At 43.4% G+C, this 144,179-nt stretch overlaps 1 protein-coding gene across 1 annotated transcript; it reads right to left on the bottom strand.

Moving 5' to 3' along the window:
- Nucleotides 1–56,012: 56,012 nt before the first annotated feature.
- Nucleotides 56,013–136,626, bottom strand: LOC144774124 (extracellular calcium-sensing receptor-like). The gene is made up of 6 exons (XM_078659148.1): nt 136,600–136,626; nt 136,459–136,515; nt 126,581–127,423; nt 110,293–110,511; nt 97,241–97,415; nt 56,013–56,956 (listed from the first exon to the last, which is right to left on the bottom strand). The coding sequence occupies exons 1-6, from the start codon at nt 136,624–136,626 to the stop codon at nt 56,013–56,015; spliced, it is 2,265 nt and encodes a 754-aa protein (XP_078515274.1).
- Nucleotides 136,627–144,179: the final 7,553 nt, after the last annotated feature.

Genomic DNA, 144,179 nt, shown 5'->3' with positions numbered 1-144,179 from the left:
CTGGAAATTAGCTATTGGGTCACAAATCAGGCTTTGGCTGGGCAATAACCGATGGGTCACACACCAGGCATTGGCTGGGCAATAGCCAATGGGTCACAAATTAGGTGTTGTCGGGGCAATAGCAGAAGGGTCTCAAATAAAGTAACAGCTAAGGAATGTCATATCGATAACAAATCGAGTACTGGTTGAGGAATGCCAGAGGGATCACAAACCAAGTATCAGCTGGGCACACCAGGCGGGTAAGGCATCAGGCATTGTCTGGACAAGAGCAGAGTATCAGAAATTTGTTGTATGTAAACAAATTGAGCACAAAATGACAGAGAGCAAAAATGTTTTTTCTAAAAGGTAAAAATTACATTTTTCTGCATGTCGTGGTGAGTCTCTGCTAGGCCTACCAGTTCTAGGGGTTCGCCCTTCTCTGCACAAAATCCTTAGACCAATAGGAAGAAGTTGGCACGGAAACTGGAATATAAAATACAACTTTTATTAACCTCATGAGGTGGAACTATATTCACACAACACCCTTTGGTAGTTTATGTAGTAGCACACTGAACAGTAGGTGCATGGACCTTTTAAACCCACACAGAGGCTCAAAAGAAGGCGTTATGAGTAAAGAAAGAAGGTTTTAGTTACATATAAGGTCATACAGAGAATGCACAATCAACAAGTGGGAGGAGCTAACAGTTGCTAATTCCAGTAAACACATCCTGACAGTTACAGACTAGTAGAAGCTGCAAAGACAGCTGAAAGCTCAACTGAGTATATGCAAACAGAAGAGGCTAAATATACCTTGTCACTAGGAAGAGTACAAGAGCAGACAACAGAAAGGTAGGACAGAGCACATGGTGAGCACGTGGCAGCACATGGCATACAAAATGGCTGACAAATTCAAGATGGCTTCAGCTAGATGCTAACCCTGATCGCTGCCAAACTACAACATGCATTCTATCATGTACCAAGTTTAAAAAATAAAATAAAAAGGTTTTACTGGTCCTAATAATTCATTATATGAATTAGAAAGAGAAATATTATCACTGGCTGCATTGCCAGTGTTTCCTGCTCCTTTCTCCACTCATGTCTCTGTCTGGGTGTTTTGAACTGACAAGTATCCCATGTTGGATGTTAAATACAATACCTCAGTAAACAAACATAATTTTTCATGAGATGGTACACTGCACACTAGATTTAAAAATAAGGATCACCTAATTGTAAAGTGGAATGCTCATCATGAAAAGGAATGGAACATGAACCATGAACTTAACCTTCGGGTTCATGAAATGAAGACTGTATCAAACACAGGCCCCCACCTTATGCATTTCTCACAGAAAATCAGTACTAGGGGGCCTATTATGATTGGGGTTTTCCCGCATCCTCCGGGCCGGCGGTAGCCTCCGCCGGCCCGGAGGATGCGGGAAAACCGCCGCGGAGCCTCGAAAGACCCACCGCCATATTAGGATGGCTGGTGGGTCTGGCATTCCGTCCGCAGATTTTCCGCCGCGGTCGCCTTCCGACCGCGGCGGAAAAGCTTTAACATGGCTGGCGTTGTCTATCAGACACCGCCAGCCATATTAGGATGGTGTAAAAGGCATGCTTTTCCTCGGCGGCTTGTCCGCTATGGAAAAGCATACAGACTTTCCCTTCGGGGGCCCGTTGCGGGCCCCCTGGGTGAAGGTGGGGTGGGGGGTGCACATGGGGAGTACCTACGGTACCCCCCTGCATTTGCGTGCACAAAGCAGCAGGCACCGCGCGGTGCCTGCCGCTTTGTGCATGCAAATACGATGCATGCATTTTTAACCTTGCGGCGGGTGCAGCTTGAGGCTGCACCCACCGCAATGTTAAAGATAGAGGATGTGACCGCCACCCTGGCGGTGACATCCTAATCTGCTCGGAGGGAACGCTGCAGCCCTTGCGGACGTTCCCTCCTGCTCAGGGGTCGCGGACGGACTCAAGTCCGTCCGCGATCATAATTGGCCCCTAGGTTAGCATCAGAAAATGGAACCTGGGAACACAAACATGTTTAAAAAAAAAATTGAATGAGCTGCCAGCTGCATTCTGACGTGATTGAGGATGTTAAGGGATTCTGCAACAGGATAAAAAGACTCCAGCATCGAAGTGTGGATGTCTGATTGACCACCCCTGTCTGATGGAACTACCCTTGCACCACAATAACACTGGCAGGCAGTAATGTGTCAACTTACTGAATGCTCTTTTTATTTATTTATTTCAGAAACCAGGAGCAAAAACGGCCCAAATATTGGTGAATATACAGGGTATTTTTCTTAAAGTTCAATATGTTTAATGTGTGTTTTCTGTGTACTTCATTGTACAGATTTCTCGTTTATGTTTACTGTGCAACAGCATATTATTCAATGCATAACCTTCTTGATAACAAGATATTTAAAACAGAAATATTTGCAGTAGCCAACATTTTGTACAGAATTTTTGTAACTATGACTCTGTAAGTACAACTTGTTTCTTCTGCAAACCCAGAAATTCGGCATGAACTGTAGAACAGCACATCAAACAGAAATGAAGCATTGGCAAACATTGGTGCTGAAATACTAGATGGATCATGAATCAGGCACCCGCTGGTTAGTAACAAATCGAGCATGAGTCAGGCATCGACATGGGAATATCAGATGGATCACTACAAAGCATCTTGAATGGAATATCAGATGGATCATAAACCAGGAATTAGATTGACAGTAGCTGATGGATCACGAACCAGGCACCCACTGTTTCGTAACAAATTGGTCATGAATGAGGCATTGACATGGGAATATCAGATGTATCGCTACAAAGCATCTTGTATGGAATATCAGATGGATCATGAATCAGGCATCAGACTTGGACTACCATATAGATCATAAATTAGGCATTAGATGGACAGTAGCTGATGGATCATGAACCAGGCATCTGCGTAGGAAGATCAGGTGTATCACTACAAAGCATCTTCCATTGAATATCAGATGGATCATGAATCAGGCATCTGACTTGGAATACCAAATGGATCATAAATCAGGCATTAGATTGACATTAGCTGATGGATCACGAACCAGGCATCTGCTGGTTAGTAACAAATGGATCATGAATCAGGCATCGACATGGGAATATCAGATGGATCACTACAAACCATTTTGTATGGAATATCAGATGGGTCGTAAATCAGGCATCAGATGGCCAGTAGGTGATGGATCACAAACCGAGCTTCAGGATGGTATACAAGATGGATCACAAATCCGGCGTTCGCTTGAGTGGATTGTTGTGAAAATAAATTTAGAATGTCGAGCTCCGGAGTGCAGCGTCCTTGTTTCAAATATAATACAGGGCTTGGATCTGGCCCCTCCGTTTTGCACCAGCTGCTGTGCGTGTCGACGATCAGGGTCAGCTTGTGGAATATGTATATATTTTAATTATAAACTTGGGGGCTCACAACGGGCCCCCAAAGCACATCCCTGCCAGCCTTTCCATGGCGGCATCGCCACTGCTGGCCGGGCTGTGGTGATCCACCCGCCGTCCTAATCAGCTACTTTATGTTTACTTAAAACAATATATTGGTATGTTTATTAAATTTTTTTGTTTGAAACAATATTTTTTTGATATTTTTGTACTTAAAATTATAATCATAGATAAACTATATTTTTGTAATGAAGATTTTTGACACAATGGGGTCGATTCCGATCCTGGAAAAAAACTGTCCCTATGATTCGTATCCGGAGCCCTCTCCGTACGAATCTTAAACATGCCGTACGACCCGACGAGTACGATCCGGAACGGGGTATGAGGACGTGATTCATACGGTCCATGTCAGGTAAGGACGATTCGTCCGGAAAAGCACACAATCACATACATATCGTAGGGTCTGTACATCCCATGATCGCGGAGTACGGTGCATACCCCTGCAATTATGAGGTATACGCACTGTACCCCGCGATCGCAGGGTGTACGCACCGTACATCCAGCGAACATGGGGTACGGTGTGTACACCCTAGGATCACGGGGTACGGTGCGTACACCCCAGGATCATGGGGTGTACGCACCGTACCCGGGGGGTGGCGTTCCATACCAGTTTCGAGGCAATCTCTGCTTCTCCGGATGTTTTCGGCTCCCATTGAAAAAGCACTGTTACGTGCGTACCCGACATGAATCGTACTTGCTGGGTCGGAAAAACCAGCCGTGAACCGTACGGATGTCGCGTACAGCGGGTTCCGAGGGAGATTCGTACGGGGATTAGATTCGTACGGTCTCGGTACGATTTGTACGGAGATCAGCTCCTGGTGCAAATTGTACTTCATCGTACGTACGGGGGACGGTGCAGGGTACGATTCGTACGGGAAAAACGCTCTGTACGGCTATTCGGAGCAGTTTTCCCCGAATCAGAATCGACCTCAATATGTCTTTGATCTCTATATTGTTCTATTTGATATTGTGTCAGTGATTCTATAAGCCCAGACAGCTCTAAGGTATCTTACAAATTTAAAAGATGCTCTTCCTATCAACATATTGGCACTAATCTATTCATCTAGAAATATCGTCCAGTCTTAAAAATTATATTTTGATTCATTTTTATGTGCATTTTTTATTCAATCTTCCGAGGACCTGATAACGAGAGTGGCTGTAAATGGCACATGAAGGGATCTCCTGTTAGACTCATGGTAGTAGAAAAAAAGCATGCGTTAGTCAATGAAAAAGTGACAGTTATCATAACCCAGAAGAGATACCACTTGCATAGCAGTGACTTCCGGGGGGGCCTTCCTCTATCTCACCGAGTTCCATGGTTGGTCATGTGACTGTCTGGGGGTCATGTAACTTGGAGGTTTTGACATCACCGTGATCAGCTGAGCCAGCCATCCTACTCAGAATCCCCTGCAGACCTTAAATTTAGTTTAAAAAATGTCTGTGTGGAAAAGTTGTGGTCTGACGCAAATATCCTACCACTCAGTGTTTTCCCCGATCTCCCAATAAAATGGTACCTCACTTGTGACAATGGGCCAAGTACCTGCAGCAGAGAAAGGCCAAAAACCTATTAAGCAGACATCAAAATTATCCATCACAAAGCAACCTGGTTCTGCAAGGGGGAATCCTGCGTTTGGGGGATCCATGCAAGCCACACATTCCTGGGTGTCTAGGTTTCAGAAATGTCTGGGTTTAGTACGTTTCCCTAGATGGCCACTGAGCCTGGGCCCAAAAACTCATGTGACTCCCTTGAAAAATCAGGTTGTTTTGTGTTAGATAATTTTGATGTCTCCACAATACGTTTTAGACCCTTGCCTGTCTCAGGTACTTGGCTCACCCACAAAAGTGAGGTAGCATTTTTATCAGGAGACCCGGGGGAACGCATTACAGCACAGAAATGTGAGGACAAAATGTTTTTCCCATAGTTTGAGGGTTGCAAGGGATTCTGGGTAACAGAACCTGGTGAGAGCCACACATGTCACCCCATACTGAATTCCCTAGGGTGTCTAGCTTTCACAAATGTACAGGTTTGCTAGGTTTCCCTTGGTGATGGCTGAGCTAGAGCCCAAAATCCCCTTCTAGGGAAATTGAAAATAAGTGTCCGTTTTCACTAGAAAAATATGTTTCTACCTTGCCTTTTGGGCGGTTTCCTGTTGCGGGTAGTAGGCCTGCCCACACAAGTTAGGTACCATTTTTATCGGGAGACTTTGGGGAAGGCTGGGTGCATGGAAGTTTGTGAATCTGCGCATAGTCCAGAATTTTCCATCATAGATATTTGAGGAAAAAGTTTTTTTTTTACAAAGTTTGAGTTTTGAAAGGGATTCTGGGTGAGAGTCACAAAAATCACCCCATCGTAGATTCTCCTTGGTGTCTAGTTTGACAAAAAGTACAGGTTTGCTAGGTTTCCCTAGGTACTGGACGTGCAAGGACACAAAAACCACAGGTAGGCACATTGGGAAGAAACGTCTGTGCCGAGTGGGCTTTCTGCCACCCTGGGGGTTGGGCGGTATTAGGGTCTTTAGCCACAATATGCCCCCCAGGGGGGCTGAACGACTGTGGCAATTTTTATGGGGGGGTGGGGGCATTGGTATGCCCATTCTGGTTGAAAATGAGTCACTCTGAAGATATTCAGCATATCTGCTGGGACCAGCCCAACAACATGAATCGTTTTTAGGATAACTATGGAAACCTATTATAACAGGGTTTGTCAATAACACAACATTTGGCAGAATATATATCTTAAACCCTTTATATTAAAAAAAATACAACTTCACCTATTTTGCATTGTTCCCAAAGAGGACTATGATTCCAGCAAAATCATATAGACCCAGCCTTAAATATGATAGTTGTGTTAGGTATTATCTAGGATTGTTTTCGATACCAGGACATTACCTAATGACAATGGCGTTGATGTGTCAAGAGAAGGATATGGGGAGGAATACACATTGTTTGCATTTGAATGGAGTCTCAATATGGAAGACAATGACTGTTATAACTTGATCAAAAACAGAAATCCTAAAGTTGAAATACATTTTATGCAAGGCCTGGAGGCAAATGTGAATATGTTTGAATTTTCTGTCTTCCAAATCAATCATGTCAGACATATTTTGTCTGATTAGCTTTAACATATTACTAAATAGATTATTTTCAGATATGGAATTTCTAGTTCAAACATAACAGCACTGTTAGGCTTGTCAGCCTTAGGGTTTCTTCCCCAAAATGCTTTTCCTACTCCCCCTATGTTTTACAAAAGTTAGTTTTTTTTTGGCTTTAGGAATCTGTGCATTTTATCATTGGTAACCAGTGCTAAAGTGCTTGTGCCTTCACCCTAAAACATGGTACAATTGGCCTACACCTGATTGGCACATTAAATGTACTTTTAGGTCCCTAGTAAAGTAGTACAACATGTAACCAGGGCCTGTAAATAGAATGCTACTAGTGGACCTGCAGCAGCTCTTGTGTCACCCACTTAAGTTGCCTTTTAAAACATGCCTGAGACTTACCATTGCAGTCTTTGTACATTTTCAAACCAACAATTCAACCTGGCAAAATAAACCTCTTGCCACAGCTAAAACTCCATTTTTAATTCATGTACGTTACAACTAAGGTAGGCCATTGAGAGTACTCAGGGCAGGGTGTAGTATACTAAAAATGATGGGCATGCAATTGTAGGTATTACATGTCCTGGTGGTGAACAACTCCTAAAATAATTTTTCACTACTATGAGGTCTATCCCTCCCATAGGATAACATTGGGTTACTTATTACATTTAGTAAGTGATAACTTTAATTTATTTTAAATGAAGCTTCATAGTACAAATAAACAAAGTAAGAAAAAAGCAGAGGGGTTTCCTTTTTGCGAGAAATGACGATTACGGTGCTTTGACGCTGTACGCGTCACTCAATACACGTGACTTGGATCATGTGACCTCCGCTCCTAAGCATTTCAACTTCCGCGTCCGACCCGTGAAACATCATTCGGGCCGCGGACGTCTACGATTTAGGTATCGAGCGGGGAGCCGGCAAGGTTGAAGTAAGTCCTTTTGTCCTTTTCCGTCTAGTTTATTCCTAAATTTACGGCGGTATGAACAAGCAGATTTTGAATACACGACTTTTAACACTGGGCATGTTAGTTTCTCTAACGAGGCTCGGATGTTGGATGGAGTGTGGTTTTATCTTGCCCGTAGTAATGATATACCGCCAGGCAATGTTATTATCCCCTCAAATATTTACTACTGAGTAATGGGGGGTTTACTCTACTGTTTTTTGACAGATTAACCCAGTTGTGAAGATAACCCCTGCCGCAGTGCCCAGGGAACACTATACTCGTGTTTTCTAAGTAAGTCGCCCTTCCTATTCTGAAAGTCCTTTACTGGTAATATTTTTAATGTTTTCTATGTTCTTGGGAAGTGTATGATGGATTAATCTTTTTCGTTTTCCTTTCAGGATCAGGAAATAAGGGATCAAAAAAAGCTTTTTTCTGGTTACACTATCACGAAGGTTTAACCCAGAAATATGATTGGGGATGCCCTATCTGAATCAGTTGAGAGTAAGATAAAAACCAGAATAGTATATGCAGTCCAATTAAGGCTGTAAATAAATGCGGGGTAAAGTCGGCCCTACTATATATGACAATGACGGGATCGGCTGATCCTGTGTACACACCCTAATTGAATTCTGGGTTATTTGTACATATATATGATGATCACTACAATATTGAATAGGAAGTACCTGGTTTGATATGCATTAATTTATGAGAAATGAAAATTTGCGTTGACGTAATCAATTAATGTCTAAGCAAAGTTTGTGTTATCTATTTGAATATAAGTTTCTTTCTTACAGATTGGTAGGTGCCGGGAATTCTGAGCAAAACCTACAACCGGGTAAAACCGTGAGTTTATCATTATTTGCACACACATTCCCAAGGTTAGGGTACGCCTTAGGGTGCGTATACCGCCTGGGAATTTCGAATTTCTTTATGGTCCTGATGAAAGCTTTGCGAAACATAGCATTTTGAAAGCAGAAACATGTCGACCTTTTAACACACAAAGGACATATTTGACTCGAATTAATGGTCAATCATGTCCAAACCACCAATTTTAATAATGGTAGTCTGACTCTTTATTAAATTTACTTTGGAGTACAGCCTGCCATTTTTTAATTCAACTTTTTGAACAGTTTCACTTCACGTCTTTTTTGAAACCTGCTCCGCTGTAACACAGGCATGGTAGCATACCAGGGAGACACTCGGTCTCCCTGGTAAAACCCTATGAAGAAAGCATGTCATCAACTAAGTTGATGAGTGAGGGCTTTACTTATAAATACTAATAATTCCAGTCTGACACTCTTCTGTGTCCTTCCTTTATGCAATTCAGTTTCTCCTTAAACAGCATCTGCCGTTTTTTGGAGAATATTTATCCGGGTAGGCACACCTTGGGTACCGCAATTTCTTCTTTCCAGTGTCTTTGTCACTCCTTTGTTGTTTCTTACTGATCTTAACGGACACATAAAACTCCAATGTCTTGAACCCTGCACTTTGACCAGGCCTGAAGTGAGTCCTACCTTCCAGGTTGGGCCCATCCAGTTCTGTACCCTTGAAAGTGGTGCAAATGGTGCCCAAACAGCCAAAAACATAAACTTGTGGCTTTCAACATTTTCCAACCAGAAGTCCTGAGAAAACTGATAGGAGACCAGGACCAATCTGAAAGCCAATCTGTCCAAGGTGCATTGCTGGTCAACCCTGACTTCATGGGAGCTCCCGCTACATTATTCTCTGCATAGAAAATACTGCTCAGAGGCACGTCACAGAAAGGATATCTAGCCTTCTGGAGCCCTATGTGGCTGTAACGTGCAGCTTCACCAAGTTAGACATGTTAGACTTCCAGAAAAGTGACTAAGTCCGAATGTAGACATCTTCACCACAACTTTGCCCATCTGCTCCCTAACAACAATGTTTGCTCCTTGGACACTGCAGGTAGCCTTGCCCAATGATCTTTCCTCAAAAGTACTTTTAACTCTGGTGGTAAGCCGACACCGAACCCAATCCACTCCTTGTTTCCAAACCACACTCTATAGCGGTCAGTTGGCCTTCAATCTTTTAGGTGCTGGCTTTTACTGACAACAGTAATAATTCCTAAATCTGATTCTACTGATTAGGTGTTTGTCTTTCTGGTGTGAAATATTCTAATTTTCTAACCTGATGTGGTATTTTTTTGTGTAGTGTTTTCACTTTTTTACTATTTAAGCGCGGCATAAATACTTTACACATTGCCTCTAAGTTCAGCCTGAGTGTTTTTTGTGTTAACCTACCAGAAGTTTAAGTGCAAATTAGTTTAGTAACTTTTGTTGTACACCCTGACCTGGAGTGTGATTGTTGCTTGAAGGGTTTTCACCGTCTCAATCAAAACCCCAATTTCTAACATACACTAAGAAATACATGTAGGTCTATTGAAATCAGGATAGAGAGGATGCTTCCTTCTGTTTTTATCATAGATCTACCCTATATGGAAGGGACTCACTGGGAGGCCCTGCTTTTCAATAAATGCAAGTCTGCAGTGTTTGACAGCATCTATACAGAAACTATATTCACATATTTAAAAATGCTTCTAAAATGATAGCAAAACAAAAATACAGCTCCAGTATACTCTCGCCTTCATGTGCAGTAATAATGTTCTATATTTTATTAGTACAATGTTAGGGTATGACTTTTAGAAAAATAATTCCTGAAGTAGCATGATGTACCCCATAGGATGCAATCATGAAAAATGAATATATACTATTTGGGGATTTATCATAAAATGCTTGCAGGGCCCATATTTGTTGGTGTGTTTGCATGTGTGCCTATTGAGTGTAGCATAGTAGCTCGTGTGGGAACCACTGGAGAGAGGAGTCCCAGCGTGACTACAAGGGCTTGTTTGCTGGCCTCCCGTTCAGAGCCACTGGTGGATGCCATGCTCACAGCTACCTGAACCAGTACCCAGATCCACAAGGGCAAGCTTACAATTAGCGGCCTCAGGTCCTGGACCTTTGGTGTGGCCTAAGAGTGGCTACGTTTTTAGGCATTTCGTGACCGAAAACAGCCCAAATGGTGCTAAAATCTTGTCGCTTGCGTCATGCTAAAGCATTGGCTGTACACAGAAACTGCAAAGCTCTATTCCACCCGCAAGTGACAACAACAAAATCTTCGTATTACAGCAATGATCATTCGCGATGTCAGGCCTGCTCTATGTGCTTCATTGACAACCATTCCAAACGCTTCGCTGCTTCTCGCAGCCTCCTCCACCGTGATTGTTACTCTTTGAGCTGGACTGAGAAGATAACTCTTCAGCAAACTAACCTGGTCCCTGTATCTGACCCGCTCTTCATCTTAGTTGGCCTGCAATGTGACTTTCTCCCAGTATTACGCGAGCAGATACCCTAGAGAACGCTTCAGGCTCTTTGCGCTATTCTCATTTAAATCTTTTAAATGACATATCTTCAGTGCTATTGGTTCAGTTTTAGTTGTTTTGGTCTTGTTTTATTTATAACATTTTGCTCTATTTGTTTAAATTGCTGTGGTTTTCCTCCTGTGTTGCATTTTCAATGTATTACTGTGTGATGTGCTGCATAAATATTTTACACATTGCCTCTAACATAAGCCTGACTGTCCTGTGGGTGGCAAACAGGCATGTGTGTGGTCACCAATAGCAAGAAAACTTCAGGATTTCTGCTTTTCTTCAAGAAGGAGTTCAACTGATGTACCACCAACGGTCCATGACCTGATGGCCAGGTCTTAGGGATCAGCAACTTACTCTAGCAGAGGCCAGCAGGTCCAGGCATTAGAAAAGCTTGGAGGATGCAGGAAGTCCTCTGGAGCTTTTTCCCCCCAAAAACAGGGATTATCATCAAACCTCGTTTACAGGTCTCATGGTGCTTTTTATTTCTTGTCCTACTTTTAATGATTTTCATGTTCAAGAACAGAAGCCAAGTACAAAGGGACAAATAATAAACTTATCTGGCAGAAGAGGAATAAAGCGACCTAAATGAACAGAATTGCCTTAATAATACCATACATGTTTTCTTTTTTTAATTAAAAATTAGATACTACGGGCCCGATTCACAGAACTAACTTAAGACACATTCCTAAACTTACTACTTTTGGTATTCACAGAAGTTAGGATTTTGTCTTAAGACAGACTTAAGACAGAATCCTATCTTAAGTCTGTCTTAAGTCTGTCTTAAGTCTGTCTTAAGTCAAAATCCTAACTTCTGTGAATACCAAAAGTAATAAGTTTAGGAATGTGTCTTAAGTTAGTTCTGTGAATCGGGCCCCATGACTTTAAACAGAAACAAAATAAATAGGTGGGAGACCATTGTGGAAAGCACACAAAATCTAAACCACAACAAGCTAAGCAGACCGGTCCTAAGGAGAAGTCATCTCTGCCAGCCAGCCCCAAACTGGAACACAGATCCGACCTAACCATTTCCTTCAAGGGTTGTTCTCAATTAACACAATCTCAAGCCAACTTTAATTCAGGAATTCACATCACCAAATCCAATGATCGGATGCCTTGCTGGAAAGCCAAAGGGGCACATCATCAAGGGCCTTATCTCCGCTTTTTCAGCTTTAAAAGCCAGAAGGGCGGAGATAATGTTTTCAATCTATTAACAAGAGGGTGCTAACATTCATAATTGCATGTTAGCACCCTTTTTCCCTACACCTCATTCTGCATCTCTAATGAGATGCAAAGTGGGCGCTCCATCCCAAAATAACTGGAGAAATGTCGCTAACCGACATTTCTCCAATTATCAATGGGCACGCTAACAAGCATAGCGATAAGAAAAGTAGCGCTCACCGTTGTTATCGCTACTTTCCTTACTCCTGCTTTTAGTTTGACTTTGCTGTGATATCCAATGGAGGTGGATATCATGGTTATGTATGTCCTGCCCTATCAACAACATAGTGCCAAAGGTTGTGCGATTATTGCTGGAATTCCAGCGATAATTGCACATTTGGCAGCTAACTCAGTTACTTTTATCGCTCTTGAGATAGGCGTCGTTGTTAGTGCGCTATCTCAGCGATAAAAACAAGCAATAGCCGGTGATAATTATCCTAGCGCTAACTGCGCCTAGCGATAATTACCGCCAGTTGTTCATATATGCCCCAAAATCTTTCCGGAAACAGGCTAGCTAAAGCCATAAAAAAAATATATCGCTCAGATAAGTTGACAGGAATAACTGGTGAATTACCCAACATAATCAGCTTTGGATCCTCCACAATCGTAAACGTCAACTTAGAAATGCCTCCTAATTTTCAAAAGATTAAATTCAAGCATATGTACAAGCCCCTATAACCACGGGAACATCACTTTTTCCAACATTCCTGTGGTGATAGGGGCTTGTACATATGCCGGAATTTCATCTTTAGAAAAGTAGGAGGCATTTCTAAGTTGACGTTGACGATTGGGTATTTACAAGGCAGCGTTAAGCCACTTAACATGACTTAACCCCTTTGTTGCTAGGCCTTCTCCCCCCTGTGCTTAGCCTTTGTTTTGGCTATTTGGGGTAGTTCGCACTTAGGACCCTGTAACTTTCTGACCGCATAAGGTTTCCACGCCAACTTTGTGTACCCAGGACATCCCTCTACAGTTAATGAGCACCATGAAAGCTGTTACTCCCTGGCTGGTGTGAAGAATGAGTCCATTACTGTCAACAGGACGGACGTGAGTACGGTTCTTACTTCTGCATCTTCTGCAGCTGATGTTTTTTATACTGATCCATTGTCAGTGGATCCCCCTTTTTTAGATTTTTCAAGACCTGTTACGGAACCGGAGCTTCCTATTTTTTAACTTACTGCTTCCGGGTATTTTATGGATCAAGATTATTTTGCCTCAGACAGTTCTTCTGTTTTAAACACTCCTGCAGCACAGATCTCTTTATGGCTGACACATACTTATCTTGTCCCACCTTGGATTTTTTTTTGGGTCACCTTTTCCTTGGTTTTTCTTTTCACACAGATTGGATTTGCGACTGTGTTTTTCCTGTTAGTTAATGGTCAATACCTCCCAGAATGTTCTGCTGTTTGGGATAATGTTCCCAGAGATCCTGCAGATACCATATGTGTTTAAAGTTTCTAGGGATGATTGAATGATTAAACAGTACATTCTATTCTATCGGAGCTGGAATTATATACAGTTTTTGAATCCGAGGACCTATACCTTAATGCTGCTAATTATGCTGATATGCTCTATTATTACCATTACAGACATGATTTACTACACACAGTCAGTTTCCAACCTGCACTTTTTATTTATACACAACGGGAAGAGTGTCTGACTCCCCCACAAGTCAGTTCCAAAATGAAAACCGACAAATTAACGTTTTTTCCAGGATATAACACCTCAGATCCTATAATAAATAATTTCAAGTTAGTCCCTACTCCATTGCAAAAAATGTAAGCTAACACAGAGTATGCAAATATCAATTGAACAGAAATTATTTTGGGGAAGCAAACCTTGGCAAGTTCAGGGGATGGATTTCTATTTCGAGTCTGTTTAATTCCAACACAACTAATTATTTTGAATGACACCGTCCAGCAGACTACATGTCTGCGACTGGCAACATTTAGGAAATGAATGCCCTGGATATTCACTCCATTGCCCGCTTTAATAATTGACAAAGCTTGAAAAAATATTCTGAAGAACAACTCAATAGTATCGTGCATAATGGTACTTGTAATTCTACACTTTCAAGTCCACTCAGGCAGTTATTTTGGCCAGTGACATAAATGGTTGTCATGCCTGTTTTCTAAAGTCACACCTATGGTTAAATAACGCAGACCCTAACGCCCACAACATTCTGGTATTGTTACCACCTACTCAGTGAGGAAAATGAGTCAAGCATGGTTGGAACATTCCACACTGTCTGCAGTCTCTTGTCTGAAGATATGGCTTTATTACACTTTTTATTGGGTCCTCAATCAACTCATTGTCTTTACATTTAACACATGAACAATAGCTGATGGCAATGAAAGATGCAACCTACAGAATGCTGCATTTGGAGAGGTTATAACAGCTCCCGTTTAGTATAGCTAAAACATCTTCAGCTGTATTGTTAATACCTGGAATAATATCTTTACTTATTTTAACATTTCAATTCACAGCTGTGTGGTTGGTAAATACAAACCCCTTGGAGGCAGTTTTACCCATGAGTTATGGTCACTTTCCTTTTCCTATCACTGTGGACATGCAAAGAAGGACGTTTTCCTTACTGGAGATGAATGCAACTCTTCTGTCGGACATTCACTTGTTTGCAAACATGTTACGATCCATCGTGAATTCAATGTTTCATTAGCAAATTTGGCCTACCAGCTAAAAGGAATACCAACTCCTGATATTCTCCCACATACAACTGCCCTTTCAAATGGCAGTTATTTAATGCTTAGTGATCAAGACTGTTGCGGAATACGAGCAGGAATCCTTTAAATCTTGTCCGTTTCCCAGCTTGACAATTGCTGCACGTCCTGTTCCCCCTACACATGGGATTGTTGTGGCCTTCCATTTTGAAGGTAGATTTCAACAGGCAAAGAAGCATTATTGTTCCACAAGGCAGTAGCTCTCCCATCTGCTCGGGAAACAAAAAAATTGCAGGTGGCAAGGACATCCAGTGAGGTAAGGTCCTTGTTAAACAAGAACCTCTGACTACATTCTGGTGAAATAGTTCATCAAATTCTTTACGCATTTAACAGTGCCAGTTTTGCTTTTTTTTAAGATTGCAGATTTCTATCTGGTCAGTGCATTCCATATTGTCCTCAGAGTAATTTTGGTCCTATTTTTGCTTCTCCACAATGTTTGTTCCATTTGCAAGCCCTCTGTAACTACCACCGCTCCAGCAGTAGCACGAACCTAAGCATCAATATTTTGGAAGCTTGCTTAAAGAACTAGACCGTGATTGGTCACTAACAATCCGGCCTGCCTGGTTTACCTGCCTGCAACCCAAATTCCACTGCATTCCAATGGGATTTAATATTGCCTGGCTCTGCAAAAGCTTGCAGCCATGGATATTTGACTTGGTTTGGAGCTCCTCCACAATACAAGGTATAAGCCGCTCCATTTTGAGGAGATCTGTGCAACGACACATGGATCACTGAATACTGTCTCTGCTAATCTGAATGCAGGTTACCCAGTAGCTAACTCTGCTTTGGCTGAGACCAATGATCATGTCTGTTTTCTGGAAGTTGTGACCTAGGCTGTCGAACTATTGGCTTCTGCGGAGACAGACTCCTTTTTGAATTTCCTGGCCTTTGAAATTCCAAGTGACATCATTGATCCCTCCGACGCACAATAATTGGATTTTTTTTTCTAAATTGACAAAGTAGTATTTATGTATTTGCATTCCATCTAAAAGATATCATGAGTAAAAAAAGTTTTGAGCTCGATTTATTTGTGTTCACGTTCATAACATTTAGTTATTTGTCATGTTATTGAACTGACCAATGGGAGGGGGTCATGTGTTTTCTGTATTACAACACAAAAATATGATGGACGGAATGTTGAACATTGTCAAACATTCACCCCCAGTCACAGATCTGGGTTTAATCCATCGTTATTTTGCTCACCACGCCACCCCAGTTCAGACATAGCCATATACAAATCAGCCTTGACCCTGTGCCTCATGGGAACAGTCAAGACGGAACTGCCAGGCCATGTCTTTCCTGGACCGGAATCAAGCATCCTAGGACCGTTTTCGGGCTTTCAGCTCTCATCAGCCAGGATAGCTTGACTCCAGTGGCGTAGTGAGCACAGGACCCCCACGTCTGGGCATACCCTTCCCCCTTAGGGTGAAAATGCAACACAAAAAAATGATGAACGGAATGTTGAACATCGTCAAACATTCACCCCCAGTCACAGATCTGGGTTTAATCCATTGTTATTTTGCTCACCACGCCACCCCAGTTCAGGCATAGCCATATACAAATCAGTCTTGACCCTGTGCCTCACGGGAACAGTCCAGACCGAACTGCCAGGCCATGTCTTCCCTGGACCGAAATCAAGCATCCTAGGACCGGCTTTGGGCTTTCAGCCCTCATCAGCCAGGATAGCTTGACTCCAGTGACGTAGTGAGCATGGGACCCACGTCTGGGCATGTTTTCTGTATTGCCCATTGTTGTTTTCTCTATGTGAGCCTAATTATAGGTTGATTTTTGCTTAGCACACATTACCAAATATCACACTCGCTTTTTTACTGCATTTTATTTTCACATGTTTCTGTATTTTGTTATTTTCCTGGAATTTAGTCTGAAAACCCTAGGCAAGGTCAAACAACATTGCACCTTGTTATTCTCTGTGGTCAGGCACTAGCACCTAGCCATAATAGAGAAACCCAGCTGTTTTTGAACACACATTTTTTGTCATATAACCCAGAATATGTTGTTTAAAACAATACAGATAGAGCAATAGTCATGAGACAAAAGGGATGCGATGGCTGAGATGTAGAGCAACCATCTATGTATGTTAAGGTATAGGGTTCACCTCTAAGCCCAGAGAGCTATAATCTATAGTCTATAATCTCTTGGCTTTTGTAGTGAGGGTGGGTTTAAGCAAATCTGACAGATATCTGAAAGGACATTTTATTGTATATGGTCTGCTAATCATGCTAATGACATTACTGACCTGTAATTTTTTTGTAGTTGTGGTACACTTATTGCATATTAGAACACAATAATTTAAATAAAAATTGTAAACTTCCTTCATGTCTCTTTTCTATTTTATTGTAGACAAGTATGGGTGAGAGAACGAAAGGGGTTGACCTGCTGCTGCATCTCTTAGAGGGTCGGGAGTGTTGTGTTTTGGGTTGCCAAATCAGATGTTTCTCTGGTACGGTTAGGAGCGTAGATGAGGCACTGTAGCTCGTCGGATTCAGGACCATAGATACTGATGTGGGATGGTGATTCCCTACCTACATGCTGACATTCTAAGCTCCCAAACATAGTTCTGTTCCGAAGCAGAATCCCTGCATTGCCGTATTTACAAAGATGACCTTGCTGCTTCCTGCAGCCAAAACAGGCAACTGTATGCCATGGTGCAAGGGTGCCTGCTTTACAGGCAGGATTGTGTTTGAGCAGAAAGAGACTATTATGCCGTTCCTATGAATATTGTAGGACCGTGTATTTAGAACAACAAAACTTCATAATACAGAGACTGAATCTTCATGTAAAATAAGTAAACGTTAGTTTGTCTGGGTAGCTCACAGTTCCTAAACTCCTAAACTTACAGAGTTGTAGAATTTGCTGGTAACCTCAAACATGACTCTAAATTACCAAGGAATTAGTGGAAACAGTTCTAACCCTTTCCTTTGCCACTTTTGCACGCCCATGGTGTTACAAAGAAAAGGTATGAGAATGCCGTTTCTAATGTTTTTTTAAACTCTCTAATCATTGTAAAAAAAAACATGAAGTGCGATTACCAGAAAGATGAGACACATCATTGATAAAAGCATTATTAGTGTGGTGGAAACATAAATATTTCAATAATGTAAATTGTTCATAATGTTAGCAAGATTAATATTTCTATGCTAAAGCAATCACATCAGGAGTAGCCATCTGCATGACCTATTGGAATGACTTTACCCATTATTTTGGTACTGTATGTCAGAAAGCTGGTCTTAGTGCTTTAACAAATGCCCCCTTCTGAGTCTGCAGGCCTGCACACCTCTCTTGTACAGCAATCTTCCTTCTCAGCATGAAGGTCGGGCTACAGTGGATCTGCATGCCAGTACCAGCCCTCAGCATCTTTCCACAATGACTCCTATGGGAGGTGATCCTCTCAATGATGTCATCATCAACACTATTTAAATAAGACAACAGCGAGCACATTGCGCTGTGCCAGAAGTACAGAATAGTGTCTTATATTAGGACAAATAAAAAATAAAACAAGGCATTGTCCCCCACATGCATCAACGTTTTTTGCATTTGCAAACGGTGCGAATCAGAAAAATCGGCCGTTTGCGAATGCAAAATCCGTTTTTGGGATGCATCAAACTTTTGTGCATAATTCGCTATTTTTAGCATTTCTAAAAATTGCGAATGCATTTAAGGAATCGCATTTGTGCGATTCCTTAAATGCAATGCATCATTCTTTAAAAAATAGCGAATTTGAAAATTGGAAGTGCAAATTAACACGAGGTTGACCCTCGTGTTAATTTGCGAAAATTGTTCAAAAAGCATTTTTAAAACTTGCATGTTACAGACACACATGTCCTTAGGACATGTGTGTGTGAAACATCCATTTAAAAATACATTTCAGGGGTGCAGGGGGGGGTCCTTTGGACCCCCCCCTGCACCCATGGAATGCATCAACATTGTGCGAATCCTAATTTGCAAATTCGCAATTCCCATTGATTCCTATGGACCTTTTGGCCCATAGGAATCAATGGGAAATGCAAATTAGCAAATTAGGATTCGCATAATATTAGCGAATCGGTAAAAAATGCAAATTTTACCGAATCGCTAATATTATTAGAAAAAATTCATGCATCCCGTTTTGCGAATTCCAAATTGCGATTCGCTATTTTTCGCAATTTGGAATTCGCAAACGGCCGGGATGATGCATGTGGCCGTGTGTTCTTCATTGTGCAACCCTAGAAAAAAGACCATATTTATGACCTGGGTTACCTTGTGGTGCAAGAGCGACGCAAACCAACATGTTTTTGAAGCCAGGCAAAGCCACTTTGAGTAGTTATGAATGACTTCACAAATCTAGAGTAATTTAATGGAGTGCAAATTTCTGCGTTGCATTACTTTTGCAAGGGAGGGGTTCCATTGGTGTTGCATTGGTGTGCACACGCAACTCCCATGGTTTTTGATGCATTTCCTAACCGGATAATTGTCGGAATGCGTCAAAAAGATACGCCATGAGTTACAAGGAGAAATATCTTTATTTACCTCTATGTTTGCTGATAACTATAGAAGCTTCACCTTATTTACAAGGCAGTGTTAAGCCACTTAACATGGCTTTACGCTGCCTCACAAATAAGGCCCCTTTTCATGTTATACTTAGCGTGAAAGGGGCAGGTAATTGTTGTTGCTGTGGGCGTTCCACCGGGAAAATCTTGTCTTAAACAGGCAAAACGAGGAAAAATGCCTTATTTCACCTCGTTTTTGCTATTTTCATGTGTGCTGTGTTGTGAAGCACACATAGAAACAGCAAAACACTATTGATTGTTTATGTGCAGAAAAGTCTCGTCATGAGCGTGCGAGGAGGCTACCTCATGACGAGCCCAGCTCGTCATGAGCGTCGAAGGGGTTAATAGTATAAGCTGATGCTAAAAGCTATAGGAAAATTCCAAATAAAAAAAATACAAATTAATAAAAAAAATGAAGAAAAATAATTTCATGTATGTTCAATAGACCTATGTCCAGAATGTTATTGGAGTCCAGGATTGAACACACATACACAGACAACACATCAGCAGTGGCCTGAAGAACAGGATCCAATGGACAGAGAGAGAAGGCCTCCACTTCGCATGTGTGGTTTACAGAATTCGGGCAATCTGCATTCCACAAAGGAACACAAAGTTCCGGAAAACTGTTTTACTGGCCACAAAGCAGAGGTTTTTTTTTGTTCATCTAATTTAATTTAATTTAAAAAGTATTTGTTAAGCGCAACGTTCACCATGCGGTTTCTTGGCGCTATGGAGGCAAACTTTAGCAGTGACACAAACAAGACTAGAGAATAACAGGGAGGGGAAGGAATTACATTGGGAAAGCTTGGGTAAAAAGAAAAGTCTTGAGCTCTTTTCGAAAGGCAGGGTAGTGAGTAGCCGAACGTAAATGGTCAGGGAGGGAGTTCCAAAAGGAGGGTGCCAAAACAGAAAAATTGGATCCGCCCCATTTCTTACGTCTGTATCTGGGGACTTGTAGGAGTGATTGGGTAGATGACCGCAGCTCGCGAACAGGGGTGTATTCTTTGAGTAAAGAAGAAATGAATGCCGGAGCAGTCCCTTGGCGTGCCTGGAAGACCATGCAGCCAGTCTTAAATAAGGTTCGCTCCTTTACAGGCAGCCAGTGCAGTGCTTTCAGCAGGGGGGTGGAATGATGGAAACGAGAAAGTCCGTGGATCAATCTGGCCGCCTGGTTTTGAACCAGCTGGAGCTTCTGGAGACTATAAGCCGGGATGCCGTTGTAAAGGGCATTGGCGTAGTCCAGCCGGGAAACAACCAGGGCGGACATGATTAACCTGAGGGCAGAAGGAGAAAAGAAACGGGAAACAGAGCGGATGGTGCGGAGAACAAGAAAGCAAGAAGATACAACAGAACTGATTTGTGAATGGAGGTTGAGATGGTTATTGAGTTTGATACCCAAGGTTTTAACTGAGGAAGAGGGTGCGGGAGGGGGTCCCAAAGAGGAGGGCCAGAAGAGGGAGTTCCAGGGACTGGATGAACCACCTGTAAGGACCAACTCTGTTTTATCAGGGTTCAACTTCAGATGATTGTGGTTCATCCAGTCCCTGATAAAAATCATAATAGACTGAAAGTTAGAGATAGAATGAGGAGAAGAGGAAAGGTTGAAGATAAGCTGGAGGTCATCTGCGTAGTTAAACACAGTGACCTCCAGCTGTTGAAGGGCAAAAATCAAAGGATGGATATAGAGATTGAATAGGAGGGGAGAAAGGGAAGAGCCCTGAGGGAGACCACAAGTGAGTTGAAGTTGAGTGGCCGAGAAATCCCCCAGCCGAACCGCCTGGGTACGGTCCCTCAGGAAGGATGCTAACCACACCAGGGCTGGGCCCTCGACCCCCGCCGCTCCGACACGGGACAGTAGGATGGTATGATCAACCGTGTCGAAGGCGGTGGAGAGGTCGAGGAGCACCAAGGCCTGGTTGTTGTCATGGTCCATGCCCTCCCTGAGATGGTTCAGGACCGACACCACGACGGACTCGGTGGAGTGCCTAGGCCGAAAGCCCGCCTGGCTGGACGCAAGGCCACCATTTGCTTCCACATGGGCACTGAGGACTGATGTAACGTGTCGCTCTAGTACCTTGCCCAGATAGGGCAGGAGGGAAATGGGGCGGTAGTTGGCTGGGATAGAAGGGTCCAGCCCAGGCTTCTTAAGAATAGGGACTACGGTGGCAGATTTCAAGGCTGGAATTACTACACCCTGAGCCAGCGAGCTGTTAAGAAAGGATAAAGGTGGTTTGGGGCAGACCGAGTAGATTTGTTGGAGGATATAAGCAGGGCAGGTATCCGCCAGGGAACCAGATTTTATTTTGGGGAGTGTTGCAAGGAATGCCTCCTCAGTGAGCGGAGGGAAGGAGGAAAGAAAGCAATGAACAGTCGGAGGAGTAGGCTCCACAAAAGCGTGGGAAGGAGGTGGGATGTTAGCTCTGATATTGACAATTTTTCCCAAAAAATAGATGTTCAATGAATCGCAGAGGGACTGGGAAGGGGGAGGTTTGGGGGAAGCTCTGTCAGAATACGCCAGGTCCTGGACAATGGAGAAGATCTCCCTGGACTTGTTCTCTGCTGCCAATATTTTCGCTGAGAAATGAGCTGTTTTGGCGCTCAATATAGCTTTTTTATAGTCATTCAGCAAAAATAAATAGGACTTTTTTAATAAGGGGCAGTAGTCCGTTCTCCAGTGCCTTTCTGCACGCCGAAGAGTCAGCTTCTTTGCCTTTAGATCGTCACCAAACCAGCGATTGGATTCCTTAGGTCTTTGAGTGGATATCCGTCGTAGTGGGGCTACCTTATCACAGCCTCCCGCAAGCCAGGTGTCAATGGCGGCGGCTTGGGAGGTGGAAGATAGGCCCTCAAGGTTAGGTGCGGAGGTTAGCAGCGAAGATGACAGGGCGGGAAAGTCCACCCTATTCCAATTGCGTGCCCAGATATTTTTGGCAGGTGGAGTCTTAGTTGCCAACCTAGGGTGGAGAGAAAAGGATACCGTGGCGTGGTCTGACCAGGGACATGGGGACACGGTCATGGAAGAGACCGATACATTAAGGGACCAGACCTTCGAGATTTGTTTTGGCACTCCTTCACGAGCGCCATGATACTCTTGGGTTGCCAGCGAGCATGCACAAAACTTCAAACTCGCTTACATGGCTTTCAGCCACGACGGTGCCCATGTCGTGTGGATCACTGTTGCAAACGCTATACTTTAGCTTTTGTGCATGAGAAGCAGATAAGAGGCTTTTTTGAGTGGGTTTTCATCTTCAAGGGGCTGTTGGAGTAGTTGTTTTGTGTGCAAAGATCCTTTTGCTTTTTTAATTTTTTTACAATGGGAAGAAAATGTCCAATAGACCCCAGTTTCCTGCTCCTGTCCAGCAGTCTTTTTCCAGTGATTTGTCAATCTCTTGGTCACTTCTCATTTGGATTCGGTGCTGGAAGGATCAATTTCCATGTCTGCTGCATATACCATTGGATTTAGTGACTTTGTATTTGAGATTTCACAAGTAAGTTGTGTTGTGTTTGTTTGATAGAGGGCATGCACCAATATTTGTCTGTACTTTTATTCGATTTTTCAAAGTTATTTTGGTGGGCCTGCATTTTTTCAGCAGGGGCCTAGTTATAATTTAGCATTTAAGTTTTCTTCTTTTGTAAACAAACATTGTTGCACAGTTTGGTATGTTTTCTCAATATTTGCTAAATTTGCAATATATAGTTATTTTACTATGTGGCCAAGTCTGCCAAGGGGTCTTGCTCAGACCAGTAGTAGTCACAGGTGCATGAAACAACTGTTTCTGTGGTATATGTTGATTTAAAACATTATTTAGGGCTGAAATGGCATTGGATTAAATTACAAACGTATTTTTGTTTGTCTTTCAAGTTCTATTGTGTAAACAAAGTGTATATATCTGAGGTAATATTTGATGCGTTGGGAGAATGTGTGTTGCTGTAAAAAATTAAGCATGGGCGGATTTTGCGAATTGGCAATCCGCGAAATTGCGTATTTACGGATTCGCAATCCGCAAAATCCGCAAACTCTCGCGAATTTTGCGGATTCCTTTTTTTTTGTGTTCGCAAGTGTTTCTGCCATTTCGCAAGGGTTTTTTGCCAGTTCGCAAACACAAACTTACTTGTGGGGTAGCAACGGTCGCGACCATGTTGTTTATACGTCTTTTTCATCACAGCACCCTCTGTTTTACCACTGCCACCCAATGTTTCACCACTGCCACCCTCTGGCTCACCCATGCCACCCTCTGGCTCACCCATGCCACCCTCTAGTTCATCACTGTAGATTATGGGGGGAAAAGCACACCTGCCCTGCTTCAACTGACATGAATGAATTAGGGGCTGATTAATGTGTCACTGAATTTGAACTTCCAGGCTGGCACCTGCTTCTTTATCTGTAATTGCTTTCTGTTGCAGTGTAATTTTTTTTAACAGGACCTTTGTTGTATTCTTGTAGCTATTCTCTTAGCCTGCTGTGAGGGTCAGAGCAGGGTCATAGAATAGTTGCAAGTAGGCAACTGAGCTCTGAAGGGGCCCCTCAGGAAGCACTACAGGGAATGGTTACTAATGATAAGATTGAACTTTTGCACCTGCTGAGTGCTTTCAGTTTTGCAAAAATCCAAATATCCAGCAGCATCCACAAAAAGTAATCTTTCCAGGTCAAGATCCAAATCAAAGTGACCAGCACATGAAGAAAGCATTGGGAGGAGCCTGCTGGACAGGAACAGGAAGTTGGAGACTGTGGGGCACTTCCTTCCTCCCCCCCCCAAAATGGACTCCTTGCAAAAATAAAGTGCAGGCAAATGTCAACCTGAGGAGTTATTCTAATAAAAATCATAATTTTCAAGGTTTATGCTGCCTGCTGGTGGATTTCTTGTGCGAAATTGTACATTTTGCAATCTCGCAATTGCGAGATTGTCGCTGCCCGCCGCATCTACGTGTTCGCAAGTGTTTACTCCCGCAAAATTGTATAGTATTCTAGTTGGCAAGTGCGACCAAGCAAAAAATCCGCTTCGCACGGATTTACGAATTTTCGGCAAGTTCGCGAGAGTTCGCGGATTGCGAATTTGCCGAAAATCCGCACAATCCGGGAGCGGAACGGATTTTACGCCCATGCTTAGTAAAAATGTTATAGCTCTGTTAATTTTAATTTTTATGGCATTGCTAAATTATTAGTAGTATTTTCTTCAATGTTACCAAGTATCCTTTGTCTGATCAGTGTTCGTGTGTGTGTGCCATAGGTCACCATTGATTTGTCTTTGTTCTCCATGCCATGTGGCCAGTGGTCATTTTGTGGAGTCTGCGTCCAAAAGCCTAAATGCGTTGTCTTTGTTCCCCAGGCCTCTATGCTTGCTGTTGTTGTTGGCCTTTGTTGCTGGCAGCCATTTTTTATGTCTAGCCACTTGGCCGTTGCCATAATCTTGCATGTGTTCTTTGTTACCCTTGCCTCTTTGCTCAGTGTCATTGTTTGACCATGTGGCACTGGCTGGCAGTCATTCTGAGGATTTAGCCAGTGTGCCTTTGCCATAGGCTTCCATGTGTTCTTTGTTCCCCATGCCTTTTTTGCTTGCTGTTGCTGTTTGGACCATGTGGCACTGGCTGGCAGTCATTTTGTGCATCCAAACCAGTGTGCTTTTGCCACACGCTTACATGTGTTCTTTGTTGCCCAAATCCCTTGCTAAGTGTTGTTGTTTGACCAAAAGGCACTGGCCGGTGGCAAAACCAAATGGGATGATGAACATTGCAAGCACTCACCCCCAGTTAATTGATCTGGGGTTTATCCATCATCATTCTTTAGCTCAGTCCACCACCCCAGTTCAGACATGGCCATAAGAAAATCAGTTTGACCCTGTGCCTCATGGGAACAGTCCAGCCTGAACTGCCAAGCCATGTCTTCCCTGGACCGGAAACAAGAATCCTGGGACCGATTTCTGGCTAATCAGCCGTCATCAGCCAGGCTAGCTTAAAGCCAGTGACAAAATTAGCAAGAGACCCATGTCTGGGCATACCCTGCCAACTTAGGGCGAACGAAGCAAAAACAATGGAGATGATGGATGGAGTGTTGAACTTTGCAAGCACTAAATCCCCAGTCAACTGATCTGGGTTAAATCCATATTCATTCTTTAGACCACTCCGCCACTCCAGTTCAGAAATGGCCATATGCAAATTAGTCCAACCCTGTGCCTCACGGGAACAGTCCCATCATTGTTGTGTTTGCAGTTACCGCTCTAAGTGTACTGGGGATGCTCAGACGTGAGTCCCAGACACTCCACACCACTGGAATCAAGCTAGCCGGGCTGATGAGAGGTGTTACCTCGAAACCGGGCCGGTCCTCGGATGCTTGTTTCCGTTCTGGGAAGGACATGGCTTTTGTAGTTCGGACTGGACTGTTCCCATGGGGCAACAGGGTCAGCGCTGATTTGCATATCGCCATTGTCTAACCCAGGGTGGTGTGGAGTGGAAAAACGATGGATTTGGGCCCAGATCTTTTGACTGGGGTGAATGTGTGACATTGATCCACATTCTGTCCATCATTGTTGTGTTTGCAGTTACCGCTCTAAGTGTACTGGGGATGCTCAGACGTGAGTCCCAGACACTCCACACCACTGGAATCAAGCTAGCCGGGCTGATGAGAGGTGTTACCTCGAAACCGGGCCGGTCCTCGGATGCTTGTTTCCGTTCTGGGAAGGACATGGCTTTTGTAGTTCGGACTGGACTGTTCCCATGGGGCAACAGGGTCAGCGCTGATTTGCATATCGCCATTGTCTAACCCAGGGTGGTGTGGAGTGGAAAAACGATGGATTTGGGCCCAGATCTTTTGACTGGGGTGAATGTGTGACATTGATCCACATTCTGTCCATCATTGTTGTGTTTGCAGTCACGGGAACAGTCCAGCCCGTACTGCCAAGCCATGTCTTCCCTAGATCGGAAACAACCATCCTGGGACTGGTTTCTGGCTAATCAGCCGCCATCAGCCAGGCTGGCTTGAATCCAGTGGCAAAGTGAGCAATGGAGCCACATATGGGCATACCCTGCCAACTTAGGGCAAACAAAATCAAAACCAAAGGGGATGATGGGCTGAGTGTTGAACATTGCAAGCACTCACCCTCAGTCAACTGATCTGAGTTTAGTCCATCATCATTCTTTATCGCACTCCACCACCCCAGTTCAGACATGGCCATATGCAAATTAGTCTGACCCTGTGCCTCATGGGAACAGTCCAGCCCGAACTGCACAGCCATGTGTTCCCCATACCTGGTAACCATTTTGTGCACACAGCCAGTTTACCTTTGCCATAGACTTGCATGGTTTCTCTGTTACCATGCCTCCTAGCTCTGTGTTGTTGTTTGACCGTGTGGCACTGGATGGCAGCCATTTTATACATCCAGCCAGTGTGCCTTTGCCATTGGATAACATGTATACTTTGTTCCTCATGCATCCTTGCTCAGTGTTGTTGTTTGTTCATGTATTACTGACTGGCAGCCATCTTGTGCATCCAGTCAGTGTGCATTTGCATAGACTTGCATGTATTCTTTGATCCCCATGCCACCTTGCTTAGTATTGATGTTTGACCATGTAGCACTGTCTGGCAGCCACTTAGTGCATCCAGCCAGTATACCCGTGAAATAGGCTCGCATGGATGGATGTGAGATATTGAGTTCTAAGTTTAATATTATGCTTGAGGATCACGATAGTATGTATATTAAGAAATGTTATTTTGATGAACAGTGCTTATATATTACATACACTGTTTGAATATCTTGTTTACACTTTCTTGCTGCACAATAGGTTCTCATCCTCTCATAAAAAAATCAGCAATTATTGATTTGTTTTTAACTCGTTTTTTATTTTTTTATTTTTTTTTTTTTCGATTTTTTAATTTTTTTTTTTTTTACTTTTCTTATATTTCTAAATGTCTTTTTTTTTTTTTCATTTTGACTTGGTTGATCCATCAATCCATCGTACACCATAGAAGCACAGCCTACAGCAGCATTCAGTTTTTTAAAGTATATAGTTCCACTTTCTCCTGGATACCCTGTGTGCATGCACGTCAGACACATCAGAATCATTCATGTGTGTAATTATTATTCCATATCCTCCTGGACCGCATTGCCTGTGTAGGTGCACAATAAACTTATTTTTTTTTTTAAGATTACTATTTCATTTACCTATGCAGGCCCATGAGTGGTGCTGGTGTCTCCTTGAGAATATATGGACATAAAGGAAAGAGCTCTATCATTCTGTATATTGTGTGTAATCCTGAAGTGTAATTCCATTTTATGGTATGGTGATGTGGTTTGACTTTAAAGTGGTTATTACCTAAGTAACTAACCATACTAATATCGCCTTTGTCTGCACTAAGTCAAACTGCAACAATGCCACGTTTCACTAAAGGTTTTTCTTGCTTGTTTGCTTTTAGATGCACAAGAGAAGAAACCCCACCCACAGTACTGCCAAACAGAAGGCCTCTGCAGTGACATCACACATTGGTCCTCCATTCACTGCCACTTGTGCAGCTTAGTGCAACTGCCAACTGACAGCTTTAAGATGACCCCAAAGAAAGATGCCTCCAAGAAAGTGAGTGAGAAGAAGCAGCTTCTCGCCAGTGGTGTGCTGGCCCAAACCTTTTTTGGCCCAAGTTTTGTGCCTGCCACATTCTCTTATGGGGAGCAAGCTGAAAGCCTCACTCCTGCATCAACAGCACCACCCCAAATTAAGCCCAAGACCATGTCTGTCAGAGAAGTGACCACTGCAATCGTTGCTACGCTAATTAGCAGTGACGTTGAATTTGATTTGTCCCATTCTCAAAGTAGCGCCCAATTGTTTCAGGAAACAGAACAAAGTGGACAGCAGACACAGCCGCAATAGTAAATCTCACTGCTGCTGGAGCAGAACAGGACATCAAGCCTCTTCCCAAGCAAGAACCTCCCCTTTTAGAATCATTGGCTCCCAGATCTCCAGCAAGGAAAAGGAAGGGTACTACTCCACCTTCTTCTCCTAGCACCACTTTTGATGTTGATGATAGGGAAATGGAGAGGAACCTGTAAGCGTCCAGGAGATGCCAGGAGATGCAAGGGAAAAGAAAATGTAATTAAAACCTCAGACTTAGAGAAGGGGCTGATGACCAGTATGAGCCCGACCTTGCTATTTAACCTGCTTCAAGGAAAGTGGCAAAGGTAGCAACAAAAGCTCCCATATTTGAAAAGCCCTTGCAGAGACCTGAACTAACCACTACCTCAGTAGAAGTGTGCACTGAAGCGAGGTAATCGATGACACACCCACCTACCTCCAGTTCTTTTTTAGTCTTTTGCAGTGGCTTAATAAAAAAATACTCCTCGTCAGTACAGGACATTTGTATGGTTAGCAAAGAGGGTCATCACATTGTAGTATGCGTCATGTGCAACACCCATGTTCATCAAGGTGAGCCTGGTGCTAGAGACCAAATAACCCATAAGAGAAGAAAACAAATGCAATCAGTTGGGAGCAGCATCTTAAAAAGTTGCTAAACATGGTTGAGATGGTGAAATTGAAGTGAGCTGGGGAGCATAAGGTACAAGTCCAATCACGGTAGTGGATAATGATGAGGAAAAAGAGGGTGATATCCTCACTCAAAGCAGACCTGTCCCAAACAGTGCGCCAGCAGATTCACCTTCCTCAGTGATTTCACAATGGCACAAGACACAAGTCAAATGGATACACCACAGCTTACACTGGCTGCCCCACCACAACACACACTGAGTTTATCACAACCTACTTCTCATAAGTAGCCTCAGAAAGTAGGAAAAATACTACAGTCCTATGTACAGTACTATCATGGGCATGTTCAGGCAGGAGGGGCCCTTTCACTGCAACCACTCAATGTCATGCTTGTATAACGGGAAGCTGGAATGAATGCTAGTGCTCATTTCTTTTTCATTTTTGGAACGAGTTGGATTTTTAGAATTGGTCTGCCTGAAATGGAAGGTTCAAGCTGGACCTATTTTGGTAGAGCTGCTGTTCCATCCCTACATCACAATGTGGTACAATTGGTTGGACAAGCTTTCCAGCAAACTAACGATAAACATGTGGATCAGTTGTCAGGCGTCTGATTACATGTGTATCACTCAACTCTGGATCTCTTTTGTGGGGTAAAACAAAAGATATCCGCAGGTCTTGGCTCTGTTAACATTTTTAAGAGATTTCAGCGGCATGCAAACTTGGCCATTGTCCACTATGGAGAAATCACACACAGAAGTAAACATCTTTGATGCATTTAACAGCAAGGTGTTTGAATGGCTGCAACCCAGAGGTCTCAGAATAGGATTTGCTGCCACAGACAAGGGCAGAAACATATACAAGGCCACAACAGAGAGTGGCTTTTTCAGGGTCCTGTGTTTAGCCCATTGCATCAACCTGATGGTGGAAGAATTCTCAAAAAGAAGACATTATCAGTAACATACTCACCACCTGCAGAAGGATCTGCACTCATTTTAGCCATTCCTTTAAATCCCTGAAGCAGTCGCAAATTTATCAGCATGCTGATAGAGTACAAGTTAAAGCCCTGATACAAACAGTGCCAACATATTGGGGCTTGACCATTTAAATAGTAGATACGGTATTTGTGAAGCGCAAACTAATAACCCCAAAGGGTATCAAGGCATTGAGGGCGGTTGGGGAGATTAAGTGAACTATTACACAGAATCATATGATAATGAGCTGGTCTGGCACTGGAGGCAGGGATCGAACTGTGAACTCCGCCCTCCTGCGCCACAACTCACCCTATTACATACTGCAACGTCTGTTTGAGCATTAGAAATATATCAATGCCTATGTTATTCAAAGAGGGTTTGATGAAGTTGGGAAAGCTATGACAATGGAGCTGGAGAAATGGGGCCCAGTCAAATGCCTGACACAGACGCTCATCCTTTTGAGGTTTTCACACAGGAAGTTAGCAAAGTGGACAGAACAATGGGCCAAGCTATTCCATTGTTTTATTTGCTACAGGGACAGCTGAAAGGTTTGCCCAAGCAGGTATGAACAAAACACAGCAGTACATTCCTTGGTTGGGAGGTTCCTCTTTCAATTGACTTCCAATGCAAGGCTCCAAGGCAACATCATCTCATCCAAAGAGTACATCTGTGGCACACTACTTGATCCACAGTACAAAAACAGTCTGCCCACTTTCATTCAGTTTTCTCAAGGGGATGTTTCAAAGTACAAGAGGTGGATTGTTGAACAAGCTGGAGTCCTGGAAGAAGAACAACTGGACCTTAGATACCCACTCCTCAGTTCTGGGGTGCCGCCTTCAACTTCAAGATAAGGCAGTCTTGTCTCACAGCAGCCAACAACACCATCAACCAGAATACTGGCAAAAACAGCAACTTGACACAAGGTGGGTTACATGCTTTATGCCACCGCCTCTCGGCTTGGCGGAGACTTTGCTTCCTTTCCCTCACAGCCTCATTAAACCAGGTGGCCCCCTTGCCCCTGTCTCTAACTCTGTCCTTCCGCTCCGGTACCACTTGAGGTATTGGTGAGGGCTTCATTCTCCTGGTCAAGATTCTCTTTCTTAAATTTTGAGGGAGGGTGCCTGAGTAGGGTATCCACTAGGTTGTCTGCCTCAATTTTGTTCCAGCTTCGCACCTTTCTCCACTCTGGGGGTGGTTGTAACAGTTGGCTGTCCATCAGGACCCATCAGCTAATTAGTGAGTGGTCTGACCAGGCACATGGGCTAATATCTATTAGACTGGCCCATAGTTGTGAGGTCCAGATAAAGACGAGGATGTGCCCTTTAGCGTTACTGGGGCCATCGACCAATTGATGGAGCACCATTGAGCTTTTCGCTGTCTCAACTTGGCTGACATGCGGCTCTCTCGGTTCTTTATCCCAGTGATAGTTGAAGTCGCCAACTACTAGGAGTTGTTGGTACCATGAGCAGAGTTCAGTAATAATCTTCGAAAAAAGATCATTGAATATAGAAGTTGACTGCGGGGAACGGTAAGCTACCAGGAGTAGGAGGCAGGATGATTTAAATAAGATTTTGACCCCTAGTATGTCTGCATTAACAACACTCTCTGCCACTATTTTGGCAACCATTATCTGACTATTAAATAAAATGGCCACACACATTTCTCTTGTCTTTTCATGTCCGTTATGCCAATCATTCAATCAATCAATCATGACATTTGTAAAGCATACTACGTACCCATGGGGGTCTCAAGGCGCTGGGGGGGTGCTGCAAGTGATCGAAGAGCCAGGTCTTAAGGAGTCTTTTGAAGGCCGGTAGGTCTTGGGTCTGCCGTAGGTTGGTGGGGAGGGTGCTCCAGGTCTTGGCGGCAAAGTGGGAGAAGGATCTGCCACCGGCGGTCATTCTTTGGATGCATGGGACAGTGGCAAGGGCGAGGCTGGTGGGTGGGGGAGTAGAAGTTGTCTTCTGTTGAGGTATGCTGGGCCGGTCTTGTGGAGAGCTCTGTGTGCGTGGATGAGGAGTTTGAAGGTTATCTTCTTGTTGATGGGGAGCCAGTGCAGGTCTCTCAGGTGGGGTGTGATGTGGCTGCGGCAGGGGATGTCGATCAGACAATCCGAGGCGTTCTGGATGCGTTGCAATCATCTCAGGAGCTTGTTCCTGCGTAGAGGGAGTTTCCGTAGTCCAGCCTGCTGGTGACGAGGGCCTGGGTGACTGTTCTTCTCGTCTCAGTGGGGATCCACTTGAAGATTCTGCGGAGCATTCGGAGGGTGTTGAAGCAGGATGAGGAGACGGCGTTTACCTGTTCAGTCATGGAGATGGTGGAGTCGAGGATGACCCCCAAGTTGCGTGCGTGGTCGGTAGGTGTCGGGGCTGTTCCTAGGGTTGTCGACAACCAGGAGTCATCCCAGGCTGAAGGATTTGAGCAGAGGATGAGGACCTCCGTGTTGTCCGAGTTCAACTTCAGCCGGCTGTTCCTCATCCATTCGGCAATGGCCTTCATTCCTTCGTGGAGGTTGGTTTTGGCAGTGTGAGGGTCTTTGGTGAGAGAGATGATCAGCTGGGTGTCCTCGGCGTAGGAGATGATGTTGAGGTCATGCTGTCGGGCGACATGGGCGAGGGGTGCCATGTAGATGTTGAACAGGGTCGGGCTGAGGGAGGAGCCCTGGGGTACGCCGCAAATGATTTCGGTGGGAACGGAGCGGAAGGGGGAGGCGGATGCTCTGAGTTCTGCAGAAGAGGAAGGATTTGATCCAGTCCAGGGCCTTTTCTTGGATCCCAGCATCGTATAGGCATATTCGTAGTGTGCGGTGACAGACTGTGTCGAAGGCGGCTGACAAAGGTCCAGGAGGATGAGGGCTGCTGTTTCTCCATTGTCAAGCAGGGTCCTGATGTCATCAGTGGTGGCGAGGAGGGCAGTTTTGGTGCTGTGGTTGCTGCGGAACCCGGACTGGAACGGGTCCAGGATGCTATTGTCCTCGAGGAAGTGGGTCATCTGTTTGTTGACGATTTTCTCAGTGACCTTCTCCGGGAACGGGAGCAGAGAAATGGGTCGGAAGTTCTTGAGGTCCTTGGGTTCCGCCTTGGGATTTTTGAGTAAGGCATTGATCTCGGCTTGCTTCTAGATTTCCGGGAAGATTGCTGTCTCAAAGGAGATGTTAATTACTTTCCGGAGATGGGGTGCGATGGCTGTGCTGGCTTTGTTGAAGATGTGGTGGGAGCATGGGTCCAGTGGTGATCCGGAGTGGATGGTGTTCATGATCTCGCTGGTGTCCTCGTCGTTGATGCCGGTCCATGAGATCAGGCAGTTGGTGCTGGTGGTGGTCATGTGGATATGGTTGTTGGGGCAGTTGTGGATTTGAAGCTGTCGTTGATGTTGGTGATATTTTGGTGGAAGAAGGTGGCCAGCATGTGGCATTGGTCTTGCGAAGGCGGAATGTCATTGGTGTTGGAGCTGGAGTTGGAGAGTTTCTTCACGAGGTTGAAGAGCTCTTTGCGGTTGTGTGCGTAGTTATCCAGGCGGTCTTTGAATGAAGCCCTCTTTTCGGCTCTGATGAGTTGATGTGTCTGTGGGTGGCGTTCTTGTGGGCTGCGTAGCTGTCTGGTATTTGTTCGTGGAGCCAGTTCTTCTCCAGTTTTCGCATGTTCGTTTGGAGGCCTGGAGGTCTTCGGTGAACCAGGTGGCTCTCTTGTTAGTGTGGCTGTTGAAAGGAGTCTTGAGCGGGGTGAGGGTGTTGGTGAAGTCGTTGAGCCATTCTCTGAGGTTGTGGGCGGCGGTGTCGGGGTCGATGGAGTCGATGGGTGGGCTCTGGGCAAGGGTGGTGGTTAGGTGGTCTTCTGTGACCTTGCTCCAGCAGTGCAAGGCATCTGTTCGGAGCGTTGGTGTATGGTGGGTTTCCTGAAGGTGAAATAGATGCAGTGGTGGTCGGTCTAGTGGGCTCGGTGGTGTAGTTGAAGGAGACATGGGGGCTTGCTGTGAAGATCGGGTCCAACTTGTGGCCGGCGGTGTGGGTTGGTGTTGTCATGAGCTGTCTGAGTCCGAGGTTGGCAAGGTTGTCGAGGTTGTCGATCAGGGTGGTGGAGTTGGTGTTCTTGAGGTGGAAGTTCAGGTCTCCGAGGAGGATGTAGTCCATGGAGGCAAGGATGTGTGTGCTGACGAAGTCGGCGCTGGAGTCACTGAACTGTGCTCGGGGTTCGGGGAGTCTGTACATGAGGTTCCCTCTGAGGGTGATGTTGGGGTCGGTGTGAATCTGAAAGTGCATGTGTTCGGCGGTGCTGAGTTTGTCGTCGGTGTTGGTCGAGACTCTGACGGTGTTCCTGTGGACGATGGCGATTATTCCTCCTATACCATTAGTCTAGCCCCTGCGGGTGATCTTGTAGCCTTCCGGGATGGCTATGGTGATGTCGGGAGCTGAGATGTGGTTCAGCCCTGTCTCCGTCAGGAAGGCGACGTCTGGGAGGTAGAGTCGAGAAGATCCTAGAGTTTGACGGCGTGTTTGCTGGTGGAGCGGGTGTTGAGGTGTATGCATCTGAGGTAGTTGGGTCCTTCGGTTGGTGGTTGTTAGACCTGTCAGCCCCAGGGTGGTCCTACCCCATTTTGTTGCCCTTTTTGCCTCAAGTTTTGCCACCATCTTTTTGTTGGACCTAGATCTCTGGGTGCCTTACCACTGCCAAACAGTGCTAGGGTGCCAGTGCTCTCTCCCAATAACATGTCTGCCACAGGCCCCTGCTACTGCGGAGTGGCCATTGAACACACATGCACTAGTAGTTAGGAGCAGGCTGGGACATCCTGATACTGTACCTCTGCCGTCCCGCCTTTTGTCCCATAGACCAACATGTGGAAGCTCCTGAAACCTTCCAGCCCTGGGAGGAGTTATGCTTTGCCGCCTTTACCGGAGGGTCACCTGACCTAGGTGTATAAGAGGAAAGGAGGGAAACTGAACTAGTCAGTTGGGGCACCACGGGACCTGGGGAAACTTCTGCCGGAGTATAGGCGTTTGGGCCTAGGGGGGAACATACACTACTGGGACTGACTGAGCTTAGGCCCTGCTGTACCCAAGTTAGCTAAGGGACTCTGCCAGCCTGCTGATCTTGCCCAGTGAGGGCGAAAGTGAATCCCGGGGGACCAACTCCAGTGTGCTGCAGGGAACCATCCTGCCTTTTATGCCTGCCAATTCAACTCCCCTTCTTCCTACCAAGAACCTGTAATAGAGACCTGCCATCCACTCCCCCCAAGAGAGGCGCTGAGCTCACCAAGCGTTGTATTGAAGAAGTGGACTGCCTGCTATGAGCACTGCTGATGGGGATCACGAGGTAATAAGCGTTGTGCCAACCAAGCGCTTCATTCATAGAACTGTGCCCCCCCCCCGCTGTGACAACCGAGCGCTTTATTGATAAAACTGGGCCCCTTAAGCACTAGATGAGATAACCGGCTGCTCTCCTGCTAAGCACTGTGTCATTAAAGTGCTAATTGCCTATATCACCGCCGCAGCCCAGGACTCAAAGGAACTGCTGCTGTACCCCCCAAGCATGTTAAGACTCTTAAGCGCTGTGTGCATAGTCGCGCTGCAGGCCCCTAATCACCGCCTCAGCCCCTGTACCTGTGGACTAGCGCTGTGCTGGAGAAGGCGCTAATTGCTGGGGATCACCGCTGCGACCCGGGTGCCGTGAAATCAGAGGCGCTGCCTGTGGCTCGGGCTCTGCTTCTAAGTGTGCCTTGGGCCCGAAAATCACCACCGCGGCCCCGGTGCCACGTAAGAAGCATCATCTCTTGCCCCAAAGTCCTCGTCTTGGCCCCTGAAGCCTGGGGAGGGCCACCGCAGTAGTGGGGAAGGCCGCACTGGGCCTGTGAAGTCAGCGTGGGTGGCGTCACATGACTGGGGAGCCGGCCGCATCATTGGCCCACCAGAGGCCGGACCCCTATTGGTTCCTGCGGCCGGCCCCCAGAAGACCGCGACCGGATTGGGCCAGGGCTGCGAGGAGTTCTGCTGCTGCAAGGGAGCCTTTTTCTTTTTTTTTTTGGGGTAATCCTCATATACCAATATTGGAAGTCTTGATGGGAGACTGGTAACCTTTGCGCTATTTGGTCGTCCTGATCCGGCCCTTGTTGTTATGCTTGACCAGAAGCGGGATAGGTGAACCTGATCCCTCAAGTAGCCACTGCTTTCCCATCCATACTCCGTTTCGCAGTTCTACTTGTGCCCCGTGCTACTTTGGAGTCAAGGGAACCGGCAAGGCCCCAGATAAATCATTGGAAAACCAATCAACCGTGTTGCCATACCTCAAGGGCCGCCCAAACTTTAGCCAAACTTGTGGGATCGCATGCCAAATCAGACCTGCTGGTAAGAATGATTTGTCGTAAGCAGCATGGGAAAGTGGGGGGGGCTGGATCCTTCCAGGCTCTACATATTTCTCGCCTTGCAAGGAGGATGACATAAAAGACGAGTTTTGTAGAGGGGTCATTGATATTGTAGCCCATACTTAGCCCCGTCAGGATGGTAGTTATAGTTATTGCAGTAGGGACACCGAGAACCTCTCCCAAGAAGTCGTTAATTTTCCCCCAATAGCCTTTCAATTCGGGGCAGTCAGCGAACATGTGAACATCGTCAGCTTCAGGATGGCTACATCTCGGGCAACAGTGCTCTAGCTTGGTGATCTTCGCTAATTTCTTTGGGGTTATATAAACCCGATACATAGTATACAGGTGATTTCATTTTAACGTCGCGGGTTTAACTACTGAATGTAGGATAGCAAAGGAGTCAAGCCACCAGTCTCTGAGGTTGATGATATCCGTGGTTAACTTATTCATCCAGAGTTTTTTCAGTTCGGGTTCAGTTACATCATCTTCCTCGAGCAGCGATGTATACCAGTATGCGATTTGACTCTTCCACCTTCCTCTTCTAGTTACTGCGTCAAATTTGGGGTTTGGGGTTTTATTGCCCTCACTTCTGGTTGACCACCAACCAGACAGCTGGTAGTATTTGAACCTGGTGAGTGATCCCCCTGTCAAGTTAAAAAGAGCGTCCCATGTCAGAAGCTGGGTTCCTTCCTGTAGGTCCCCCCAGTGTTCCAGTCCTGCCACCTTCAATGGTCGAGACAGTTGGTCGTCAAGACAAGCTGGTGTCCCAGGAGAATCCCATATCGGGTCCTGTACTGCATAATAGGGAATGTTAAGCCTCTTCCTGACAAATACCCAGTTTCTAACCGCAGTCCCCAGAATCTTAAGCCTGACCTTCTTGAAGAATTTTGGGTCCCCAAACTTAAACAAGAAAGTGTCCTGTCCCTGGGGGATATCCTGCAGTAGTGCTAGAAATAATACACCCATGGAAGTTTGGTCAATTTTGCCGGCCATAAGTCTGAAGTGTTTAAAGTGGAAGGCGTGGCAGTAGATAGATAAGTCTGGGAAGGCTAATCCTCCAGTCTTTAAACTTCTTCTCAGCTTTTTCCAAGTTATTCGTGGGGCTTTTGTGTTCCAGATAAAGGATCCCAATTTCCCTTGTAGCTTCTTAATTGCTGTCAAAGGAAAGGATAAGGGTATTGAATTAAATAAAAAGGTGATCTTGGGGAGGATAATCATCTTGAGTAGGTTCACCCGCCCAAAGATATTTAAGGGGAGAGATGACCAACGATGGAGTAGGGCTGTAGTATCTTTTATAACCCTGTCCAGATTGATTTTTGGAATGTCCTCTATCTTTTTGGCTAAGTGTACTCCCAGAAATCTCATTTTTGTCCTACAACCTGCCGTCGCTACCCCCTGGTTCCATTCCATGATCTCAGTTTTATCCTTATTAATTGTATACCCAGAGATCTCACCAAAACTTTCTGCTAATTGTATTAATCTAGGTATGGCTACTCCCGGGTTTGGGGTGTACATCAACAGGTCGTCGGCGTAAAGTGCAAATTTTAATTCTAAGTCGGCAATCTTAAATGATTTAATAAGGGGCAGCCCTGTCTGGTTCCTCGGGCTATAGATATCTGATCTGTGAGAGAGCCATTGACTAAAGTTTTAGCTAGCGGTGCATGATATAGGGATTTACCCACGGTTATAAAGTTAATAGGAAAGCCAAATTTTGCCAAGGCCAACCATAGATATTCCCACTCCACCTGGTCGAATGCTTTAGCAGCATCGACAGCTACGATAGTCAGGGGCAGCTTTTTCTCGATAATGACATTGATTGCAGCAATAACTTGGAAAGTTAATTCGTTAAGTTGCCGCTCAGGGATAAACCCCCTTTGGTCACAATGGACAATAGATTTAATTACCTTGGCCAGTCTTGTAGATAATACTCCCGCAAAGATCTTATAATCTACATTCAGTAGAGAAATAGGTCTATACGACTCTACCTTACGAGGATCTTTGTTCTGTTTCAATATTAGTGTAACTGTGGCCTCTGCCCATGACTTAGGAGCCAGCTCCCCCCGTAGCAAGATTTAATTGAATAATGTCGTTAAAATTATAACAACTTGGTCCGTAACAGTCCTATATAGCTCCACCGGGAGCCCGTCGGGACCTGCCGCTTTGCCATTAACCATCTTTGAGATCTGAGTCCTCACCTCTCCTTCCCTTATCTCGGAGCTGAGAAAAGATCTTTCTGCCTCTGATAATTCGGGGAGCTGGACTTTACTTAGCCAGTTTCCAGCCTGCTGTCCACTCTGGGGCAGAGTAGTTCTATACAGGGATTGCATATGGGTTTTGACTTCCTCTCTAATGAGATCATCATCGTATGTAATTTCCCCTGTACTAGCCAGGGATAGACTGTCGATCTGATTCCTAGCTTTATCTACTCGGGCTTTCCACGCCAGGAGGCAACCACATTTCTCCCCGTACGAAAAGGATTGGAGTTTACTCGCATCCCACCTGTCTTTCAGGATTTTGTCTAGCGCTGCTTGATATTCTGCCCGCAGGATATCAAGTTCTTTTTGTAGAGTAGGTCTAGTCTCTAGCTGGCCTAAGGAAGCCTTCTGGAGTTCCTGTTCCTTTAATTTAAGTCTCAGGAGTCGGTCTTCCTTCTTCTCTCTTGATAGCTTATTCCTCCTGATTGTCAGGGTACTCAGCCAGCCTCTTATGAAGACTTTATATGTTTCCCAAACTATCTGTTTGCTTGCTGACCCAACATTGATCCTGAAAAACTCTTCTGACTGGGTTGCCAAGTCTTGCTTAACAGCCTCTTCCAGAAGGAGTGTTCTGTCCAGAGTCCACCTCCTCTGCTGGATCTGTTGTTTAAGACGGATTACCATCTCGACAACAGAATGATCGGACAAGATAGCCGGGGCATAGGATATGGTATCTGCTGCTGAGAAAAGGGTTTTATCGAGTAAAAAGAAATCTATTCTTGAGTGGTGTCCATGTCTTCTGCTAAAGAAAGAATATTCCCTTTTCCCTGTATTTTTGAGTCTCCAAATATCTATGAGGTTAAAGTCCCTCATAATGTTCTTGAGTTCCAATCTGGACTTTTGGGGAGGAGTGAATCTAACTTTGGAGGTACGATCTAGATCTTTATCAAATATCAGATCAAAATCGCCCCCCATGATTACAGGTCCGTCAGTCTCTACTAGACTGTTTTTGAGTTTCGTAAGGGTCCCTGGCGCGTCCTGGTTAGGACCATAATAAACTGCACAGGTGAGGGGAGTTTGTCCTGCTATTAACGAAGCCACCAGCCATCTCCCAGAATGATCCGTTTCACACTTCGATAACCTGATCCCTACATTAACTCTAATTAATATGGCCACCCCTCTCGTACTACCACTTTGTTAAGAGCAGAGAATATCCTGAATCCACCTACATTTTTTAAATACCGTCTTACATTCCGCTTTCTCTAGGTGTGTCTCCTCCAACAGACAGATGTGTGCTCCTGAATGGTATAAATAATCTATTACCCTGTGTACCTTTCTCCTATCCCTCAATCAATTTACATTCCAACTGATAAATTTTAACTTATGTGTCATATTGGCCGTAAGGAACGATTTCTAGAAAGAACCCAATAAGTATGGTGTATCTTTTGTGTACATGAGGATTCTTTTTTCCATTTTTTAACCTTACCACCCCCCAGCCTCCCACCCACCTCCCCTGAGGAACCCCCCATACCTGTTTTGGCGATCATGTCGCCAGATGAGAGCTCTCCATATCCAGTCGGGTACTCCCTCCAATAAAACGAGAGGTAGGCACCAGAACGTGAATTCTAATTTAAGTGTGTGTGTATATATAGATAAGTTAGGCTTACCCTTTTTAGTGCAAAATTATATATATATATTTTTTTTTTCCTGCTCCTTCTTTTTTTTTAGTTATTTCCCCTACTCCTAATATATGTGAAGTTTTAAGTACATGTGAGTTTTTATTGTGTTTTTTTTTGTTTTCTTTTTTTTTTTCACAGGGGAGCTTAAACTATTCCGGTAAGGATAACAGAGGCAAAGCCATAAATATGAGAGCCATGAGGGCCTTTATAACATTCAATCCACACCCCCTGTTTCCTTGTACTTATATTCTAGTAATGTAGGAGCACATTACATTCTTGCCAGCTTTAGACAGCCCTCGGATAACCTTTATAGGCTTAATGGGAACTATCTCGCATTAGAGTTAGGAAGGTGTCTACTTCTTGGGGAGAAGTGAAGTTGTGCGTTTTATTTCTCCATACCACCCTCAGGAAGGCCGGAAATTTCATTTGCACCTGTGCGCCCATACTTCTTAAATCTGGCATCTGATTACCCAGTTCCCATTGTCGTTGGGCCGTAACCCTCCCAACATCAGAGCGGATGAGGTAGTGAGCTGAGCCTATTTGGAGGGTTTTGTCTGACAATGCCTTGCTCAGAATCAGCTCTTTTACAGTAAATGTGTGGAAATTAACTAAGATTTTCCTTGGGGCGGCCCTGTCAGCGTGGCGCCTAAAGGGATCTCTATGCGCCCTCTGTATTTCTGACTCTAAGTCTATCTCAGGGCCGTCTTTGAGAACTCCCTCCCTGAGAAGTTTACACACTAAGCCCTTTACGTCCCCATTGTCCATACCTTCCGGGATCTTTAGAAACTTCAAGTTGTTCCTCCTAGAATGGATTTCTAGCCTTTCTACGTCCATCTGGAGTGCCCTATTCTGAGTTTTAAGAGTCTCGATGTCCCTTTCATACCTTTTGGAGGCCCCTGTGAGCAGAGAGACTTCCTCCTCCAGCACAACGGTCCGTTTACAGACATCGTCTAGCTTGGTCTCCAAGTTAGAACACTGATCTTGTATGCTCTTTTGGTTTGCTTCTGAGGTGTCAAACTTGGACAGTAGGTCGCCTCTAAGGTTGAAAAGGAGTGCCTCAAGCTGTGAGAGGCCACCATCTGGGATCTTAACCCCAGTTGTCTCTTCTGCTGAGCCATGGGCTTTCACCACTTCCATCGCTTCCGCTGCAGGCGCCTCTCCCTGAATAGTAGCTGGGACCGGCACCGCTGTAGTTGTTTGGATTTCTTGTGCGGTTTCCGTCTGATCCGCTATATCCTCCATGTCCGCTAATGTGCAGAATCTTGCAGCTAAATTAGCGTTGGCTCGTCGCCGTTTTGACTCTTCATCCCAGGCACTAAGGGACCTTCATTGGTAACCGGTCCTTCAGCGGATTGATTTTAAATTTTTATGTATTGTATTTAGGGCCCTCCATGGACAAGGCCCAGTGCCACTACAGAATATGTTTCATTGGTACACTCCGTCCAGATCCCTTCGTTCAGCTTCTGCTTACCTTGCTGTGGTGCCTAAAGTTTTGAGATCGCGACTGGGCGGCCGATCTTTTAGCTTTACGGCAGCCAGGTTATGGAATGCTCTTCCACTAGGATTGAGAAGCACGAACGATCTCAATTCTTTTAAGAAAAATCTAAAAACACATCTTTTTCCTAAGGCTGGGATACACTAGCTCCTTTAAGTCAGCATGGTGCGAAGCAGGTTCCTTTTTAGTCAAAGCGCCAGGATACCCGTTGGGTGACAGACATGCGCTATAAAAGAGTACCAATACATACATACATACATACATAATACGGTGTATCTATTACCTGACTGGGACCCATTAAACTGAGTAGTGGGTTTAATGTTTGAGGTACTAACCATGTTGTTGGGCATGGAGGCGGAGGATGAAAGAGGAGATTTTTTTCCGTTAGGGTCAACAACTTGCCCCATAATTTTGAAGTATGACTTGAGAGAGGGTACGGGTTTTGACAGGGACGTGCCAGGCAATTTTGTTTTCTTAGGCTCGCCTGCTCTCCCAGGTCGGTCTCTTTTCTCTTTCTCTTTCTTCCCCTTTTTTTTCGGGGTGAGTGGTGTTACCGCTGCCTTGGGCGCACTCTGGTACCCACCCTCGGATTTTTGTTGCGCTAGATAGGACCTAAGTTGGTATCTATTCCTAACAGGTGCCACCTGGGCTGCCGGTGCAGGGAGTGTATATGTTCGAGTGTCGCACTTTTCTCCCACTATATTGCCTGCTGTTTCTGCTTGTGGGCGAGGGCAGTGGGGGTATGGTTGTGTTGAGAAAGAAATTGCACCCAGGTCCATCACCTCGTACTGAACCGAGAACCAAGTAGCAATGGCGGTATCTGCACTGCCCACTCGTTCAACACCCCCAGGTACCCCAGGTACCACCCAAGGGGAATTGACTTTTACTATGTAAGCACCACCTCCTTGAGTTAAAGGTTCAGACCCCATCTTATACCCCCATGTCCCCTTCACTGACCGTTTGCTGTTGTCGGAGTCCCAGCATAGGGGAGCACTAAGGCAGACTCGGGCTAGGAACCGCCTCATGCAGGTCCGGTCTCCTCGGTCTCTTCCAGCTCCTGGCAGTCGCGCTCGATCGCAACCGGCTCTGTATACCTCTCCCTGCTCGACCTCCAGCCCATCCGCCGCGACGATCCGCGCTGAGACAGCGAAGACAGCGTCAGCAGCAGCGTCTCCAAACGAGCAAGCTTGCTCGCAGTTCCTGACCATTGCCGGTGTTGTCCGCAGGGTCCTAGTGCGGGTAGGATGCGAGGACAGGCACACCCGCCTCGGTAAACATGACACCCCTCCTCAGAAAAGAAAGAAAAACAAGGTAGGGGGAAAGAAAGTGTACGTTAGCGCTACGCCGCTGAAGAGTGCACAATCTCGCATTCCTCCTCACCGTCTTGGCACCATCATTTCCGCCTAAGAATCAAGAGAAACCTTCCTGGACACGGAGCTCTCGCAACAGGCGTCAGCCTGCCATCATGTTCCTCTGTCAAAGGAAACCGCTGCGAGGGAGCCTTGTGTGTGCCTTCCCCCTGCAACGCCAGGAAGGAATCGGCCCCTGCCCAGTCAGAGCCCTGAGAGGAGCAGAGAAGCGGGCTGACTGGGGCAGGGGCGCCCTACATCCGCCAGAACCGCCCCAGTGAGTCGTGGGGCTATGAGGCGGACGCCCACGGGGAGGTCCCTTGTGGATAGCTATAGAAGTGTTCCCAGGGGCTCCTGGGCACCCAAGGAGACTACCAACCGGTCCCCCACTAAGAAATGCCTTGGCAATACCGAGTACTGGACAAGTATTAACCCTACACCAAATAAGCCAAGTTGTTACTGTTCTCCCAGTCTCTACATTACCCAACTGTACAGGAAATGTACTTGAGTTAACCCTAAATAGGGAATGTCCTATTTAGAGAATGTACCTACGCTTAGGAAGTGTTACTGAACTGTTTTGACATCATGTGCATGCCCCTGATGACCATGCTTATAGTAGATCTGGCCTTTATTAGTTGAGGCTCTAGTAAATGTTGTGCATGATGCCTTGATGTCAACTGTTTTGATGCTATGTTCATGATCCCAAAAGTGTTGCCTCATTGCAGGAGTGCAGAGGGGAACGTTACCGATACCAATGTTTGCATAAGAGAAGTTGCCTATGATGTCCCTAAATCCTAAAGGCGTTATTTTTATTGGATTGATGTTTGAGAGAGGATTACTCTATCTGTCTAGTATATAAGAAGTGTTACTTGCCTGAACTAAAGAAATTAGATAAAGACTCTTGGTTTAAACAGCAATCTGGTATGGTGTCATTTTATTGCGTGTGTATTCTTGAGTCAGTGTGAATGTGTGCTGCACCACTGCTTTGCACATTGCCTTTGGGTGCCTTCCTGCCTCGCTCTAAGCTCGTGTCGGAATTGGTGACACCAGTTCAAACAGTGGTTTTGCAGGCCGAGTGCTGGTGAAGCAGCAGTTCCGGCAGGAGAAGGGTCCTTGGGTGCACTTCGGGATGGCCTGGTAGCAGGTGTGTTCTTGTCCGGGTTTGAGTGTGTGGAGGGTGCTGGCATTGTGGTGCTGTCAGGCATTGTTGTGTTTTCAGAGGCCAAGGGTTGAGGCGCTGGGCGCGGTCCAGGCACGGACGGAGGCGCAGACGGGCTTGTCTTAGGCGCGCCTTCAGCGCAACAGCGGCGCGCTGGCTGCACGGCCGCTCAGCGGCCCCCATATAAGGGTAGGTGGGAGGGAGGGGCATCTGGGAGGTGGGAGCGGGGCGGCCTATGGGTGAGCGAGGGGGCGGGGCCACAGGGATGCAGCGGCAAGAACGGAGGGCAGAGCGGGGTGCTGGCAGAAAAGAGGGTCAGAGCCCGTGGCAGCAGATAAACACAAAATACACAAAATACCAAATAAGGGGATACAGAAAGAAAAGTGGGCAGCAAAAGTAAAATTACACAACAAGGCACTATATGGGGCAGAGGAGCGGCGTACTTACGGCAGCAGCAGGGGAGAGGCACAGACACAGCCGAGGTGCTGTGCAGCGTGGGGAGCAGGCTGACCTGCAAGCAGGGTCAAGGGTTGCCAGAGGGTGTCAAAGTCCCCCAGGAGGGCTGCAATGTTGTCTGGGACCGAGGTGTCGCTCAGCCAGGTTTCTGTGGGTGCCAAGATGTCTATGTCTCCATCTTGGAGGAGTGAAAAAACGTCAAGGCGGTGCTTCTGTAAAGAGCACGTGTTTAGAACTGCTATCTTCAGTCCTGGTAGATTACCAGGTACTGTGTTTTTATGGGGTGCTGGACACAGGGTCATAAGTCTGCCAAATCCATTGTTTCTCAGGATTTTTGTTGGCTCTCAGCTTATATACTACATTTCTGCCTAGGGCAAAGCTCTGTTTGGTTAGGGTCTGTAGTTCTGCTACTGAGTAAGTCCGGGATTGACCAGGTATTCTGGCCCCTGGCCCCGGTCGGACACAGACGGGCGCGGATGTTCTTGCTTTAGGCGTGCCTTTGGTGCACCAGTGGCACGTCAGCTGCGCTTGTCCACTCCAGCATGACTAGTGAGCTATTACCTTTGCCCACCAACCAATCAGCTCTGCGTTGCAGCAGCTGTTCTCCACCTGATCACTAGACCGCGTTAACAGAGCGGAAGGGGTGAGACCTGGGAGGGCGATATTGGCGAGGAAGAGGTCAGATTCAATTTTAAAACGGGTGCAAATCCATTTTAAAAGCAGTTTCAAATTCAATATAGGTATCTTAGCAGCAGGGTAAAGTTTAAAACCAGTTATAATAAATGCTTAAAACAGTGTTTCCAGAGACCAACTGTTAGCATGCCATGAAGAACGCCTTGCGAGCCATGGCATGTCTCTCTCTCTCGCTGCGCGTCCGCTCCAGCTTGGCTATTGGGCTATTTACTTCTGTATCTTTCCTAAAAAATGTTTTTTATTAAGCCTGTGCTATGTGAATTTTTTACAGGAAAGTTGTGTGTGTGTGACTGTTTCATTGCATATAGTTGAAGTCTATACTGATCTGGTTTAAGCACAGGAAACTATGGATTATTTAGATACCTGGATATTCTAATTGTGATAGACAATCACTAACAGGACGTGTAGCATCATGTATAATAGGGTATTGTGCTTGCACCAGGGGCTGGACCATATAGGTATACCATAATTAGATGAGTCTTTATCTGAACCCGGCTGGTTATGACATAACGCAGAGGATTGGGCAAGAGCTCATTCTGCAGCATATGCTACTGTAACATCCTCGAAAATATTAATGGAAGGTACACTTACATTCTTCTCTTGTGGGACTTTTCTAACAAACTCCGGTGGCCAAACAGTCTCAGCCAAGAGAATGTTGTATATAATAGTTACATTCTACCAGAATATTACTTTAATGGTACACACAATGTCGCTCTCAATTTCTGTGCCAGAATAATAGAGTCCATCAGGAGAGCTGAGCCCCTGATTTGGAGTATCTATTTGAATATAGTCATCATCAGTTCTTGCTGCTAAAAACTCTTGAAGAGTCTGGTGAACTAATGTTATCTCTGCAGAGCTGTAGAGCAGAGTTCTTTCTGTCTTGTTCTGATGAGGAGTTCTTAGTATTTGTGAGATATTTTGTGGATATTCTAGCCACTTTCTTCTTTTTAAATTGTGTGTTTTTGCTCTGGAAGTTTATTTTCCTTTTGTATGATGAAGTTAGAAGAGTGCTGTGAGTCTGTTTCAGTTTCACATGCTCCTCTTGTCTGCCTTTGCCTTGTAACCTTCTCTCTGACCATCTGTCTGAAGATTCCTGAAATTATTCAAAAGGATGTGTATCAGCATACTGACCACAGTTATGTAACTTTTAAAGAAATGTGGAAAACTCCAGTTGCGGAGATCTAGTTTGTGTTTTAACTTTAGCTTTTTTTTATCACAGCATTTCTTTTTTCTCAGGAGTCTGCTTAATAACTTTAGTATCAGATAAGCTTTTAAGCTGAGGCTTATTAGGCCTGGTTCCAAGAAAACTTCATAATAAATATAATTTGACTTCCTATGTACACAGCAATTGTTGATTTGTTTGGATACCTTTCAGTACCAGATCTAAACTCCTATCCTTACATAGTTATAGATTGTATTGGCAACCTCAAAGATGACTCTGTAGGGCATTTTTGAAAGAAAAGTGGGCAGCAAAAGTAAAATTACACAACAAGGCACTATATGGGGCAGAGGAGCGGCGAACTTACGGCAGCAGCAGGGGAGAGGCACAGACACAGCCGAGGTACTGTGCAGCGTGGGGAGCAGGCTGACCTGCAAGCAGGGTCAAGGGTTGCCAGAGGGTGTCAAAGTCCCCCAGGAGGGCTGCAATGTTGTCTGGGACAGAGGTGTCGCTCAGCCAGGTTTCTGTGAGTGCCAAGATGTCTGTCTATGTCTCCGTCTTGGAGGAGTGAAAAAACGTCAAGGCGGTGCTTCTGTAAAGAGCACGTGTTTAGAACTGCTATCTTCAGTCCTGGTAGATTACCAGGTACTGTGTTTTTATGGGGTGCTGGACACAGGGTCATAAGTCTGCCAAATCCATTGTTTCTCAGGATTTTTGTTGGCTCTCAGCTTATATACTACATTTCTGCCTAGGGCAAAGCTCTGTTTGGTTAGGGTCTGTAGTTCTGCTACTGAGTAAGTCCGGGATTGACCAGGTATTCTGGCCCCTGGCCCCGGTCGGACACAGACGGGCGCGGATGTTCTTACTTTAGGCGTGCCTTTGGTGCACCAGTGGCACGTCAGCTGCGCTTGTCCACTCCAGCATGACTAGTGAGCTATTACCTTTGCCCACCAACCAATCAGCTCTGCGTTGCAGCAGCTGTTCTCCACCTGATCACTAGACCGCGTTAACAGAGCGGAAGGGGTGAGACCTGGGAGGGCGATATTGGCGAGGAAGAGGTCAGATTCAATTTTAAAACGGGTGCAAATCCATTTTAAAAGCAGTTTCAAATTCAATATAGGTATCTTAGCAGCAGGGTAAAGTTTAAAACCAGTTATAATAAATGCTTAAAACAGTGTTTCCAGAGACCAACTGTTAGCATGCCATGAAGAACGCCTTGCGAGCCATGGCATGTCTCTCTCTCTCGCTGCGCGTCCGCTCCAGCTTGGCTATTGGGCTATTTACTTCTGTATCTTTCCTAAAAAATGTTTTTTATTAAGCCTGTGCTATGTGAATTTTTTACAGGAAAGTTGTGTGTGTGTGACTGTTTCATTGCATATAGTTGAAGTCTATACTGATCTGGTTTAAGCACAGGAAACTATGGATTATTTAGATACCTGGATATTCTAATTGTGATAGACAATCACTAACAGGACGTGTAGCATCATGTATAATAGGGTATTGTGCTTGCACCAGGGGCTGGACCATATAGGTATACCATAATTAGATGAGTCTTTATCTGAACCCGGCTGGTTATGACATAACGCAGAGGATTGGGCAAGAGCTCATTCTGCAGCATATGCTACTGTAACATCCTCGAAAATATTAATGGAAGGTACACTTACATTCTTCTCTTGTGGGACTTTTCTAACAAACTCCGGTGGCCAAACAGTCTCAGCCAAGAGAATGTTGTATATAATAGTTACATTCTACCAGAATATTACTTTAATGGTACACACAATGTCGCTCTCAATTTCTGTGCCAGAATAATAGAGTCCATCAGGAGAGCTGAGCCCCTGATTTGGAGTATCTATTTGAATATAGTCATCATCAGTTCTTGCTGCTAAAAACTCTTGAAGAGTCTGGTGAACTAATGTTATCTCTGCAGAGCTGTAGAGCAGAGTTCTTTCTGTCTTGTTCTGATGAGGAGTTCTTAGTATTTGTGAGATATTTTGTGGATATTCTAGCCACTTTCTTCTTTTTAAATTGTGTGTTTTTGCTCTGGAAGTTTATTTTCCTTTTGTATGATGAAGTTAGAAGAGTGCTGTGAGTCTGTTTCAGTTTCACATGCTCCTCTTGTCTGCCTTTGCCTTGTAACCTTCTCTCTGACCATCTGTCTGAAGATTCCTGAAATTATTGAAAAGGATGTGTATCAGCATACTGACCACAGTTATGTAACTTTTAAAAAAATGTGGAAAACTCCAGTTGCGGAGATCCAGTTTGTGTTTTAACTTTAGCTTTTTTTTATCACAGCATTTTTTTTTTCTCAGGAGTCTGCTTACTAACTTTAGTATCAGATAAGCTTTTAAGCTGAGGCTTATTAGGCCTGGTTCCAAGAAAACTTCATAATAAATATAATTTGACTTCCTATGTACACAGCAATTGTTGATTTGTTTGGATACCTTTCAGTACCAGATCTAAACTCCTATCCTTACATAGTTATAGATTGTATTGGCAACCTCAAAGATGACTCTGTAGGGCATTTTTGAAAGAAAAGTGGGCAGCAAAAGTAAAATTACACAACAAGGCACTATATGGGGCAGAGGAGCGGCGAACTTACGGCAGCAGCAGGGGAGAGGCACAGACACAGCCGAGGTGCTGTGCAGCGTGGGGAGCAGGCTGACCTGCAAGCAGGGTCAAGGGTTGCCAGAGGGTGTCAAAGTCCCCCAGGAGGGCTGCAATGTTGTCTGGGACAGAGGTGTCGCTCAGCCAGGTTTCTGTGAGTGCCAAGATGTCTGTCTATGTCTCCGTCTTGGAGGAGTGAAAAAACGTCAAGGCGGTGCTTCTGTAAAGAGCACGTGTTTAGAACTGCTATCTTCAGTCCTGGTAGATTACCAGGTACTGTGTTTTTATGGGGTGCTGGACACAGGGTCATAAGTCTGCCAAATCCATTGTTTCTCAGGATTTTTGTTGGCTCTCAGCTTATATACTACATTTCTGCCTAGGGCAAAGCTCTGTTTGGTTAGGGTCTGTAGTTCTGCTACTGAGTAAGTCCGGGATTGACCAGGTATTCTGGCCCCTGGCCCCGGTCGAACACAGACGGGCGCGGATGTTCTTACTTTAGGCGTGCCTTTGGTGCACCAGTGGCACGTCAGCTGCGCTTGTCCACTCCAGCATGACTAGTGAGCTATTACCTTTGCCCACCAACCAATCAGCTCTGCGTTGCAGCAGCTGTTCTCCACCTGATCACTAGACCGCGTTAACAGAGCGGAAGGGGTGAGACCTGGGAGGGCGATATTGGCGAGGAAGAGGTCAGATTCAATTTACAACGGGTGCAAATCCATTTTAAAAGCAGTTTCAAATTCAATATAGGTATCTTAGCAGCAGGGTAAAGTTTAAAACCAGTTATAATAAATGCTTAAAACAGTGTTTCCAGAGACCAACTGTTAGCATGCCATGAAGAACGCCTTGCGAGCCATGGCATGTCTCTCTCTCTCGCTGCGCGTCCGCTCCAGCTTGGCTATTGGGCTATTTACTTCTGTATCTTTCCTAAAAAATGTTTTTTATTAAGCCTGTGCTATGTGAATTTTTTACAGGAAAGTTGTGTGTGTGTGACTGTTTCATTGCATATAGTTGAAGTCTATACTGATCTGGTTTAAGCACAGGAAACTATGGATTATTTAGATACCTGGATATTCTAATTGTGATAGACAATCACTAACAGGACGTGTAGCATCATGTATAATAGGGTATTGTGCTTGCACCAGGGGCTGGACCATATAGGTATACCATAATTAGATGAGTCTTTATCTGAACCCGGCTGGTTATGACATAACGCAGAGGATTGGGCAAGAGCTCATTCTGCAGCATATGCTACTGTAACATCCTCGAAAATATTAATGGAAGGTACACTTACATTCTTCTCTTGTGGGACTTTTCTAACAAACTCCGGTGGCCAAACAGTCTCAGCCAAGAGAATGTTGTATATAATAGTTACATTCTACCAGAATATTACTTTAATGGTACACACAATGTCGCTCTCAATTTCTGTGCCAGAATAATAGAGTCCATCAGGAGAGCTGAGCCCCTGATTTGGAGTATCTATTTGAATATAGTCATCATCAGTTCTTGCTGCTAAAAACTCTTGAAGAGTCTGGTGAACTAATGTTATCTCTGCAGAGCTGTAGAGCAGAGTTCTTTCTGTCTTGTTCTGATGAGGAGTTCTTAGTATTTGTGAGATATTTTGTGGATATTCTAGCCACTTTCTTCTTTTTAAATTGTGTGTTTTTGCTCTGGAAGTTTATTTTCCTTTTGTATGATGAAGTTAGAAGAGTGCTGTGAGTCTGTTTCAGTTTCACATGCTCCTCTTGTCTGCCTTTGCCTTGTAACCCTCTCTCTGACCATCTGTCTGAAGATTCCTGAAATTATTGAAAAGGATGTGTATCAGCATACTGACCACAGTTATGTAACTTTTAAAAAAATGTGGAAGACTCCAGTTGCGGAGATCCAGTTTGTGTTTTAACTTTAGCTTTTTTTTATCACAGCATTTTTTTTTTCTCAGGAGTCTGCTTAATAATTTTAGTATCAGATAAGCTTTTAAGCTGAGGCTTATTAGGCCTGGTTCCAAGAAAACTTCATAATAAATATAATTTGACTTCCTATGTACACAGCAATTGTTGATTTGTTTGGATACCTTTCAGTACCAGATCTAAACTCCTATCCTTACATAGTTATAGATTGTATTGGCAACCTCAAAGATGACTCTGTAGGGCATTTTTGAAAGAAAAGTGGGCAGCAAAAGTAAAATTACACAACAAGGCACTATATGGGGCAGAGGAGCGGCGAACTTACGGCAGCAGCAGGGGAGAGGCACAGACACAGCCGAGGTGCTGTGCAGCGTGGGGAGCAGGCTGACCTGCAAGCAGGGTCAAGGGTTGCCAGAGGGTGTCAAAGTCCCCCAGGAGGGCTGCAATGTTGTCTGGGACAGAGGTGTCGCTCAGCCAGGTTTCTGTGAGTGCCAAGATGTCTGTCTATGTCTCCGTCTTGGAGGAGTGAAAAAACGTCAAGGCGGTGCTTCTGTAAAGAGCACGTGTTTAGAACTGCTATCTTCAGTCCTGGTAGATTACCAGGTACTGTGTTTTTATGGGGTGCTGGACACAGGGTCATAAGTCTGCCAAATCCATTGTTTCTCAGGATTTTTGTTGGCTCTCAGCTTATATACTACATTTCTGCCTAGGGCAAAGCTCTGTTTGGTTAGGGTCTGTAGTTCTGCTACTGAGTAAGTCCGGGATTGACCAGGTATTCTGGCCCCTGGCCCCGGTCGAACACAGACGGGCGCGGATGTTCTTACTTTAGGCGTGCCTTTGGTGCACCAGTGGCACGTCAGCTGCGCTTGTCCACTCCAGCATGACTAGTGAGCTATTACCTTTGCCCACCAACCAATCAGCTCTGCGTTGCAGCAGCTGTTCTCCACCTGATCACTAGACCGCGTTAACAGAGCGGAAGGGGTGAGACCTGGGAGGGCGATATTGGCGAGGAAGAGGTCAGATTCAATTTACAACGGGTGCAAATCCATTTTAAAAGCAGTTTCAAATTCAATATAGGTATCTTAGCAGCAGGGTAAAGTTTAAAACCAGTTATAATAAATGCTTAAAACAGTGTTTCCAGAGACCAACTGTTAGCATGCCATGAAGAACGCCTTGCGAGCCATGGCATGTCTCTCTCTCTCGCTGCGCGTCCGCTCCAGCTTGGCTATTGGGCTATTTACTTCTGTATCTTTCCTAAAAAATGTTTTTTATTAAGCCTGTGCTATGTGAATTTTTTACAGGAAAGTTGTGTGTGTGTGACTGTTTCATTGCATATAGTTGAAGTCTATACTGATCTGGTTTAAGCACAGGAAACTATGGATTATTTAGATACCTGGATATTCTAATTGTGATAGACAATCACTAACAGGACGTGTAGCATCATGTATAATAGGGTATTGTGCTTGCACCAGGGGCTGGACCATATAGGTATACCATAATTAGATGAGTCTTTATCTGAACCCGGCTGGTTATGACATAACGCAGAGGATTGGGCAAGAGCTCATTCTGCAGCATATGCTACTGTAACATCCTCGAAAATATTAATGGAAGGTACACTTACATTCTTCTCTTGTGGGACTTTTCTAACAAACTCCGGTGGCCAAACAGTCTCAGCCAAGAGAATGTTGTATATAATAGTTACATTCTACCAGAATATTACTTTAATGGTACACACAATGTCGCTCTCAATTTCTGTGCCAGAATAATAGAGTCCATCAGGAGAGCTGAGCCCCTGATTTGGAGTATCTATTTGAATATAGTCATCATCAGTTCTTGCTGCTAAAAACTCTTGAAGAGTCTGGTGAACTAATGTTATCTCTGCAGAGCTGTAGAGCAGAGTTCTTTCTGTCTTGTTCTGATGAGGAGTTCTTAGTATTTGTGAGATATTTTGTGGATATTCTAGCCACTTTCTTCTTTTTAAATTGTGTGTTTTTGCTCTGGAAGTTTATTTTCCTTTTGTATGATGAAGTTAGAAGAGTGCTGTGAGTCTGTTTCAGTTTCACATGCTCCTCTTGTCTGCCTTTGCCTTGTAACCCTCTCTCTGACCATCTGTCTGAAGATTCCTGAAATTATTGAAAAGGATGTGTATCAGCATACTGACCACAGTTATGTAACTTTTAAAAAGATGTGGAAGACTCCAGTTGCGGAGATCCAGTTTGTGTTTTAACTTTAGCTTTTTTTTATCACAGCATTTTTTTTTTCTCAGGAGTCTGCTTAATAACTTTAGTATCAGATAAGCTTTTAAGCTGAGGCTTATTAGGCCTGGTTCCAAGAAAACTTCATAATAAATATAATTTGACTTCCTATGTACACAACAATTGTTGATTTGTTTGGATACCTTTCGGTACCAGATCTAAACTCCTATCCTTACATAGTTATATATTGTATTGGCAACCTCAAAGATGACTCTGTAGGGCATTTTTGCAAGCCCCTTATACCACTGGAGCGTTACCTTTTTTGATGCTCCTGTGGTGTTGCGTCATTTCCCACATTCTCTAGGTGGAGCTAAGCTACTTAACGTAGCTTAACGTCACTTTGCAAATAGGACCCGTTCTGCTGCAGTCCGCTGTGGAAAAGGGGCAGGCAATGGGTGTTGCTGTGGGTGTTCCACTGCAAAACGCGTTATTGTTTTATTCTGCCCCAGATTTACAAGGCGGGCAGTGAAAAAACTAAGGCAAAGTAATACCTGATCCAAGAATGGTGATAGGAAGAAAAATTATTAATTTCTCCTCTTTTGTTATCTTTCTATGTGTTGTGTGCTGCAGAATGAAACACACACACAAATAGCAAATCACCAATATTGATTGTTTATGGCAGGAAGCTGTCTCTTCTTGCACATTAACTATTGCCCCTGCAGTGCAGGCAACCTCCCAACGTGGCTGCAGGGTGCCCTGCCTGGTGCTAGGCAGCTTTTTGTGCACCAATACTAGGAGAAACACAGGAATGCACCATATTTTTGTAAAGGTGGCACATTCCTTCGTTTAAAAAATGTCAGACCCCAGCGCTGTCGAGTTTTGCATAGGCTCAGGCATTTTCTTGTGCATCTGTCCCTAAATTCCCAAGGAATGCATTGAAACAGATATAAACCTTCCATTTGGTATTTTTGCATGCCCAAGGTGCCATTAAGAAAAGATACAAGAATGCATTTTTAAACATTTATTGAAAAGCCCTAATCTTTGTAAATAAATCATGAATTGAAATTATCAGAAAGATGAGACACATCGTTGTTATCAACCTTATTAGAATGGTGAAAACACAAACAATTCAACCATGTTAATTGTTCATAATGTTACTAACATTACTCCTATCTGTTACTAATTTATCTCTGCTAAATAGAGCATGTCGAGAGTTCCTATCTGCCAGGCTTATTGTAATGATCTAATGCCATACCTTGGTTCTGTATGTCAGGTCGGGTGCAGCAGAACTACATCTCACAGCAGCTTTGTTTTATGACCCTGACAGGAAGTGAATCTCTCACCAACCTTTGCATGGACGCTGTTGAAATATTAAAGTGCCAAGCTTACCAAACTGTGCCAGGGGCACAGAACGGCATCTGGTTTGAGTTGAGAGTAAATGTTGTGTTATACAACCAACAAAAAAAAAAAGATTAAACACAGTGTTGTGTTCTGAGTTATGTGACCCTGGAACTAAATGTGCAGACTACAGGACGACAATGACTATCAGAAATAAAAGCGTGCAGGGCATATTCTCACACTAGGGAAAACATGTGTAAAACTACTATTAGAAAGCAATGCTAAGTTAAAACCAAAAATGAATCAAGACTAAATGTAAGCTACTTACCAACACACTGTCCTACACAAAAACATTAGTTTACAACAAAATGCAAGCATCTACTAAATAGTCAGCTCAACCTTTGCCCTGGGTGGATCCTCCTGAAAGTGGGGACTTTTCCACTGCTGGGAAGAGCCTGTCATTTGCCCAGTTTGTTTTATTCACAATCTTTGCAAAGTGAATTCAGTACTCATGCATCATCCCAACATTGCACAATCTCAGTTTAGATATCTTTCTTGTTGAAAGATTGCTGAAGGTTCTGTGTGTATTGAAAAAAGTGTTAAAAAATAAGGGCATATTTACAAGCCTCTATCGCCACAGGAACATCCTGTGGCGATGCGGACTTCGCCTTATATACAAGGCAGTGTTATGTCACTTAACATGACTTAATGTTGCGTTGTGAATAAGGCACCGTTTCACTCTATACTTAGAGTAAAGGTGGAGGGCAATGGTGTTGCGGTGGCCATTCCGTTGCAACAGCAATTGAATTTGATGTTTTCCCCTATTTGCAAGGGTGGCAGAAAGATGGGGCTGCACCAGAATTAGGTAAAAACACAAACCTGGTGATACCCAGGTAAAACGATAAGAAATGCTTTATTTGTTTTTGTTTCTTCTGTTTCAATGTGTGCTGTGTTGTGCAGCACACATAGAAAAAGCAAAACAATATTGATTGTTTATGTGCAGGAAAATCTCCCTTCCTGCAGATAAAAAATCATTAAAAAAAATGATGAGTTGCAACTCCTATGTGTGGTGCATTCTGCAGCACACATAGAAGTTACAAAAAGACATTTAAAATTGTTTATGTGCAGGAAGCAACACCTTCCTGCACATGAACAATCTTACCCTGCAATATAGGCCCCCTTGCACAATGGTGCTAGATTGCCTGCATTCACACTAGCAAGCTAAAATTAACACTAGTGCAGGGTGAAATGCAGGGCTGCACTGTATTGTACTGAATATGGTGTAGCCATGCGTTTCAGAAGTGGCAGAGCGCAGCGTTAAGTCAAGAAGGCTAAAGTCACACTCCATAACTTCATTATGAATATGGTCCTAAATGTTCTGTGGTATACATTTGTATGACATGCTGTTAGGCATACTCATCGATATCCTCCTAGTGCCTTCTATGAGCTTGTAAAATGTCCATTGAGCTGTTGCAGTGCTGAATTCCAGTCTACTGATAGATTGCTTTATCTGTAGTCACAATCCCTCTTGCAGCTCCATCAGTATTATCATTATTTATAATATTATCATATAGTTTAGGCTTATTCTGTCCATGCCTTCACCAGCTAACTCCTTCTTCTTTTGTGCTCTTGATGTTTTCTGATAGTACCAACATTTTTTCTTCCAATAATATTATGCCTGCTGTTCATATCAGGCCTGAACAGAATGATATAGCATTTTGGAAAGAATATACAGCCAAGCAGTCCAGCACTGGAGCACAAGATGGCAAACACTTCCACGGCCACCATGTACTTCCCCTGTGTGCTCAAGTATGCCGGGATGAAGGAGATCCACACACTGACAAACACCACCATACTGAAGGTGATCAGCTTGGCCTCGTTGAAGCTTCCGGGGAGATCCCTTGAGACAAAGGCCACTATAAAACTGACTGTGGCTAGGAGGCCCATGTATCCAAGCATCCAGTAGAAAAAATGTTTGCCTTCATTACATTCGACAATTATCTTTTCATTATACGACAAGAGGTCAGGCTCTGGAAATGGAGGGGATTTCGCCAACCAAAGAGCACAAATAACAACTTGTATCAGAGAGCAAAGAGAGACTATGCAACTTGGAGTTTTTCCTCCCAACAACTTCCTCGCCGGGCTGTTGGGGAGTTTGGCTTTAAAAGCAATAACAGTAAGTATAGTCTTTGCAAGCACCATGGAGACACTGATGGAAAAAATAATACCAAAGATAGTTTGGCGCAGCATGCAGGACAGTTTTGTGGGTCGACCGATGAATATGAAGGAACAGAGGAAACAGAGCTTTAGGAAGATGAGAAGCAGGTAACTGAGTCTTCGGTTGTTGGCTTTGACGATAGGAGTGGAACCATATTTAAGAAAGATTCCTAGTACGCAAGCAGCTGTGAGAGCCAAGAAGGCAGCAGCGAAGGAGAGTGTATATCCAAGAGGTTCATCAAAAGAAAGGAATTCTATCACTTTTGGGATGCACTGGTCATGTTTACTACTGGGCCATTGGTCATCTGGACATTTCATACATTCATCTGTATCTGAAGAAAAAAAAGGTTACACGTTATATGTTTCCTTTCAAAAGTGAAGTAAACATTTATATTTTTTTATTGCTTTATCAATAGTTTTTTATTTTCAGAAATAGGTTTCACATAGGAAGCTCTTTGTATTTTTTTCCTCACACAAATTTGATATTAAGGATGTCTGTAGGAAATCTACCGTTAATGTGCACATGCTTTGGAATAACTTGGTTTAATATTTATCAAGACTCAGACAATTTGGATTCGGAAGTTGTTTCTTTTGAGGTCTGCCCAAAGAGAGTTTGGAAATAGGTGTATTTAGCAGAATATTTGACATTGAGTGACTTCATCGGGGTGGAATAAGGTAAATGGAACCGCTCACGTTTATATTGCCAAACAAGTGTGAGTGAAGGTGGCTAGTCATGTGACAGTGGGTGGGTAGAAAGAAAAAATGCATTATGTTCAGAATGCTAAACTTTAATAACAAGCTTGGATTTGGATATCTCACTCTATAAAAGCTTAGGTAATGAAAACCATTGCTCTTTATATAATTAACTTTTTGCAGGTGAGATGAGAATATAGGGGCATATTACCAAGCCTGGCGATATTAGATTATAGCCGCTTACAGCGCCCTATTAGCAAGCTGTCGCTAACTGATGTTAGCGACAGCTTTGAGGCGATAGCCAGCGGTTTGGGGCCCGCTTTGCATGTCAGCGATATTTATCGCTAATGACGTGCAAAGTGGGCGTACCCAACCTGTTAGCGACTAAAAACAGTCACTATCAACGCTGGCGTAGCGATGGAAATATTTGCGCTAAGCGCGAATATCTCCAAAAGCTATCGCCTGCTCAGACCAGTTCTTAGCCATTATATCCAATGGGAGTGGATATTATGGCTAAGACTCTATTGACGTTAATGAGTGAATATCGCTGTATTCTCAGCGATATTCACGCTTTTCGCTGGTATTGCCGATATTTTATCGCTTTAGAGATAAACGTTGCTAATAGCACGTTATCTCTGCGATAATATCCGGCGATGCTTGCCGATAAAAAACACTCGCTAAGCCCATTTAGCGATAAATATTGCTAGTTGTTGGTAATAGGCCCCATAATTCCCTCTACTTTGTAGTGCCAGTTGCTCGTCTTCATCAGAAATTTGACCTAGTCATTATGAAAACCTATTGACAACAACTTTATTCCCAGCATTTTCTACTGGGTGAAAAACATTTTAATATAACAGGAAAGAATATGCTACTCTGCCCTAAAGCACATGATAGCAACCACCTCAATGGCCACTATGTATATCTCTTGTGAGCTCAGCCGCGTAAGGATAAAGTAGAACCACACACTTACAAACCCAAGTGTACTGGTCTACAATTATTTGTATGTGGTGGTTGCTTCCAGATTCTGATAAGTCGGATTAGAACAGGAAAGGTGCAGAACTTTAAGTACTTCCGGGAAAATAGTAATATCCTTTATTTTGTTCTCCCAATAGAATGATGTTAAGGTTATTTGTCAAGACTTTTACTGTAATTTGTTAACACGATAAGAAGGAATACTTATGTTGCTGTTCCCATTAGGAAGTGTCAAATGCATCCCGCATAAGAGACATTTAAGCTACACAATCATCAGGAGTTTAACAGATGCTGCAATACTGTGTTGGAGCTAATTTGGTTCACGTGTTTATCTAATTTGTCTTTTAAGACTAAAAGATAGTGGAAATAATACAATTTAACAAATGTATCTATTGTGGATTCCATACATTTTGGAATAGTCCACCTTCAACAATATTTATAGAAGCAAGCATTGGAAAGGCAGCAGTCTTGCTAAATTGGAAAGTTTATCACAAAGTGATCATAGAATGTGTCTTTGTACAGAGAAGAGCCACCAAAAACAAGTAGCAAACACTTATGTATAGGAAATAGAAACACAGTTAAACAAAAAACAAATACAATGAAAAATAACCTAAGAGAATGCATAACAAATATTGCAAGTCAAAACGTTCCAGTAAAATTAATGGAAGTGAAGATGTATGTAAGCAAAAGATAAAAGAAGACCTAATTGATAAGTTAGATAGCTGTCATGAATGTTTACACTTCTCACAAACCTGGATTCTTCCCTAATACCAATGGCAACATTATTCCAAAATGGTGTATTTTATTGTGTCTTTGTGTTAGCCTTAGATTCACATGCTAGGGACCAGGTGATGTATATTCGCAGTGTTCCATTGTAGGAAATCACTGTTCATTCTATTTGAGTTGGGGACTTGCACAATGGTATTCCCTCACCTTCTGTATTCCACTCTGAAAACTATAAAATTGCACAGAGCATCCTGCCAACTCATATCGTATCACGTGACCATGGCATCCATAGCAGAGCTGCAGTTCAGCTACCAGGAGCACTGTGGGGCATATTAGCAAGAACCTCGTTAACATTATCGCTGTTTTAGCGTCAGGAAACTGCAGCTAAAATGGTGATAATGGGCTTGCTAATATTCGTTATAGAATTCCAATAGAAGCCAAGGATAGATGTGCATGACATCTAAACTGGGCTTCTCTTGGAATTCCATAACGCATATTAGCAAGCCCATTATCGCCATTTTAGCGGCAGTTTCCTGCAGCTAAAACAGTGATAATTTTAACGAGGTTCTTGCTAATATGCCCCCTTGTTTTTCCATTAATGGAACCACAAGGCTTATTTACTAAGCTTTCACAGAGAGTAGGGCAACAAGCAACGCTGCTGCACTGTGTTGCATGAAAGAAAAAGGGCAGACCTGCTTCACACTTACTAAAATATGGAGCATTTCTCCTCTTTCCTTGCGCTTTCCCAATTCAGGCAACCTAGCGCCAATGCAGAGACCATTTGCATCCTGGTGCAAGGGAACTGCATTGCAGAGATAATTGTTTTTGTGAAGGAAGGTATTCCTTCCCACACAAAAACAATCTCTTTTTTGAGGCATTTTCCTCTTTCTCTGTATGTTGCAGATTGCAACACACATAAAAAGATGAAATAACGAGTCGATTGTTTTTGCTTGTTATGTCATCCATTGGGAGGCATAGCAATTTTACCCAATCACAGGTTTAACCTATGTACGTTTTTGATTGTGTGAAATTCATCAGAACTCCCATGTTCCACCCATGGAATGCCTCCCAGAATTAAATGTAACGCAATGCAGTGCAAGACGCTTCATTGCTTTATATTTTCTAACACAGCAACGCAACGGTGCACACATTTTTCCCTATGTCGCTTTGTAGATATCTACTATCATTTTGTGTCATGGATGTGTCAGAAAAGTGGTGCAACCATAATGCGAAATGTTAGTAAATATGTCCCAAAGTGTTCTGGCCTTGCAATTGTGCCTTTCCTATTCAGATCATTTTCTCCCTTTCAAGCACTGATCCAGGCTCCACCTCCCTCCTTCAATCAGGCTTAGGTAAAATCGCCACCTGGATGAACGCAACCTCCTAATATTGAATGGTGGAAAGACCGAAGTCCTGATTCTTGGCAAAAATAAAGACCTATGGAGCCCATCTTCAGAGATGGGAGCCCTCCCGCTGCCCTCCGGTCACTTCCATAATTTGGGAATTACTATTGATGATGCCTTAACCATGCACCAGCAGGTAATCAAGGTTTCCACCTTCTCCTTTACCATCTTGCGTTGGCTTAGGAAAATTATATGGATGCTACCAAATGACATCCAAAAATCTGTGGTCCATGCCCTTATAACATCCTGGCTGGACCACGGAAATGTCCTTTATTTGGGCGCTAACACAGCAGTGACAAGACGTCTGCAGCTGGTACAAAACTCTGCTGCAAGATTACTGTGCAAAATTCCAAAAACCACCCACATCTCTGGACACCTTCGCGACCTACATTGGCTCAGGGTAGAGAATCATATCAAATTCAAAACCCTGAGCTATATGTTTAAAATCAAAATGGGCACTGTTCCACAATACCTACAAGCCCTGGTACGTCCCTACACTCCCTTCGCCACTTCCGATCTTCATCTCACGGTAACTTTAATGTACCTAGAATCAAGCTCGCAAGGATGGGTGGCAGATCTTTTTCATACCTTGGTCCCACACTGTGGAACTCACTCCCCCTTGACATCCGCAAAGAAAGCATCTAAATACGCTTTTGCAGAGCCCTTAAGACCTGGCTATTTAACCAATAACTCTGTCTATCTGTATGAATTTTTAGTTTACCAGCACTCTGCCCGTCCAGCGCCGGGAAACCCTTTTTGGGTAGCTGTTGCGCTCTACAAGCTTAATAAATAAATGAATAAATGTTGGGATAGACAAGTCCCAGTATACCTGCCAGGTTACTGTTTTATAATTGAACATATTAAACAGCAATAGCAGCAGAACACATCAATATTCAAAGACCAGCTTTGTTGTGCAGCATCAGAAGGGCCAGTGCTCAGAAAAAGACATCCATCTTTAGGAGAGGAAATGTCAATCCATGAAGTGAATTTTAAAGTGCATCGTGCAAGGTGTAAAAGGTGAAAAGTGCCTCCTGACCCATTCTAGCTTTCTTCTATAAGAGAGATTGCACATTCAACAAGGAGGAGTATAAGTGGCGCAAAGATCGCAGACATGTATAGTCAAAGTGTTATTCCAAAAATTGATTAGAACACAATATGTGTGTTTACATTGTGACCAATAGACTTTAATTCTATTTATTATAAGTAATCTATGAAGAAGATAGCAAAACTGCATATAAACGGCTCACACCTTTACTTACATGGTCAGCATTGTCAAAACTCAATTCAAAAGTACATTTTCCAACATTTCATAAATTACAAATCTGAACGTGTAATATATAAATGGAAACAACCAATTTCTGGGGTTTGCTAAATAAAATGGGGCAAAGTGATAATAGCCTCATGGCCTTCCTGTCAAATTTCAAGGTTTCTAGTAAACTGCTAAAATTACATTTACATAAATACATGTAGTCCCTCTTCTGTAGTAACTCCTCCTGGTGACTTAGTGCATAATTTCAAAATAATCCAGCTTTCCATATGGTGTAATCTTAATTCCATGTTGCCTCCATGGTCCAATTATATTTTCCTATATTACATTACCATTTTAATAGGAGGCCAATTGTTGTCACGCTTATCCGCAAAATACTGTGCAAAACACAATGATTCCAATACATAATCTAAAATGCATGTAAATGCTCTAATATCCTAATTTTAATAGTCCTGATAATATTTCCATGAAATAAGATTACATGGATGTATGAGAGGTGGAACCATAAAATTAGTGTGACAAATAATAGTAGAAGACCAAGGGGGATTTAATAAGATTTAACACCGTGTTGCATCACAAAAGTGTACAAAACCTTTTTTTCAGATTTACTTTCGAGCTCTAAATTTGTTCAGCACTGGAAATAATATGAAAGTAACACAACCATCCAAGTTTTCTGACATTAAACCCTATTTACTAAAGAAAGTATACAGGATTTAGGGTCAGAAAACTGTGCACGTTTGAAGTACACCCAAGGAAGGACGTATGCTTTAATTTCTCCTACTTTTTCCAACTTTACAGCACACATACAAAGAGTGAAACAATTAAAGCCAGTTTATGCATAGTATGTTGTACTGGAATCCTACCCTTCCAGTACAAAACCTATGCTAGATTCATGGAGACACCCTTGCACTATGGTGCAATGGTGTTTCTGTGGTGCACAGAAGCTGATTTTAGTGCCAGAGCTACGGAAAGGGGAGGGGGGTGCCATATTTCACCCGTCCTCATCTTTTCATGCAGCACAGCATCTGCAACTGCGTCACTGTGCTGTGTGAAGAAATGTTAAATCTGCCCTCTAATCTCATGCTTAGTATTCCAATGTGAATTCTCATTGAAATTTCACAAATTATTGAATACATCACAGATCTTATATTTACCACTTTTTAAGAAAACCTTTATCTTTGCGTTCAGCCAGTTTTCCTTTTTTTTTATAAGAAAAGGACCACAGATACTATCAATTCTCCTATACAAAATGGAATCCTCTTTTTTTATCTCGGTGGGGTCTTGTAGATTCCCTAAAGATGATGTTAGTTCAGATAATACCTTTTAATGAATCTAATATTCCTATAAACATTCCTGGATTTTTTTTAATTACTCAATCCTATCCTGTTTTTTGTGGAATAATAAAAAAACCCTATGTGTTACTTCAAAAACTCAAATGACCTAAACATATGTGAGGTGTACATTTTCCAGACATTTGTTCATACCATACTGCATTTTTGCCCAACAAGCTTCTTTTTCCCTAACCGAGTAAAAGTCTATTACATCCAACACTTTGGCTTGACATTGAAAAATATAATTCCTCACCCTATCTCCCTTGGAGAGGTATTTGCTTTTACTCTAGGTCTCTTCCTATCCAAAAAAATACATGTAAGCTTTTAAGTCCAAAATTCCTTCATTGTTCAATTTTGCATATTAAATATACTCTCTTGTTGAGGTATTTGGGTCCGATGTTCTCGACGGGGAGCCAGTGAAGGCCTCGCAGCTGTGGGGTCATGTGCTCGTGGCACAGTGTCCCGGGGACGAGTCTAGCTCGCCTTTTTTCTTTTTTTCATGTTTATCCGACCAAACATTCCGATGCATGCACTTCTACTTTTCTCCCATAGTGAAATCCCCTGACTAACTATGGGGCTATTACGATAAGTGACTATGTACACTGTATGCATTATGTTACTGTCTTTCATCCTTTCCATGTTTATCTATATTGTGTATGTTCTCTCCAATAAAATCTAAAAAAAAAAAAAAAAAGAATACAATCTGTCTAAGGGCAGTATTATTGACATTTAAAAATAATTTAGATGGCTTCTGTTAAGATGGTATATATTAGAAGTGTAATACAAAGACACATGTCTACATCTTTCAACAGTCTTTTTTATTAGAGATGTTATCACATTATTTATTGGATGGAAAACAAATAAGCAGAACTGTGCCCCCAAATCATCTGTGACTTCTTTAGTGAAGGCAACCATCCAAGAAGCAGAACTCAGACCATAAACCTTCATTCCAAGCAGGGTTGCTGCGGCAGCGATGTGGATCCCCCATGCCCCATTCTGCCTATAACAGCCTACGCAGATGTTACGTCGTGGCCGATATACGCAGATAGGGGAAAAGGGAGAGATACATGATATGTTAAGTTACAGTCTAAACTGTGTTTGATAGTGTGTTTGTAGAATTACAATTGCACAGCTAACATACTGCAAAATGCTATATAAAACCCAGTGTGTCGAGGTTCCATCGCCACCTCTCGTATCGTTTTCTGTCTAGAGATGTCCACCTAACTTGGGAGTCTACAAACAAGCCAGCACACATTTTAGTAATACACTTGTAAGGGACACATGTGAATGGTTGGAAAATGGGAAACACTTTATGTAAAATGCGAGGGTTTAAGGAGAGATGTGTACCCCCACAAAAGTAAGTAAGCCCATTCCTATTTACAAACTGTAATTAAAAAATGACGACACCTAGATTGACCGAAAGCTGTTGTAAATCAAAACCACCTCAGAGCTGGGCTAAGTCTAGCACCATACATGACCAATCACTGGTACCTGAACACCCTTTCATGGAGAAAAATGGTGGTATGGACATAACATAACACTTCTTCGAAATATTATTATAATAAATAAATTAATCAAAGTAGTTAAAATAGAATTATATTTAATTTAATGCTAAAATATATTCTGAGAATAAAGGATTGTATTTAAATTGTACTTTTTTTAATAACCATTTTCTAAATGTAATATATAATGTAACATTCATTTTTAATTAAATATAATTAAAGTACTTTAAATTACTCACTTTTAATAATTTCTAATACACAATAACATAACAAAGAGTTTTCACTTTAGGTGGTATTTCCTATTATACAATGATAACATAAATACATTTTAATTTAATGTAATAAAAAGAACATTTGAATTTTTTTAATGTTGTTGTACAATAGTGCTGGTTTAAATTGAACCATGCTGAGCCCAAACTGAGACAAAATCCTAACTTTATGACTTTCAGTATTCACAATGGACATTTAGGACTACTAAAGTTATGGATCCTAGTTTTACTACTCCTAAATGGCTTTTGTGAATACCGAATATCGTAAAGTTAGGATTTTATTTCAGATTACTTTTTTGAATCAGGCCCCTTCTGTCTTTCAAAATTCATTCTATTTAATGTGGCCACCAACCCGTAGCAAAATTAGTGTCCTTCAGTCAAATTCCTCCACATTTATTCTCCCCAATCACGCATTACTTCACTTCCAAATGAGTGTGAAGCCGCATTAAATTAAAGGAGGAATACATCTACATCAACCTTTTGGGGGATTTTCACGAATTGAACAAGCAAATGGTCACATTGAACGTACTCTCTGTTTTGTGAATTTTAGTTATTGGTGTTTTCTTTTTGTAAGATTTTAATTAATCAAAATAAATAGAGTTTCTATGTCTATGGATTGGAAAAAGAAGGACAACAACAACTTGTGTAAAGTGTCTAGGAAGGCTGGAAGTTCCAAAGTTGTGTGACCATCAGGGATAGCATTGCAAATCCTGATGAGAACAATTTCTTAACTCATGTGTTATATCTGCCATCAATATGAGTGGACTTGTATTACAGTTTGTGTACAAATATGTTTCTGGAATTATGAAACCCACCATTTTACATTACCAGACTGATGTCTGTGGAAAAATCCCCAAGGCCAAGACATGGTGGCTGGCTGACTTAACAGTTTTGATAAACTTTTTCATTATGTTTATGCTAGAGCATTTTTGCTAAAATGGTATAAGCTGACACAGCAAGGATCTCTAGCTATATGGGAGAACTTCTGCCGGGACAGTAGAGGACAGGCTGGTGGGCCTCCTAACATATACTAAATTACTGATTTTCACCTTTAGTTAATTTGAGTGAATTTTTGTGCAGTCAGTCCTGACTTTTGGATTAGTAGTGTGCAGACTGACAATATGGGGAGTCACTTTGTTTTTTATGTATGGTTACATTTGATGCTTTTCTCTACCTGGCTCTTTATATTATATGTTCAATTAAAAGACAAAATGTGTACCTTATGACAGATAAAGATGAAATATGAAATAATGATCTTCGCTGTCTTTCCCTTTCAATATATTGTCAGTATGGCCCTGCTTGTCTGCATTGATGAATAAGATGAATGTATGTGAAAATGCTGATTTTCCACAGATTTAATGGCATGGGGGATAATACTAAGCATCATCTCTTTTATTGCCTCATACAAATACACAACATCAACAAGAACACTGAATTAGAATAACAACACCCTAGAATCCTTAGAACAGGCATATATTCACTAAATGCGCAACCATATTTCTACGTTTCTTGCTGTGAAAAAAAACAAAAATGTATCTTCATATTAAACTGTAAATCCAATAGAAGCAAAACCATCTAAATTCTTGAAGCTTCTAATTGCAAAGCGCCTTCTTAGCTTTGACCTGAACACACAAAAAATCAAACACATCAGACAGCTGGACACAATCAAGGGAGGGATAGTATTAGCCTCTGCGCCTTTACCAAAATCATGATTTTCTTCCCTTTAAAACTGTTGAAAATCTGCATTTTATGGCAAGTTCCGGGGGCCAATATTATCCATGTTTATCGCTCATTCAATTTCCTTTTTCCACAGGCTTAAAGTAAAATATTTTAATCGTTGGATTACTAGACCAATCTGTAGCCTTCATGATACTACTTAGTCTAAAACCTGTCAAAAAATTCTTACTACCCATCCCCCCCTAGCTGTGTGTGTTTAAATAATGCTTATATCAAGGCCTGCTGTTTTCATCACCTCCTTATCCCACTTCGCCAAAGGAGATGTTGACACAGCCTTTAAAGGTTGCCTAAAAGAAATCCGTAACGGTGAACATCCTTGTTTTCTCAACCTCTCAGTGGATGAACATTTGTTGAAAATGTGTTCTACATCAGGATTGTGTAAAGGATACACGGCGATTCTGCAGGAGCGTCAGGAATCCGAAGTATAATCCACAGCCTTCCCCTGCAGCCTTCCGACTCTATCAAGCACTAGAGCACAGGAGGCAAGCCAGGGGAAAACAGGGAGACAAAACAAGGAAAGGTAGGGGGTAACAATTGGTGTTGAGGGTTTTCAGACTGGTCGTCTCAACCTTCTTGTGGGCTTGGCAATCAAGAGAGACTGTAATGCAAAGAGTTATATTCTTAAATCTGAAGAGGACAATCACATTCCCAATTACACAACATAACCCTTCATACCTATCTGGTTGTATGTTAATGTTCCTGAATGGATATGGGAGAACCTCTGGAAATGGATATAACTGGAGCTGCAGTGAAGAAGACAATACCCTCATAAGTCTAATGACCCAATGTATACTTGTGTATTGAGTGACTAACAATATATCCTGCTCACTCTGATCTTCTGTCTTAACTGCCACGAAGCACACCCCAAAGGATTATTTGAATACAAGAATTCGGTTGCCAATATCCTTGATAGTGGGAACAACATCTACAATAAACAAAACAGGGAATCAAACACTTCAATACAGTATTACTGATACCAATTACAATGTGCAGCGCAAGAATGCGCTATTACCGTGTTTCTGGAACATGTAGATGTAGCCCATTCCTCACTGGTCCACGCAAGATATCAAGTCCAAAGAGGTGAAGTAATCACCAGAGCTGAATACCCCCAAGGAAATGGTGTAAGAAGGGATAAGGAAAGGCCCTAACTAACTAAGGTCAGAGCACCGGTAACAACCCGGCCGCCAGCGGAGCAGAACCCGGCTGGCAGCGGAGCAACCCGGTGTGGTAGGAAAAAAGGAAGGGTGAAGGTTTGCCCGGCCCGTCAGCGGAGCAAAACCCGGCTGACAAGCGGAGCGGAAATGAGGCCAACAGCAGAGGGAGGATGCCCGGCTCGTCAGCGGAGCTCAAGCCCGGCTGACAAACTGAGCAGTACTGAGGCAAAGGGTAGGGAGAGGAAATCCCGCCGGATGGCGGAGTCAAACCCGGCCGCCGGGCGGGACACCAGAACACTGCAAGGCAGCTAAATCGGGAAACGACACGGAACGTGTCAAATTGCACAAGCGCGGTGGAGAGGCACTTTGCAAACGAGAGGGACGGGCTGCAGAGGCTCACAAACGAACCAACAGAGCCGAAGACACTCTCAATTCGGAAGAACGCCAGGACGTAGAAAAACCGGAAGTCAGGCACAGGAAGTCAGGCACAGAAACGAACCCAACGGAGCTAGACGCTAGAACGTGAAGCGTCGCTCCCTGGGTCAAGGAAACCTATATAGTGCACAATTAAAGGGCTAGCACACTGGGAGGGGGCTTGAGGCATGACAGTACACTCCCCCCACAACAACCCCCACCTGGTTTTGGCTTGTCAGGGTATCTTTTATGGAACGCCCTTAACAGCCTGGGAGCATGGACATTGGAAAAGGGTTCCCATGTACGCTCTTCCACACCGTATCCCTTCCAATGAACCAAATACTGGACCGTACCCCTCACTCTACGGGAATCTAGGATAGTCTCGACCTCGTATTCCTCCGAGTCCTGCAGAGTTAACGGAGTAGGTTTTGCTGGCAGTGTAGTCCCTGGCTCAACCGGCTTTATTAGGGAAACATGGAATACCGGATGAATCCTGAATGAAGGCGGAAGCTGCAATCTTATGGCAACAGGATTGATTATTTTTTCCACCTTATAGGGACCTATGTATTTGGGATTGAACTTGCGTGGACCCCCAAGAGTAATGTATTTGGTGGAAAGCCAAACCTCATCTCCTGGTGTGTATATGGGTTCTAATCTTCTGTGTAGATTTGCCCCCTCTGTGTATCTCACCTTGGCCATCTCAAGACTCTCCAATGCCTTCCTCTGTATTTCAAGTAACATCTCTACTCTATCTGCAGCAGCAGGGGTTGGACAATCTAAGGAACAACCAGAGGGCAGCAACTTAGGGTGATAACCATACAAGCAAAAGAATGGAGAGACCTTGATAGAGGAGTGTGTGCTGTTGTTATATGAGATTTCTGCTACCCAAACCAACTCATCCCAGTCCACTGGAGACTGCAACACCTGATTTCTTATGTATTGCTCAAAACACTGATTGACTCTCTCCGTCTGTCCATCTGACTGAGGATGGTGACTTGAGGACAGACGGACGTCTATCTGGAGCAAAGAACACAAACTCTTCCAGAACCTTGACACAAATTGGGCTCCCCTGTCGGAGACCAAAGCAGAAGGGAAACCATGAAGTCGCACTATGTGTTGCATGTATATGGAGGTTAATTCAATTGCTGTGGGTAAACGTTGTAACGGTACAAAATGAGCCATTTTGGTGAACATATCCACCACTACCAGCAACGTATTGTTCTTTGCCTTAGTGAGCGGTAATTCCACTATGAAATCAAGGGACACCGTATGCCAGGGACCGGGAGGGGAAGGTAATGGCATGAGAAGGCCTACAGGATTGAGGCGAGAAACCTTAGTTTGTGCACACACATAGCATGTCTTAACAAAGTGTTCTATGTCTGCCAACATAGTAGGCCACCAGTAACGGTCACGCACAGTGCTAATGGTTTTCTTAATCCCTGGATGACCTGCTATGGGATGTGTATGATACCACTGCATGACTTGTTCCTGGAGGTTCTTTGTCGGTATAACCACTCCCCCTTGTACACACACAAGGTCTCCCTTCTTGGACGTGTCTTGGGAACCCACAATAGCCTGCATGTCTGCTGACGCTTGACTACACTTGACTTGTACCAGGAATTCATCCTCTGACCTAGTTCCTCCTACAATATTCATTCTAGGGATAATCAGTGTAGGCTCAATGGGATCTATAGGAGTCTCGAATCCCAACCGTGAAAGTGCATCTGCCTTCCCATTACGTCTGCCTGGTCTGTACTGGACAGTGAAGTCGAACTCACTAAAGAACTGAGACCAACGCAATTGCCTCATGGAAAGTGCCTTTGCCGACTTGAGATATTGGAGGTTGCGATGATCGGTGTATACCACCGCGGGATGTCTAGCACCTAGGATGTACTGCCGCCACTCTTCGAATGCCTTCTTGATAGCTAGAAGTTCCTTGTCCCCTACCGCATAATTGTATTCAGCAGGGGAGAGTTTGTGAGAATAATAAGCCACTGGATGACACTCACCGGACACTGCATCCGCCTGAGATAGAACACCTCCCACTGCCACTTGCGAGGCGTCTACCTCCACCACAAAGGGCAGAGCGGGGTCGGGATGATGTAGCACCGGGGCACTGGTGAAAGCATTCTTTAGCAACTGGAATGACCGCTCTGCCTCACCGGACCAGATGAAAGGAACCCCCTTTTTCAACAATGATGTAATGGGTGATACCAAGTCCGAGAAATTGCGAATGAATCTCCTATAGAAATTGGCCAGCCCTATAAAACTCTGGACTTCTTTGATTGTCCGCAGAGCCGGCCATGCCAAAACAGCCTCCACCTTGGAGGGATCCATGCGCAGGCCTCTAGGGGAAATGATGTATCCCAAGAAAGGGACTTCCTGAGTGTGGAAAGTACATTTTTCCAACTTACAATACAATCGATTGTTTAGTAAACGTTCCAACACGTTACTTACATGCTGTTGGTGTATCTCCAAAGTAGAGGAAAAGATCAGCAGATCATCAATGTAGGCAATTACATAATCATCAAGAATGTCTTTCAATACCTCATTGATGAAGAATTGAAATGCCGCCGGGGCATTACAGAGTCCAAAGGGCATTACAAGGTACTCAAAGAGACCATACTTGGTGCAGAACGCCGTCTTCCACTCGTCTCCCTCCTTGACTCGTACCAGATGATAAGCGCCCCGCAAGTCCAACTTGGTGAAGTACTGGGCATAGCGAATTCTGTCAAGGAGGGAGGCTATGAGAGGAAGAGGATAACGGTTTTTGATGGTCACTTCATTGAGCTTCCTGTAATCGATACAACATCGCAGGCCCCCCTCCCGTTTAGGAATAAAAAACAATGAAGAAGATGCTGGGGATCGCGATGGTCTGATGAATCCCTTCTCAAGCATAGAGTCGAGATATTCACGTAAATATACGTTCTCCTTTTCGGTGAGGGCATACACTCTGCTACAGGGTATTCTGGCTCCTGCCTCAAGATCAATACGGCAGTCGTAGACGCGGTGTGGCGGAAGAACCTCTGCTTCCTGTACATCAAAGACTGCTTGCATTTCGTGGTAACAGGGAGGTAGAACAGGACAGGCCTCCGTACATTCTGTGGCTGTGAGTGCCTCTCTCTTAGTAACCCCTACCACAGGCCCCGGAACCACCGGAGGAAAGGATATGGTGGATGTTTCCCAATTGATGTCAGGATTTTGCGTTCTTAACCATGGGATACCCAAAAGCACCGGGAACTGTGGAGAACTAATTAAGTCGAACGTTAAGTCTTCATGATGATCAGGTGCTATAACCATGTGCATCGGGTTGGTGTGATGTGTAACTGGACCAGAAAGAAGGGGACTGTCATCGATGGTAGTGACATTACTGGTAATCTCCTTTTCAGTGTCGGTTATCATGTTCTCCCTAGCCCAATCTCTGTCCATGTAGTTTCCAGAAGCCCCAGAGTCCACCATTATCAAAACGTGTAAACCAAGAGTGCCTTGTGTGAGATATGCTGATATGTACAAATGGTTGGTAGGAGCGTATGTATAATCGGAAGAAGAGACTGTTAGTCCAGACCTACCTGAGTTCCTCGTCTCACAAGAACTCAGGCTGACTAGTTTCCCGACACCTTGGACTGAGCGGGTTTAACTGGGCACTCTCTTAGGAAATGACCCGCTTTCCCACAATACAAACATAATCGAAGAGTTCTTCTTCTCTGTCTTTCCTCGGAAGTCAGAGGGCCTCGGACTATGCCTATCTGCATGGGTTCACTGTCTTCCGTAGCTTTTTCTGGGGCACTCTTTTTCTCCTTCAGAGCAACATACCGATACTCATGCTTCCCTATCTCTTTCTTTCGTTCATGCAATCGATGGTCTATCTTCACTACCAAATCTATGAGAGCGGTACAGGAGGTAGGAAGATCGACTATCTGGGACAAGGCGTCTTTCAGTTCCTCCCGCAACCCCCTGTAGAACATGGTACTTCGTTTTTCCTCCGGCCAGTCTGACTCAATCACCAACCGGCGGAATTTGGTAATATAGGCCACCAGATCCTGAGTACCCTGTTTCAATTCTAACAATTCTGTATCGGCAGAATGTGTATACATGTGTCGATCGAAGAGTTTTCGAAATTCTCGTCGAAAAGCTGCATAATTATGTAGCAGGGGGTCATCTCTGTCTACTAAGGGAATAGCCCAATCAGCCGCAGAACCACTGAGGTAAGATATTACAAAAGCTACCTTAGCCTGATCAGAGGGAAAACATTGAGCTTTGCAAGAGAAGTGTAGTTGGCATTGACTAAGGAAAGCCGCGCATCGCGCTGTTTCTCCTGCAAAACGCTCAGGGGGTGCCAGAGGTATCGAATGTGGAGTGGTCACCTGCACAACCGATGTCCCTCCTCCTGTAGCACCAGAAGCATGTTGTCTCTGCAGGGTGTCCATTCTGGCCATCAAAGTCTGAGTCTCAACCTGCAGATTACCCAACATGCCTGCCACATCCGCCAGCGTGACCGCTTCGAGATCCATGACGCTCGGGCAGAACTAACCTCTTGGGCTTCACGTTCTGTAAAGGATACACGGCGATTCTGCAGGAGCGTCAGGAATCCGAAGTATAATCCACAGCCTTCCCCTGCAGCCTTCCGACTCTATCAAGCACTAGAGCACAGGAGGCAAGCCAGGGGAAAACAGGGAGACAAAACAAGGAAAGGTAGGGGGTAACAATTGGTGTTGAGGGTCTTCAGACTGGTCGTCTCAACCTTCTTGTGGGCTTGGCAATCAAGAGAGACTGTAATGCAAAGAGTTATATTCTTAAATCTGAAGAGGACAATCACATTCCCAATTACACAACATAACCCTTCATACCTATCTGGTTGTATGTTAATGTTCCTGAATGGATATGGGAGAGCCTCTGGAAATGGATATAACTGGAGCTGCAGTGAAGAAGACAATACCCTCATAAGTCTAATGACCCAATGTATACTTGTGTATTGAGTGACTAACAATATATCCTGCTCACTCTGATCTTCTGTCTTAACTGCCACGAAGCACACCCCAAAGGATTATTTGAATACAAGAATTCGGTTGCCAATATCCTTGATAGTGGGAACAACATCTACAATAAACAAAACAGGGAATCAAACACTTCAATACAGTATTACTGATACCAATTACAATGTGCAGCGCAAGAATGCGCTGTTACCGTGTTTCTGGAACATGTAGATGTAGCCCATTCCTCACTGGTCCACGCAAGATATCAAGTCCAAAGAGGTGAAGTAATCACCAGAGCTGAATACCCCCAAGGAAATGGTGTAAGAAGGGATAAGGAAAGGCCCTAACTAACTAAGGTCAGAGCACCGGTAACAACCCGGCCGCCAGCGGAGCAGAACCCGGCTGGCAGTGGAGCAACCCGGTGTGGTAGGAAAAAAGGAAGGGTGAAGGTTTGCCCGGCTCGTCAGCGGAGCTCAAGCCCGGCTGACAAACGGAGCAGTACTGAGGCAAAGGGTAGGGAGAGGAAATCCCGCCGGATGGCGGAGTCAAACCCGGCCGCCGGGCGGGACACCAGAACACTGCAAGGCAGCTAAATCGGGAAACGACACGGAACGTGTCAAATTGCACAAGCGCGGTGGAGAGGCACTTTGCAAACGAGAGGGACGGGCTGCAGAGGCTCACAAACGAACCAACAGAGCCGAAGACACTCTCAATTCGGAAGAACGCCAGGACGTAGAAAAACCGGAAGTCAGGCACAGGAAGTCAGGCACAGAAACGAACCCAACGGAGCTAGACGCTAGAACGTGAAGCGTCGCTCCCTGGGTCAAGGAAACCTATATAGTGCACAATTAAAGGGCTAGCACACTGGGAGGGGGCTTGAGGCATGACAGATTGGTCAGTACTACTCATGCACTCTTGGTATACTTTAGTATAAAACAGACTATTCTGTAAACTCTCAAAATTAATTATTGGCCTTATTAGGATCTGATTCTTCCTTGACCATTAGTTTTTTTTACTGTTTCTTAGGTTTTCTACATTTTGGGATGTTGTGTGGCACACAAATTATAAAAAGGTCTGAATATTAAGATTTCTTTCATGTTTCTACATATCTTTCAACGAGCTTTCTCACAAGATATAAGTTAATCTTTAACACAAAGAAACTGGTTTGATTACGCAATAGGGCTCTCATAGGTAATTTTTGACCAGGGTGCAGTTAGAGAATCCAAACTAAAATTAGGGGCTCTTTTACACCCAAGTCAATAACTACCTGCAAATGCCTCCCTTGGGTGATATTGCTATTGTATATCATACCTTTAAAAATTGGTCTGAATTCACAAACTTGTTATGTGATGTGCTTTTCATGGTAGTGTTTTGGTGAAAGTGTGCATGAAGTACATACGCTTGATTTTATTTTGGTGTTGAGACTCCAACATGTTTGTTCCATTGTAATGCACTGAAAAGAATGTGTGATTTTGAGGAACACAAAGATGATCATGTATAAAGTGTGCTAAAAATGTGGTCACAATTTAAATAATTTATTGGACATGCCAAGCTCATTTTCAGAAAGCCTAAATGAGGGCATATTTTCTATAATTTTTCAAAAGTGTTGTTGGCATTCAAAAACCACCAGAACTTGCTAGTTTTACTTGTATACTGAATTAACTACATTTGCATGCGTAATTCTTGTTGTTTGTCTATAGGTTAATATTTACCAGATAAGTTTTAATATCATTTTACACTTAAGCAGTTGTTCTTGTAGATAAGGAAACACCTCTATCCCTTTACATTCAACTGACTAATGTCCCCAGCTTCCTAGTGGTTCCCTTTCTGTTGTGGTTTAAGTCACAAAAGGTACTTTTTTTTAGTGGCCACTTCATAAATAAATAATTAGATTTATTTATTTGATTATTGGATTTGTGTTTCATTTTTCCTGATGTATTCTCTGTGTTCATCTTTACAACTTACATTGCACTGTTGGTTTGCCAGCTTTCTGTACTAAGGTTCAGTATTTTGTATATTGTGTTCAAATAGTGGTTCTAAGGCTTCTATGAACTCAGGTGCTTTGTTGGTTAAGTCTTAACTTCTTAACTTGAGAGAAGGGAGCACTGTGGCAGTACACATTCCACGTGCATATTCACGCACTGTACCATTGATTAATGCTTGGAAAGGGTTTAGTAACGTCAAAGATTACTGGTCAATGTATAAGTCACTTATAACCAATGAAATTCTTTGAGTTAATAATAGATCACATTTTTAAGCTAAGGTGTACTTAATTCTCCACCATATATCTCCTAAGTTACAAACTGTGACAGTGGCTGATCACTCTCTGCAAATCAAAAGACACGCAATAGAAGAAAGTTACAGCATAGCATTGATAAGGAAATGTGACACAATCAAACAATATTTTGCCATATTCAGGTTCATCTTCTGATGCAAAGACAAGTATGCACTTGGAATTCTTTAATGCCCCAAGATTGTCTATGACATGACTGTTATGTCTTACACATTATTCAACTTATCTGTGTGAGAGGAATGCCTCTTGACAAATACCTTGGCAGCAACGTTCATAAGGATACAGGCACAGACTGACAAGAGAGAGGGGTGAGGAGACAGGAGAGCATTTAGAACTTGTTTACTGGAAAACTTAATGTAAAAGGTGAAACATGTATGTGTTATTGAGCAGAAATATTTGTTCTGCCATTTTGCCATTCAACGGTTCCTAGTGACAGGAAAAAAACTAAATGAAATAAGACTTATATTGCCAGATACATGATCACTGTTCAGCCCTCTGTAGGTTGTATTGCTCATGTCTGCGGCACATTAAGCACAAAGCTGCTTACCATTCAATGTCACCTGTAATTCCACAATAGAGAATGATGATGAGGGGCTCTGTTGCGTATTTCCACACCTGAGACTCAATAGGGATTGAGAGGTCACATATTTTTCATCACATGAGCTACCCTATATAGAACAAAGTCAATGTCGCCTCGAAGCTTGGTTTTTAGGTCGAGTCTAGCGCAGTGCGTATGCGATGACCTATAGGGAGGCCTCTTGGAATCACTCCAGCCTTCCCCCAAAACTTTTTCGTGTGGTATTTTTAACTCCCACACAATCTATTGGTTTTTGCGTGTGGCTTTCAAAAATGAAACCACGCAATTGGCCAACGGCGGGTGCATGTCCCACCTTTTCTCTAAATGTTCACTCCCACAGCCTCCGGCTGTTGGGAGCGAGCAGGGGAGTGCAGGCTCCCAGCTACATTCTGCCCTTGTGTTGGATTATGTTACAAATTAAACATAGCACATTTGCGCGTGCTTGTCTTCAACACTTGTCTGTGGTTCTTTTTCACGTTCACTCCTTTATTTGTTTCTCGCACTTTTTAATTTGTCACGCTATCTCCCATTGGTTTATTTGATTGCAAGCATGTTATTTAATTAAAAGTCATCGTTTAAAAATGCAGCAGATGCCTGCAAGGAAGACATCAATATCATCAGTAAGAACAACCGTCTTAGTGTAGACCTGTATGTGAAGCCAACCGCCCGCAACACGTTACTACACTATACCAGCTACCACCCCAAAACCCAGAAGTCTAGCATCCCTTTCAGTCAGTTCCTTCGGGTCCGAAGGAACTGCTCTTCTGTCACGGACTTTGACAGAAGAGCAACTGATATGAAACTCAAATTCATATCTCGTGGATACCCCAAGCGTCTAGTACGAGAATCATACAAAAGAGCAAGGTTCTTCGACAGACAGCACCTATTAACACCCCAAATCAAAGAACCACAATCCAAAATGGTCTTTGTAACCAGGTACTCCACTATGAATGCGAAGCTTCAACACATTATATTCTCAAACTGGCACATCCTGAACGCAACAAAACCCAAAGAAAGTCAACTCCCTAAGCCTATGTTTGCATATAGGAAAAACAAAAACCTAAAAGATCTGGTAGTAAGATCAAGAATGGAACCTAACAAAACAACTCTCACACAAAGAACGCTCACTGGCTTGAGCCCAGCTATAGGCCTGGAGTGCCTGGATTGTGCTGCCTGTGAATTTGCAATTGAAACCAAAGAGCTGAATTTTAACAACTGCAGCATTCGCTCTCGAACTCTTACTAACTGCAAAACCACCAATGTGGTCTATCTTCTACTTTGCCCATGCAACAATGGCTACGTAGGCGAAACAGCAAGGATGATGTCTACACGCTTATCAGAACACAGATCAGCCATCCGTACGGGTAAAACACAGGCTCCCCTAGTCAAACACTACCAGGAGGCCAAACACAATTCCAACGACATTGGTTGGTTCATCTTGGAAAAAAATCCACAAAACGTCTGGTGCACTTAGCACACAGGTGCGTAAATGTCGCGAAGTTTATTGGATTTTCACCCTAGATACCTACTTAAAGGGCATGAATAACGAAATACCATGGGACCAAGTATTGAAACATAACTATGGTTAAATATAAAAATGTGGCCCTACATCCCACCAGTCCGGGCATTTTTTGACTCTCACTCCTACTTAGGCATTTTATGTTTCTGTTCACTGTTTTCTTTCCTTAACAAACCCCCCTACCAAAAAAATCCTCTCGCAAATTTGAACAAACTGATAAGAATCACATTTATCATTAAGTACCGAGAGGTCCATTTCACCCTTTCCAATATGTCCGCCAGTTTTCAATATTGTAACAGGATGCTACCAAACATAGTCCGTCATCGACTTCTAGGCCACTTATTATTAAGCACCGAGAGGTCCATTTCACCCTTCCAACATGTCCGCCAGTTTTCGGCATCTTTACATGACGCTATTAAACATAGCCCGTCATCGACCTCTAGGCCACTCTAGACGCGCCTACCATTGAAATTGACCTCAAGGGTTTAAATACAGTCGGCGCCATTTAGCCTTTTCGATCCCTGGCTCTACATGTTTAGACGCCGGCAGACCCCCCCAATCGGAAAGCGAAGAAGAGACAACCATCAGGTAAGCAACCGGTCGTCATAGATCTACGCCCGATTAAATAGCGTTCATACAAGCTTCGCAAGACACAGCCCGATAATAACCGTTGGCTGTATGTCTCTATTTTTGCCGTACAGATTGTCCTCGCACCGCCATTAACATGACGGCATTCGTCGGCTAAACCCTAGAAGCCCACAGACCCCCAGTGTAAACACAGTGGACGCAGGCTAAAGGTAATTAGTTGTAAATAAATATCCGTTCTCTACCATCCATGTATAACAATACGCCACTCTAAAACGTTGTCATTGCTTGTATCCTTTCTGACACATAGATTGTCAGCGCTACAAGAAACGTCCAGAGATCCCAACCTAGAGCACCTATGAACCTAATCTACAGGTACCTATTGGGCCTTTATTATCATGATCATTAGCACCCCCCCTTTGGACAACCACCACTAACAGCTTGCCATGAATGTCTCCTGACATTTAGGTTACCTGCACAACATTTCTCCTGCGCCAGGAGCACGTAACCTAGCAATTGTACAAGACCATCTCTACAGGTAATACTCCTGCCTTGTTCCACCTATTTAGTCTCATGATACTAGTATGACCTATATAATTCCTCCCTATGTCCTTCTCATTTAACAGCTCAAAATTCGAAGCTTACCCTTAGATAGCAGGACACCCATTGAAAGAGAAATAAAACAAGCAAAATAAATTACAATACAGGTACTCTTCCATTCCGTAATTCCCCTGTTATACTCCTTTGAATATTCATCCTTTTGAACTACTAAATGTCGCACTTTAATTATGTCCTCTTGCAGCGCCCACGTCTCAAAGACAAACATCTCATAGGTCAAGATCTCTTTATCCTTCCCCTTCTGTGAGAACCGGCACCATCTATTTACCCAGGTACAACCATTGCTCTCCATATGTCCCCAACTGATCTGTCATCTCACCTTCCTTCTTCCCCCCGTTTTTCTCCTTTTTTGTTCTCAATCCTTTTCCTTGATCTTCCGTCATCACTCACACTCTTCCAATCCTTTACCATTCCTCCCTTTCCCTTCTCATGGCTATCTGCACAACATTACCGCATTACGTCTTTCTGTAGTTAGCATTCAGATCTTTAAATATTGTTTAGATAATCATCCCATGTGTCCTCCCCCATTCCATCGCCCCCGTATTGAAGCTTGCTGCATAGAAATACAACGATATCAGAAATGTACCAGTCTAAATGGGCACCAAACTGTATATAACTGTAAATAATAGGACAGGTTTAAGAATTTTCATAGACTTTATTGTCATGTTTTGTATCACTGTATAAATGTATCACAAGATTTCTCTTTGTATTTTAACATGTAAATATTCAGGACAATTCACGGACATTGACAAGCACTGCTATTGTTTATATCTCTCTATATGTATAGGTCCATTTGGATACTCACATGGCTCCCTGATGAAGGCCCCCAGCCGAAACGCGCGTAGATGTCATACTTAGCCATGTTTTTATGTACAGTGTGCTGAAACAATCTTCCACACAACTTTCAAGTTTAAATTAATTACCTTGAAATGTGTATAGGATGCAACAATAAGTATATATATGTAGATTGAAAGTCACATGTATAGTGGAGGCATGCACACGATAATTACCTGTAATAAAATAATGATGCTTTTTATCAGAATAACATTTGAATAAAATAAAATAAAAGCCATATTTTTGTACCACACACTTTGTTCTTCAATAGTTCTTGCTGTCATTTGTCCGTCTTTGCCCTCTATTTATAACTAGTTCCTAATTACCTTTCTTCCAAATGCAAGGAAGGCATAGTCATGTCAGCTCAGCAGACTGCCACACTTCCGAAGCATTACCGGTGTGTATACCATGGACATTATGGTTTAAGTTCCGGGGCATTACTGGTGCTTATGCCATGGCATACTCTGCTTCCACTTCTGGAGAATTACTCGTGTGTATACCATGGCACACTATGCTTCCACTTCTGGAGCATTACCAGTGTGTATACCATGAACACCATGCTTCCAATTCCAGAGCATTGTCGGTGTGTATACCATGGCACAATACACTTCTACTTTTGGAGAATTACTGGTGTGTTTACCATGGCACACTACGCTTCCACTCCCGGACCATTACCGGTGCGTATACCATGGCACACTAGGCTTTTACTGCCAGATCATTACCCATGTGTATACAAAGGACATGGCGCTTCCTCTTCCGGAGCATTACCAGTGTGTATGCCATGGACACTACGCTTTCACTTCCAGAGCATTACCAGTGTTTATACCATGGACAGTACGCTTCCACTTCCAGAGCATTACCAGTGTGTATACCATGGCATAATACACTTCTACTTTTGGAGCATTACCGGTGTGTTTACCATGGCACACTAGGCTACTACGTCCGAAGCATTACCAGTCCGTATACCATGGCACACTAGGCTTTTACTGCTGGAGCATTACCCATGTTTATACCATGGATACAATGCTTCCACTTCCGGAGCATTACCAGTGTGTATACCATGGCTCACAAAGCCTCCACTTCCGGAGCATTACCAGTGTGTATACCATGGACACTACGCTTTTACTTCCGGAGCATTAACAGTGTGTATACCATGGCACACTAGGCGTTTACTTCTGGAACATTACCCATGTGTATACCATGGTACATTACATTACCACTTCCGGAGCATTACCGGTGTGTTTCCCATGGCACATTATGCTTCTGAAGCAATACTGGTGTGCAAACCATAGCACACTACGCTTCCACTTCAGATTACTGGAAATGGTCCAATTCCAGAGCATTACAGGTTTATTTACCAGGTCACATTATGCTTCCAGTTCCTGAGCTTTAAAGGTGTGTAAACCATGGTACACTACGCTTCCACTTCTAGAGCATTACCGGTGTGTGTACCATGGACACTATGCTTCCAATTCCGGAGCATTACCGGTGTGTATACCATGGCACATTAGGCATTTACTTCCGGAGCATTACCTGTGTGTATACCATGGCACACTGTGCTTCCACTTCCAGGGCATTTCCGGTGTGAATACCATGGCACACTATGTTTCCATTTCTGGAGCATTAACGGTGTGTATACCATGGCACACTACTCTTCCACTTCTGGAGCATTACCGGTATGTATACCATGGACACTACGCTTCCACTTCTGGAACATTACTACTGTGTATACCATGGCACACTAGACTTCCACTATTTGAGCATTACCAGTGTGTATATCATGGCACCTTTCGCTTCTACTTTTGGAGCATTACCAGTGTGTGTACGTGGCCATTATGCTTCCACTTCTGGAACACTACTGGTGTGTTTACCATGGTACACTACATTTCCATTTCTGGAGCATTACCGGTGTGTTTACCATGGCACACTAAGCTTCTGAAGCACTACCAGTGTGCATACCACAGCACACTACGCTTCCAGTTCTGGAGCATTACCGGCGTATAAGATGTTACCCTAGGCTTTTCCTTCTGGAGTATTACTGGTATGTATACCATGGCACCTGACACTTCCACTTCAAGAGCATTTCCAGTGTGTATAGCATAGCACACTACGCTTCCACTTCCAGGGCATTACCAATGTGTATACAATGGATACTAAGCCTTCAATTCAGGAATATTAATGGTGTGTATACCAAGGCACACTAATTATTAAGTGTAAAGGGGTAACCCTGCGTCCCTCAGAACCTGGGTACGTTTTAATTAAACAAGAAATGGTTCTGTCGGGTAGGACGAATGTGAGTTGAAGATGCTCAAAATGCAATATAGAAAGCAATTTCTGGAACATGTATCATAAGATTAAGCTCTCAACACTAAATAAATAAGAACTTAGCTGTATTACTTTAGCACTTAATGAATAAGGAGTGAGATGAATGGTTTGTTGCTTTTATGTATATCAGAATTAAATCATTCATTGATATTCACAACAGGTAGACTGTCAAGACAAATGATTTACAGGAATACTAAGTGAATACAAGTGACAATAGTGTACAGTGCTCAAGTGGTGTACAGAATATACAGTGAGATCATGGTTATCTATATACAAGTGTGTTGTAAGCCAGAAGCTAATTTCACTCCAGCAATTCCTATCTTGCATTGTAAGGAATCCCGGTAGTACTGGACCTGGCGTAATACAGCTCAGTTCTTATTTATTAAGTGTTGAGTGCTTAATCTTATGATGTACTAAGGCACACTAGACCTTTACTTCTGGAGCATTACCAGTGTGTATACCATGGCACACTATGCTTCCACTACCGGAGCATTACCGGTGTCTATACCATGGCACACTACACTTCCACTTCCAGAGCATTACCGGTGTGTATACCATGGCACACTAGGCTTTTACTTCGGGAGCACTACCCATGTGCATATCATGGACAATACGCGTCCATTTCCAGAGTATTACTGTGTGTATACCATAGCACACTAGGCTTTTACTTCCGGAGCATTACCCCTCTGTATACAATGGCACAATATGCTTCCACTTCCGGAGCATTACCAGTGTGCAAACTATGGCCGATGAGGTACGTGGAAGTTGGTAAAAAGCAGCAATCCATACACTCCATGGGGATGTTCATGTAAGTAATCAAACAGTAGCGCAAGCCACTGTCTCCGGTTTCACCGTCAAACTGCAAGATGCTGCTTAACGCTGCTGGAGGGAGCGGAATAGGACAGTTTGACCACATTCATATTTCACTCTGGTCTATTTGCTGTCGCTAGCATTGCAACCATCTGCTATGAACAGCTTTTCTCTGTGGCCAGTATTGAAAAGACTAATTGCATAGCAACAGCTGAATTATTGAATATATGCATGTGATTGTACTTCTGCAGTACAGCCTGATTTAAAAAAAAACAGACTGACGTGAATAGGTTCCTACTCTGTGACAGGGCAATAATTGGGGCCACCGGGATTCTGTGGCAGGAGAGGGCAAAATATGCAGCAGGGTTGAGTGAATTATGTGGCAAGAAAAGGCAAATTACAAGGCGCAATGCCGCACATTTTGTGACGGTATTACTTTATTATTTTGCCATTTTGTAAACATGCTAACACTGACTGAGCTTTGGATTTACCTCATTAGTACCAGTGTAACACCCACATATAGCAATAAGCAGCAGATAGGTGATCAGTCAGGCTTTGTAAAGGACTTTCAGCAGAGCTGCAAGGAAATGCATGGGTTCTCGGATTTCCACTTCCGGCAGTGTAACTTACTTCAGTCCGTGTTAAACTAGGATAGACCAATGTGATGTGACATTACATTAAACAAATCTATGCCTGGGCCACGGGGGGTAACAACGAGGAGGAAATATTGTGGGCTTTCTCCCCTGGTCTGTTTGCTGTTGTGAATAGATTCCATTTTGTGTAGAGCATCTGCTTTTGGTGAATACAATTCCTGTGGACGAGTGCCTTCTCTGGGTTCTTAGGTCTTCACAATCTGGCCAGGGAGCAGGCTTACTTGTGGCCATGTGGGACATTGTAAGTCATGACTATGGCCACTGTAAAATATTCTAAAGGAAAATATCACCAAGTTATTAAACCATATATGTGTAGGAGCTTAAATAATCGTAGCACAAGACAAATAACTCAGCTTTTCAATAAAAATGCATTGAATGGAATCTTGTAATGTGTTCTGGAGTATTAATATTCTTTCCAAATTTGTAATGAGATTTAATTAAAAAAAACATAATTTATGAATTTAATTTTTTTGGTATGTAATGTTATAGCCTGCTTGCAGAGCGAACACATTCATATGAGTAACCATGGTACAAAATCACTACGGATAACAGAAATATTTGCAGTGCGCAACACAAATGTTCAAATAATAATACGACATTTGGGAGTAAAGATGGGGTCCTGAGATGTACAGTACCTTATATGTTGCCGTACTGCCTTTTAATGTTTATTCCTTGCTATCTCATGTCCAGCCTGACAAAGCACAATAATTGCTATTTTCTCAGTAGATTTCATTACTAAAGATATATCATTAAATAAAGAAATATGTGAGGTACTCAGCATTCTAATCTCAAAATATGTTATGATATATACATCCCACCAACACACATCATATCACAACTCACCGCTACATTCCACACCATGCCAGTGCCCTTACGTCACTACACTAAGCACAACTTGCACACACACTTTACAGTACTAAATACAGCAGCTACATTGCTCTACAACATACCTCAAAATCATTGCCAATATCTCTGGCTAAACACTTATAAAGTCCCAAAGGTGAGACCTATTGGCTATGCCAATGCTTGTTTGGTTTGTTTCACTGTTATGTCCATTGCCCTTGTGAGTGAGATTATCTTCTACACTAGAGCCTGTGTGGCAATCTAACTTTACCGGATAACTTATCAACAATTTCCTTGACACTATTCTAGTCCTGCTGACAACTACCCACCTGTCATCACTCTTAAGTATCTGCTCACATTTTTGGGAGACTTGGCCATGGCCAACAAGGTTAACACATTTGATTAGATGTCCACACTTGCACACAAACACATAAACATACCCACACATCCAAACACACACACACACACATACAGACACTCGCATACAAATAAACACACATATACACACACGCACACACCCTATCTTACAAGGCCAATATTTCTAATGAAATACACATTTTTTCTTGAAATTACACCTTACTGGGGACTCTCTATAACTGTACCCTGTTATAAAAAGTGTGACAAAGCAGAACCTAAAATCTCTCGTAACAATTTCAGTGGAAGTAATGAGTAGAATTTTCTTTTTAAGGCTGGAGGAATGGGCACAGGAACAATCTATATTGTCACTAGCGCCGTATGGCTTTAGAAAGCAGATGGGAACTATTAAACAATCTATACATTGGAACTGCTAATTGTGACATATACCAAAGCTAAGAAAAGTGCCCTATAACTTTGTTTTGCAGAACGAATTAGCGCCTTCGATTTGGTTGACCTAACCGCCTTTTGTCAACATTGATCTCTCACGGAGGAACCAGGACAATTATAGGATTTCTTTCTCATCTATATGAGAATCTATCTAGTAAAGTTTGCTTCGGGTCCTAGGGAGAATGGTTGCCTAAATTCAATGTAGGGCACGGTCTTTGACATGAATGTGTGCTAGCCCCCCTGCTGTTTGTTCTTTTTAATATTTAGGTGGATATCCATTTGCAGGCTCTGCAAGCCGATGCGCCTCAGGCTGCCTGGCGCCCTGTTCCAGGATTGATATATGCTGACGATGCTGTTTTGTTAATTGAGGAAGACCTGGCTTGGCAGGTCAGGCTGGACTGTTCCCATGAGGCAAAGGGTCAAGACTGATTTGCATATGGCCATGTCTGAACTGAGGTGGCAAAGTGGGCTAAAGAACGATGATGGGGGGGCGTGGTCTGGCCACGCAGGAAGATGGCCGCCTGACAGAGAAGCTCCGCCGAGGGACGGACCCCTGACGAGCTTCCTGCCCTCACCTGGTGGTCGGGATCCTGCCTTTCATGCTCCTTTGCTGACGGAGGCTTCACTGAGCCTGGCAGTGGTTTTCTGAGGCTCAGCGGCGCTGTTCTTCTTCTTTTCCGGCATGTCGTCACGGAGCCTGCCCGCCCTGCATTGTGCACCGTGAGCTGCGCGTTGATGACGCCGCGCCTCTCCTCAGGGTAAGCCACGCCCCCTGCAAATCTAGGGCCGGGCTTCCTCACACTCTAGGCCCGCCCCCTCAGACGACGAGGCTGCGTTCCTCAAGCTACGGAGAACATGATGCACCTAATATTGTGTATGTTCCTAATACACGGCGCCTTCTTTTAAAAGTGTTTTCAGGGGATTTTGTTGAAGTCTAGTAAAAGAACCCCTTGAGACTTCCTGTCACATGACGTGCTTCACCATCTAGAGGCCCTCTGAATTATTTCCTACAGGATTTTCTGTTCTGCCTCCTCCAACTCAGCTTTATGTACCTCAGTGTGTTGATATTGCAAACATACGGAATACTACTGCTTCATGTTGGAATTTCGCAGGCAGGACTATAAGTACTATTTACATTTTTAATATTTCAGTTTGTCTTTCTACCAGTTATGCCTTCATGAAACTTTTGACTCTTATTCATAGGCACTGTCTCCTACATCAATACTACAAGCTCATGATTTCCTTTGAGGCAGTCCTGGGTGTATGATATTTCTCTTCTCTCACATGCTACCTCCTTCTTTGAGAAGTGCTTTACCCTCAAATTTAGTGCGCACTTCTCAATGTGTATAACCACTTTATCGCCATTACATTGCTACTCTACTGTCATACCTATTAACTGTGTTTACATGCTTTGCTTATGAGGTAGTTTTGGTACGCAAGATTGCTTACTCCAACTCTTCACTTGTTTTGTGATATACTATTTGCTATTTTGTGGCAATGTAGTAATCATTTTTCCGATTTCAGGCATTAGTTTTATGCTGTTTGTATTGGTCACTTTCTTGCTGTATACAATTTATTACCTCCTTGTTATTTGATACACCCCTGGCTTCACCATTGCCTCATATTCCAATATTTCCTCTATTCGCTATTCCAGACCACCACTAAAATAGTACATGGCCATGTCTAACAATAGGAATGGTGGTCGTAGGCCTAAACAACCACTTTTCAATGAAGTGGTAAAACAACCCTCTCCTTTGGCAGTTAAAGGTAATGGCTCCACGTCACCTCCTTCGAGGCAAGCTGCATTACCTCAGAGCGACAAGTCCCTGTCTGACACTATGCAACGCATTTTGCAGGAACTTTCTGGGGTTAACCGACGGCTGGAGGGCCTGGATATTGCTATGACTTCATTGACTACAGAAACTAAGTCTATCAGGGGAGAACTTACTACTTTTCACACCAGGATTGATGTCATTGACTCTAAAATAATGGACAGAGAGGGTCAACTGGATTCTGTTCAGGGTTCAGATCAAGACCTACTCTTCCTACAGAGTAAGATCATCGATTTGTAAGATCGCAGTTTTTGGTTTTCCAGAAAATATTGAAAAGCAAGATACGAAGTCCTTTCTTTGTGATGCCCTTCCCACTTTGACTGGAATTTCTTTTACTCCTCCTCTTGAGCTCCAACGTGCTCATAGACTGGGCCCACCACGTCCTGGACCTTCTGCAAGACCTAGACCAATCATTGCTTGTTTCCTTCCGCATGAGCAAACTAGACAGATTCTATCAATGGCTCGTACACATGGCTCCTTTCTGTTTCAGGGTCATACCATCTACATGGCTGCAGACTTCTCTAAAGAAACGAATGAACGGAGGAAGGCGTTTCTCTTCATGCGACCCCAGTTACATCAAATGGACATCAAATATGGATTATTTGAGCCTGCACATCTTCGTATTACTAGGAATGGAGAGTCCAAAGACTTTTACGATCCTGCACTTCTACAGCAGTTTCTGGATGGTATCAGGTCCGATGATATGGAAACTCAGTCTCCTTCCAATGCCCAATCTTCTCAATCCAATTCCTCATCTACGAATTTACCAACGTCTCATTTACATACCTCTCCTGACTCTAGACAACGTGGCAGAGATCTCACTCGTCTGCCTCGCTCTCAGGATGACAAGGATTCGGCTCTACGCTCTGTCTCTTCTCACACCAATACGAAGCAAAGAGACAAGTCTAGATCGCCTCTTAAGATGCCATCTGATGCTGACTGAATTCTTTTAATGCTTTAATGCTTTATTATTTTTTCTTATTATATAAGCTTATAGCAGTGCTTACTATTCACAATGCTTTTGTTGCTCGCTTATCTCACTGAGATTTTACTGCATGGTATAATAAGATTATTTCCTTAGTGTTCTACATAGTGTTCTATGCCCTACTATTCTTCTATATTTAATACTAATATGTGATTTTCAGTTTTGTAGTTATTTAATCATTTTCAAGCTTTGCTTATTATACACTATAAGGCTGTTTTCCATCCCACAGGAGATCTTTATTTCCCCCCTGTTCATTCCCCTAGCTACGGTGTTGTTTTTCTTGTTACGCTTATAGGTAAATGTTTCATTTCCTACTTACTCCGGTTTTATATGATGTCTCTTTGTTTCATTGTTCTCTATGTTTAAATTGTCTTTGATCATTCTCTTTTGTTTCTCTTCTGTTGTATGACTTTATGGTTTTCCCTCCTCTTCTTCTACCTATTATCTCTATCCCTCCTTTTCTATGACATTGTTGCTTTGTTCCCTTTCCGTGTTTTTTCCTTTCATTAGTTATGTTTTCTCTTCTTCTTGTCCTATTATTCTCGTCCAGGTTTTATTCTAAAGTCGTGTTCCCTTTTGTAGTATGATCACTTTTCTTCTCTGTTTCATATTGTGGCTTTTGCCTTGTTGTTCTTTTTTGTTTTTGGGTTAGGACTTTGGCCTCCTCAGAGTCTTTATCTGATCGCAGGTTTTCCTCAAAGTGGTTATCTCTCCCATGGCGGTCCTTTTTCCAATGCATTCCTATTCCTGTGATGCTGTATTTGTTGTTAAACGTGACATTATCTCTTTCCTTCATCCCGCTTTGGATGGTGTCACGTATTTTTTCTAATAAGTTCTGCTGTTTTCTTATATTTCTATTCATATGCTTTCTCATCTATACTTTCTATTTCCTTGTCTCCGCCCTTCTTATGATGGTACCGGATCTCTCTTTTTATCTCACTTAACTTTCATATTTCTTTCACTCCACCTTTCACACCTCTTATATTTCTTATTTCATTTTCCTTGCTTTCATTCCTTTCTCCTCATATTCTTCTCTTATTATATGGTTCTCTCATCATGTTTTTTAATGATTTCTTTACTATACTGACTATGTTTCATGAATGATTGTATTTTCCAAGATTTTATTGTTGCAACTATGTTCTAAATGCATTTCATATATTCCGTATTATCATTTACTCCCCCAGATCCCCATTCTTCTTGGCTCAAAGGGGGTCTGGCCTCCCTTGGCGCTGCTGTAGGTGCACCCAGACCCGTAGTTAACAGTCTAGGTTTCTTTTTTCTTTTCTTTCTCTTTTTCTCTTCTCTCCATCTTTAATACTTCTTTCTTTCTATTTCTATTTGCTTTGTCTGTTCCAGTTTTTCACTCTACCTTTTTAATCCCCCTTTTTCTTTTCTTTTTCTCTTCTCCATTTTCTCCTTACCCAGAGTAACAACTTTATTCTCCCCTCTCTCTTTATTTATTTTTTCTTTTCCTTATTATCTCCTTGTTCAATCCTATTGTCATGTCTTCTGTTCATCCGCTGTCGGTGATTTCCTGGAATGTTAATGGCCTCACCCATTATATCAAGCGCAAGAAAGTTCTTTCTTATTTGCATTCTAAACATGTAGATGTTGCCTTACTACAGGAAACCCATTTGGACGATGTTGAATCTAGTAAGCTTGGCAGGGATTGGGTTAGTAAAGTCATTCATAGCAGTGTTTCTAAGCCTTATCCCACCAATCCAAACCCTGTTCGTAAGTGTGGGGTGGCCATCCTTTTTCGGAAGTCACTTCCTTTTACAATTATCAAGACATGGTCAGATCCGGATGGTCGGTATGTATTTGTCAAGTTGAAACTTGGGAACTCTTTTATTTATCTTGGTTCTGTCTACGCTCCATTAGGTCCCAGAAAACAATTCTTCCTTCGACTTAATCGTCTCCTCACAGACATAAATGCTGCCCAATTTCTCATTGGAGGAGATTGGAATTTGGCTCCAGACCCTGCCCTTGACAGAATGTAAATGTAAATGTAAATGTATTTCGATTTATATAGCGCACTAATCACCCAGGGGTCTCAAGGCGCTTGCTTAGGGAACCCGTCCTGGTATTCCCCTGTGAGAAACCCCGGCAGGGAATTCACAAGGTGAAAGCCAGGCATCCCACCGCGAGGGGCCGTAGTGGAGATTAAGCAAGCTATTGCCCAGAGTCGCAGAGTGTGACCCCGTGAGTCGAGTAGGCACCGGAGCGAGAATTATCGAGTCCGTGGAAATTTTTTTTTTTTTTTTTTTTTTTTTTAGCCCGAGACCCGCCGAGGCGGGGAATCGAACCCTGGTCCACGGCTGATCTCAGCTTCCGGGTCTGCCACCTCTAACCACTGAGCCATGCTTCTCCAACCACTGAGCCACGCTTCTCCAGAACAGGTTGCCTTGATACCGTCAATGCATCCGATAGAGCCATTTTGCGGGACATTCTTACTGACACTGGTCTTGTTGACCACTGGAGACTCAGTCACCCACAAGATAAGGAATACACATTCTTCTCTTCTACTCACGGCACATTCTCCCGTCTTGACTACTTTCTTCTTTCGCAACCTACAGTCCGGCTAGTTACTGAATCAAAAATCCTAGAAGCAGCCATTTCCGATTATTCCCCCGTTTTCTTGTCTCTTGATTTGGGTCTTTCCCGTCCGGGGCGCAAGCCCTGGCGTTTAAATATCAATAAATATAAAACACCAACAGGTAAACTTCTTTTACAGTCACACCTGCATGATTACCTTTTGAATAATGAGGGCTCAATCTCCTCTAAAAGAATGGTATGGGCAGCTGCTGAGGCTACTATCAGAGGTCAACTTATGCGAGACGCTGCTCTATATACAAGGAAAATACAGCCAAACAAGCTGATCTGGAGAAGGACATTTGCCGACTTTCTCAATTATATGTTTCGAAACCAACCCTTCAAAATCGTAAATCATTGGAGCAGGCGCGCATGTCTCTTAATAGTCGTTTTACTTCTAAGACCGAATATGCCTTACAAAAGATGAAAGGTCATCACTATGAGCAGGGTGAAAAGGCTGGCCGGCTATTAGCTGCTCAACTACGTCAGAGGGAGGCTGCTGTGGCAATTTCGGCTATTAATTCAAATTCTTGCGATATGCTTACTAGGCCGCAAGAAATCGTTAAAGAATTTGCTTCATTTTACAGATCTCTCTACTCACCAAGCACTCACGTAGCTACGTCAGAGATGTCAAATTTTTTGGGATACGGTGCGTCTTCCACGACTCTCTGATGATGGTAGAGCTCTCCTTGAGGGAGGTATTACGAAGTACGAAATTTCCTCAGCTATCACTGCTTTACCGTACCATAAAACACCAGGTGATGATGGTTTCCCCCCTGAATTTTTCAAGTGGACTGGTCAGAGTATAGTTGATACTCTACATGCCGCATTTGTAGAAGCCACAGCAGAGTCTTCTCTTGGTTCTATTTCCAACAAGGCCATCACAGCTGCCAAAACCTGGTAAAGATTCTTTGTTATGTGCTAGTTACCGACCAATATCTCTCTTAAACTCTGATGTTAAAATTCTTGTGAGTATTCTAGCATCACGTCTTCGTAAGGTTTTACCTTCTTTAATCCACAACTCACAGGTAGGCTTTGTTCCCGGTGGTTCATCTAGGAATCATCTACGTACTCTCTCTCATGCTTTATGGTCAGCTAAACACCTTGCTCATGATGCCCTACTTCTTTCTTTGGATGCTGAAAAAGCATTTGACCGCATTGAATGGGAGTATCTTTTTACCGTAATGCAACGATTTGGTTTAGGCGACCAATTTATAGCTCAAGTGTGACTGTTATATGATAGCCCATCAGCTCAAGTTAATTGCGGTGGTTTCCTTTCTATCCCATTTCCAATCAGACAGGGTACTCGTCAAGGTTGTCCTCGCTCCCCTCTTCTCTTCCTTTTGGCAATGGAACCTTTGGCTGCTGCAATACGTCAATTGCCTGCAGTGGTTGGAGTTCCTCTTGCAATTGGTCATTCAAAAATGTATTTATACGCGGATGATATTCTTCTCACATTAACTGATCTTCCCCGCTCTCTTCCTTCTCTCCTTCGCATCATCAATGATTTCTCTTCTTTTTCCGGTTATAAGATAAACTAGGATAAGAGTGAACCATTGCCCATGTTCATTGGTAATAAAAAAGCTGCAATTTCTGGTTTCCCATTTTATTGGCAACCATCCTGACTTAAATATTTGGGGATATTGATTAACAGGGGATTGGATAACACAGTTGTGGATAATGTAACACTGTTGATTGCTCAAATACAAAGGGATTCGATAAATAGCAAGTCCTCGGCTTATCTCTCCGGGGCGGGTTCAGGCGGTGAAGATAGTTACCTTACCGCGATTTCTTTATGTTCTAGGTATGCTCCCTCTAAACATTCCTCTAACTATTCTTCGGTCTATTGACTCCAAAATGTAACTTTTTATATGGGGTACGTCCAAACCGCGTCTTACCTTGGCCAAATTAAAATGTCACCAATTATACAGGGGCTATGGTCTCCCCTGTATCGAGCATTACTTACTCGCCCTTCATCTTTCACAACTTTCCTTCTTTTTGCCTAAGTCTAAAGACATACCACAATGGGTCCCACTTGAACCTCACTTATTAACTTTCGGTCTCGGTTTGTCCCTTTTATATGGCAAGGGTTGCAGTCCTTCCAATCCTAAAAACCCTATCTTATCTGCTATGCATAATTCTTGGCAAAGAAGTCATTGTTAACTTAAATATAATCCGCGGCTTCACATCGAAGCTCCTTTATGGTTCAACTCGGCTATTCGGGTTCGTAATCGCATGTTATCCTGGCCTCTATGGCAGAAAGCTGGTGTTCACTCTCTGGACCAACTATTTCATAATGACAATTTTAAATCTTTTTCCCAACTTAGTGAGGAATTTCATTTACCATCCACACAATCCCGCCAATATACTCAGCTTCAACAGGCCATCACAAAACATTTAGATTCTACACCTGAACTGTTGACGGCATCTCCTATTTTCTCTTATTTGCATTTGTGGGGAAATTTTAAAGGTGTGACTTCCGGTCTTTATAAAACTTTCCTGCATCCTCTTTTTTCGCAACCCCTTTCAACAGCTCTTCAATCAAGATGGCAATCTCGCCTATCAGTTACATATTCTTATACTCAATGGGATCAAATTCTGGAAGGTTTACATAAAGGTGTCAGAGAGGCCCGTCTCAAATTTTGCATTTTCAAAATCATCCATGAATGGCACTGGTCTCCATCTAAACTGCATCATGCTAAATTGGTAACACAATCTTTGTGTTGGAGATGTTCTGCTTCTGGTTGTGATATCACGCACATTATTTGTGAATGCCCCTGTACTAGAGCATTCTGGCTTTTTATAAGAAAGAGTTTGGCTTCTGCTATGTCTCTACCATTACCCTTTACTTCTGCAAATATTATTTTGCATGATTTTTGAGATCTTCCGAAATTGTCTAAACCACAGACCCGTCTTCTTCATACTGCTTTGGCTACGGCCAAAATTTGTATCTTACGCCATTGGAAGTCTTCCTTACCTCCTTCCCAGGAAGAGTGGCTAGTGGCTATGGTACAAACAGCCTCTTATGAACGTGTCATTTATAACTTGCAAGATCAGGCTTCTGTTTTTCTTCAAACATGGTCCCCATTCCTAGACACCACGGTGGATGATGACTCTGTCTCTATTCTTTCCTCTCCAACGTCTGTTATCCCTCCTTAGTTCACTCCTCCTGGTTTTTTTTTCTGTTCTTCAACTCTTCTCATATGTATTGGTTTCGCCTCCTTTTCTCCTTTCTCTTGTTACTCTGTGGTTTTCCTTTCTCTTTTCTTTTCTTTTCTCCTTTTATTCCTGCTTTATAGTTCATTGAATATTTGCTATTTTTGATTATTCACATTTATTATTTGTTATGTATAACTATATCATTTTCTTACTTGTATTATGCTTCATTTATCAATACGTTATTTTATTCTATGCTTGCACATGTAAGTGTTTTTGTATTGTCATCTAAAAACTTTTTAATAAAACATTTCAACACAAAAAAAAAAGAACGATGATGGATTCAACCCAGATCTGTGATTGGGGGCGAGTGTCTGAACATTTTCAGCGTTCCATACATCATTTCCTTTTGTTTGCATTGTTCGCCCCCTGGTTGACCTACAAAGACTAATGAATCCTTTTGGGGACCGTGGGCCATATTACCAAGGTGAAGTATCGCCGCATTTTCGGCGAATTGTGCCGAGAAAGTGGCGATACTTCTAGCGCCCTATTAACAAGGGCATGCTAACGCCTTCCTCAAGCCCACTTTGCATGTCAGCGAGAAACATGGCTAATGACATGCAAAGTGTGCGTTCCCACATCCAACCACATGTAAAATGTGGTTGGAGGTGGTAACACCCTATTACCAAGGCAGGCGTTGGGAGAAGGAGACCTGCGATAAACTCGTTTATCGCAGGTCTCCCAAAGCCTGCTCTGATCAGGCGTTAGGCATTGATTACATGGGGGTGTGGATCATAAAGCTGAATCCACCCCTCCATATTATCAAGGTACACATTAGCGCGTGACAACAATGCTTGTTTTCATACGCTAATGTTCCCTATCGCCAGCTATTGCCGAATTTAATATCGCCTACGTGTTGTGCGTTGATAATGACGCGCTAACACGGCGATGAAATCCGGCGATAGCCGGCGATAGGGAAATGTGCGATGTGCATTTTTTAACGCACATCTTGGTAATATGGCCATATATGTCCTCGGAGAAAATGGTGATTAACAAATCCTAAACATTTACCATGGTTTGTGGGCTAAAGCATAAACAATGTAGAATGTTTTATATCGATACAACCCCAATTGATACAGTCAATTCATATTGTTATCTGTTTTATTTTATTTATAGATAACAGTTCATGGGCCCAACAGGTTTAAAATGCTAACGGCAAAATTAGTAGAGTTTCACAAGGTATTTTAAAATGTTCATCTAAGTTAGGTTTCCAACCCATTAAGGAAATGGTTGAACTTTACAAGACTAGAGGGTTGAGCACCTCCACAAATAGGGTTAAACTCTGGGGCTTGGACACCTGTGCTGCCCCGCAAGTGGAGGAAAATAGTTTTTGAAAATGGCGACTTTGCTTACCGGCTTATGCCCGAACTATGATTCTTTCTCAGGAGGTCGACCTTTCAGTATTTAGAAGACATACTTTTGGTACAACCTTTGGTACTGTTGTTATCCCTAAGGGTGAAAGAGGATATCAGTTTTGCCTGATCAATTATTTTAAACTGCCCATCATTGGACAAGGCTTCATGTATCCCATGGTTATCGTATATTAACTCCTTCTTTAGTTCTGGAGTTTAATTTGCAAATATCGTCAGACCCCATGCAGAGGACGATTAAAGATACCGTATACTTTTTTTTTATATGTCACATGATCTTCGGGAGGGTGGATACACGTATCTATCTGGTGTAACAAGTCTGCAGCATCGCTTTGTTTTGGTAAGACTAAGATGTGGCTTTGTGCATCAATTAGTGGCCTTTCCAACTATGAAGTCTTACCCTCCGGATCAGACCCCTTGCCCATGTGATGGACGAAGCAAGCAAAGCATGTTGCACTTTTTATTGTTTTGCAACTTGTATCTAAATTTTAGGAGTTTTCATCTTAAATCCTTCTTTGTTAGACAAAAAACTAAATCATATAAAGCTGGTATGAAATATTTCTTTGCACTAAGAGAATCCTATGTGCTATAATGTTGCCCAGTTTATTTTAGAGCCATCCATGTTAAGAAAAGCCTTTTGTATTAGTAGGCCATTTATTTTAAGCTATGTTTTGTACGCATTTTATATAATGCCTATACGTAATGCTTTTTATATTATTGAGATACTTTTTTTATGTATGTATTTCATGTCAATGCACATTTATGGCTGCTTTAACAAGTTGAATAAAGTGAATAAACCAATCTGAACTGACACCTTATTATTAATTGAAGTTGTTGTATGTCTTGTTTGCTTTGCCCTGTTAAGTGCATGATTCCTCTTGCATGGTAGTAGTTCTATGTTTTGACCATTTAACAGTACTGATTATTCCCACTGGAAACATATTTTTCAAATATGAAGTGCAGCCTAAATACCAGCTTCAATGGGATAGTTTGATTTCCCAGGCACATGAGATGATCTTGTTGCTTGACACATGCTGCTCAAACTCACTGGTGGGCACATTGCATTACTGTGATAGGAGCAGATGTTAATCTTGGAAAAACAAACAGTGCCGCACTATGGCCTGTCTTCTATGTACATTTGTTGACATTTGTGAAATTATAATAACAGGGAGTGCATTGAATAATTAAATATAGAACTTTCATTTTTGTCTAATACACTGGTACCTGCTGTGCACGAGCACTTTTGCACTAATCACGAAGCACTTTTTAAAAAAATCATCATAAACAATAGCAATATTTTTTTTCCATAAATTGCTACCTATGAGATTTGACCTCAATGTAGATTCCAGCTGCACCGTGTACTGCAGCATCTAGGCGCAGCTCCATGGGGCCACTCTCATTTGCTACTTAAAGATGTAATGAAAGGAACAAAGTAGCCCAATTTAGGAACATGTGAGGGATTTGTCACTAATCGAGAGAGGTCAGAGGGGCATATTAGCAAGGGCATTATAGCCACTTTAGAGACACTTTTTGCCGATATAGCGGCAATTTTTTTATCGCCCAATTACCAAGCTGTCGCTAAAAGCAGTTAGCGACAGCTTCCAGGCGATAGCGACCGGTTTGGGGCCCGCTTTGCATGTCAGCGATATTTATCACTAATGACATGCAAAGTGGGCGTACCCAAACTAGTAGCGACTGAAAGCAGTCGCTAACACAGCTATCGCCTATTAGCAATACCTGTGACGTGATAAAAAACACGTGCTAACACCGATAAGCGCCAGGATTTTTCACCTGGTAAAATCTTGACTCAGCCATAATAGTCAATGGGAGGAGGATTTTATGGCAAAGTCCCCACCTGCCTATTAGTGAGATTTTCCTTAGCAAAAGGATTTTTATCGCTGGGAATCTCGCGTTTAACATGGGATTTGCCGTTATCGCTGGTTTTTTATCAACGTGGAGATAAACGTTGGTAATACTGCGTTATCTCCACGATAAAGTAGAGCAATAGGAGTTGTTGCTACAATGCTTCATAGTTCTCAAGGACCTGAACAACCCTCAGGTGACCTTTCAATTACAAATGGAAACTGAAAATAAAATGAATGAAATAATTATGCCCTAAACAATCTATTAGCCTATTAGCCTATTATTCAGCCAAAACTTAGACGACAATTTTTGGTCGAGAACCTGGAGGGTGCAATTCTCATTCTGTAGACCTGGCCGACTCCACATTTGCACAAAGCCATGTCGATGTGTTTCCCATCCCAAATGAATTGTGAGGCAAAATAGATCCAGATTTACTGCTGGCCAGGAATATCTTACCTGGGTCCCTGATCTCTTCCTGTGCACAGGGAATGCATTCAAAGCAGCAAATTGGCTTTCCTTTGATGGCTGCCTGTCTGCAGCCAGGAGGGCATTCTTCACTGCAGACAGAGCGAGGGAGCTGCAGGAAGGACAAGGTGACAGTGTGAGTGGAATGCACCAGAGAGCTTGTGAGCTGAAAGATAAGGACAAAGTGACTGCTGAAAGAAAAGAGGAAAGATGGCATGATATCTACATATGTGACTGTTACAAACAGTATCATGTAAAATACTTACAATCAACTTTGTTAGACCGCTTTTTAAAATATAGGCACATATTTTGTCCCTTCTTGTTGGTAAATGTCCAATCACATGCAACGTTGGTCCTTGATTTTTGTGATTCACACAGAGAAAATATGTTTCTGAACTCAGGGGCATATTACCAAGGAATAGCGATATTTATCGTAAAATGCGCTTAGCGCATTTTTTTTATCGCTGCCAATCGCTGGATATGTTAGCGGAGAAAACATGCTAATAGCAACGTTTTTCTCCATTGTGCTAAAATATCCAGCGATAGCGGCGAAATGCGTGAATATCGCTGAGAATACAGCGATATTCACGCATTAGCGACAAAATGCTCTTAGCCATGTTATCCACCTCCCATTGGATAACATGGCTAAGAACTGGTCTGGGAAGGTGTTAGTATTTGGAGATATTCGGGCTTAGCGCGAATATTTCCATCGCTACGCCTGCCTTGCTAATAGGCGATAGCGACGTTAGCGACTGCTTTCAGTCGCTAACTGGTTGGGTACGCCCACTTTGCGTGTCATTAGCGATAAACATCGCTAACATGCAAAGCGGGCCCCAAACCGCTCGCTATCGCCTAAAAGCTGTCGCTAACATCAGTTAGCGACAGCTTGCTAATAGTCCCCCTTGGTAATATGCCCCTCAATTCTTCAAAATGGCCATGTTATCAATAATAAAACAAAATATTTCCCAGGAAAAAATTGTCTTGAAAAAATATGATAAACATTGACGGATCCCTAGGTTAGCTGGTAAGCAGCTGAGAGCATCATCTTCTGCATTTCTAAAACTAGAGGCGCTCACAGGGTCTTAAAGACCCCTGAAACTAGAACTCATGACTGCCTTTGATGAAACCTGAAAGGAAAAGCTAGCAGCCACCTAGGGCTTGACATCAGGCAGGCTGTAAATGGATCTCTTTACAGTGAGCTGGTCACTTCCCCATTTAAGCGGTGGAAAATACAAAATTTCCATTCCCAAGATTGATCCCCTTCACATTGGGTATTTGAATCCCTTATCTTGCTGTCCAATATGATCTCCAGGTGGCAGGTTAGAGCAACTATGGCACTGACATTGGCATCTCAGTGACTCTTGAGAGGTCTACTGTTACTTCTCACTTGCTTATCCACACTCTTTTGAACTAGGTGACACGTTTAATATAATTTAGTTAATTTTAAGTAGTTTACTGCTATGGGCTACTAGGATGTTGAAGGTACTGGAGCTTTGCCAGGTGGGTGCCATGAAATGAATATGCCTACTTAGCTAGTATTTTGTGTTGCCTTTGAAAATATAGATCATTCAAATCTGAAACTTCCCTGGAAGTGATGTCACTGGCATTACCCTAAAACAAGAAAGGCACACAATTGATGGACGGAATGCAGAACAAATCAAAACATTCACCCCCAGTCAAGAGATCTGGGTTAAATCCATCATTCTTTTGCTCACCATGCCACCCCGGTTTAGACCTGGCCATATGCAAATCAGTCTTGACCCTGTGCCTCATGGGAACAGTCCAGCCGGGACTGCCAAGCCAGGTCCTCCCTGGACCGGAAACAAGCATCCTAGGACCAGTTTCGGTGTTTTACCTCTCTTCAGCCAAGATAACTTGAATCCAGTGGCAGAGTGAGCCTGGGACCTACGTCTAGGCATACCCAGTGCACTTAGGGTGAGAAAGCAAATGACACACAATTGATGGACGGAATAAAGAACAAATCAAAACATTCACCCCCAGGGAAGAGATCTGGGTTAAATCCATCATTCTTTTGCTCACCATGCCACCCCAGTTTAGACCTGGCCATATGCAAATAAGTCTTGACCCTGTGCCTCATGTGAACAGACCAGCCCTAACTGCCAAGCCAGGTCCTCCCTGGACCGGAATAAAACATCCTAAAGCACACCACAAATAAATGCAAATTTTAGATGCCACCAATATTTTAATATCAGTGCTGGCATGATACACCAAAGAAACATTAGTAACATTTCTTTATGTGACATGAAACAGTTAGTGCTCATTTCAAGTAGGAGATGCAGTACCACAGAACACAACACAATGCTGGGAATTCATAGTATTTATACCACAAATTGTCATGAGTTAATAGATTTTTTAAGAAATACCTCAGTAAACATTTTTTAGTTAGGTACAAACATGTTTGCATTCAAATTTACCTCAGAGGTTTCTGCCAAGAATTAAAAAGGTATTCCCAAAGGTCAGCTGTTTTACCAGTGCAGAGATCTCCACCATAAGTTTGGTGTTCCTGGAAATAGGAAGCACCACTCAGTGAGTGGCATTGGGGCGTTTGCGGAGTGTTCTAAGGCATCCATTGCTCTGGAAGGTTGCAATGTCCCCAATCTATAAGGTTTTGGGTCCTCACAAACCCCTATACAGCTAAGTGTCTTATGGATTCTTTGGACTTGATTACACATTTTAAAAAATCACATGCAATGACTATAGGTCTAGGAAGGTAGCTTAAACAAAATGTTACTGTAAGGGGACTGAGCTAACCAAGGTGTCTACTTTCCCAAACCTTGGGGTGCTCTTTGATGATCAACGCTCATGGTGTGCACAAAGCACGCTCAAAAAGAATGTTTTAGCTAGAGCGGCAGGGGCAACATTAGACTTCGCTAAAAGAACAGGTTCTAAGCCGCTCCCGGCGATCTTAAAGATTTATAACGCTAAATGTATCCCTATGACTTCCTATGGTAGTGGCATTTGGGGCTATAAGGACACAACAGAAATACAAGTGGCAGAAAATAATGTTTTATGTTAACTATTTTCTGTCCCTGCATCTACCGTAATTTTTAACAGACACTAGGAGTTGGGAGCTGGTTATATTTCAAACTTGATTGCAGTTCCCCCCACTTATCCGTTGGATAAGAATTTGGGCTCAAACAACCCCAAACTTAAGGCAATTAATAATTCAGGATTGCTTAGCACTGATCAAGGCACTAAACATCCGATGGCTTAAATATATTAAAGATCAAACAGAGACGTTAGGTTGTCCTGAATTGTTTACATTCCTTACCCCTTTGAGTAAGCCCGCCGTTAGAGCAGTTAAGTGGAAGTTTTTAGACAGATGTCAATGCTTAAGGGAGAAAAAGGAACTAATTAAGCCCTCAGTGAGAAAGTATGTCACACTGAGTCTGGTACAGCAAATGCAACTATATTTGACCTACGTAAACAAAGCTTATCATCTCTTTGTTTTGACAAGATTCCTTTTAAATATGGTACCCTGGCTACTTGCCTTTCCGAAAGGTTATTTTAAATCAAACTCACCAAATAGGTGCACATGTGACAACTTCTCAGAGCATGATACTCTACATATTATGTTTTTTTGTTCCCATTATGATCACCTACGCAGAAAGTACATCCTCCTGCTGGTAAGGGATCAAAAATGTGTGCAAGTAAGGCCAGCTCTGGTCTACATGCAAATGTTAAGCTCACCAGTAATCTGCCTGGGGGGTAGCTAGTTTTTTAATAGGTGTATTTGGATACAGGAATAGGATAAAGCAGAGTTAATCATTCTGAACCAGACTGATAGTATATCTACGTGACACAAAACACAATAAATCATCGTAGGCAATTATACAACTTTCTGCTTTTTAGGGAAATACATAAAAAAGATGCGACACACTAATAGACTAGTCAGACAACATTCTTAGAAAGAACAAACCCGGGTGACATTGTTTAAATTTATGCTTGCGCATAATTGGAAGTAAAACATTTTTACGATGATCAATGTGAAATTAACAAAAGAAAAAAATGTCAGACTGGAGCGAGACACCATCACAAGCTCCGAATGATAGGGCTTGGGGGGAAAAAGTATTTGATGGAAAACCCAGCATACAATGGGATAACATTTAATCAAAACCGTGTTAAAATAAATCTGTGTTGGGGCTTTGTCCCACTGAGAGTCATAAGCTCATCAAGATATACCTGGACCCTATATTTAGTACTATTATTTGTTAGCCTTAAATAGTGACACACAGGGATTAGTGCCATGCCTATCTGATGAGATGTTTAAGGGCCATCCAGTTCAAGATGGCAATATAAAAACAATAGGGGAGACCCACCATTTTTCTCCAGAAGGTATCTTCTATCGTATGATTTTTCACCCTGCAATATGGAAAACCAAGGGTTTATTAACTTTTTGACCTCTCACTAGGATAAAGGACTAAGCCTCATTTGTTTTCAGGTCCAATTTTGCCATAAAATAGACATATGACTCCATTAGGTTCTGTTGTGCTCTACCCATGCGTGCAATTAAAACTGCATCATCTGCATAGAGAAATATTGGTATGTGAGTTTTATTATTAGATGGAACTTCCAGGGTTGAAACCATAAGGGAAGCCTCTACTACATTCATGTATAAGGAAAACAGAAAAGGAGTGAGGACACACCCCTGTCACACACCTCTAGTGATGGGAAACCATCTCATACACTCTCCCTGATTCCCACAGAGAACTCAAGCTGCAGTCCTCGAATATAGTTGTCTGATGAAGGAGAGGATTGCTTCATCAACGTCCATCTCCTTCATAATGCTCCACAGATGGCAGTGGGCAACACTATCGAAGGATGCCAATAGGTCTATAAAGGCTGGGTAGAGCATGCCTTTTTTTACTTGAGTATATTTAGCAACTCACACGCTCAGATTTAAACATTGGTCCTGGGTGCCCTTACCCTTTCTGAAGGCATATTGAGACAGAATCAGGACCTTATTTGCAAATGCCCATTCCTCCACTCTATTAAGTAGAACTCTGCCCATAAGTTTTGCAGTACTATCCAATCACGAAATGGGCCTATAATTCATAGGGTCAGATTTATCGGCCTTTTTGTAAATGTGTATTAAAATAGACTTCTGTCATAACTCTGGTGGTCCAGTAATAGCTATTGCATTGAAATTGTTAGTAAGAACTGGGCCCCATAGTTCAGGCTTGGGTATTGGGGTTCCATCTGGTCCCAGTGTCTTATTATTAGCGCCCTGGGGAGGACGTCTTTAATGACAATTGGGTTAAAAGTAGGAGTGGAATTGGTAGTTAGTACCATATGTTTTTAAAGTAAAAACAATCCCACGCTCTTCCCTTCAAATATTTTTGAAAAATTAGCCATCCATGATTCCTCATCCAAATGACTGTCCAAATTGGGATCTGTGGGTGGCTTGAGTAATGGGGAATTTATTTACTGCCCAAGAATCCCTAGAGTTCTTTTAGACAGAGACATGGTGCAATGGTTCCCAGGATTCTTTGTTTAATATGATCATTCTGTTCTTTTTTTGCTGTTTTATATTGATGTCGGGTGAGCGTAACCTCGGAAGCATCTCTTGGGTCCTTTTTAACCCCTTCCCTGCTGCCATCGGCCGTCGTGAGCACTCCCTCTCCAGTGCTGCTCACGACTAACAGCCGACGCAGCCCCTCACATCCGTTAGAACGCCCACACCACGGCGGAAAAACCGCCGCGGTTAAGGCGTTAAGGGCTTGGTGGAGGATTGCTAGCGATTTTGTACAGTTATGGTCAAAACACCCCAGACTCTTTTAATTTGGAGCAGTGCCATTTGTTGTTAGGTTATTTCTAACCTCTTGCAGGATTATCGCAAATGCTGTTACCACTCCCTCTGGTTCACTATGTATATTAAGGCAATTCATAATTTCATTTTACCTGCCTGCTACAACCCAGGGGATCAGCTCCTCCTTATTTATATTCTCCCACTTCATTATAATCCCATCTTTCCTCACTATAATGGGGGCTATGTATTTAGTCTGATTGACAGCAATCCCTTCCCAATACCATTGGCATGATATGTCCGCATGATCACTAATCCCTGAGAAATTGGTTTTAATATCTCTGAAGGTACCTTTTAAAGATACTGACAAAGGTAGAACCATTGGTTTTAGAACCAAAGGTTTTTTGAAACTGCCCTATGATCCCAGAAGAGGGATCTCTAGTGATGATAAATCTGTAAAGTGCATCACCATAGCCATTGAGTGAGAATTGGGGGTACCTTCTCCATTCTCGTCCGTTGGACCACATGTCATGTTTGAATAAAAGTGACAACTAAGCACATTAAAGTCCCCCACCCATAACTCACTTATGATTGTTAAGTAAGCTATTCATTTTCCCCTCGAGTACATCTACAATCTTATAGATCTCCCCACCAAAGTTGCTGTTCTAATAATTTATAACAAATGCAGTACTTCTGCCTGCGCCTTTAAAATCTTATATGTTTTAGTATGGAGAATCATCAGGGAAAGATAAAACTTCAAGTCTTAGTGTATTTTTCATAAGCGTCAGGATTCCGCTCCTTGCTCGGACAGATTTTGATAGCCGGAGTGTAGAATGAACGGCGACCGCTTATGTCAATATGGCCTATTTCCCAAGTTTCTTGAACGCAGAGGAAGTCAAAAGAAGCAATATACTTGATCCATCTGTGGTCTGTCAGTTTTTGGTCAAGACCTGCAACATTCCATGTAATGGTTGACAAACAGTCCTTACTCTCAGGGTATAGGGTTAAAGTCCCTCTCCCATCAAATGCTCCTCTGATTATTGTGTTGGAAGTTTCCTCCACTGATGTAAGTCAATCACAGGCTTCTAGATCTTCTTGCGAGTGCTTCCAATGCGATCGTGTGTGTGTTTATTTTCACTCTTCTGTGAAACCAATTCTATTTGAAAAACTTACTTGGCCTCCTGCTTCTTAACTTTGCTCCAAGCTCGTGTGCTCCGACCCCGGTCCACCACAGCTGACGCTGCTTGAGTGGAGGGCGGACACACACGGCCTGGCACTCCCCCTGGCACGTCAGACGCCTCGGCTTGGCGGCAGGCGGAGCAGTACATAAACCAGCATGAAACAACCACGTAGCGGGCGTGCGCAGTGGGCGCGCAAGGTGGCAGGCGGAGCAGTAATTAACAGACACGGAGAGAGGGCGCAGCGGAATCTTGTGACTGCTGCCAGCGCGATTGTGTGTGTGTTTATTTTAACTCTTCTGTGCAACCAATTCTATTTTCAAAATGTACTTGGCCTCCTGCTTCTTAACTTTGGTCCAGGCTTGTGTGCTCCAACCCCGGTCCACCACAGCTGACGCTTCTTGAGTGGAGGGCGGAGGACGGATACACCTGGCCTGACACACCCCCTGGCATGTCAGACGCCTCGGCTTGGCGGCAGGCGGAGCAGTACATAAACCAGCATGAAACGACCACGTAGCGGGTGTGCGCAATGGGCGCGTGCAGGGGGCACGCTGATGGTTCGCCTAATGTAAGCCCGTCTGCGCCCGTCAGTGCCAGAACGGGCCTAGGCCCAGGAACCTCTGCCCATACCGCCCTGTCATCCCTACACTATTCGAGGGAAACTCTTCTTCAACTCAGACAGGCCCCCCCCAGCCCCAATGTGCTCAGTCAATCTCCATTGGGAAACAACAAAGTTACTGCCCCCACTGCCCCTACAGACTTCCCCTTCCAGCTCCTTGCCTCCCAATATGCATGTCCCTGCCTAAACATGCTGTAGAGATCTCCTTTCTCCTACAGGACTCCTGCCTTGAAGTCCTGTTCTTAACAGAAACCTGACTCTCCTCAGATGCCAATTCAGACGTTGTTCAGACTCTGCCCTCTGGCTACCTGATTCAACACCTTGATAGACCCTATGGCAAGGGGGGGGAATAGCAATCATTTACAAAAACCACCTGACCTGCCGTATTCTCGAGAGCCCCACTTCAGACTGTGAAAATGTCTTTTTCACCATCCAATTCTCCCCCCTGATGTCATTCTCAGGGCTCCTTATTTACCGTCCCCCGGGAGCACTAGGGCAATTCTGCACTACACTCATGGAAGCCGCCCTCTCTCTGGCAAGCACCCTACCCAACTTCACAATCTTAGGAGACCTCACCACTAATCCTGAAGACAAAGTGGCGAGCGAACTAGCACTCGACCTCGAAGCTTACCAGCTTCGTCTCTTGAATAGTCAACCCACGCATACGAAAGGACACCTCCTTGATCCTATTTTTTTTACTCTCTCGGAACTAATTCTATCAGAGCCGTTACCCGTACCCTGGTCAGATCACTTTATAGTTCCATTAGCTGGTACATCCCCTACTACCTTCGAACGACCCTGATCGAAGCTGTCGCTGGAAGAACGGAGACATCAACTGGACCTCGCCCCCCCTCATATGACCCCGATCCATCAGTGGCTGATATTAAGTTCTCGGCATGGATCGAGGGATCGCTGGACATAGTTCTTCCCAGAAAAGCTGCTTCGAAACAAAGCAGAAAGACCAAATCCCCTTGGTTCACCCATGAACTTCGCCTCCTAAAAAAACAATGTAAAATATCAGAAAGAGCATGGAGAAAAGAATATGCCCCCTCAAAGAAAATAGAATACCGACAATCGATTTCAGTCTATAAACCGGCCCTTAAAACCGCCCAGGCCTCCTTCTTTGAAGAAAAAATCAGATCCTCCACCAGCTCGTCCAGGGAAACTTTCCGTATAGTAACAAAACTTTTAAAGATCCCTAACCCCCCTCGTCCCCTCGACCCCTCCAGTCAGCGCTGTAATGACCTGGCAGAATTTTTCACCAACAAAATTCTAAATATCCTTAGATTCCTTCCACCCAGCAATTCCAATCCCCCTCCAGAACCTCCCTCCTCCTCACCTCCCCACATAGGCCCCAGTCTAGAATATTTTGCCTCAATATCAGAGGATACTCTTCTTCCCATTCTCCAATCTATCAAAAGTGGCTCCCCACTTGACCCAGCTCCACTCAACATACTTAAATTAGCCTCACCCTCCACCAATCTCCCTATCATAAATCTGATCAACTCCTCCTTAGCGCAGGGCACTGTCCCCCTTAACTGGAAGAGGTCCATAGTAAAGGCACATCTAAAAAAAACTCACCTGGACCCTACTGATCTATGTAACTACCGCCCCATTTCTCTACTGCCTGGGATCAGTAAGGTGGCAGAAAAAATTGTCAACCGTCAGCTCTCCGCCTTTCTTGAATCCAGTAACCTACTCCACGCCTCACAAACGGGCTTTCACCCCCACCAGAGCACCGAAACTGCGCTGGTAGCAGTCGTGGAAGAGGCAAGAAAGATCCTCGACTCAGGAGGATCCGTAGCCGTGATCCTCCTGGATCTGAGGGCAGCTTTCGACACCGTGAACCATAACACCTTGGTTCACCGGCTCAGGGAAGTGGGAGTCACCGGTATGGCCCTGTCCTGGCTTAAATCTTTCCTTCAGGACATATCTTTTCAAGTCCTTGAGGGCAACATTAAATCCTAACCTACTCCGCAGCACAGTGGCGGTCCGCAGGGCTCCTCCCTGAGCCCTACGCTGTTTAAAGTTTACATGTCCCCCTTGGAGAAAATAGCTACCCCCCATGGGATCAAAATAATCACCTAGGCAGACGATACCCAGTTGATTGTATCTCTGAATCATCACAATCGCTCCCCTCAAAACCTATGCTCATGTCTTAACCCCTTCGACGCTCATGACGAGCTGGGCTCGTCATGAGGTAGCCTCCTCGCACGCTCATGACGAGCCCAGCTCGTCATGAATAATGGGCTTTACAATTCCGCCCGCACGCATGCGGTTAAAGACATCACTGTCTGGATAGCCCACTCCCACCTCAAACTGAACAGTGAAAAAAACGAGATCCTGGTATTAGGCAACCAATCAAACTATTCACCCGAGACTATGTGGCCATCCTGCATGGGACAAGCACCAACTCCTAAAGACGACATAAAAAGTCTGGGAATATGGCTCGACCACAACCTCACGTTTAAAACACAAGCCAGGAAAACGGCAGGTGTCTGTTTTGGTCTCCTTTGTAAAGCCCGCAAAATCCTTCCCCTTCTTCCCCCTGACTCCAGGAAACTTCTCATCCAGGGGCTCATTCTATCCAGATTGGACTATGGCAATGCCCTATATCTTGGCGCTCCCGAAACCGTCATTGCTAAACTACAGGTCGTTCAGAACTCGGCAGCCAGGCTTCTGACAGGCACAAAACACCGATGCTCGGCGAAACCTGCCTTAAGATCGCTCCATTGGCTACCAATACAGGAGAGAGTTCATTTTAAATCTATGTGCCCCTCTCACAAGATCCTTCATGGTAAGGGCCCTCTTATCTTGAAAGACATGATAAGACCCTACAAAGCCAACAGAAGCCTCCGGTCCGACCTTTCCACCTAGCCTTCACACCCAGAATTAAGAAGGCACACACAGGGGGCTGCCTCTTTTCCTACCTCGCCCCTAAGCTCTGGAACTCTCTGCCACTTTCCATCCGCAGCGAAGCCAACCTCCTCTCCTTCCGAAGACTCTTGAAGATCTGGCTGTTCCCCTAACCGCATCGTTCCCGCCAGCACACTTTCCAGCGCTGGGACACCCCCGGGTAGCCACGCGCTTTAGAAATCTTCTTTTCATTTCATTTCATCTGTCAATGCAGTAAAGTGATTACCAGTTGTTATGGTGGTGTTTTCTAGTGTTGTCTGGGTTTGATTATCCCGATGCAGGAGGACGCTAACAAAGTTCTTCAACCCCTTGACCCTGGAGGTTGGATTGCTCATTTGTAGAAGAAAACCGAATGGCACAACAAATATCTGGGATGTTAGTGTAGGGGATTTAGTCAGTGAATTAAGTAAATTACTGTGAGATGCAGATGCGAAAATATGAGTGTATTTTTATTAATTACATGCATTTTGAAAGATTCTTTTAGCTTTCATTATTCCTAATTGTTAATACATTTTGACTTATTATCATGTGTCGTGCAATATCACTAATGAGAAGCACAGAGGGGGATTGTGGTCAAACATATATATTTTTTCAAGTATTCACACTAATCAAACTTGGAAACAAGTTGGTTAAAAAGGAGTCTGTTTTTCACTTCTTTCATTTACACAAAAGCGCGTGCATTGCTCTACTCTATTTACTGAATTAAAAGGAAATATCCTGTGTCTCATGGAAGGTGCACATAGTATACCGTGCTAATGAGGATGCTGATTACATTCTGTTCTTAGCACTGATGTTTCCACTTCTGAGGACAGTGGTGGCAAAGGCAGCGCCAGGGGTCACAGGGAGCAAGCTGAGACACTTGGGGACCTCGGCTTGTGAAAACAGCGAAGCGTCACTTTTCACTGCGCACTCCTTGCGACATGATTGATGCGCCATATTTACTGTATGACGCATCATGTCGCAAGGAGTTACAGATATGTCAGTATTTCTGACGTATCTGTAAGCGCAAAAGTGACTCATTGCTGGAGTGTGTCACAAAAGTGACGCAACTCCAGCATTGCGTCCTTTCATGTGAAAGGGCCTGCGTCAGTCTTACGCCTGCTGTGAGGCAGGAGTAAAATGTTGACGCATTCGCGTCCTAGAAGTGACGCAGTGAAATCTGGTAGATTTCACTGCGTCACTTCTATGATCCTTTCTTACATGGGAACACCCCCTTGCATACATTATATCTGGCGCAGGTATAATGTGGCGCAGGGGTTTACAAAGTGACGCATCTACCTAGATGCGTCACTTTGTAAATATGGCGCAGCAAAGCGCATTTTTTACACAGCTGGTACCTCACAAAAAGTGACGCCACAGTGGTATCTATCAGGACTATTGTTTCAAAAGGAATGTAAGCTTTTCTACTGATGGATGCTACTGACCACAGATTCTGCACCTTAAACTTCTGTCCTAAGGAAGAGGGATTGAGTATTGCTTACTAAAATAGGAAATCCTGCTACACTTCCCTGTAAATTCCAGTTACTGCATGTTGTGCTGTTGGACAGTAATGCTTTGCCTGGGGAATATCTATTTAGTAGTCATTACATTTATACATTAATGTATAATTTATAAATTAGCTGTTTTTATAAATAAATAAATTCATGCAAGAAATCTCAGTCAGGCGAAATCAAGGAATTTAACCAGGGAGCAAAGTGAAGGCAATAAATTATGAAGTTCCTTGGCAAGAACCAGGTGAAATGTGTTTTTATTTTTAGGTGAGAGGAGAAATAAATGCTGAGTTTGAGAAATAATCTAAATAAAGGTGTCAAACAGTGAAGAGATTTTGAAATTGATGTGTGTGTAGTCCGCATACTGAAGAATGGAGACACCTGTCCCTCCACAAGGTTCCCTCAAGGTATCCATATACTGATTGAAGAGTGCAGGGGCTAAGATTGAGCCTTGTGGAACCCACAGACACTTGTGATGGGATGCAATGTATTGGATCCAATCCTCACTGCTTGTGATCAATTGAGAGAAATTAGGCTAACAGGTCCAGAACCACCCCCTTGATTTTCATGCAGTCTTGCATGAGCGAGAGGAGGCGATCATGGGCTCTACTACTGAGTGCAGCTGTCAGATCAAAAAGAATGAGGAGAGAGGATAACCCCCATCAAGGATTCAAGAGCATGGCCATTCCTTTCTACAGCCTGCTCGGAATCCAGACTGATGGAGCGGCAAGAGATCGGCATATAATGCATTTCTCCATTGTTTTGCTCAGCAAGCATAGACTGGACACTGGATGATAGTTGGATAGTGTGTCCCATTCAACAATGGATTTTAATTTAATAGCTTTTTCCAAAAGTGTGTTCTCTTTTAATAAGCAATAACTCAATGTGATCCTTATAACAATAATTTCATAGTTATGACCACTAGCTGTGGCAAGGGCCTGAGTGTGGAGACTATGACCGCCCATGCTCTACCTGTTGAGTCCTTTCAAGCGGTACTTCAGCACTGTCGGTCATCTATATGACCACGTATGCTACCCAAAGCCGTATATCACTGTGTCAGATATCATACTCACCTGGGTGTTTTCACCCCATAATATGGCACTATTATTGATATTGATATGCGTGTCTTGTTGGGAGTCAAAGTTGCCCACGTTGACGAGTTGAATCTCCTCATAGTTAAATATCTGTACATTTACAATGTCATAAGCACTTGGCGCATCACCATTTTCATCAAAAGATATTTGAGCCCCGATTTTTAATGATAAATTCATCCTTTTCACGTAGTGAAGGACCTAAGAGATCAAAACACAGAGACAGGCAAAAGGAGAACATATTAACACAAGAAGGACAATTAACATTAATTTAACAAATATCGGATAAAATCTAATTAACAACCTCAGTATTTACTAACTATTGTAAATATTGCTAAGCCAGCAGATGCTGCAGTGGAGAGTTAAACATTCACCCCACTAAAGGGATGCTTCTTTTACAGCACAGTAGCCATTTACTGATGTTAAGAAAGTTTTTTGTTTGTTGGACTTGGCCCTTTTGGCCGGTTCACCCCTAAACTTTTTGCTTTGATATGTGACCTGGTGATAGTTATTTTTGGCTTCTGCGCACTTTAACACTGTGTCCCAGTGTAAAGTCCGTGCATGTGGTGAGATTGGCCTGCCCTCCCATAGGAATGCATGTGGGAATGTGAGTGTCCATGGTAGTTCCTGATCGTGGGGAGTGCAGGGTAGAGTTTGGTATGTGCGAACTCGTGAGACTGAATTCTCCGCGTTGAGGTGTGCGACATTAAGGTGTCTAGTGTGGAAGTGCCACTTCTAGAAGTTGGCATGTCTGTGTAATAAATGTGAAGTGACTGTCTGGCTTGTGATTGGCTGGAGCTGGCTGGTGAGCCTGGCTCCAGGAGTCAGGATGGGTCTGCCCCGGTGGTGAATAGAGAGATTGACAGCCAGATGGGTGGGAGGAGTGCACCTGGGACCTGACTAGGGCTGGGCTTTCCCTACACAATGTCGGCTGTGCCCCCTGTGGTGCGACTGATGTCACTAGCCTGTCCTGTGAATGGGGAGAGGGGCTGAGTACAACAGAGTGCTCCAAAACCAGTTGCATCTGGTTTTTCCTTAACCCTGCAGCCTGAGACAAAGGATTTCTGTGTATAAGAAGGGGCTGTGACCCCATGAAAAATGTTCTTCCTTCTGATCCTAGCCTGCTGCTGCTGCTGGGCGCCAGGAGGACCGCCTCCCTGCCTGGAGGGCCCTGTGAGCCGGCCCCTGGGCCCAGCCTTTGCCCCCCCTGCCTTCCTAAGGACTTTGCCTGGACTGGTGACTTTGCTTCCCCTAGCACCTGGGAGCGCTTTATTTTGCATCCTGGGGAGGGGTTTATGTTCCTGAGAAGCACTTCTCCTTCCCCTAGTAGCCCTGGACTGTGCACCAATTGCTGCATTTTGTCCGCTGGTTGTATATTTTAATTATCCCCCATGCGCAGGTGCCCACCCTGCATCTTTGGGTGCTGTTTATACTTTAATACGGGTGCCCACCCCTTTTTATTATTTATTTCTCAGGAGCCTACACCGGATTTCCACCGCGAGCCGCTCCCCACCCCCCCGGGCCGCCGCGCTGCCTGCGACGACCCTGAAGTGCTTCCACGCAGAAGACAGGAAGCGGACGAGAGCCCACCCCACGCTCCTGTGCAGTGGAGAAGAGGCCGGAAGCCCCGCCACCGCAGCCGTGGCGCGAGGAGAAGAGAATGGCTGAAGGTGCAGGCGGGGCTACGGTGTTTGAAGAGAGCCCTGCGCTGCCCGAAGGAGAAGCCTGCTGCCTGTTCCTGCGGGAGGGGGGGTGTGAGGCACATTGCCATTCCTGCCCCCACCCCAACCCAGAGAAGGAATCCCGATGAGAGCCCCGCCACCGTGTACCGGCCGCCAGAGGAGCCCGATGAGGAGGACTCCCCCGAGCAGCCCATGCCCAGGTGCAGACCGGTAAGGAAGGGTCTCGGGGTTGTTCTAACTGGTTCCTTGAGCGGCCCCACTGGATAGCGGGCCGCTCCTACGTCAAGGGGCATTTTTGTACTTCTGAGCCCCGTGGCTCCAACGTGGGGCAGTTGCTGATTCAGAGCTCGAGAGGCTCCAACGTGCGGGGGCATTTGTATTTCGAGTCAGAGAGGCTCCTACATCCCGAGGGCAATATTTCAGCCAGAGCCTACGAGGCTCCAACAATTCCGGGGGATTTTGGAGGGTAGAGCGGCCCCGGTTGGCAGCAGGCCACTCCCTCAGTGTGGTGGCATTGTTGTTTAGAGCCACGAGGCTCATGAGGGCCCAGTTCTTGGAGCCTGCAAGGCTCCCATGTGATTCTTGGGCACTGTTGTGTCGTTGAGCCCCACAGGAGAGCCAGGAGGCATGATTGTGCCAGGCTCAGTTCCACAGCTGCCCAGCACTTAGTGGGCAGCTGCTACGTTTAGGCCCTGAGAACTGTTGCGCATTCTTCTTTGGCTGCCCGCGCAGCCAGCCCAGACATTCTGGACATTGGGCCTGTGAGCCCCTGAGAGGCCAAGTTGGCCTGGGGTCAGATACATGATTTTCTGCGCAAATGTGTGATTACTTGCCTAATGTGACTTATACATTATATGCAATGCCTTTATGCCTGTACCTCTACATGTGTTTTTCCTGCCTAGGAGGTTGTTTGCCTAGTATAGTTATACTAGTGAGGTTGTGTCCCTGCGTGATATATGCCTAAGGTGGTTAGGGTTGGTAGAGTGTACCTAACTTTTTCCAGTAGTTACTTGTTGTGTTCTACAAGTGCTATTTTATGCTACAATTATCCTATGTTCTAAGTTCTATCCCTACACAGTGCTATTTCTATGAAGTGCTAGTTCTGCCAAGTGCTTATTCCTGACAGTGGCCCACGTGGCCCTGTCCCGTGTATATAATCCCCTGTAAATTTTGCCCGTGCCAGTGGCACAGTGTAAATTGTGTGTTTATTATCTAATGTGTTTGGTATAATACAAAGGCTATTTTTATATATAACCTTGTGTGGAGTTTCCTTTGTGGTGGGCCTTGGGTGTTGTTGCTGGGTGCGTGCACACACGCTTTACACATCGCCTCCGGGATAAGCCCGACTGCTTGTGCCAAGCTACCAAGGGGGTGAGCAGGGACTATCTTTGGCGTGTAACTTCCTTGCCCTGACTAGAGTGGTGGTTTCTGCCTGGTTTTGGCGCAAGCCTTAGCTAACCGGAAATCCCCATTTCTAACACAGATGTACTGCTCAAGGGTACCTATCCCCTCACAGACTCCTCACTGGTCTGTATACATTAGAGACTTGATTGTTCCTATTAGAGCAGAGTTAAGACTGATTTTCACAAGGAGGATCTCTGCTGCAAGTGGCTATCATTTTGCTCAGAATGTCATTATAACTACACTGTTGATGGTTACTATAGCCAAAGTAGCCTCAAGCTATTGGTAATGTATTCACGGGGTATGGCACCGGCTGGTATATAGGAAGCCTTGACCTGTTGGTATGTATGTTATCTTGTTACTATTACCCCCTGCAATTAAAACTGTACAGTCAATGCTTGAAAATCCAATTAGAAGTATTGAAAAATAAAAGGAGAGCCTCCGCCTAGATAGCCAGGAAACAGATAGTTTACAATGTGAGCCAGATAAATCGCCATTGATTGAGATCAATTGAAGCATGTGTTCCATCACATTGTTGTTAAGCGTGACATGTATTCCCAGACATGGATCCTATGCTCACTGTGCCATAGGACTTAAGCTATACCTCACTGATAAGACCTAAGGAGGTTGAAACTAGCATTGTGAGTTGCACTGTTTCTACCCGAGAAGAACCAAGAAGCCCTCGACCAGTCACTTTGCTATTGTTTCAGTAGATGCCCTAAGTTCAAAAGGAATCCCCAGACCTGACTCCCATGCTCACAGTGCCACAGCACTCACCCATAGTCGTAGCACGCCGCACCTCGTAGAAGGGTGCGAAGACCCCAATGATGAAGCATGACACCAAGGGGCCTGTTGGTGTGTGAGGGGTATTTAAACAACACGGTGTGCTCCCCACCACAGTAGGGACAACCCCCACCCCTTGAGTGGATTCCATTTTGTTTGTGTAAACTGCCAGGAGAGACCGAATCCACTTTCTCTCTCCCTCCCTCTTGTTTACTTATACAACCTCTAAAGTAGCCAACTGGGTGCATACCACATTAAATCTGAATTTGGAAAAAAGTTGAATTTGAAAAACCAAGTAGTTTGATACCAAACATGACACTTTTCAGGGAGACCATTATATTTTCCCTTAATGAAACAAGACTACTATATGAACATATAGGTTTGCACATATATGGCCAGTACTTTATTTTGAAAATAGAGGAGGCAAAAAATTCCAGTCGAGAACTATTTTCCACGGTAAAAAAATGATCCAAAGTAAAAGCGAACACGAATATGCCAGGCAGTACGGATTTTTTTTTATCGACAAAGTGACCCGGGTCTATGAATCCTTTAATGCGACCAATCCACAGATCCCCACCCCAGATAAAAGGGACCAAACTGAGGATTCGGATCCCAGCAGAACATCTAGACCTTCTTTCAAATTCTGCCTCCCTGAGGGGGAACAGGTTCACCAGATAGTCATGACAACTAAATCAGGGGCATATTCGGACCCATGTCCACCGAAAATATTTCATCTCTTCCCAGAGTTGCTCAGTGAGCAAATGGTTGGGCTTATGGGCCACATAGTGAATTCAGGTACCTATCCCGCCCTCTGGAAACTAACATCAGTCCTACCCCTGTTAAAAAAAAAAACAACATGGACCCAGAAGAACCTGGAAACTACAGCCCAATAGCTAGGATCCCCTTTGGTGCCAAGGTAATTGAGAAACTTTTGAACAAACAGCTTGCCCAATTTATTGCTGAAACAGACATCCTTGACCCTTCCCAGTACGGTTTCCGTGAGGGACACGGAACTGAAACAGCCTTGCTGATGGCGGTGGAAGAGCTCAGGAGCGTATTGGACGCCGGGGGGAAGGCCGCCTTGATCTTATTAGACCTCTCGACAGCCTTCGATAGGGTGAACCACGATATGCTCCTGGACCGACTAGCATCAGCAGGAGTCCATCAAGATGCACGAAAATTGCTGGCATCATTTCTGGACAATAGAACCTTCACAGTGGAACTTGGAGAGATAAAATCTAAACCCTTCAACTCACCATGTGGGGTTCCGCATGGGTCATCACTGAGCCCAGCGCTTTTTAACCTGTATGTAGCACCACTAGCTGGAATCATCAGGGCATGTGGATTCCTGCCCGTGTCATACGCAGATAACACACAAATTGTTGTTTCAATCAAAGATGATAGCTCAGACACCGCGGACAAATTCAAAAACTGCATGAAGCAGGTCAGCCTGTGGATGGAGCAAAATTGCTTAAAATCGAACGGGGACAAAAGTGAGGTTATGTTATTAGGAACAAATGCAGGAATTTGGTCACCAGACTGCTGGCCTGCGGATATGGGCAGCTGTCCGTCACCGGTGACCAAAGTTAAAAATCTAGGCATCTTGTTAGATAACAGACTCACTTTTGATGCCCAAACCAGCAAATTAGTATCCACTATGTGGTTTATTCTAAAAATGATCAGGAAATTAGTGCCATACATCCCTTTGGATTCCCGTAAAACTGTGGTGAGCACCTTAGCCTTGTCAAGACTCGATTACGGGAATGCATTATATGCCGGGATGCAGGCCCAACACCTGACCAAATTACAATGCCTGCAGAAATCAGCAGCACGACTAATCCTAAATATCCAGAGATCAGAGCATATATCGCACCATCTTGACACTCTACATTGGTTTCCCTTGGCAAAATTAATTAGGTTTAAATCATTATGCCTAACATATAAGGCGCTCCAGGGTTCGGGACCTCTGTTCCTCAGAACTCACCTCAAGCCATACGTTCCCACAAGAGAACTACGGTCGAGCCAGGCAAAACTAATACCAGTTCCTAGGTTCAAACAAACTAGATGGGGGGGCAGAAGCTTTCTACTGCATGCTGCTAAAGACTGGAATCGACTCCCCCTCGCTATCAGAAACAGCACCTCTCTGATGTCATTTATGAAATCAGTAAAAACATGGCTGTTCAATCCCCGATAAACCAGCTCTCACTAGGTCCTCAGGATACCATGTCTTCTTCAGCAGCGCCAAGACGCCCAAGGGCATATGCGCGCTTTACCCAACCACAAATCAAATCAAATCAAAATCTAATCAAACATGTTGGAGATGGCCCTTTTTGCAGGGTTATCCCTAAACTATTTGCTTTTTCCTCCTATTTTTCCTGACCTGCTGTTGTTGGTTTTAGGACTCTGGGCAGTTTACCACTGCTGATCAGTGCTAAAGTGCATATGCTCTCTGTTTAAAATGTGTTATGGATTGGTATTTCCATGATTGGCCTATTTGATTTATGTGTCAGTCCTTAGTAAAGTGCACTGTGAGTGCCAGGGACATACATCAAATGCTGTTGGTGGGCTGCAGCACTGTATTGTGCCACCCACGCAATCAGCCCATAAAGTGTAACTCTGGCCTGCCATTGCAGAGCCTGTGTGCAGCCTGGGGCTGCCATGTCGACTTGGCAAGTGCACCCACTTGACAGTCCCTAAACCTTCCCTTTTCTATATGTTAGTCACCCCTAAGGTAGGCCAAACGTACCCCTGTGGGCAAGGTGCCGTGTATGTGAAAGGTAGGACATGCCCTGGTGTGGGTGGCATGTCCTGATTGTGAATAGCAGCCTACTTCGTTTTTCACTATTGCAAGGCTACCTGTTCCCTGTGGTCAGAATGGGCAGTTTGATTATAACATCCTGTAATCCCAGGGAACATGGAAGAAACTCGAGTTTGGTATGCCTGAACTCAGAATGATAAAATATTTATTTTAGTGTCGTTGGTTTTAACATTCTGTGTTTGAAAATACCACCTTTAGAGAGTAGGTATTTTCTTAACTAACCATCCAGCCTGCCTCTGCTAGCTTGTGCAGTGTCTGTCTGGTTTGTGAGTGACATGGGCTGAGGAGACTCCAGGAGACAGTGTGAGTCAGCACAGGGCTGAATAGACCTATCTGCATGTAGATGGGTGGGTGGGAGGAGTATCACCTGGGTCTGAATAGGGTGGTGCCTGCCTTCCACAATGCTGGCTCCACCTCCTGTGGAGCGTCTGAGGATCCTGGCCCACGCTGACAAAGGAAGAAGGTGCACACAGGCAGAATGCACCCAGAACTGTCTTGAACTAGGTACAGGGCCCTCTGCCTTCAGAGGACAAAGGATTTGCTAGTATAAATATTGGGACCCAGACGCAAAGTTTTCAGAACTCTTTTGGATCAAGAAGACTGCCAAGAGGAAGGGCTGGAGAAGCTGTGAGGAGGAACTACCACTTTGCTGTGTGCTTTGCTGTGTTGGCCTGCAGTGGCTGCTTCGGTTTTGGGTAGTGAAAGAACTGGACTGAACTTTCTGAAATCTACTCTTGTGAGTTTCTCCAAGGGCTTGAGGTAGAGCTTGCCCACTGTTCAAGAAGTCTCAGGAACAGCAAAGACTTCAAGCTCGATGCCGTATACGACGTCGTTGCTAAGTCAGTGTCCTAAAGGCACGATAGAGGATACAGCCACAACACCACACCGCGCCCATGGTCTCACCGACGATGCTTGTTAACGTCGCCACCAAGTGCTGCTCGCACCACGACATGTGGGCAGATCTTCCCGACACTGTAGCTGGCCTGCAACGCCGCGGTCAGGCAAAACTGTTGGGATTTGTTTGCTCACAACTCCGTGATAGCCCCGGACAGAGCTATCGACATCAAAGAACCTTGGTCTTTTCTTAAGTATATAAAAATATTGGTTATTTTTCTAAACTGGTGTGGTGTCCTTTTGTAGTGCTTACCCTGTATTACTGTTGGTTATTTGCAAATGCTTTACACACTGCCTCTAAGATAAGCCTGACTCCTCATGCCAAGCTACTAAGGGGGTGAGCAGGGGTTATTTTAGGAGTGTAACTCCCTTATCCTGACTAGGAAGAAGGGTACCTATTTGGACAAAGGTGCAAACCCTTGCCAACTAGAGACCCCAATTTCTAACACCAAACATTTACTATATTTCAATCTGCTGTGGCCTTGCCACTCATGTTGAGGGCAAACTTGTTATGGATCAGTTTAAATGGCTCCTGTAATCCACAATGGTAAACCTGCTGTCATCTCTTTACTTGGGTCACTCAGGGTGGAACAATCACTGCTGCAAGCTATTGGGTCTCTTTTAACTCCCATGCCCTGGGTAATGCTGGGATCACTTACTAGGTACTTATAAAAGAGTTAAAATCCTTGCTAATTGAGATTACCAGTTCTCATCCATCATATTTAAGGTAGACAGCATTGACACTTGGCCCTGGTTAGCAGGTACCAGTGCACTTTCAGAGTTGACAAACAGAGACTTAAAGTATAAATGGAGGCAAAAGGTGGGGGAACCTGCAAAAAATCTGTTTTCTTACAAGTATGTTACTAGAGTTGTCTCTGCTAGAAATTTAGTTCAGGGATCTCCAAAGTTTTCTATAGTGAGAGCTACTTCCGATCAGTGAATCTCCTCGTGAGCTACTGAAGGCTAAACAACTTGTGAATTCTTACAATCCAGCCTCACACCTAGCTTATTGCCTTTAATCCTAATGTCCATACAGCAAGATACAATGGATACAAAATGCTTTGACTAGGGGAACTATGGCAGGACTGCCATGCATGTCAGTGAAAGCATGCTTTTTGGAGTTTTATTAATATGTGTGCATATGAACGGGATACATGTGAATTGGTGTCTGAAAGTCTGTTCTATGTACTTGTGGCACAGGACATGTATAACACAAACATGTAAAGTCCAAAAATGTTCATAACCTGGAGCATTTTTCAGAGTTTACAAAATGACTGTATTTTTCAATAATGATTAAAGCACAGTGCCGACTGCCCACTGGGGACAAGAGACCTGCTATTTATTTTAAAATTAAAGAAAATTAAAAGGAAAAGTTAACTTGATCATTAAGGTAACTTTTCAATTTACTTTTCTCCAATTTAAAGGCATTGAGAAATATAATTGTGTTCTCACCTCCATTATTAAGTGAACAATTACTTTTTCTTATTAGTTTAATACCTTAGTGCTTCAATTGCTCACCTCTGTACCTTACCGTGTGTCATAAATGTGACTCCTGCACGTTTTATTATAGGGCCTTGCTATCTGCTGCCTGATGATAATAATGTCAACACAGCCTACCCTTAAACTTAAAAGGATAAATGTGACCCTGTGCCTTTTTAAAAATGAACTCAAGACTGTGGGCCACTCTGAAGGTTTCTGGGAGCTATTGGCAGCTCGTGATCAACTTGCTGGAGACACCTGTTCTAGCTCTAGGCTAGAATTACAGAGATGTCAGTCATCTTGGGCTTTCTATTTTTGAAAGAACGTTTTTCCATGTGCATTTATTAAACTTACCATTTTGCCCACTTCTTGGGCTCACGTTGATTTGAAGATTCACAGATGTAATATTGAAGATGGAAGATCACAGTGAAGCCTGAAGCTCTGTGGTAAGAATATTTGGACACAATATTACCAGAGACCATGTTTTGGCAATGAGAACAAGGTGCCTTCCCTGAGATTTATGACAATTATTCAGAAAACACCTGCATTGGGTAGATTTGATTGAGCAGTCTTTTTGTAATGAGAGCGGGAGCCGTGGGTTTTCAGAGCATGCAGGCAGGGCAAGCACAAACAGACAAAGCAAGGCCAATTATGGAGACAACATGTGATTGGGAGGGCAGACAGATGCATATTAAGGTGTAGTGTAGTTCCTATATCCCTGATAGGCTCTGCGTATTGGAAAAATATACACTATACTTTTGACATAGGACTGAGGTCAGTATGTCTCTATTGAGTACAATAAACTTGATTACTTGTGTGTGCCAGCTAACTCAGAGGTCACTAGAAACTTCTTGAATACACAAGAAGGGATTAGTTTCTGACAAACGCATAAACATGAAAACTTTGTTTCCCTTAGAGTCGGAACAATCTCAGAACCATGGAAACAATAGATAACAGTTTCACTCAGTCAATCGTGCATGCTTCGTTTCTATAGAGTTGCACAGTAATAGAGAGATTGGCGTTTCTATATAAAGGGTTCATTGAACAGTTTTATTTCTCATGCAAGAGATATGTACTGCTACAATTGTAAGACAGGATGCGAAGTACAATACGTACAGGGTTAGCAGTAAGATAAAATAATACTGCAATAGCATGGTTTTGTAGCTATGACATATATTCATAAAAATACATAAATAAATAACACAGGCCAACATGTGAATACTCATCTGATGCTTCTATATAGTTCTACCCAAATGTACCTAACCTAAGTGTAGTAGGAGGTAAGAAGTAGGTGCTGTTTTCTAAAGTATAGCTAGCTATAGTTTTAGTTTTACCTAGAGTTGCCAAAGGTTTCTCTAAGTTATAGTCTGCTCCATACCTTAGAATGTGTGAGGTTGGAATCTCTTTCCGGGACTCGATATCTAATATCCCGCAAGGGGAGTCAGAAACACTGAAGCTGGATTCTCTGCGAGGAGGATGACTGTGTCTGGTTGTGTATCAGGCGGGAACTCGATTTCCTTCCGAACTTGTCATTGCGAACTGCAAGTAGGCAGTCAAACTGGACCGTACCGGAACCGTGGTTTGCCAGGGCAAGTGTAGGAATATTTATACCTTGAAGGTGTTTAGGAATGCCTGAATTGACGTAAAAGTCAGGCATCGAAACTTCATGAATGAACCCATAAGGAATAGATGTTCATGCATAATAAATTAGTTCTTGGAGAAATCAATATCCAAGCAAGGGAAATTCCTTAAAGGCTTAAAAGTCTGGTTTTCCAAGAACTTGTTGTGACGTGGATTGACAGATGTAGGCCTGTATTTGGTTAGCGTGGACAATGCCTAAATAAATACCTGTATTTGGTTAGCATGGACAATGCCTAAATAAATGCTGGATTTTCTATGCCTAAATAAAGGCAATGTGAATTGTACCTATATTAGGGCATAAATCGGGAAACCTATAAACTGAATCTAAATCTACACACAGCGAAGGCTTTTGGCACGACAACAGGAGAGGCCAAACTGAAAATCCCCTGTTACGCCAGTGTATGTAAAATCTTTGTTAATGTCGGTGATTCGCACACCAGCTGTTTATACATGAAAATATTTATAGTGTAACAAACTGTATGTGGGAGGCATTTCAATCTTATTGCAGCGATTCACACACAAAATATGTACTGTTGGAATGCTACCCATATGTTTGTGTAGTGATTTGCTCAACTGTACCCATCAATTTTGTGAATCCTATAATTTTTCATACATACAACATTAGTTTTTTTCAGTATTTCACACTCCCAAAGTCTTAAATAGGTTTTGCAGTGTTTTAAGTATATTATTGATATGGAGAGCACCTGTATCTTTTCTAACCAATCTCGTTGACCCTAAGATGAAATGGATGCAGTGGAGGATGGGTTTGGGGAGTTCTTGGAGACCATTGGTGTGAATGTGTTTAATGATAAGAGGAAATCTGCTATTTTAAAACTATGGGGCCAATTCACAGAACTAACTTAAGACAAAATTCTAAACGTACTACTTTTGGTATTCACAGAAGTTAGGATTTTGTCTTAAGTTTGTCTTAAGACAGACTTAAGACAGACTTTAGTTAGGATTTTGTCTTAAGTCTGTCTTAAGACAAACTTAAGACAAAATCCTAACTTCTGTGAATACCAAAAGTAGTAAGTTTAGGAATTTGTCTTAAGTTAGTTCTGTGAATCGGGCCCATTGTCTTGGGTATGAAGGGAGACACATTTGATATAATTTCCTGCCCCAAATATTGCTTGATTGATTAGGAGGAGGAGGAAGCTTATATGCATGAAACAGCTATAAAACAATTGCATATCCGTTACAGTGAAAACAAACAAAGTGGTTGCTAGAGGTAAATTTGTAGGAAGAGCTAAACTGTATAATAAGTCGACTGACGCTTTTGTCAGTAATTTACACATTTTAGTCACTAAGTATAACTATAGCGTTTCTTCTGCCAAAATGGTGTGTGAACACATTTTATGTAAGTTTGATGTCAAGCTACAGGAAAAATTGTTGCCTGTTGAAGATTTAATTTTATAAAAATCAATGGATATAGCTCATCAATTTGAGGAAATGAAGTAGGAATGAAAGAATTGTCTTATAAATCAACTGATGTAGTACAGTTTGCAAAAAGAGATAGTGTTGGAAAAAACCTACTGATTGGGAATTCAGATTCAAGGTTCACATTAAAAATGTCAAGAAAAAAGCTGTTGTATGTTATAAATGCCGCTTATCTGGACATATACCTAGTGATAAGTTATGTCTAATTATCGAGCAAATGAGTAGATATTGTAGAGATAAAGGACACAATGGTAGGATGTATAAATGCTAAAATAGGTTTAAAGAAAGATACAAGCATTTTAGCAGGCAACTCAAACCACCCAGACCAGGAGTTTGATAACAGTGATTTGATTTTGCAAGTTGATGTAGACTAAGCTCTGTAATTGGGAAAATATATTCCCCAAGGTTTTTTCTTTGGAGTTAGGATCATTGAGAAACTCTGTGCACAATTTCATTTTAAGCAAAATTTGCAATACCTAAAGGTTATAAGGTCAGAAACATCCCCTTATCATTGAGAATTGCACTAAAAGAAGAGATGCTGATGTTATGCCAACATGCCTTTATTGAGGAAATTCAGGCATCTGAATGTTTGTCTCCGGTAGTGTGTGTGCATAAACCCCATTCATTACACCTGAAGGGAAGGGGTGTTTAGATATAACAAGATGCCATTTGGTTTGCTTTCTGCTTCTTCGCTTTTCCAGAGAATTATGTATTTGTTGTTAAATGATGAAGCACTTTTCATGTACTTCCAGGATGATACCCTGGTGTTTGATAAAATGAAAAAAGAACTTGTGAAACTTTATGCAAGGTACTATCCATTTTACAATATAGTGGTTTAACATTGATGAAAAACAAATGTAAATCTGAAGTAGAATCCTTTGATTAGCTGGGCTACAATAATGGTAAACATGGTATTTCTCTGAAACGTAGTCTGGTCAGGGCCATTGAAGATGCGCTCGAATCCAGAACATAAATCAATTCAGATCATTTTTAGGTTTGGAAGAATATCAAGCCAAATTTATTCCAGGTTTGCAGACAAGACAAAAGTCATGAGATATTTGATGAAGAAGATTCAAAAGTTGTTTTGGTATAGTAAATGTATACGGGAATCTAATGAGTTTTACATGGTGTTAACTGCGGTTGACACAAAGGGGCATAATAAAAAGGCCTAACACTTTTAATGGTGTTCTGGTGGCGAGAAGCCCTTCACCTTATTTACAATGCTGGAAATGCTCTGGAGGATTTTTTGTCAAAATTGTCAGTTAATGAAGAACATTATAGCCTAGTGCAGGATAATGACAAGGATTATTTTGTGTCTATAAGTTCAGTATCAGAAGGATGAATAACAGAGAGAGTGTGAAGGAAGGCATGCAAGGAGGATGCAGAAATTCAGAAGGTTCTAGAATACATTAATACAAAATGGCCAATAAAGAAATTTGCAGAGGAAGATTTATTATTGTTCAGGAGTGAGCAACAAGTAGTGCCAGTGGAATTGAGACATAGGGGTGATTCTGATTCGGGTCGGAAGGGCTCCAAACCATGTTCGGAGCCCTTCCGACCGAATCGGTCAGTGCCGGCCAGATTCCATTCCGACCGAGCCATTTCTATGAGCTTGGTCGGAATGGAATCCGACTCGGATTTCCTGATGCCATCTGGAAATCTTCCACTACTCTCCCGGTCGCCTCTTTATGACTGAGGGAGTACGATGGAAGTTTTTCACTGCCTTTTCGGGCCGGTCTTTCCGGCACGGAAAAGCAGTTGGAGACTGTCTTTGGGGGCCCCCAGCAGGGCCCCCATCGGTGCAAGGCTGCTGAATGGCAGCCTGGGGGCACCTATGGTGCCCTTCTGTGGATCCCTGCACCCGGTGGCAGGCACCTGGGGGTGCCGGCCATACGGTGCAGGGATGAACTGCACCCCTGCTTTTCTCAATGCAGGCATGCATTCTGCTCGGAATGCATGCCTGCAATGTGAAGTATACAAATGTGACCGAACCCTGTTCGGTCGCATCGTATTAGCAGGGCCGTAACCCACAACAGCAGGTCGGTGGGTTACTGCTCCTGACCGATGTTGGACGGACCTAGGTCCGTCCGACATCTGAATCGGCCCCATAATGTTCTCCAAATGTCTCATCTGGTGTATGCTGGAGAGAGCAGCATGAAGAGAAGGGTCAGGAGTGATTTCTGTGGCTTACTATAGATCGGAGTGTAGAAGACAAAGTGAGATCATGTATAGATTGTGCCATTATTGATAAATCACAGAAGACTGTTAATTATGATAAGTCACCTATGTATAGACCCAATAGAGTGTGGGAAAGAATTTCATTGGATGTTGCTGTTCCAGAGTGTTTGTCCAAAGGCCAAACATTTGCTATAGTTTTGATTGATCAGATGTCACATTGACCTGAGGTTAAAATTGTAAATCATGTTACATGTGCCAATGTAATCAGTTTATGAATTATGTTTTAAGAGAGTGTTTCCCTTAGAATATGTAAGACAGATAATGGGGTGCAAGTTACATATAATGATATCGTTGCAGGGATTCTACTCATTACCAGAACTATGCTCTACATCTGATGATATGAAATCATTTTTATCAAGACGTGGTTTGAACATATTCACACCTCTATTTATTACCCACAGAATAACATTTTTTGTAGAAAGATGAATATGGGTTTTGAAGGAAGGAATACAGATAATAGAAAACATTATTTTCAAAGTATCAAAGTACTATTGTGGAGTTATTGACCAACACGAAGGGCTAATGCTGGCAGATCGCCTTTAGAAAAAATTAGGGTCAGAGGGGCTTTTTGCAACTTAACATCCAGTTCATGTTTAATGCTCTAATAAATGATGATGGTTATTATATTTAAGGCTAACAATGGGTAGCCTAATTCTTTCATGTAATTTAGCTTGAAGTTTAATTATAAGATGCAAATTTTTTAGGCATTTATGGTCTTCTTAACTATATTATTGATCTTTATCAAGGGGAAAGTGTGATCTCTCTGCTGGAAGTCCAGTAGGTCATTGTTCTAGATCCATGCTTGAATTCCGGAGAGCAGCCCCTTATCATACCTCCAACACCGAGATGCTGCGGCAATCGAGCGCTTTATAAACTTATTTTTCATTTTATTTCAATTTCAGAAATCAGTTAGCTTAGCTTCCTATCTTTGAATGCACGTTTTAATATGCGTTTTATAATCCTAATTTTTTTTACCACTTTTTGGGCTCTTGTTGATTTAAGGACACATGATGTAATATGACTCCTTGCTTTTAAATTATAACTACATGCATTAAAAGGTTAGGTTCTAATACTAATAAACATGAAGTGAATTTTTCAGTGCAGACCTATTTAGCAAAATTAGAAATGTACCAGTATGATATGGAACACTTTACACATACAAATAAATGAAGTACAAGAGATTAAGCTCAACAAGTCACACTAAGAGGCTAATTACGCAAGTCCGCCCGACACCGTCATTTATACGGGTCTCAACGACCTCTGGTTGGCGGTCCTGACCGCATAATTACAATGTGACCGCACATGATGCCGTCGCATTCTCACATTTCACTATGGTAGCATGTACTACGGCCGTAAACCAGCTGTACCACAAACTCCCATAGGGAAATGGGATGTTGTGTTCATCCATGCACCACATGGCAGGCACCTCATGGAGATTGCCACACGGTGCAGGGATCTTTGTTGCCCACTAAGCCATCAACCATAGGCCGCAAACAAAAGGGAGTCCTGCTAGGGGCCCACAAACCCGCTTTCAGACAGGCTTTCCTTGTCAGAAAACCTGGCATGGAAAGCCTGCCGGAAACCATGCATCGTAATCTGGACAGTTTAAAATGCCATCAATTTGGATTTTTGCCCGATCTCTGAGTGGCCAACGGGCTCGTTGAAACCAGGCAGATTGACAGGCCAGTTTGACTACCGACTGCCTAAATTGTAATTAGGTGGTCGGAAGAAAAAATAGGTTTTTGGTCGGAAAGTTTTCGACCTAGGGCTGGTAGCTTTCCGACCGACATCGTAATCGGCCCCTAAATGCCTATTCTTTGTGTCACATCGGCTGTAACTAGTGAGTTCTCTAGGCATGCATGCTCAGCAATAAGATAATACATTTTTACTCAGTTACCTGCCAGGGTTTAATGTTGCTGTTATCAGCGCAGGCTCCATTACCGAAAGGTCCTTGTCCTGGCGTACAAACCATCAAGGATGTCACAGCATGAGCCAAAGCAAAAACTGCAAGGTAGGTATGATAACTGGAGCTCAGATCGTTCAACTCAAACTCACTTAGATGTATTTTTTCTATTGTCTGCTTCTCAAAGCAGGAAGTTACTGTTCCGCCCTGTGTCACAGGGGTCAATGTCCCACTTCCATTGGAGGCCAGCCATCTACAATTAAATGCTTTCTCCCAGAATAGTTTAATAAATCTATCATTGGGATCACGCATGGGATTGAGTCGAGTAAGGAACTCCTCGAAGCCTGGCATCTTGGTTATCCGGAGGACTAACCCTAATGATCCATTGAATAACCTCCAGGCCTGCTTAGAGAAGAGTCCAAGAGTCATTGTGAAGGATGTGGAGAAGATGAAGGTCTTATCGGTCACGTTTTGTGCTGAGAGGGCCTCCAAGAGATTTTTTACATGGACAACAGAACTGTAGACAATGATTACTTTCGCTGTATGTCTCTGGATATATTTGGCGACTGTGAGTATAATTGTTCTATTATATGTCGCATGAGTTTTTTCCATATACGCCACACATCCCTTGTTATGTTCTATTGCTGCCTTCAGGTCTTGCCCTCCTTGCAAGCCTGTTTCATCATCGGAGATGATCATTCCAATCCATGTCCAGTTGAAGTGTCCTATTAGTCGCACCATCGCAGTAATCTGAAAGATGTTGCTGGGTACTGTGCGCAGGAAGGATGGGAACTGAGATTTGTCACTTAGCATGGGCAGCTCAGACCCATAGCTTATCTACATAGAATAAATTAGAATTAAAAACATATACAATGTCAAACTGCAAATATTTTGCCTGTATTTTAGAAGTTCAACAGACCTTCCTAGACATTTTGTGAAGAGTTTTGGAACACCTGTTGCAATGATTACCTGAGTAAAAAACTGATGCATATTAGACTTTAGAAATCATGCACACCCACAGGAAGGAACTATAGGGAAGCAAGAGGGAGTGTTACATTTTTGGTAGCCCAGTAGCTTCCTGTGCCCGACTAGCTGCTGGTGACATAAACAGGGCCTGACATTTGGCTAAATGGACAAAATGTTTATTGTTCTCCTGAAAAAAAGGAACTGGGATCCTCACATTTGGGAAGGTGAACATTTTGGACCCACTGTATGCTGCAGGCCCTGCAAGCAATTGTTTTCCTCTCATACCAACTACATTTGTGTTAGAGATTTCCCGATTGGTATATGAATTAACCCTGGGCGAAGCACTACGCTTCGCTTGCGGAGTTTGCGAAGTTTTCGCAACTTCGCACTATGCGAGCTGCACGTAGCACAGTGCGAACATGCGTAGTGCAGCGTAGCGTAGTGTGGCGGTCATTTTTTGCTTGTTCGCGGTCCTGAACGTCATGTTCGCGACCGCGAGCAAGCAAAATGACATCCCAGCGAGATTCTCAACGCGAGGAGCTCAGGTTTCTCATTGTGAGTGTTTGCGCATGCTCGCGACCGCTCTCAATGAGAAACTACCTGTTCGAGTTGAGAAAGCTGCCGCTCGAGTAATAATCTACTCGAGCAGCAGAAAACTACAGCTTGCACTGTGCAAGATGCCGTTTTCAATGCTTGCACAGTGCCGGATGCTTGTCCGCACTGTGCAATCATTGAAAACGCATCCTGCACAGTGCGAACATGCTACTACGCAGCTCGCGTAGTGCTACGTGAAGTTCGCGTAGTGCAAAGTGCACTTCGCGTAGCTTCGCGTAGCGCTACTTCGCGAACTACGCCCACCCTTAATATGAATGGGGTCTAACATTGAAGGAATATTCTCTATGTTGTAAATCAATAATTAAACTAATGCAATATGTTTTGATGAGGTGCTGGAGATAAATACAGTGTTGTTAAAAAAACTGAAACTGTCTGTTGCAACAGTGTGTTAGAAATATTCCTATTTGTATCATTCGGGACTGGTGTCAAGTTTTCAAACCATGGTCCTACAAAGCTAGAAGATATTTTGAAGGACAATTATACTTTGAAAGGCAGATAGCTCAACAGTCATCCTAGGGTCATGGCTTCTGTTCCTATAGTGGAGAACCATCACAATATGAAAGCCCACCGTCTCCCATGGGGATCTCACTACCATTGTGCTTCATGTGGGGCAGCAGTTGCATAGAAGGGAATGTTTGCTGAGCAGACACCATGTTGGGTGGACCCCCTTGGGATCCTTTATTGCTTTTCAGAAACGAATCTAGTTTTTGTAATGTGTGCATGTTGGCATTTATACAATCACACGTGTGATGGCAGATGTGTATACTGTTTGAAGCAATCAACAAAGGAAAATCAATTCCTAGTCTCAGGTGGCAGTGCTGCAGGGAGGTTTCTACGTTGAGTATCCTATGGATACGCTTTATGAAAAGGTTGTCTGTGTAGATAAGTGCTCTTTTTGTATCATCACCCCCAAACTTTTCTGCCCCAATGCTTATGTTGATGACTCCGAAAATGCACTGGAGCCTGCTGCCCAGGTGCCAGTGCTCTATTCCTAAACATGATGTGAGCATATTGGTTCAAGGGTACCCAAGTTGGGCCATTATGGCCCAACTAGGCTCATCACCCCAACGTTATTACAATGTCGGAATTGATGTGGCATGTAACCTGACGGCCTCATTAGAGGTTTCCCAGCTGGCTTCCCCTGCCTTTGGCAGCCTAAAGCTTACTACGACCCAGAGAGGAATCTGACCTTCTGTCAAGAAGTGTGAACACTCCCAGAGTCAAAAACAAAGGCCTGCCTGGGAACGAGTTGACACCTTCTTCCCTGCCAGGATGGCTAGTAAAGTGGTACATCAAGGAAGTGAACTTCAAAGCATTCACAACCTCTCAAATGTACACTGGCAGTCTTCCAAATGAGGAAACAGCCCTCCCCATGCACCCAGCCACTTTTGTGCTGGGCAAGCAAGAAAATTAGAAAGTGGATAGGCTTACACTCCCCAAAGACTCGACTCACCCCTAGTTTGGGGTAGCTGTTTGGGGTAGCTGTTTGTACAGCAGAGGAAGGTTTCTGCTGTTTTTAGAGGTAGCCAACTTGAGGGTTCTGTCGAAAAAAGGTTAAACACCCACCCGAATGTGGTCACCTCAAGAGTAGATTAGCCACTGGGGTAAGTAGCCAATTGGTCACTTGCACCACACACCTAATAACCCTTAATCTAAGGATTAAGGGGACCCCTGACACCAGAACCTCGGATCTGAGAAGACTTTACACCAAGGACAAAGAAGAGAACCAAGTCTGCAAATTCAGAACCTGCACAAGGCAAAGACGTGAAAGCCTGCCACGGTGATAACCACCCTAAAATCACATGCCTGCAAATCATCTTTGATCAAAGACTGGCTCTCCCAGACAGAGGGACCCCTTTGAACGCCAATGGCAAATACAGACTCCCTTGCATACTACCGGAACCAAAGAATCGTTAGCCATCGAGCCCTGTGTGGATAGAGTCCTGATATTAAGCAAGTTTCAGGCACTTACCATTTTCCATGGACCTCCAAATGTAGAAGTATCATCTAGCTGACCTCACTGCTACCAAGGCTTGTTGGTGACCAGTGTGTTTACCACCATCTCTGCTCGATGCTGCAAATACGATCGAAATCAACCCACCACCATCAACTGACCATTGTAGTGTCCTCATTTTTGACCTTTTGCATCTGTTTCCTCACCAGCACCGTCTAAGCAATAAACACAGCTCTTCTACAGCTCCCATCCCAGGAGCAAGGACAGGCTTGGCAACTGTGCACCTGGGCCTTTCAGGCCACGTACATTTTACCTGACTGTTGTTGCTTAGTACGGGGACCCGCATCACCTGCACCCCAGTGGGTGCCACGTCACTTGACCTGCAAGTGAGTGATAGTTGGGATTTTCACAGTTGAACACAATAATAAAATGTTGCTGTAGTGAAATGCACTGATTTAATTTAGTAAAAGCTTGACTGTTTTTGCCACTCTACCAGGGCTGAGCTAAGAATTTATTATTGTGAATCCAAGGACCATCTTTGGGCTATTGTTAGAGTGTTACAAGGTGAGGTCTAACCAGCATCACTGCATAATACTCAAATTTCCTACAGTCTAGTTTTTCAATGAAGGGCCTCATAAACGTAAGTATATTGTTTCACTGGCCAATGCGGTGTCTTCCTTGGACCCAATCAATCTTGATTAATGAGATACATAGAACAAATATTTTTTGTCCTTTTATTATTTGTCTTGAGAATATTGAGAATACTGTGTCATTGGAATTTGCTTGTCTCTGCAATCTTTGTAAGGGATGGATAGGCTGCATATACTAGGAAAACAGGGCTTCCTCCAAATATGGTATAATCTCTTTCACAGTGATTCAAGAATTCCAGTAGGGCAGCAACATATAGGGAACCAATATGGGGTGGCAGAATACACTTTTCTGTAAGTCAGTGTTGTAATTCTTAGTTTTCAACAATGGCCTTTAGAAAGTTTTACTTGCACACATTTTTAGTAGGTAAGAAGTGTAATCAATGAGCTAATAGTGTTTAGTGGCCTCCCAGGATGATATTGGGTAAAAAACCTGTGTTTAACAGACCGCAATTTGGAAGAGAGACAGAGTATGGACTGCAGACCATGAACACAGCTGCTGCTCAACCCCCATAGCCCTCGGTGTCCCTCCCACGGCTGCTAGGTGACTGCCATTACTTTTTCCCTTTCCCCATTGCTGTTGTTGCAGGTGGCCTGCTGAGGCTTGGCAGACAGCAAACAGAGAAGACCAGAAGCCAAGGAGGAGGACAGAGAGCCAAGACAGAGGAAGGAGGCGGCTGCCACCTGGAATCTGGTGAAGCAAGGAGAGCAACCTATTAGAACAGGACTTTTGGGCTGGCCCATGCTGGTCCCTGCTGCTGTGCCCATAGTCTTTTCCAGTGGGAAAGGCAGAGGCAGTAGAGGTGTCCCTGCCTTTGCCTAGCTCATGGAAGTTGCCCGATCATTCAGGTGCAGCTTGTGAACAAAGCAGCCTGTGAGTAAGGCATAGCAGAACATAGCCGGCCAGATCAGGCCAGGAAACAGGAAACATACCGCCACTCTCCAGCATGCTCATGCTTCCCCTCGCCCCTTCATTCCATCACAATCAGTAGGGTTTTCATTAGGGCAATTAAAGGGGTGAGGCAGTGCTGCATCTCAGCAAACACTCATTAGCTGAACTGTCATTCTACAGAGCCTAGAAGCCCAGCTTAGAAATTGAAGTATCAGATTTTTGTACTCCTTGCAACTCACTTCATCACCAATTTAGGACGGTTTATAGACATCAAACCTTCGGGTTGTAAAAGAAAACAGGTGGGGTGATATCCAATGCAGCAAGAACAAAATACTCTTTAGGCCTTGAATCTCCATCCAACGTTGTAGTAAATCTAGTTGGGGCCAAATTTACCCCAACAGTTAAAAATGTGCATTACTGGCACTCCATGGTGGTGACCAACAGGGATTGCCCACTTCTGCTGCAAATTTTGACTCCATACTGTCAGGCGCTTCTCCTATGCTGGATGTCCCTCTATCAATGCAAAAAGGGTTACAAAGACTATATAAAGCCTCTATTGCAGACAAAGAGTCTTTGAGAGTGGAAACTGGCCTATTAAAGGATATTCTTTTTTAATTGAAATCCATTAATTCTTGTACGTCCTCACTTGTCAGGCCAGTGGTTTTCCAAACCATGGGGAGAGTGGAACTTCTGACTCATGGGGATATATATATTGTATATATATCTAGAATAATCTTTGCGATATTATTAGGCCACACATGGGTATTTTTGAGTTCCTCATATCATATTGGGCTACTATATATGTGGCAGCAATTTGTGGATAACTGTTGGAGGGCAATTTTATAGTGATTGCGCTGCGATTTTGTATTCTAACTAGAGCGAGGATACTAGGACTTAAATATATTTCATGCAGGTATTGGTGGAATGATCAGGATATTAAATTGCACCTAATAGTGGAGTACCAGTAATTGGGAAGTTTACCTAAAATAGGAGGTCGTCGCATTTGGTGCCATAGCTTGAGTGGCCACACGTAGACGAATTTTTATGAAAAGGTAGAGTGCAGACACCTTTTTTAATATTAATTGATTTAGTTATCTAGTAAATTTTAAATACAAGATTTAATAATTTATTGTTTTCTCCTTGCACTATCCCTCAATTTATATGGTAAGAGGGTAGAATTGTCTCTACTCCTTTATACATCGTTTGTATTATTGTACAGTCAACAGAAGAACACCTTATAAAGGTAGACTTTTGTTTAAATATCTATCAGATGAATTGCCTATAGAATAGAGGCAAAACATGTATATGAGTCTATTTCCTTCTCTTTTGTCCCCTCTCACCAATAGAGAAAATATGAAGAGCCTTATCGCAAGTTTATTGATACTGTGACGCTATTGTGAGAAGAAAGATTTCACAGGGAGATCACAGATTCCCCAGGCATTTTATCTATCTTGGTGTATAATACCATTGCGTGATAAAAATAAAGAGTATGTTTGGTTAAGAATGTAGAATGAGCAGGTTTGTTTGAATTTATATGTGAATCACCATGGATGGAGCAGAAAATGTTAATATAAATGTTTTTTGGATTTGTTTCATGTTGTTTTGTCAATGAATTGTAAAATGCTATATGATGTAGTAAATACAGATTTAGAAAAAAGACTCTAAATGCGCTTTTTATGTAATGTTTTTATAGATGATTGTGTTGGGAGATACTAACACAATATTTGTGAGCCTGAAGAAGGTAGTGGATCAGACTATACCACCGAAACACGTCGCTCTGTGTTGAAAGGGCACCCAAGCAGTACTAGGTCTACCAGGAGAAAATAACTTTTTAAAGTGTTGAACCAACAGTGTCGGAAGGTGATCTGCAGGCCTGGAATTTCCTGGCTTATAAAAAAAGTCCTGCGATTTTGGGATAAACTCTGGTCCATGGAGGTAAATAAGTTATTGGTTCTATGTGCCTCTGAAATAGGAAGGAGTGAGTTGGGGCAGGCGGTGCAGGTCAGAAATGCATTAGGTAATATTGCTGGGACCCTAAAATGGAGAACTTTAAGATGGCTGAGGCATTTTACCTTTCGAAAGATGAACTATATATGGCCAGCAGAATGGAGTCAAGATTGTCTGATATGGAGAATGTAGTGAACAAACCCTCAACTAATTATATGCTGAAATCTTGAGAAAAACGGAGAATGTTGCCATACATCTTAGCTTTCCCTGATGCCCTGAGGTCTGTCAATGCTTATTAGTAGTAAAATTCTGGGCTATTCTAAGTCTATTACCTAAAGGCTCAGAAATTCAACACTTTTCTGGATGAGGAGAATAATTGCACATGCGGCTTGAGGTTTTAAAATCTTAATGTTCATCTTTTATTAAATGTTGTAATTTTTATTGGATTTGTCTCTAGATTCTAAAAACACAGTTTTTTTTAAATATGATACAATACATCGCAATAATGCTCTTGCACTTTTGTTCTATGCAAAAAGAACAATGGATGGACAGAATGCAGAACAATGTCATACATTCACCCCAGTACAGAGATCTGGGCCTAAATCCATAGATGTGTTGCTCCCCATACCATTCAAGTTTGAACCCAGGCATATGCGAATCAGTCTTGGCCCTGCTCCCAATGGGAACAGTCCAGCCCAAACTACCAGGCCAGGTCCTCCCAGGACTGAATACAAATCTCCTAGGACTGGTTTCGGGGTTTCACCCCTCATCAGCCCGGATAGCATGACTCCAGCGGCATGGAAAGCATGGGACCCAGGTCTAGGCCTACCCATCCCACTCGGAGTGACAAATTAAAAAACAACAAATGATAGACAGAATGCAGAACAATGTCATACATTCATGCCAGTACAGAGATCTGGGCCTAAATCCATCGTTATTTCTTTTGTTGAACATGGAATTTTTAGATGTTGCATGTGCCTTGGCAAACTTTTTTAAAATATGCTTGGGTTAGAAATGTAAGCAACCTTGATCTATGACTATCTAGGTGGATATCCTTGAGTCTAGGGGGCTAAAGAAGAAGGAATTCGTATTGATATTGACTTAGGTATGTGTGGACTGGATAGGGCAAGTAGATTGAATCTGCATAAGAAAGATTGGGGGCGGGTAGAGGGTCATTATTTAAGAAGTTTTAGACTGTTTATGTATTTATGTTTTAAAGAAAAATGTCTAAATATGAACACACTTCAACTTTAATTGTTTCTAACAGGTTGAATAGTCGATTTAGTATACAAAGAATGTTTAAATATTTTCAAGCTGTGAATGCTTTGCTAGTCTAGAGTGATATTGCCAGCACATAAATGGTCGCTGCACAGTTCATTTCCTGGTCTAGGCTTATGTATAGGTTGGAGGATGGATGCTTCCCAGGGGTGTGGAATGTGACGAGTCAACAGTGAGCTCCCTTTGATGGGATCCTTCCTATTAATCAAGTATATCTTAAGGTGTAATTGCTTGCTGAAGGTTGACCCACTCTTGGTCTAATTTTTTAAGATTAAATAAGATGTTCCAAAAAGTGCCTTTTGTTTTATGGATCTCCTGGTCCCTTGTGGCTGGTATTTCTAATAATAGCCTTCAAAGTTTTTGTGATCTCTTTTCTCAGTTTGAATAAGTACTTCTGTTTTGTTATGTGGATTTTGATGCCTTTGTTTTGTACTGTATACTGGGGACAAGAAATTGAAAATATTCTGAAGGGGGCACTGACATTCGTACATTCAGATGATTAGTTGCTTAATCTGCTTTGGTCTTTAAATCTGCCAAAAAGTTTTGTTTTCATTCTTTTGATACTCGGTCATTTAGGAGCAAAGTCCCTAACTATTTTCTACTATTTCATATTATTACATATTGCATAATATTTACTGTGATGTTTCATCCTGGTCCTATACACTTTCTGAATTCTGAATCCTGGATACCGGCGTAATCAATGGTAGAGCGGAATCTCTTTGCTTCAAATGGACATTGAGCCGGTCAATCGTTTTTAGTCTGTTTTTCATATAGCTGCACTCTAAAATGCGCAGGACATTGTTTAAGATCCATCAGACAGGTTTTAGTCAGTGGTGCTGGAAACATATTTGGAGCGGGTGTGCTGCAATCCATGTTACATTACTGAACTCATAGGAATCGTGAAAAATCCTAGTGTCACACAAATAACAAGTGTTGCAAATGTACCACTCAGCAGGAGACTGGTATTGGTTTGGTATGTAATTGATGTGCATTTTGTTACACTTGCCACAAAAATACCATCCACTCCTACTGTCACTGTGAAACTGTGCTGCTTTCCCGGTTGGAGCTGGCCTGTCTCACCACCTCCTGCTGTTCACCACTCCTGCTCTTCACATTACCCAGATCTCCTCCCCCTCTCTCAGGGCCTACTTAATGAAGGTTGCAGCACAGCTGCAGCATTGGCGTGCCAAGAAGCACCAAACCCAGGCTTACCTGTGCCCGTCCATACCCGAACCACACCCAGTGCCAGAAACCGTGGTTCTTCTACACCGCACACCTACACCGCCACGGAACTCATAGCCCTGTATACCTGTCACTTCAACAACAATTGCTGATGCACATCCCCACACACAAGCAGGGAATTATTCTTCTGCCAACACTAACGCTACCCCGGCAACATAGAAGCAACCAACAATGCCATTGTCATTGCAAACATGACTGCACTCAACACACCTACCAAAACCACGACCGCACAACTTCAGTGTCTTCTACTCAATGGATGATCACTTGGCAAGGATGCAGCAGACATCTGGGACACAATCATATCCCCATTCCTGGATGTCATAGTACTCACAGATGTCTGGCTCATCTTCACCTCTGCACCAGACATCTCCATCACCACACCCGAAGTCTACAAGATAACACAAAAGGACTGAATTAACAAACATAAAGGTGGAATTGCCATCATCAACAAGAACACCATCTGCTGCATTACCTCCTCAGATGACTCAACCACAATCATAGAGCATCTCAATTTTCTGCTTCACACAGACTGAAAAAGCAGAGGTGCCCTCACAAGCAGACCCCACTGGTGCCACGCCCTAGCTTCTACAATGCCATACCCGACCTTAACTATCAACAGTATATCTTTGTAGGAGATTTTGACTTTTCAACTAAATGACCTTGGCAACACCAACACAACAGTCCTCCTGAAAAGAATGAGCAAGATCGGCTTCAAACAACTTGTCACTCATCCCCCACATTGCAGGACAAACACTTCACCCCATTTTTATGTTCAGCAAAAGAGTCAAGTGCACCCACGTAACAAAACCCCCCATGGACCGACCACTACAGCATCCACATTACCTTCTCAGGATCGACAAAAACTGGCACCTTGCCCCCCAGCTACACAAGCAGATATCAGAAGACCAGTGGAACAACACTCTCAAGTCCCACCTCCTAGACACAGCATCCGACCCAGAACAGGCTTCAGTTTTTTGTCCAGGTGGATAAGTCCCCCAAACCCAATGCAACAGCCAGAAAATCCATCTAGTTGGCTGCTGGGCTGAAATCTACCAAAGACAACTGCCAGCAACTAGAAAGACTGTGGTGGACCAGTAAAAAAGACAGAAGACCATACCAGCTTCGAGACAGCACTCAACCAGTACCACTGCCCCCTGAAAGAAACTAATAAAAGCACTATGGAAAATCACATAGACACCAGCACTAAATGAACTTAGGAGCTCTTCACCATTGTGAAGGAGTTCCCCGACCCCACTGTCACCGGGAACAACATCACCTTCTCCCAAGTACAGTTTGACGCCCGGGTGGACTTATTCCATGACAAGATCTCAGCCACTTATGAGACGGAGCAAGAACATTGGCGACTGGCTCAAGAAAGTCCTGAATGCCTCCATCACCACTGCCTCCTTCTCTGAGGACTGGGAACATGCTGAAGTAAGGCCCCTCCTGAAAAAACCATCTGCTGACCCTGCAGAACTGAATATCTACCGGCCCATTTCCCTGCTCCTGTTTCTCGTGAACGTTCTTGAAAAAGCAATGAACAGCCTCCTGGACACCTCTCAAGTTGGATTCCGAGCCAACCACAGCACTGAGATAGCCATGATCTTAGCCACGATGACATCAGGGCTCTCCTGCAACCACAGCAAAACAGAAGCCACCATCACCACCAACACCATATGGAACAACATCCTTATCACCAGACTCCACCAATTCAGAATCTAGGGGGACACCATCAAATGGATCGCTTCATACCTCACCAGAAAAACCCAGAGAATTTGTCTCCCACCCTTCACCATACAACCAAGAATATAATCTGCGGCATCCCACAAGGATCATTCCTCAGCCCAGCCCTCTTCAAAACGTACATAACTCAACATCATCCCCTACGCAGATGACACCCAGCTCATCTTCTCGCTGTCAAAAGACCCCTTTAGCATCAGAGCCACTTGTCCACAAATGCCCCGGGCTCAGCAGCCATCTAGGGAAATCTACCAAACCCACACATTTCGGAACACTAGACACTCAGGGGAGGCCAGACATGTGTGGCTGGTGTCGATCCCCCAACGTTTACCTACGTTTTGACTGCAAGTAAGTACCTACTGAGAGCGAAGATTATATGGGGTGATGTATTACTTTTAAGTTACCCACAGGGCTTCTTCAAATTTCTTATAGCCCATATTCTTACATAATAGATGAATCTATTTGCTGCTTTGTCTATTGTAGGCTCTGCAGGAGAATACAATATGTGCAATGTTTTCTGCCTGTTCTAAAGTGCATTTCACCAGATAAGGTTGGATTTTGTCTGGGAAGTCTTCAAAAGCATAAACAGGTTTTAAAGTTAGAAAATGAGTTGTAAGTTGACCTAGATTTGGGTTGCAATAATAGGAATTTGCGACATACTCCCAGTACACAGCTGGTTAGTAATGTTTGTTGCTTGTTTCAATATAAGGGGTAACCAAGTTTTATAAGCCCCGCTTTTGCATGTCGCAGCCATGGGAGAGTTTCATTTCCATCTAGTTTCAAAATTTCCTTTAGACCATCTCTGTAATGGCCCACTTCAGGTCAAGAACTTTGAGATCAGTGATGCTCCAACTGGCAAACCTAAGGGCCTTTTTATGAGCCTACTTTCTGTTGTAACAAGAGATTTTACTTTATCTATACCCCATAATTCAGCTTCATATTGTGCTGCGGCCTGAGCCCTGTGCCCATAAATTTCCAATGCTGGTGTTATTGCCTTGGTAACAGATCTATTATATCTGTTCAATATTGGTCTGGAGTTTTGTATAAGGGCAATCTTCGCCTGATTTATCTGTGGTTCCTATGATTATGTGAAGTTTAAAATTATGGCCAGATATTTAAAGTTGTTGACATGCTCCAGTTTTTGCTCCCCCACTGTAACATTTGTCTTGAAGGACCTATGTGGTTTCATGGTCATATATTTTATCTTACGTGTATTAATTTCCAGTCCCTTTTTCGTGCAGTAAATATGAAAACTATCAAGTAGGTATTGAAGTTCTTTTGGTTTCTGGTAAATCAGGATGGTATTGTCTGGAAAAAAGTAAAGCAGGGACTGTATTTCCACAGATCTTGGAGTAATCATGACCACATTGTTTTAAATGATCTACAACATCATTATTACAGAGTGAGAACAGGGTTGGTGCCATCACAGAGCCCTGTCTCACTTCTCTTCCGAAATTGATCTGTTCTGCAGACTACCCTGCTAGCCCCAGCGCACCTTATGAAAGTTGTTCTGGTGTAGTCTAATTATCTGGGTTCGAATTTGTTCTGCGACACCCTGGAGGCCTCATTTACGAGAAAGTGCCACAGCATGGCACCGCAAGCCCTTTGGCTGCGCCACGCTGCAGCACTTTCAAAACACAGGGATGCGTCATATTTACAATAATATGTTGCATCCCTGTGCTTTCCCCTGCGCTGAATGCAATTGGCTGCCAAGTGCCGATGTTTTGTGAATTGGGACTATTTCGCCCTGTTTCATGATGAAGGGACCCATGCCCCAGATGCAACAGTGCATATTTACATAGGGAATCCAGACTTCCTTTTAATGTTTCAACAGATCCCCAGGATCTTTTTCTACCCTGGCCCTTTTCCTGGTTTTATGGCCTCAATAGCTCACTCTGTATCTACTAAGCTAAAGTAAAGCACTTGTCCATCATTTCTATCATGTATGGAGTCCTAAAATAGCTGTCTGTAGTTGTCTGAGTACCATGAGTTGGATGGATATATTCGCCTCAGTTCTGGTCTTAGCTCAGCAATAATAGTTTGTTGGGTAGGTATAAGCAAAGCTGGAGTAGGAAAACGTTTGTAGTGTTTGTTCCTTAAGTACCTCAGAGAAGGTATTGTAAATATTAATTATGGTATGTGTGTCCTTTACAACACAAGGCCATTTCAGTTAATCTACAGTTATTCTCTGTCATTGATTGATTAGTCGGGGGAGTCAATGCCAACCATTTGTACTCCACCTTTGCATCCTCTGCATTCCTGGGACAAGGGATAGTGATCACTATCTCCTTGTTCTCTACTTGTATTTCCATATTTTTTCCTACCGTTACATGCCTTCAGCCCATGCTCTATTGTAGAATAGGCCAACTGCATGGTTGCAGTTGTCCATGATACATGGTTACCTGCTTCCAACTGAGGTATTCTCCTCACAAAATACTGTCCCTCATTGATTGCATCTAGTCACATGAAGGGTTCTTAGGTACAACTGAAGTCTTTTCCTACAACATTTGTGACACCAGGGTTCTTAAATATATCTAAGGACCTAACAGTCTCCACTTCAGTATTTGCTTTCTTTGGTCTCTACGTATTTTTTTAAAAATTGTTAAGTCCTCATTTGTAAATTTTTTTTTATTAGGATTCAAAATGGATTAGGGCAGCCTCAACTAAGAAAGGGGAAAGTTCCAGTCACTCCCCAACGGGAGCGTTGAAAAATATCCCGGGTGTTTTAATGTTGCTGCCTAAAATCTGGCTCTATTATACAGGTACTTATGGATTGAACCCACAAACCAAGGTGCTAAACGTAATTTAGCAATCCCTTTGTAAGAAAAACCTGTATATCCGATTGTTAATCATGTGACCAGGTATATAATGCAACAAAGAAAAAGGAGGGAAACAGAATTAAACATAAAAGGTAGGGAAGGGAAAATATAAAGGAGAAAGAGGGAATATCACAACTCAATGACATGCTGTTTTATACCAATTATCCAAAAGTTTCCAAGATTTAATACTCTTAGGGGGTCATTAGGATGGAGGGCGGACTTTGCCTGCCCGCCATCCTCCCGGAGATAGGGACCGCCCACCATAAGGGCGGGGGTCCCATGGGGGGAATTAGGATGAGCCCACCACAGTGGCGGGCACATCCCGCATTTTTAACTCAGCACCGCCCGCCGCAATGTTAAAAATACATGGCATGCATTTGCATACACAAAGCAGCAGGCACAGGGCGGTGCCTGCCACATTGTGTATGCAAATGCAGGGGGGTATCACAGGTACCCCCCATGTGCACCCCCACCTCGCCTTTACCATGGGGGCCCGCAGGGGGCCTCCAAAGTAAAACCGCCTGCCTTTCCGTGGCGGCAAAGGCATCTCCCCCAGCCCATTGTAGTTTGCCTGGCGGTCTCTGATTGACACCGCCACCATATAAACCCGTTTTTCCGCTCAGTCGCCTTGCGGCCAAGGCGGAAAAGCGGTGGACGGTGTTTCCGTCCACCGCGGTCCCCCCACCATAGTAATATTGCAGGGGGGGTATGGGTGGCGGGCGGGCAAGGATGTCGGGTGGATCGCCACCGCCGGTGGCACTCCGCCCGACATCCTAATGGGTCCCTTAGTATTCAAGGTAGCTCGGTCTAAATGTGCTATTCTTAGTATTGAGGCTACCCATTCTGCCTCAAGTGGAGGATTAGGTAAGATCCATTTAATGCATAATTATCAGCGTGCTAGGAGGACTAGTATGAAAGTAAGTGCTTTATGTACTTTGGAAAAGCCCAATTACCCTCCTCATCCGGTATTACCCCAAAAATAACTAGTGCCAGGCTCACCTTGATTTCTTGACCCAGAATTCCTGATAACGTCGTACCCACTTTCTGCCAGAAGGTCCGGATAGAGGTACACTGCCAGAACATGTGAGCATCATCTGCATTGACCTTGCTGCACTTTAGGCACTTCTTTACAACCTAGGTTCCCAACCTTGAAAGTCTCTGGAGGGTCCAGTAAGCCTTGTGAACAGTAAAAACGTGATTTTTCCTGAGTGGAGCAGATTTCACATATGACCAAAGGAAAGATAGAGATACTTGCCATAATAGATCAAAGTCGTAGGCCGGCAGTTCCCTCCTTCATGTTACTACCAGCAAGGCTTGCATATCTTCCATGACCTTTATCAGCATCCAGTACCATTCTGACATCTCTCTCCGCAACAGGGGGCGTAAATAGATCTTTGATTTCTAAAATAAATTTCCCTTTCCAGCTTTTTTGGGTGCTTTTACCCAGCTCCTAAGCTGATATTTGGATTTTGACACCACTCCCTCAGAAATCTCCTGCATACTTTGCCAGGAAATTAGTTCTATGCCTTCCAGGAGTTGACCCCATTTCAGAATTCCACATTCCTTTAGCGGTCTAGCGAGTCTTGAAGGCAAGCTGCCACGCCTGGTGAGTTCCAAATAGGTGCATAATGACTAAAGTATGGTATCTGTAGCTGTGTTCTTATATGGTACTGGGTCTTACATTCGCCCTGGAGAACCTTGACCCTCACTTTTTTGAAATACTTGGGGTCCCCACATTTGAAAAGTAAGATACTGGATTGATTTGGTGGGTCAAATGTAAGAGCTCAAAAGAACAGTGATAAAGATTTTCAGGCGGAAAGCCCGATGATAGTGGAGGAGGTCCAGGCCAGCTATGTCGCCACTTTCCTTTTTCTCTCAGAGTTTTCTCCAGGCAATTCTGGGCCTTTCGTTCACCCATTTAAAACTGGTAAAGCCCCCTTGTACCTTCTTGATCCACTCCTATTTAAATTTGAAAGTAATTGTGTTAAACAAAACAGTGTATTTAGGAAGGATGGACATTTGTGCTAGATTGGATCTACCTAAAAAGGATAAAGGAAGAGATTCCCAGGCCTGAAGTTGTTTCTGCACTTTAGATGTTATACTATAAGTAATGTATGCTTTGTCCAATTAATTCACAGGAGTAATTTGTGTTCCATTGCATATTCTCAGTTTTTTGTTTGTTCACGGAGTAGTCATATATCTTGCCAAAACTTTCTAGAATTTCTCAAATTGCTGGCGAGGTTAAAGATAAGTGGCCTGTGAAAATCATCAGACCATCAGCATACAGCCCAATCTTTTTCTACCAGCCATTCCACACAAAAGGAAAAATACTCCTACATGCTTTCAGTTTAAGGCCAGCAGCTCAATGTAGAGGTTAAAAAGGAGCAGGGCTAAAGGGCATCCCTGTCTGGTTCCCCTACCAATATATGAAGGTTTAGACACATTCCCATTAACCAACACACTAGCTAAAGGATTTTTATTGAGAACTTTGACAGCATAAAGAAGGTTTCTCCTAAATTAAAATGTTGGATCACCGCATAAAGAAAGGAACATCTAACCCTATCAAAGGCCTTTGCGGCATCGAATGTCATAACCGTCAAAGGATTATCATAATCCATAGCCAGATCAATAGCGCCAAGTAACTCATACATCAAGTTGTGTAATTGCCTCCCCTTTATAAGAGACCCTACCATCCGATCTAAGTGCCTAGTAAGTATTTAAGTATAAATCTTATCATCACTAATAAGGAGTGCAATAGGTCTATACGACTCGCATTCCCTCGGATTTTTGTTGGGGTTTAGAAGGATGGCTGTGGTGGCAAAATCCCAAGAGGCCGGTAATTCTTGGTTAGGAATAAAGGCCAAATTAAAGAGTTTAAGCAAGTTAGGAGCTAGTTCTTCTTTTAATAGGATGCAAATTTCATTGGACAAGGCATATGAGCCTGGGGCTTTCCCTTTTTTTAAACTGCTTATGGCATTATGGACTTCCTCAATACTGATAGGGCCTCCCCTTCGAGGCCCTCAAGAACATTTAAGACTCGAATATTGTTCCCTCTTGCACTATTTTCAAGAAAATTCCAACTTATCCCTATAGTCTTTTTCACTGTTCTTTAACTTCTGTATCTCTTCCTTGTTGATATCAACCTTCTTAGAAAGGTCATCCAATGAGACTTCCAAAGCCCAGTCTCTTTCTACAAAATTATTGATTTTATCCTCCAAGGCCTCACAAGTGCCCTGTATTTTTGGCTGATTAAGCTCTGAGATTGCAAATTTCATCCTGACTTCTGTTCAGGGGTATCTGTGTGGTTAACAAACGCAAGGGATGGTCCTCCTTTGGCCAGAGAGTGGATTTCTGATGATATATAGCTAGGACTAAAACTAGGGCTAAGGCTAGGTGGGTCTAATGCTAAGTGTTTTTTTTTTAAACTTTATTTTTGTTATTCAACAATTATAAAAAACATTCCCCCCCACGTACGGCATCAAATAAAAACTGT

This window comes from Lissotriton helveticus, chromosome 8, assembly GCF_964261635.1.
Source record: "Lissotriton helveticus chromosome 8, aLisHel1.1, whole genome shotgun sequence".
NCBI lineage: Eukaryota > Metazoa > Chordata > Amphibia > Caudata > Salamandridae > Lissotriton > Lissotriton helveticus.
This window is presented reverse-complemented; position numbering and strand designations above follow the sequence as displayed.

Excerpts from the sequence above, each read along its gene's own strand:
- LOC144774124 (XM_078659148.1), bottom strand. The coding sequence starts at position 136,626 with ATGATTGTGGTTGAGTCATCTGAGGAG. Across the intron at positions 110,512-126,580 it reads GCAACATTAAACCCTGGCAG|GTCCTTCACTACGTGAAAAG; the intron begins GTAACTGAGTAA and ends TTGATCTCTTAG. Across the intron at positions 56,957-97,240 it reads GGAAGAGATCAGGGACCCAG|ATACAGATGAATGTATGAAA; the intron begins GTAAGATATTCC and ends TTTTTTCTTCAG.